General features: G+C 45.2%; 3 protein-coding genes across 3 annotated transcripts; 2 read left to right on the top strand and 1 right to left on the bottom strand.

The window, feature by feature from the left end:
• The first annotated feature begins 9,515 nt into the window (after positions 1 to 9,515).
• Positions 9,516 to 25,256, top strand: PTPN7 (protein tyrosine phosphatase non-receptor type 7). The gene is made up of 9 exons (XM_066624971.1): positions 9,516 to 9,736; positions 13,902 to 14,085; positions 14,507 to 14,591; positions 15,843 to 15,919; positions 16,012 to 16,149; positions 17,266 to 17,376; positions 17,744 to 17,901; positions 20,288 to 20,401; positions 24,916 to 25,256. Exons 1-9 carry the CDS (start codon positions 9,606 to 9,608, stop codon positions 25,007 to 25,009), a joined length of 1,092 nt encoding a protein of 363 aa, XP_066481068.1. The 5' UTR covers positions 9,516 to 9,605; the 3' UTR covers positions 25,010 to 25,256.
• A 6,443-nt stretch (positions 25,257 to 31,699) lies between these two features.
• Positions 31,700 to 68,030, top strand: ARL8A (ADP ribosylation factor like GTPase 8A). The gene is made up of 7 exons (XM_066624077.1): positions 31,700 to 31,998; positions 52,775 to 52,855; positions 54,480 to 54,553; positions 60,722 to 60,815; positions 61,358 to 61,425; positions 65,135 to 65,205; positions 66,046 to 68,030. The coding sequence occupies exons 1-7, from the start codon at positions 31,876 to 31,878 to the stop codon at positions 66,093 to 66,095; spliced, it is 561 nt and encodes a 186-aa protein (XP_066480174.1). The 5' UTR covers positions 31,700 to 31,875; the 3' UTR covers positions 66,096 to 68,030.
• A 10,920-nt stretch (positions 68,031 to 78,950) lies between these two features.
• Positions 78,951 to 90,084, bottom strand: GPR37L1 (G protein-coupled receptor 37 like 1). The gene is made up of 2 exons (XM_066626148.1): positions 89,302 to 90,084; positions 78,951 to 79,760 (listed from the first exon to the last, which is right to left on the bottom strand). The coding sequence occupies exons 1-2, from the start codon at positions 90,082 to 90,084 to the stop codon at positions 78,951 to 78,953; spliced, it is 1,593 nt and encodes a 530-aa protein (XP_066482245.1).
• Between the last annotated feature and the right edge of the window lie 13,461 nt (positions 90,085 to 103,545).

The following is a 103,545-nucleotide window of genomic DNA, read 5'->3' as shown; positions in this document are numbered from 1 at the left end:
TGCTGGTGCTAGGCCCGCTTAGGATTGGGCCCTTCATTCCTAGTAAAGAGGCATACATTTGGTTGACAGAAGGCAGGTGGCAAGGTGGAAGTGGAGAGTATTTTTAAATTCCCTTAATTTATGGTGTTATCGTTTCCTCTTTGATCAAAGCCTGTGTAGGAAGCTTATGTTCGTGCTGATTAAGCTTGAAATGATTCCAAGACAGATAAGGGTCCCAGCACTGGTTTCATCTTGCACATAATCTGCAGAGCTTGGGTGCACAAGGCCTGTATCTGAGATAGAGCTGAGCCCTGCTCTAACCACTTCCTCATCCTCCTCCGCATTTTGTCTCTTTCTCTCTTTCTCACAACCATCCTGTCAATTTCACTTCCTGTTATTGATAATTAAACTGGAAACACAAAGGAAGGTCAAGAACTAAAAAAATGAATGTAGGGTATCAGTGCCTATAAGTGTAAACAAATGTGAGAACAAAAATAATTTTTCTTTATTTTTATGGCTATCAGTAAGATGCAAATGCAACAGATTTCTATGCTCATTGTTTGCATTTGCAAAACAGTGCTGTTTTGACACTGAACATGCATTCAATCTAAATGTGGCTCTTTTGTTTGATATTACATATATACTCAAGGATAAAAACTAAAGAGTGAAGGCTTTAACAAATTTATTCATGCCCCCAAAAGCTAGGAAACTGGAAGTTAAGGTTAGCTCTCAGCCCAAGCTGAACTGGCACCTGATGCAGCACCCACATTTGTCAACCCTTTTCTTAATGGCATGTTCAATCATAAGAGCAGTCTACTATCTAGACATAGGTTTTGATGTGCTGATTTGGAGCCCAATCCTGGGCTCGACATGCCAGCTTATCACTGGCATGCAGTGTCACAAACATGCCATAAAGCACATTTGCAAGGCCTAATGCCTGGCGAGTGTTGGACTAGCACTGGGTGGGCACCTGGCCTCCACTGCTCGGCAGTCACATGGACTACCAAGCTGTGGAGAAGAAAGCGGGGCAGGGGGGAGGCGGGGAGGAGGTATTCTGGGAAGGGGGGAGGCAGGTGGAGGACAGGGAGAGGGTGGGGAGGAGATGTGACGGGGAGGCGGGAGGCGGGGAGAGGGTGGGTGGGAGGCGTGCCGGGGGGAGGAAGCGGGGAGGGAGGGAGGTGGGACCGGTGGAACTCCACTCTAGCGGATTCTGCATGTTCGTGTGGGGCTCAGCGCCTGACACAAATGCTCTTACTTCACTCCCGACCTTTTGGTCGGTGGTGAATTGAGTAACCCCATTGCGGGGCTACTTCCCTTCACCCAAGGTGCTGCCCGTGGCTGCCATTGGCGCACAGGATGCAGCAGTAGCTGTTTTCTGTGCCACCACAGCTGCGCACCATAGTCTTTCGAGACTGAAGGTTGCCAATACAAATACAGCTGCGCACCATGGGAGCTCAGGACTGGGCTGTTAATCTGTCTCCAGTGGATAACTTGGAATTCATGTTCTAAACCCTCCCCATTAATCTACATGGTCTTACTCAAATCACTACACCAGTGGTTCTCAAACCTTTTAGCACCAGGAACCACTTTTTAGAATGACAGTCTGTCAGAACCCACTGGAAGTGATGCCATTAACTTGGAAGTGATGTCATGGCCAGAAGTTACATCATCAAGCAGGAAAACTTTTAACATCTCCCCATGACAAAATCAGATCAAATTCAGTAAGTAAGTAAATGAAAATTACATTTATAATAAGTTTAAAAATGTATTTAAAATAAAGACGATCCCTCCTAACTCTCCCAAGCAGTTAAAAAATGTTTAAACAGCAGATGATCTGTTTAAAAAAAAAATTCCCCAAACATTCCAAAGGCTGCAATCCTATCCACACTTACCCAGGAGTAAGCCCCACTGACTATCTTTGTTAAAAGTGTACAGCATTTGTTTTCAATTAAAGCCAAATAACTGTGTGCTTTAAGTTACCAAGTACACTCATCTTTGCCCATTTAAAAAGAGAATGCATGTAAAGATATTCTTTCTCTCTAAGCATCCCAGGCAGCATCTAAATTAGCCCAGTTAGCCCAGGCAGCATTCCCCAAATTAAAAAAAAGGGGCTAATTTGATACTGGTTTCAACTTCTTAACACACATCTTCAGTGTAGGTCTTCTAATATTCACTCCTGTGTCCCATGTCCAAAGAGATTCTGAAATGCTGTGATTCAGTGCTAAGAGAAAAATCAGAACCAAACAAAGAAAACCTGATATATTTATTTCATCATAGAATAACCTGATTTATCATACTCTGATCAGTTAGGGCCCAATCCAATCCAATTTTCCATTGCCAATGCAGCCATGCCAACAGGGCATATAGTGGCATCACTAGGGGTGTGGGGGGTACAGGCCGCACCGGGTGATGCGCACAGTGGAGGTGACATGCAAAATCACTAAAATCAGAGTGTGTAGGAATAATACCTTTATATTATATACCATTTGATGTGTAATTTTCAGAACAAAGTAATGAAAAAAACTGGAGTGTAGTATCTCAATTCTATCAAACATGACCAAAAAACCAGAAAACAAAAATGCAACTCTCTTATGTAAAAAAAAAGTACATTTCCTTAATTCAAAATGGACCAATGAGACAGTTTGAAGAGTCAATGAGATGTTATTATGACACAGCATGGAACCCAAAATGTGTTAATAAGGTGACACGGGGTGGGGGGGATGACACCACTAGTGACCAAAATTGCTAAAATTGTGATTTTAAAATTGGAATACCATCATGTTATATACCATTTGATGTGTAACTTGCAGCAGAATGCAGTGAAAAACCCACGTTGAAATATCTGTGTTTTATCAAAAGATATAGCCAAAAAAACCAGCAGGGTGGAGCAATGGTACATCACCATGACTACCACCGGGTCATTTCCCCGCCGACTGCATGGGAGGAGGTCTATCATGGGGGTGACGTGCTGAGTAATGCAAATCCTAGTGACGCTGCTGAGGGCATGCACTGCATCTTGTGGATGTGGTGGACAGTCATGGAGGCCTCCTCAAGATAAAGGAACATTTGTTGCCTTACCTTGGGGCTACACTGCGACTGTATTAGTGCTGGAAAGTTGGATAGAATTGGGCCCTTACAGGGCTGGGCAGGGCTGGCCCAACACCAACTGGTATCTGAGGTGACCTGCCAAATGCTGGCTCCTCTTACCTGGTAATGTGCTAGCCTCTGTCCCTACCACCCCCTGGATTGGAAAAAGAAGACAGAGCAGAAGAGGAAGTGTGAAGGAAAGGAAAGTATTTCTGATGTTCTCCACCACTCTATACTTCCTCTTCTGCTCCATTCCCTTCTTTTCTAATTCAGGGAATAGCAGATGAAGGAACAATGGAGGTGAGTGGGTAGACAGTGGTGAACACCTCTTGCCAATATGCAGCTTGAGGCAACCACCTCAGGGACCAATCCTATCCAATTTTCTCGTGCTGGTGCTGCTGTGCCAGTGGGGTATGCACTGCTTCCTGTGGTGGGGAGGCAATCACAGAGGCCTCCTCAAGGTCTGGGGACATTTGTTCCCTTACCCTGGGGCTGCATTGCAGCTGCACCAGTGCTGGAAAGTTGGATAGGATTGGGCCCTCAGTCAGCCTGATGGATAGTCCAACGCTGGATAGTAATCAGGAAGAGGAGAAAGCGAGAATGTCCATCTCTGAGTGAGAATGAACTTCCTGCCATTTACTGTTGTCCAGTGGATGAATCAACCTTATAAAGGTTTACCCCTAATAATATAATTCAATGGCTTCCTTATGAAATTCTCATTGACACGCATGGTGACTGAAATACGATGCTGGAATCTTACTTGGGGCGCAATCCTAATTGTGCCCCGGACCGGCGCAAGTCCCTTGCATGTTTCCACCTCCATGCACCTCTGTGCGAATAAGCTTGCTGCTTACAACTTGCTGCTGCCATAATGGTGGCTGGATCCGGTCTCTGTGCGAGTAAGCACAACCTCTGCTGCAGCAGCAGCAAGTGAGTATGCATTGGCCGAGCTTGGCCAACGCAGGGATCTGGTGGAGTGTGGGGAGGAGGGGGGAGGGAGGCGTTTTTTGGGGGAGGGTGGACAGTGGGCGTTTTAGTGAAATTTTCCTTCATACATATCCAGTAGCCAATCTCTCTGCCATTCATTATGGCCCTCTTTGTCTTTGCCTTGTCATTACAACTTTTCCACCTAGGGCATTTCACCTATCAGAACTATTATAGTTCTAAACCTTGGACTTTTCCTATTTTTGCTGTACCTTCTGAGTCAAAACAACCAAAATTTGGACTGAATTAGAGGAAGGCATTCACTACGACTCCATCCAATTGAACTTATACTTTATACTGTACACGGACAGCTATTCTTAGTACAGTAGAAATATGAGTAACTCTGGTTTCTTTTTCACCACACTTGTCAACTGAGCATATTTTGTCCACATCCTCTTCCAGGTTTACTGTGGCTTGTTCAGAACCCAGCACCTTACTATGTAGTTAGAAGGGCAAGTGTACTTCTATTTATCATTATCTGCACTAGATCAAAACTGCAGTATATTTCAACTGACATTGTGTTGCTTAATCACCGTTGCTGTGCAATAGTGTGTGGACTTCCGTTGCCCATTTTACAACTGCTTCAAGATGTGTGATCCTTCAAGGAAACAACCTACCACAATGGGGAGTGGACATGTGCTGGGGGAACAGTTACATTTCACAACATAAGGTTTATAAAAACTATGAATCACATACAGTATTGAAAAATATGGCTTCATACCGCAGTCCCATGCACATTTACTCAGGAGTAAGCCCAACTGAACTTCTCCATAAACATGGATAGGATAGGTCAATTATGGATATCTCTGATAGGGCATTATGGATATCTAGATGGCCAGCTATCTAGTTAACACACTTAGGGTGAAATCCCAACCAACTTTCCAGCACCGAGGTAAGGGCAATGCAGCTCTGAGGAAAGGGAACAAATGTTCCCTTACCTTGAGGAGGCCTCCAAGACTTCCACCCAACTGCAAGATGCAGCACATGCCCCATTGGCACAACTGTGTCAATTGGTCAGAATTTGGGCCTTCACTGTACTGGGAGAGGGGAAAGCTTGGGTTGCAGAGCAATTTTCCTAGGTTGACCCTAGGTTTCAGTTTCTTCCTTAGTGTGGCTCTACCTGAATAACTACACTTTGTTAACCTTCTGTTTTCATTATTAAGGATGTCTTCCAGCCTTTCCTTGACATATATCTCACTGGAATGAGGTATACCAATGGCATTTTCACATGCAATGTCTATGTCAAGTTTTGCTTAAGTCAATCAATTTGTAATGCAAATACAAAACCTTCATTGGCCAGAAGGCTGCATTTTATTTTAAAAAGTCTCTCTTTGGCATTCTATCCCTCATCAACAACATTTGTGCCTGAAAAAAATAGTGTGGAAGGCTCAAAAGTATTTCCACCTTGTTTACCAGTATCCTGTTGCAACTGGCCAAATTTCTATTAGAAACAACATCATCATTGTACCGGGATCAGAGAAAAGTGGAGGAATTTGCACAAGCACTTGAGGAATCTCTTCCAGGCCCGGCCGATGCAAACGCATCCAACAGATGGGAACATTTCAAGAATACCGTTTACAACACCGCCTTGTCCATATTCGGCAAGAGGACCAACAAGACAGCAGACTGGTTTGAAGCCCACTATGAGGAGTGGACACCAGTCATTGAGGAAAAGAGGAGAGCTCAAGCAGCATACAAGGCCTGTCCCAGTGAGCGCAACCTGCAGGTCCTCCGAGCTGCTCGCAGCAAAGTCCAGCAGGCTGCCAGGAGATGTGCTAACAACTACTGGCTCCAGCTCTGTTCCCAGATACAGATAGCAGCTGACACCGGCAACATCAAGGGGATGTATGATGGTATCAAGCAGGCCCTAGGTCCAACACAGAAAAAAATTGCCCCTCTGAAGTCTGCAGCAGGCGAGGTCATCCAGGATCGGGCGCAGCAGATGGAATGCTGGGTGCAGCAATACTCTGAGCTATATTCCAGAGAAAATGTAGTCACCGAAGAAGCGCTGAACAACATTGAGTGTCTGCCTGTGTTGGAGGAGCTTGACAGTGAACCAACCCTAGAACTTCATGTGGCCCTGGACTCCCTTGCCTTTGGCAAGGCACCTGGAAAAGACAGCATCCCTGCTGAAGTCCTAAAGTGCTGCAAAGAGATCATCGTCACTGAGCTGCATGAAATCCTCTGTCTCTGCTGGAGAGAAGGTGGAGTACCTCAAGACATGAGGGATGCAAACATCATCACGCTGTACAAGAACAAAGGTGACAGGGGTGACTGCAACAACTACCGTGGCATCTCTCTCCTTAGCATTGTAGGAAAGTTGTTTGCCCGAGTTGCATTAAAGAGGCTCCAGGTACTTGCAGAGAGCGTCTATCCAGAATCGCAGTACGGATTCTGAGCCAACAGGTCCACTACTGATATGGTATTCTCCCTTAGACAACTGCAGGAGAAACGCAGGGAACAACGACAGCCACTCTTTATAGCCTTCATAGATCTCATGAAGGCTTTCAACCTGGTCAGCAGGGACGGCTTCTTCAAGATTCTCCCCAAGATTGGATGTCCACCCAGGCTCCTCAGCATCATCAGATCCTTCCACAAGGACATGAAGGGCACTGTTGTCTTCAATGGCTCCACATCAGACCCCTTTGACATCCAAAGTGGCGTGAAGCAGGTCTGTGTTCTTGCACCAACCTTGTTTGGGATTTTCTTCGCTGTCCTGCTGAAGCAGGCCTTTGGAACTGCAACAGAAGGCATCTATCTCCGGACCAGATCTGACGGAAAGCTCTTCAACCTCTCCAGACTGAGAGCAAAGTCCAAAGTCCAGCTGAAATGTCTGCGTGACTTCCTCTTTGCCGACAATGCAGCTGTCACTGCCCACTCTGCCAAAGATCTCCAGCAGCTCATGGATCATTTTAGCAAGGCCTGCCAAGATTTTGGACTGACAATCAGCTTAAAGAAAACACAGGTCATGGTTCAGGATGCGGACTCACCTCCCTGCATTACAATCTCTGCGCATGAACTGGAGGTTGTCCATGACTTTGTGTACCTTGGCTCAACGATCTCCGACACTCTTTCTCTCGATACCGAGCTAAACAAACGCGTCGGTAAAGCAGCTACCACGTTTTCCAGACTCACAAAGAGAGTCTGGTCCAACAAGAAGCTGACGGAACATACCAAGATCCAGGTCTACAGGGCTTGCATCCTGAGTACACTTCTGTACTGCAGCGAGTCATGGACTCTCCGCTCTCAACAGGAGAGGAAACTGAATGCTTTCTACATGCGCTGCCTCCGACGCATTCTCGGCATCACCTGGCAGGACAAAGTTCCTAACAACACCGTCCTGGAACGTGCCGGAATCCCTAGCATGTATGCACTGCTGAAACAGAGACGCCTGCGTTGGCTCGGTCATGTCGTGAGAATGGATGATGGCCGGATCCCAAAGGATCTCCTCTATGGAGAACTCGTGCAAGGAAAGTGCCCTACAGGTAGACCACAGCTGCGATACAAGGACATCTGCAAGAGGGATCTGAAGGCCTTAGGAATGGACCTCAACAAGTGGGAAACCCTGGCCTCTGAGCGGCCTGCTTGGAGGCAGGCTGTGCAGCATGGCCTTTCCCAGTTTGAAGAGACACTTGGCCAACAGTCTGAGGCAAAGAGGCAAAGAAGGAAGGCCCATAGCCAGGGAGACAGACCAGGGACAGACTGCACTTGCTCCCGGTGTGGAAGGGATTGTCACTCCCGGATTGGCCTTTTCAGCCACACTAGACGCTGTGCCAGAACCACCTTTCAGAGCGCAATACCATAGTCTTTCGAGACTGAAGGTTGCCAATATATACATCATTGTACCACAAATACAAAAAATCAGTGTGGTTCAGGAACTACATTACTGACTACACTAGGAAAAATAAAACACAAGGAATGTTGTTAGCGTGACTCTCTTGGCTTTATCCTGGCAACAAGTTGAGAGATCCTTAAGTTTTTCCACCAACAGTATCCTCAGAAGCATCATGTATTAGTTGGTAAGATGAAAGCACAGTACATGTTCTAGAATTGCTTTTGTCTTGGGTTATTAGAAAAATAAGGAAAGGAAAGATTCTGTAGCTGTGGCATCTACACCATATTCTGCTGGGTCATTAAAGACATTTAGGTGCAAGATGCACAGGTTCTCCATTCTGATTCTCTAGGCAGTCTTGCATGAGCTCACGAGGGGTTTGAGCATGCTTGCGGATGGAGCTATGTAGTTTGTGGGCAGTACGTGTGTGGGTGGCTGCAAGGGTGGAGCAAGAGGGGGAAGTGTCAGAGCAACCACTACCTCAGTGATAAGAAGTTTCCTGCATTCATTTTTTTTCACTCGGCGCGCACATCTCTTGAAGTGCTGGGCTAAAAAAAGCTGGGAAGATGGGGTTGCTGAAAGCATGAGGTGAGTAATGGCTGCCTGAGAGAACTGAGAGCAGGGGGCTTAGAGGACATCTCCATTTCTGCTAACAATCTCTTTGTAACACAGAGACAGAGGAAGAAGGAAGCCAAAGATGGGTATTGCTAGGTCAGGCAGGATTGTAGTGTCTTTTCTGTACTGTCCAACGGTTCTTGAGTTGCCGTAAACAAGAACGCCCATAATATTAAATGGACCTATGACTTTCACGAAATGGCCCTCTCCCTTGACATTCCTAGGCTAAACTGCCACAGGGAAAACATTTATTGATTGATTTCATATGGTCCACCCTTCTTCCACCATGGAACTCAAAGTGGCAGACAGCATACATGGGGTTTGCAGGCAGTCCCCCATCCGGGCACTGATCATACATAGACCTTCTTCAATAAGAATAATTGTACCTTGTGTTCTTCCTGAGACCCAACATTCATTCTCCACCTCAGCAGGTTTCACAATCCATGGTCCTAATTTTGTGAATGTGTATGTGTGAGGATTTAGTAGGATTAGTCCAGACAATTGAAGATTTCTAGAAACTAGGACCCATGTTTTCTACTCCAGAGAACCCTTTTCTCCCACAGGGAACAAGGAGTGACTCTCTCCTTATAGGCACTGTTTTATCCATCTTATGTGCTCTAAGACAGGAGTCTCCAAACTCTGGCCTGGGGGCCAGATGTGGCCTGCAGCAAGCCTCTTTCCAGCCCGCGGCCAACCTCTTATCCCCTGAAAGCCTCTGGTGCACTCAACTGAACGTGACCAGAACTGTGCTCTGATTGTGTCTGGAGGGTGTGCTGAGGGCCAGAGAGGTTGAATGAATGAGCCCATTCATACATTTATTCACTCATCTAAGTTCCATCTCTAATTTATTTATTTAAATTTTATATATATATATTTTTTTCCGGCCCTCCACAACACACCAGATATTTGATGCGGCCCCTCTGGCCAAAAAGTTTGGAGACCCCTGCTCTAAGACATTGTGTGCTAGGAAGATGATGCAGCTCTTTGTGATGATGTTTTTCTTTATTGTTTTGAGATGCTTCTCCAACTCCAGGAGCTCACCGACCAGTTCTCAGGGCTCATCTCTCCTTTCATAACTCACTACAAAAGAATCTATTGTTGGCACAGCATGGTCCTGGCATGTTCAGCATGTGCCAAAGTTCATAGTTCTGGCCTGCTGCATAAAGGAATAAGAGCAGAAATGGAAAAGACTACCTGTCCTGGGCAGGAGGTTAAGAAGCATGTACGTCTGCAGGATAGGTAAGTTTGTAGTGCTCCTGTGTCCCAGACTCTTTGTGTGGAGATCAGCAGTTGAGTAGGAGCATGCACAGAGCCCATGGTTCCTGTGAGTGAAAGCAATACTGTCCAACACTCAACAGACGGAAATTGGTGCATTTAGGCCACAACTGCATACATTTCTACCTAACTCCCCCTGTGCTGACGCAGCCGCACCAATGTGCCACGTGCTGCATCCTGTGGAGGAGTTTCAGAGCCCAGAGGCCTCCTTGAGGTGAGGGAACATTTATTCCCTTGCTTGGGAACAAGCCTCCACTGCCCTCATGAATCTATTTGGACCTGTGCCAGCTACTTTACTGGCACAAGTCTGTGTGGACCCCAGTAGGTGGATCGAGGCCTGGAAAGGGGACAGGACATTGCCTCCAATACTGCCCTCTTCCTGGAATTGATCCACCCCCTCCCTGTCACAGTCCCCTCCCCATTCCACCCATGGTCCACACTGATTTATCAGCACCAGAATCCATTGGCATGCAGCTTGAGGACAGCCCCATTCACCTGCCATTTGTAGCAGCAACCAAGACGTGCTGTATGGCATGCTGCGTTTTGCAGCAACTATAATGCATGCTGAGCTGTCAGAACATGAGTTCGAGTTCCAGCAGTGCAGCAGGCCATTATGATTGGGCCCTAAGTCCCATTAAACTCAGTGTGGCTTACTTCTCAGTGTACATGCTTGGAATTGCACATTCAATGAAGAAGGCACTCATACTGTCTTGATGGCACCATGCTGCTTCCAAAGGGGTTCAAGAGCATGCAGCTGTATATCAGCACCAGTCTGAAATACAGTTGGCCCATCATTGGAACCCTTTGGTTGATTTGGGTCATTCGAGACTGGTTGCTCTGTTGCTTATTCAACATAAGAACATAAGAACACCCCCACTGGATCAGGCCATAGGCCCATCTAGTCCAGCTTCCTGTATCTCACAGCGGCCCACCAAATGCCCCAGGGAACACACCAGATAACAAGAGACCTCATCCTGGTGCCCTCCCTTGCATCTGGCATTCTGACATAACCCATTTCTAAAATCAGGAGGTTGCGCATACACATCATGGCTTGTACCCCATAATGGACTTTTCCTCCATAAACTTGTCCAATCCCCTTTTAAAGGTGTCCAGGCTAGACGCCATCACCACATCCTGTGGCAAGGAGTTCCACAGACCAACCACACGCTGAGTAAAGAAATATTTTCTTTTGTCTGTTCTAACTCTCCCAACACTCAATTTTAGTGGATGTCCCCTGGTTCTGGTGTTATGTGAGAGTGTAAAGAGCATCTCCCTATCCACTCTGTCCATCCCCTGCATAATTTTGTATGTCTCAATCATGTCCCCCCCTCAGGCGTCTCTTTTCTAGGCTGAAGAGGCCCAAACGCCATAGCCTTTCCTCATAAGGAAGGTGCCCCAGCCCTGTAATCATCTTAGTCGCTCTCTTTTGCACCTTTTCCATTTCCACTCTGTCTTTTTTGAGATGCGGTGACCAGAACTGGACACAATACTCCAGGTGTGGCCTTACCATAGATTTGTACAACGGCATTATAATATTAGCCGTTTTGTTCTCAGTACCCTTCCTAATGATCCCAAGCATAGAATTGGCCTTCTTTACTGCCACCGCACATTGGGTCGACACTTTCATCGACCTGTCCACCACCACCCCCAGATCTCTCTCCCGATCTGTCACAGACAGCTCAGAACCCATCAGCCTATATGTGAAGTTTTGATTTTTTGCCCCAATGTGCATGACTTTACACTTACTGACATTGAAGCGCATCTGCCATTTTGCTGCCCATTCTGCCAGTCTGGAGAGATCCTTCTGGAGCTCCTCACAATCACTTCTGGTCTTCACCACTCAGAAAAGTTTGGTGTTGTCTGAAAACTTAGCCACTTCACTGCTCACCCCTGTCTCCAGGTCATTTATGAAGAGGTTGAAAAGCACCGGTCCCAGGACAGATCCTTGGGGCACACCGCTTTTCACCTCTCTCCATTGTGAAAATTGCCCATTGACACCCATTCTCTGCTTCCTGGCCTCCAACCAGTTCTCAATCCATGAGAGGACCTGTCCTCTAATTCCCTGACTGTGGAGTTTTTTCAGTAGCCTTTGGTGAGGGACCATGTCAAACGCCTTCTGAAAGTCCAGATATATAATGTCCACGGGTTCTCCCGCATCCACATGCCTGTTGACCTTTTCAAAGAATTCTATAAGGTTCGTGAGGCAAGACTTACCCTTACAGAAGCCATGCCGATTCTCCCTCAGCAAGGCCTGTTCCCTGAAATACAACTTCAAAGGATCTGTTCTGTTCAGATTGATTCTGCTTTCATTCAGTGTGTAAGCTTCTGTTTCTCTTCAGCAGTTGATAACATTTAGAACCTATACAGGATAGCTGAGTCCTTTGTTTCAGATACCCAATTTGTCTAAGAGCAAAGGAGATGCAGTGGCTAGAGTTTGGGGCAGCAATTTTCAACTGGTGTGCCGTGAATGGTCCTCAAGTGTGCTGCAGGAGTTTGGGGGAGGGTTATTTATTAGTAGAGCCAATGGGGAATGTGAGCCCCACACTAGGAGGATGATGTGCCTTGTCAGTTCTAGCACTGTGTCAGTGTGCCATGAGATGAAAAAGGTTGAAAATTGTGGTTTGGGATATGAATGTAAAAAAACTGTTCTGAATTTCTGCTCATCTTTGAATGGTCTCCTTTGAACAACTCTCGTCTCTCAGCTTAACCAATCATATAGAGTAGTTGAAAGGTTAACATTTCACTCTGAGCACTTTGGAAGAAGGACAGGGTGCATACCTAACCAGGAAATACATTCCAGCCAAGCAAAAATGCACTTGCTGTCATCACCAATATAGTGAAGGCTAATATACCGACTGAGCGTCAGTGTATTAACTTGTGAGCTTCACAGTTGAGTGGGGATTTGAACCTGGTACCTTTTGGTTCTTGTTTGACATTCTAACTCCATGGCACTACTACTTGTCCTCTGATCCCCTTCTCCTTCCACCCCACCCACTTACAGAATTCAAACTCTTAGCACATTGGAATTTATTATTTATTTATTTTCCAGTCCTCAACACTATGTCAGATATATGATGCAGCCGTCATGCTTTAAAGCAGGGGTGTCCAAAGTTTTTGGCAGGAGGGCCACATCGTCTCTCTGACACTGTGTTGGGGGCCGGGGGGGGGGGAAGAATTAATTTGCATTTCAAATTTGAATAAATTTACATACATATACATAAATTGATATATTTAAGATGAACTTATATAAATGAATGAAGGTCTTGCAATAGCTCAAGGCCTATAAAAGGCCTTACACAAAGGAAGGCTGGCCTTTCCTTTTCTGCCACTACTGCATCACAGATGTGAAACAGCAGGCAGTGGAGGGAGCCCTCATCCCACAGCTCATGCGAGAGGTCAAACAGTTGCCCTCAAGCTGAGAGCAGTTGCATCCGGCCAGTGTGGGCTCCAACAAATCACCGGAGGGCCAGAGGCTCATTGGAGACTGGGAGCTCCCTGAGGGCCGCATTGAGAGGCCTCGAGGGCTGCAAGTGGCCCCAGGGCCAGGGTTTGGGCACCCCTGCTTTAAAGCTTAGAGACCCCTGATTCAGAACATTGTCAGGAATCTTGAAACTACAGCCCGGGGGCAGCCTCTGTCCCAACGCAAGATTTTATCCAGGCAGTGGCAACTGGATTTTTTTGTCAGAGCATTTGCTATTGTTTGACTTATGTACTTACTATATATCATTTCTCAGTTTAAGCACGGCATTGTTTCTTTATAATTGTCACATTTCTCATTTGTTCTGAATCATAACATGCTGATTACTAAAAAGAGCCAAATAAAACCTATTCATTCATTTATTTTTCATTCATTCATTTATAAAACTGATATTTTTGGCCCACTAAAATGTGTAAAATAAACATTGTGGCCCTTGTGCTAAAAAGTTTGGAGACCCCTGATTTCTAAGACAATACATTGACCAGTGGCAGTTCACCAAGGTCTCTTTCAGTAAAGGATCTTTCCCAACCCTGTCCCTGAAAATAATAGGAGCTGCACTTGGCTGGGACCTTTGTTGTACAAAGCATGTGATCTGCCACCAGACTGCAGTCCCTCTTCTGGTTTTCCCATTTAGGCCTCTTTCTCTTTCAGGAGAGGCTCCAGTGTATCGCTGGTGCTGGACATGAGTTCCCTGAGCAACACAGAACCCATTCGATCTGTCTCTACCCCTAGAGATGTCACAGTGCAACATCTGAACAATGCCAGCCATGTTCTTACTCAGGATATACTCCAGAAGCGGAACTGGAGTTTGGAGGAGCTTCAAAAGGAGTTTGCGGTGAGATGCTCAGAATGCATTCTGATTTCTAGCTTAGCTTCCATTGCCCCCATTGTTGCTTACTCAAGGGCACATCCAAAATACCTGTGGCAAGAGCCTTCTCCTATCATTATGGAAGAACTCTGAAGGCTGAGCCAGTTCAGGACCCCATCAAAAATCTGCTACCTCATTGAGCATTTTTGTCATCTTAACAGAGCAGTAAGTCTGGAATATAAAGTCTCCTCTGTATCTTTTATGCAGAGCAGGTCAGGGCCTTAAGAGGAAGGTGGGTATGGGAGACAGCCCTCATCACTATTCCATGGGTACTCTTTAGAACAGGTGCTTGAGAAGGGAAAAATCATTCATAATCTCCTGTTCCTGTGCTTGGGGTACTCTGTTTCAGGGATTTACTTTTTTACAGAAGTAAATTTACTTCTTACAGAAAATTCCTTCGAACTTTGCCAGCCCCGAAGAGCTGGACATTCCTGGACGAGCAGCAAAAGACAGATACAAATCTATCCTGCCAAGTATGTTCATCTTGGATTCTCCTGTGAACAGGAGCATGGGAATGAGGAAGGCAGGCACCTTGGTGGATCCATAAAAGCCCACCTGGATTCTGTCCAGTGTCTTGCTCAAGATTTGTATTTTTGCAACATGGAGGTTGTACACTTTGGAATAATAGCAGGATCCCATTTCCAGGCGCACCCCTAGCCGAAACCCCTGAAGGCTATGTGTAGCACCACCCTTCACCACTCCCACCCCAGTACCCCCCCCCCACACACACACACAGGGGGATGGTATGACCTTTGGTTGCTGCCACTGACAGCAGTGAATACAAAGGAAGGTTTCTTTTAAATCTCAGGCTATAAAGACTCCAGAAATTAGCTTCAGAAGATAACAATTCAGTCCCTGGTGTACTGATAACAGGGCAGATGCTACACACAAATACAGGTTCATTGGGATACAGAACTGTGGGATATGGAAGTGCCAGTGCAGCATAATATATATATTATTAGCTTGCATAAATCTAGTTCAAAACTTTGTTGAGTCTTAGGCTGACCACAGATGAGTTCCTTTCTTTCTGCTTAAGGACTGTTATGTGTGTGGGAGGGGTTAATATAACCTCATGTGCAACAATTTGAGCTCTTCAGAAGAAGATTGGGATTTTTTAAAAGCCCACCTTTCTCACACTGTGGTGATGAGAATTATTTGTGTTGTTGACATGCTGTAAGGACTCTTATCTTTGGCTTCAAGAGGACAGTAATTTAGTCCTTTCTTGGTGGCCTGTAAGCAATGAAGATACCTCATATTCTCTTGAGGATACCTTGCTGTGATCTAAAAATCTATGTTGTGCGACACAGGAAAATATTCTAAAGGCTAGAGGTCCGGGAACATCTTTCTAGATGCCATTGTACTCGCCTAAGCTGTGTGTGTGGGGGGTAAATAACAAATGGCTAGAGAAGATGAGTAAACTTCCTAGTGGGCTTAGGACCTGCCACTTCATTATGTGATGAGGATCCCTCCCCCAAGATAAATAAGATGGTTGCTCTATGTTCTTGCTTCTGTGGTGACATATGCCAGTTCTGTTTGAAATGCTAATTTTATGAAATGTTTGAAATGCTAATTTTGTGAATAGGATGGGAGCCTGGTCATGAACGCATGAAAAATGAGTTGGCAGAGCTTGAGGCCTAGTTGTCAGAGCAGTTGTCTTAGCTGACAGGAGATGCTACAGCCTCTGTGATCTCGAGTGGGTTCATCTAACTAAACTGTCCTTCTAGATCCCCAGAGTCGAGTCTGCCTCAGGAGAAGTGACAGCAAGGAAGATGAGAGCTACATAAATGCAAACTATATCCAGGTGAGCCAGAGAGTCATCTGGACATGAGAATTCTGGAGGGACCTGGAGAGGAGACATGTCTTGCTCATTGATATTTCTGTTTCTTCCTCTAGGGTTATGGTGGGAAGGAAAAAGCCTACATTGCTACACAGGGGCCTATGCTAAATACAATCAATGATTTCTGGACAATGGTGTGGCAGGAAGAGGTTCCCCTTATAATTATGCTCACCAAACTCAAGGAAGAGAAAGAGGTATCTTTTGGTGTGGGCTTCTCTCCACTAGCTTTGAGTCAGCATGAATGGCCTAGGGGTGGGGACCAGACATAATAAAGGATGGTCACCCACCAGCTGTGACTGTATTTTGATCATAAACTTACAGAGAATGTTGGCAGAAAGGCTTGCTGACATCAGATCAACTTCTTTGCTACAGGAGGAGATTAATCAGGCCTTTCACTCTTCTAAAATGCCTCACCACTTGGCTGAATATAGATAGCAGCATGGCACAGCAGGAGCTGGGTCACCTCATTCCTTATAAAGGATCACTGCTGCTTTGACATTTCTGAAGGCTCAGGTGGCCAATGTGAATCCCTGCAGTTCTGATGCAGTGTGGTGTGAATGCAAATGGTTCAGCCTTGGGGCTTGTCTTCCTTCAAGATTTCCCTAAGCTGCCTTCTTCCCTGGAGGCAGCAGCAGGAATTGCCTATAAACAATATCAGGCCCTTCTGAGTACTGCTGCCTTATCCTACTTGCAGTCTACTCCATAGAAAGCAACTTTGCCCGTGGCGTATGCTATAATATTGTGCAGGAGGGTCTGTTAGAACTTGAGCTGGTGTGTACTGTATATGGGTCTGCTCTTCTGTGTTATTCTAGGATTCTGAGGGTCCAACCCTAAAGGCAGCACCGCCACCAGGTGCAGTGATATCTAAGGCGACAAAAGTCCCCTTCCCCTGGGGAAAGCCCAAGCCCTGCAATGGGACTTCTCAAGTCTGTGCTGGTTATTTTGCCAGCGCAGTTGAGAGACTCCTTGTTGGACCGGAAAGCCCAACACGGACTGCTGGATCTGGCAGAGCACAATGCTGGTCCCGTCCCCTCCTGCCCCACTTCCTCCCACTGCCCTGCCCCCCACCCCTGAATACCTCCCCTGTGCCCTGACGAACCTTACCACTGCCCAGAGCGTTTCCCTTGGTCTGGGTGGTGTGCGACTGGTGCGACAGCTGACTCAGCAGAAGGTGTTGTGGGCGTACCTTACGGCATGCTTGCAACACCAGCGGTACGCTCATACCGCTGGCACTGATGAGCTCAGGATTAGGCTCTGGGTCAGCTGCTTTGTCACTTCTTCTCACTGGGATCCTTATCCTTTGCTTTCAGAAATGTGTCTGTTACTGGCCCGAAACAGATGCAACCTATGGACCATTTACCATCTGCGTTGAAAGCATTTGCAAGTATGAAGAATATACCATACGGGATTTTGCCCTGCAGGTAGGACAGTGACTCAGATGAGCTGGGTTGGGATAAGAACAGTTATCCTATTGATTATGTATACAGGCAAATAGAGCTTAAGGAAGCTTTTTTCTTCAGAAGCCTGGACACATCTGTTTTCTGCGCAATTTGCTTCTTAACATGGTCTGCCAAAGCCTGACCCATTTAAGAAGCTGGTAGAGGAGTGTTATTTGTTTTGTTTTTTGTTTAAGAAAGCATTTATAATTCAGGTTTCCATTACCAGTTGTTGCTTTTGATTTGGTTATTTTTATTGCCTTGCTATTTTTATTTTTTTTTTGCTTTAAACAAAAAGATAGGATTTTAAAATGTAGAAATAAAATCCTTTCAATGTCACGATGATCCTCAGCTCAAAGACAAGTGTCGCACAGTGAAGCACATTGTCTTCTCTTCCTGGCCGGACCAGAAGGCTCCAGAATCAGCCAAGACACTCTTACACTTGATTATGGAGGTGGAGAAAATTTTGCAGGCTGCAAGAAGCACAGGACCTATTGTGGTGCATTGTAGGTAGGTATCTTTTCCCATAACCTTGGTCTGGAGGTAAGGGGTGCAGGTCAGTAATCAGGTGTGGAACAGGAAGTTGTCTTAATAAGACATAGATGAGATAAGGAACTGTCATCATGTGGGAAACTTCCCTTTCAACCAAACTTCAGCTGCAAGGTTTAATCTGAGTGATCGTTCAACAGTCCTCCGCCTTGTGGAACCTTTTTGCTGTATCAGAACCAAATTGCTGAACAATTAAAAATGAGGATTCTGTTCCAGCTCAGCTTCATCAGTGTAATTAAAAACTCTGATTCAGTTCCAGTTCAGATGTTAACTTCAAAAAGTTACTTGTTTTTGTGCTGCTTTAAATACATTTCATGTAGAATAGTATCAAGCCCATAACTGATGGAAATCTGAAAGCTGTAGAAAGCCATATTTATGCCTTTTTCTGCTATGCTTAGGGCCAGGGTCAGCATGCAGCACTCTTGGGCAACTGCTGGGGCTGCAGGTCATCCCTCCTTTTCCTATGCAAACTGCTCTGTGAACACTTTGTTGAAAAGTGGCATAAAAATATTAATTACTGTCATACACAATGATTCTATTGGAATGAAAGCCTCAGCTCCTGGTCAGAGGGGAAAACTTTAGGCCCAGGCACTCAGGGAGGCCTCAGGCAAAGTCACAAAATGATTCTTTTAGGAATCAGGTTAAAACTGCTAAGCACACATATACACTTTCGCATAGACCTTCTTTTCCTCCCCTCCTCAGTTTTCCTTGTGATCATTTTCCCAATTCTTCAGGACTCTAGCTTATAATTCAAAAAGCTCCATGAACTTAGCGAGAAGCTTGCAGCAGCCTTAGTTCAGCAGCTTCAGCTCCTTCCCCCCAATGGGGCTTTGTGGCTGGACAGCAGCCTGCAGGTGGGCAAGAAGCTACTTCAGCACCAGGAGCACTCTGATGCTTGCTTACCAGTTTCTCTTGGTTCTTCTCATATTTTTTTTTCCCAGATGGCTCACAGGGAAATTTAGTTTTTTGAAATACAGTTGGAGTGTAAATGAGCCTCGTACTCCTCAAACAAATCTCCTGACGGCGTAATTATTTATTTATTAACTGGCTTTGAAACAATTACTAGCTTTCATGTTTAGGGCTCTGTTCCAGAGAATGCTCAAGGCAACCATGTTAGGTTCAGAACCCAAATGCCAGTTCAACTCCCTGGACTTGATCAGGACTTGGATCCAGAACATGCGGCCTGCACTTTTATCACATTTGCATGAGTTTCTCCAGCTAAAGCTGAACAGTAATAGTAGCACTTTTCCCCAATGCCGTTGTGAATTTCAAAACCTGGCATGGGTCAAACTACCATAGATGCGATGTGGGGATTCAATAATTGGAACTCTCAATGTTTTTTTTTTCTTTTTCAAAAAGGTATTGGGGGAAGTTGACTGGGACCATGGTGTATAGCCAGATTTTAATCCTAGGTTCTCATGCTGATCCCCCAACTTAAATCCCCCTGGAAGCTATAGCCACACAGGTTAAAACTCATGGGTACAATTTTTGTAATCTGTAGTTCTAGCTGGGATCTTAATATGGACTGAGCTGGTTGTTGTTGAGGATTTTCTCAGACAGTTTGCTCCACAGCAAGTTCATTAAGGCAGGCACTAAGCCAGAAACAATAATAGGAAAGTCATTGCAAGAAGGAGGCTCCAACTACTTTGTGCAATAGTTGCTCTTTGGGACAGTATGCCATTCTCAAGGAGCCCACAAAGTTCTGAGCCGCTTTGGGACAAGGACTTTTTTATTTCATTTGTTGTCTTAATTGCTCTGTGAACTTTTTTTTGAGTACTGGTATATAAATATGCTAGGCAATAATTACAGTCATTGGTCTGTTGGTTGAGAGAGCAGAACTCAGCCTGGAAATGGCAAAGGTTCCTGCATGATGGCTTGCAGGTGTTGTACATGGTGAATCACTTCGCCTAATGCCTGAAAGTCACACAGATTGTCCATTTCGTTACTCTGTTTCACTTTTGAAGTTTATTTCACTTCTGCTAGATGTGAGTTTACCAAGAGAGCCTCCTGACAAGGACTCGCCTTTGGATGCAGATCTACACACACAAAACAAATATGAGCAACCCGGGTGGGGCAGTAGACTTCATCAGACTGAAAGACTTCATCTATTCAGAACTGCTGATTTGCTAAACTTCGCTCCCCACCCCACACTAAATGATTTGGTTACTGGTAATACCAGCAACACTTGTGATCTGGAATATTTAGATTTCTGTATCTACAGAGCAGATGTACCCCTGAGGAATGAATGGGTCTGTCTCCTCTCCTCATAACCTTTCTCAGCCCCACCCCCCTCCCCCATCATTAAGTGATTATCAGTGATCTGATATGGTCTTTGTCTTCCATTCAGTGCAGGAATTGGTCGGACGGGTTGCTTTATTGCTACACAGATTGGATGCCAGCAACTGAAGGACAAAGGAGAAGTGGACATTTTGGGGATAGTCTGTCACCTTCGCATTGATAGGTCTGTACAAAATGTCCAACCATCTTCAGAGTACCTTAATCAAATGTAAAACTTCTATACGGGAGCAAAGAGTTCCTGGTGGCTCCAAAGCATATCTGAGGAATAGATTTTTTTTGAGATGAATTAATGTAGAATCTTATCCTTCCATCAACAGACATAACAAGCAGAGAAATAACTATCTGGGAAACAATAAGGTTTCCACTGTATAAAACCTGCTGCTGAACCAAGCGGGTCATAGTGTACATTCTGGGATAAAAGGAAGTTTCTGTTTCTCTGTTCTGTTGAACTCCTTTAGATTGGCTCAGTGATTTTCAACTGTTCTGGAAATCCTGCAGTTCCTTGAAAGCTGATCAAAGTTATTCAATCAGAGAACATCAGTATTTTATTGGTTCTCTAAGAGTGTTTATCCTACCCGAATCAGTCTACCATCAGGCTTTTGTGGCAATTAATAATAATAACATTTAATTACGATAACAATTTACAATATTTAGCAACTAGATATCAGGCCTCTCATCCAATTAGCAGCCATCCTGTGATGCAAATGCATTTCTAAAAAGAAAGCCTTCATTACTTGCTTGAAAGTACCAAGCAAGTTGGCCTGCAAGTAATGACAGGCAAGCTTCTCTGAAAGATGTCTACAACTAGTGAATGAACTTTGTGCAAGGTGACAGTGGAGCATAATAAACCCCGCCAGTGGTCCCTGTGAACTGACTATGCAAGATGCAGGCATTTGGGGCAGACATACGGAGCTTCCTTGGCAGGCAAATCAATGTGGAAAGAATTCCCTGAAAGCAGAGTTTGAAAACTGCTAGATTAGCTGATGGGGAATGGGCGGACATTACTGATTTGGTAACAAAGCTGTTCATTCTGAAATGTAATTGATCATTGCTTCAAGAACCAGGATGGGATACACACACATGGAGGTACTTTAGATTGTCTGCCACTGTCAATTTTCCAACAAGTGCCTAGAATTACATATAATTGCTAGGTAAAGGGAATTAGGGCCTAATTCAGAGCCCTGCATACTGACTCACCGCTGGCGCGCACTGTTGCATGCCCTTACTGTGGGTCCACTGCTGGAGCTAGCCCAGCGCAAGCCCGCACTGGGCCAGTTCCAGTGCTGGGCTCACGTTCCGCCACCTGGTGGTTGCCCGGACTGCCTGGTGGCAGAGAGGTGAACGAGGGTGTGGGGGGAGGCAGGGAGGAGGCGTTCCGGGGTGGGGGGGAAGTGAGGAGAGGATGAGGTGTGGCAAGGGAGGGAGCAGGGAGAAAGGGGGCAGGATCAGTGGACCTCTGCTCCACCAGATCCTGAGCCCTGTGTTGGACTGTGCAGTGGTTGAGCGGGTGGTGGCGTCCCAGCTTCAGAGGGTCTTGGATGAAGCTGATTATCTGGATCCTTTTCAGTTTAGCTTCAGGCTAGGGTTTGAGACAGAAACTGCCTAGGTTGCCTTGGAGGATGACCTGCGCCGGGGAATGGACAGGGGGTGTGCATTCCTGTTAGTTCTGCTGGACCTCTCAGCGGCCTTCAACACCATCAACCATGGTGTCCTTCTGGGTCGGTTGGCTGAGTTGGGGCTTGGAGGCACTGTCCTGCAGTGGTTTTGCTCCTTCCTGGCTAAGGTGGTGCTGGGGGATGCTTGTTTGGCATCCTGGCCTCTTAGGTGTGGGGTGCCGCAAGGCTCCATTCTGTTACCCATGCTGTTTAACATCTACATGAAGCCACTGGGAGAGGTCATCTGGAGGTTTGGGGTAGGGTGCCATCAATATGCTGATGACACTCAGCTTTTTCTCTCCTTTCCTCCTGATTCCAAGGAGGCAAATTCTGGACCACTTTCTGGAGACTGTTGGGAGCTGAATGTGGGCGAACAAGCTGAAATTGAATCCTGATAGGACAGAGGTTCTCCTGGTCCAGAAGTCCAAGACTCAGGTATTGGACTACCGTCCTGCTCTGAATGGGGTTGCACTCCCTCTGAAGGAGCAGGTCCGCAGCTTGGGGATGATCCTGAATCTGCAGCTGCTCCTGGATTCCCAGGTGGCAACTATAGCCAGGGGAGCCTTAGCTCAGCTTCAGCTGATTTGCCAGCTGCAACCATACCTGAGTCGTTCAGACCTGGCCATGGTGACCCATGCCCTAGTGACATCCAGATTAGACTACTGCAATGCACTCTATGTGGGGCTGCCTTTGAAGACAGTCTGGAAACTACAATTAGTGCAGAACATGGCCGCCTGTGTGGTTGCTGGGGCTCGCCGGTTCGACACAGTCAGGCCGCTGCTTCAGTGGCTACACTGGCTGCCAGTTCCTTTCCGAGCTGAATTCAAAGTGCTAGTTTTAACTTTTAAAGCCCTATACGGCTCGGGTCCAGGGTATCTGAGGGACCGCCTCCTTCCATACAATCCAACCTGTCCTCTCAGGTCATCAGAGGGGGCCCATCTGACTGTGCCGCCACCAGTGGAGGTGAGGGGGATGGCGGCAAGAGGGCCTTCTCGGTGGTGGCTCCCTGTCTGTGGAACTCCCTCCCCCTGGAACTGAAAACAGCTCCCTCTTTAGAGTCCTTTCGGCGGGGGCTTAAGCCTTTTTAATGTAAAGAAACCTTTTAATGCTGACACAAGGAGGCATGGCTTTTTTAAAAATTTATTTTAATTTTGGGTTCAAGTTTTATTGTGTTTTATTGTTTTTAAATGTTTTATTTTTATACATACTTATATATTTTATGTTTTTATATGATTTCTTTTGTGAGCCGCCTTTAGTGCCTTTTACTGGGACAGAAAGGCGGGATGTAAATTCTATAAATAAATAAATAAAGACTATCCCTCAAAATCTACACAGAAGATCTACACAATCTGCACAAGAAAAAATTTCACTTGCACATTTTTGACCCTGAATTTTATGTTTACAAATAGCACCAGTGCGGAGCCATGCAAAACATCTGTGGTGAGGACTGGAAAACTTGAACACTTAGCCCTGCTCTAGTTCGTAGCCTGATAGCAGGCCACCTGAGCACTATGTATAGTTTTTAGAAGTTCATGCCCCTTTGTGGGGCGGGGACCTAGAAACTGCAATGGGGATTAAGGGCTCAAGCCCTCCAACCTCCATTTCTCCCATGGTTTCAGGCCGTTCTGCTATTTATAGCACGTATACAAATGTGGTTGTGCGTAACATATGCAATTAGTAAACGCTAAAAACTCAGGTTTGGAGTCACACACTTGTGTACATGTGTGATTTTACCCTCATAAAAGGAGCAATCTAGCAAGTGCCACTGCTGTGCATTATTTGTACATTTTAGGGCCCCACTCAAATGAACAGTAGTTGCTCGACAAGCAGCACTTGTTATAAAGAGTACTTAAAGTCTAGTTCAAATGTTTTCTATAAAACCAGGCAACAATAATATGCTTGTATCCAACACTGCTGGGCCTTAGTAGAGAGTGTCTCAGTGCAAAACCTTAACCTTCTTGTTTTAGGGAAGTTGCGGTCTGCCACATATGCACACGTATGTGTGAATTCCTTTTAAGAACATAAGAACATACAATTCCCACTACTGCTGGATATAGCACTTCAAGAACCATAATCTTCTGTGGGCTTCTCAAGGGCTGTAATGTAACAAGTGCACTCCAGCATGTTAGGAAGGTACCAAAATCTGCATATGATCAAGACCCAGAAGACACTTTCTCTACAAAAGCACACTTCAGTTCTGTCATTTCTCCTTTATTCCAACAATTTTCCTGGCAGCCCAATCCTAACCTGTGCTGGAACAGACAGGCTGACTGGACTGTGCTGTATTCAGCGCAGGTTAGGAGGTGGCTGGAGGTCAACTCAGGATAAGGGGATGTTTTCCCCTTACCTTGTGTCAAGCCCCAGCCACCCCATGGGGCTACTCGGATCCGCACCAGCGATTTCACTGACGCAAATCCAAGCAGCCCAAATAAGGCTGCTCAGGCCCAGGACAGAGGTAAGGATTTGGCACAGGCTGCCATGATCAGTCCCCCTCCCCTCCCAGGTCTGATCCGCCTCCCTTCCCATCCTTTCCCAAAACACCCCCTCCCTGCCTCGGTCATACCCTCCCATCACCCTCTCCCACTGTGTCGGCTGGTGCAAACTCATTCCCTTCTGCTAGTACAGGGTCTGGCTCTGACCACCAGGGGCTGGCCCAGGTTTCTGTACTGGTTCAGCCAACTCCTGAGTCAGCGCAAACGTGCTTTATGGCTTGTTCACAACACTTGGGAGGTGGTGCAGGGGGGTCTATGCCAGCTTATTGACAAGTTTGGATTGTGCTGTAAGACACCTATAATGGTTGTTTCATTTTTGCCAACACTGATCCATGACCCCATTGTAACTGCTTCTTAGCAGCCCCTCCAGGCCTCACAACCTCTCTGTATGCAACAACTTCTCTGTTCCTCTCTGTATGCAACAAGAACACCCTGCCCCATACTAAGAAAATGGCCTGGGATTCTCCTGAATAGAATGGAATGTAGCTTATCATTGTAGAACTAAAATAATGTTTCTTTGTGTATTGCAGAGGCGGAATGATACAAACCAGTGAACAGTACCAGTTCCTCCATCACACCCTGGCTATGTATGCCTCACAACTTCCTACGATTACGGACTGCTAATGCCATCTTCCTGTGGAGAACCGGTTGTTACTTGAATCAAACAATAGCCACAGAGAGATATATCAATTACATGTAGTGTAAGTTATTCACACGAAGACCAATCTGGTTCCTGGCTGCCTGTGATTGGAATATGTTATATCTAGAAGTAGATTTTGGATTCAAACATGTGGTTGTATTTTGTATTTGCTGAATGATGTCTGTAAACCTGCATCTGTTGTTGTGTTTATTGAAAACTGTTTATTTGCCCTGTTTGCTATCCAGGTTATATAACTGGTAACTGAATTCATTAACAAAAATTAAAATTTTTTAAAATTAAAATTTAGAGACAGACCTTGAGTGCATATTTATACACCTGAACACATGGCTACATAAGAAAAATCCTCCTTCATCAGACCAGAGGCCCACCCAGTTCAACATCCTGTTTCACATAGTGCCTCTGAGAAGCCCACAAGCAAGAAAGGAAGAGATTCTTCTCTTCTACCATTTCTCCCCTGCAACTGCCTTTTGGAGACATACTACTGTGGAACCAAGAGGTTCACAATATCATGCTGAGTAGCCATAGATAGACCTGCCCTCCATGAATTTGTCCAATGCCCTTATAAAGTCATCAGATCTTGTGGCAATGAATGTCACAGTCTAAGCATGCACTGGGTAAAAAGTTCTTCCTTGGGGGCATCCGAAACACCCTGCCAACCCTGACCCCTGACCCTGGTTCTATTGTGAAGAGAAAAATTTCTCTCCACATCATGCATCATTTTATACTGTAAGTCTTAATGTGAAGGTGGCACATCATTAGATAAGGGGAAGCAGCATTTGGAATTCTTCCTCAGCACTGGGACATCTTGGAGATGTAGATCATTTATGGACAAGTTAAAAAGCACTACTCCCAAAACAGCTCCTTGGGGAACTCCACTTCTTACTTCCCTCCAATGTGAAAATTTGCCATTTGTTCCTACTCTCTGCTTCCTGTTCTTTAACCAGTGACCAATCCATAAAAGATTTTGCCTTCTTATTCCACCACTCTAAGTTTACTCAAGAGCCTTTGTTGAGGAACAAAGGCTGCAATCCTATTCATATTTACCTGGGAGTAAGCCCCATTGAACATAATGGAACTTACTTCTGAGTAGATATGCATAGGGTTGGGCTCTTAATTAGGGTCATGCCACATTCTTCATTCAGCCTCTGCCTTTAAAATTCAATTTGTAATTTTTTTGTGGAATTCAGTTAGTTTCTGTCTTATTTTACTAGTTTTAAGAAGCAGAGTCAGTGGTGCTTCAGGGACACCTCAGAGAGCATTTGAGAAGTAAAAATAGCCAGTAATGCAGAAATTATTATGTATCACTGAATCCTGTCATTCCTTATTAACTGTTCTCCCATGTGTTAGCCAATGTTTCTGCTGGTGCAGTTGCTGCAGAGAACAGAATGCAGTTTCAAGTTCTGGTTTTCCACCATCGTTTTTCTGCCTAAAGCAAAGATGATTAAGAAAGTTAATTTCTGTTTGAAATTTGTGTTCCTAATTTGGGTTTAAAAGGGGAACACTACAGAAAGATCTCAATTGCTCCCACAGAGGCCAGAATCTGCCAGGGCATGTTAATCTAGCAGATTAACACTGAAAGATTTCACTTCTGACTATCAGCTACATACTGTAGGTGGATGCATAGGGAATTTTGCAAATCACCTGGGGAAACGATCTCACACAACCCAGACAGGAGTGCATGGGACACCTTTTGAAACAGCCTCAGAACACAGGTATAGAAGGTCCCCAAAGGCTATAGAACCCAAATGCTGCTCTGCGGGTCAAAATATCCCTCTCTTCAAGTCACAAAGGACCCCTAATTTGGATTTTTCTAAATCAGCTTATCCCATTGGATTATTTCATTCTCGAAAGACCAACAATATTTAAGAATGTTGTTCTGCTTAAACAATGCATGCAGAACACGCATTGTTTCTCTTTTTAACTCCCAGAAATCAACCATCCAATAAAACCATTTGAAGTGCTATTAGGCTTAGGTGTGCCTTACTATGACTTGATGCGATTCTACTACTTCTGGTAGCCAGAAGAGATTGTGCACTGTTGGCAACATCTGGAGGGGAGAAATTTCAGTGATGGTGCGCATATCTTGCCAACAGAAAATCCCCTATTGCAGTGTTTCTCAAACTGTGGGTCAGGAACCAACTAGGTGGGGCGCGAGCCAATTTCAGGTGGGTCCCCATTCATTTCAATATTTTATTTTTAATATATTAGACTTGATGCTGCCATGGTATGTGACTGCACTTGGGGAAATGTTACAGACCTGTACTTTTAACAAGCAATTATATATGTTCTTTTAACAATATTAGTAAAGGGGACTTACTCCTGGGTAAGTGTGGGTAGGATTGCAGTCTAGGATTGTTAAAAAATTTCCCTGCTTGATGATGTCACTTCCAGTGGGTTCTGACAGATTCTCATTCTAAAAAGTGAGCCCCAGTGCTAAATATGTGAGAACCACTGCCCTATTCACTCTGCAGCTTCTCTACTTAAGGATTACAGCTAACAGTAGAATGGGGAGAGATCTCTGCATGGGTCTTTTGGAGACTTGCTTCCAGTCAAAGTAGACAGCATCAGTCGACCCAGACCCTCTTTCCACCCCCATTCAATAAGTTTATCATTAACTCTGGCCTGTGATCTCCCTCCACCTTCCAAGCTGTAACCAGCTAGTACCTGCTGCCTCCTATCCCATGACCACTCTAGTCTTCTCCTACAGTCCTTCTGCTTACTCAATTGCCAATCACTTCTAGCAGACAAGTAGGGGAAGGGAGCAGAAATGGGCCTGCCACTGGGCAGCAGACTGGCTGCCCCTCCAGTCCCCCAGGTGCCAGCCACTGCCCCCTTGTTGTCATTGTCTCCCTTCTTGGAAAACTCGGGCTCCTTCCTGGCTGCTGCTAGTACCTGTCCATCAGTTCCCGTCTCCCCCCCCCCCCTTTGCTGGTCCTGCGATCAGGGATCTCAGGTTTTCTCCACGGAGGGCAGAAGAAGGGCTCAGCAGCATGGTCAGAACTTCCAAGTGAGTGTTATGATAATTTTTTTCTATCTCTCTCTGTGATTCTTTTCCTGTTGTTTTCCCCTTTCATGCTTTCTTGCAGTCTGATCCTGTACATGTTTATTTCCAATTGCACTCTTAGTGCCTGCAACTGGGGGGGGGGGCTGCCTCCCCCCTGCACTTGGTACTTGAGAAACTACCTAACAGTAGTTAGTGTTCTCTTCCCTAGCCATGGCTCTCTCTTTTTCATATTAAGAACGTAAGAAGAGAACTGCTGGGCCAGACATGGTATTTATCTAGTTCAGCTTTCTGTTTGCCGTAGTACTTGGCCTGATGCTACAGTAGAAAACAAGGCATGAAGGCACCATTTCTCCTATGTTATTTGTCCCCAGCATCTGGTATTATAGAGATACTGTATACGCTCTCTGGCTTGGAGGCTCCATTTAGGTATTATTAAGAATAACATACTTTTCATCAATTAGTTTTTAGAGCGCAATACAAACAGGGTGCTTGGCCGGTGCAAGTCCCTTGCGCTGGCCTGGGAGGGTTGGAACTTGCCATAAAGCACGTTTGCGCCTACTCCCGAGTCAGCTGGGCCCAAGGATGTGTGTCAGCTTGCGGAGGCTGCATCCAGCCTCTGCTGCACTGACATAGGTGTGTAAGTTCAGGGGGGCACGGGGAGGGTGGAGAGGAGGTGTTTTGGGGCTTGGGAGGGCAGGTGGCAGGTGGGCCCGTGAGCAGGCAGTGGGAGATCGGGGGATGGGGCCAGGATCTGGCACTTGTGCTGGATCCTGACCCCATTCCCAGGCAGCGCGGTGCATCTCCAGGTTGCTCTGATCTGAGCCACCTCTTGAGGCTGCAGCAGCTCTTTCCAGGGTAAAGGGAAGCGGTTCCCCTTGCTCTGGGCCAAGCCACTTGCAGCCCGAAACTCACATTGGATGTAGTTGCAGGCCTGTCGGCTTCCCTGTTCCAGCGCAAGTTAGGATTGCACTGTAAGGCCAAACTACATGCTACATGTTTGGCCTTGCATGCTTGAGTTTTCACACTTGAACAATATCAGAGCTGAAGTGGGGGGGGCAGGGCTCTAATCCATTGCAGCCACTATGGTCCCAATCCTTATCGGGGGCTCTCATGGCTATTTGTTCTGGAAGAGAAACTCTCATTGGCACCAATGGGAACTTTCCTCTTGGGGGAAACAGCAGTTGCTGTTAGGAAAAGCAGTAATGTGGGGCTAAAGCACATGTGTAATGTAATGTGTAGTTTGGTTCCAAGCTTGGATTCTACAGGCCCCTAGGAAAGAGGCATTTTTCTAGTTTCCTGAATCCAATCTTACCCACAGCCCAGACAACCAGCACCTCACTGTCCCACAGCATGGAAATAATGCCTCCATTTTAGAATCTCATGCTGAAGCCTTTTGCTCATAGCACTGAAGTCATGTCTTGGCAGTAATGAAAGCAGAACAAGTATATTGCAGGAGCCGTTGCATTCAGTTTACTTCGGGGGGGGGGGAGAAGTGATGTTCAGGATAGCCACACAACTGAAAATTTATGGGAAAATAGGTGGAGGAAGCTACTCTTTCAAAAATGTGGAACTAACTCCTTACCACATTTTTGCAAGACAGGGCAGTGTGTAATGTCAGCATCTGTCAGGAGATCAAGACGAAGCATGTGTTCTCCATAACAGCCAGTGTTTGGACAATTGTCATCATTTTGAGGTAGCAAAAGCAGGTTACCTGTACAAATTAAACTGTGACGGGTTTTGTGGTGACTTCTATGACCATGGGTGCAATCCTAACCAACTTTCCAGCACTGGCATAGCTATGTTAGTGGGGCATGTGCTGCATTCTGCAGTTGGGGGGCAGTCATGGAGGCCTCCTCAAGGTAAGGCAATGTTTGTTCCCTTATCTCGGAGTTGCATTGCCCTTATGTCTGTGCTGGAAAGTTGGTTAGAATTGCTTGCGGCCCATGTAAGTGAAAAAGCAGAGTTGTTTAAGGCAGCTTCATCAAAAATATGTATACAGGTACTCAAATTCAAGTAAAAATGTTATGAAATGTGTGAAGTTGTGTAACCTGGGATGTGTTTCTTACTGAACGAAAAAAAAAACTAGTGGATATGAGAAATGGGAAACAAGAGCCACCACATAAACCCCACATAGAGGCAGGCATTAAACTTATTGGTGTAATCAGGAAGCCATAAGTCTTTGAGGGGGAAAGAAGTAGGCTGGAGATGAAAATGATATGCAGTGCAGGAAAGTTAACTTCTGTTCCACCACAGTGACTTTTCTCTCAACTACTGACCTCCACCTGTCTGATCTTAAGCAGGGAGGAGTTTCTTGTACCTGTCCTCTCCACATAATTATTTATTTCTTCCAGTCTCCCTCCCTACAGATGCGCATGTGTGTGTAATTTCAACCATGCCTCCCGTCCACCCTGAATCGCTTACTGGTGTTTGTCACACTGTGTCTGGCCTCCTAATCTCGAAGTAACTGGCAGTTACTTCCAGTGGTACTTCCAATAGGTGGACCAAGCAAAGTGATACAGTGGACAAAAGTTGAGAAATGCTGTTCTAGGACACTCAGCAAGTTCATGCTTCATGATGGTTATGCTTGGTGGGTTTCATAGTTGTTCCTGGTGAACTGAGCATTCACCCCCCTCCCATGCCCCTGAGGTTGTGCACCACAAGAACAACAGTATTTTAAAAATATACTTCATTTTGTAAACTGCTTAGATTTCTCAGAAAAGCACTAGTGTTCCTAAAAGGGGGGAAGCAGTAAATTTCTTCAGGCACTGGGACTCCCATGTAAAGCACCTGCTCCCCCTTGGCTTCCGAGCCAGTCAGGGCTGTGAAAACAAAGTGGAGTCATCTTAGCTTTCCTCTTGCCTTCCTGAATGGCTTGGAAACTGAGGGGGAGAGGGCACTTACATGGAACACCAGTGCAGAAAAGCAGCCTGAAAATGGGGTAAAACAATAAAAGCAGTGGTTAGCTCCATCATTGGATAGCCCCAATGGCTATCAAGCCACTGGCTTGAACCAGTGGGGGCTCTTCTCATGTTCTTGATTTGTCTGTGGAACTCCCTGCCACAGGATATGGTGAGGGCATCTGGCCTGGATGCCTTTAAAAGGGGGCTGGAAAATTTCTGGAGGAAAAGTCCATCACAGGTTACAAGCCGTGATGGGTGGTATGTGCCACCTCCTGGTCTTAGAAGTGGGCTCCCTCAGCATGCCAGCTGCAACGGAGGGCACCAGGGTGCAGGTCTCTAGTGGTCTTGGTATTCCCTGAGGCACCTGGTGGGCCACTGTGGGATGCAGGAGGCTGGACTGGATGGGCCTCTGGCCTGATCCAGCGGGGGCTCTTCTTAATTAGTCTGTGGGACTCCCTGCCACAGGATATGGGGAGGGCATATGGTGAGAGGTAGGCCTCAGAGCACCAGGTGCGAGGGAGGGCACCAGGATGCAGGTCTCTTGTGGGCTTGGTGTTCCCTGCGGCACCTGGTGGGCCACTGTGGGATGCAGGAGGCTGGACAGTGAGCATGTGGAACGCCCTGCCACAGGAGGTGGCGGGGGCAGGGCTCGGGACGGCGCCGAGTCCTCCCGTCCTGCAGAGGCCGCTGCGGGGCCAGAGCAGAGCAGAGGCTCCACCCGGGCCGGGAGGGAGGGGAGCCGCCGCCTGACCCCACCCAGCGGCAGCTGAGCTGAGCGTGTGTGAGCCCGAGCGAGCCCGGAGCAGGCGGAGCGGACGGCGGCAGTGCAAGGCCGGCTGGCTCGCTCGCTCTCTCGCTGGCGGAGGACAATAGAGGCGCGGGGCCCGGCTGGAGCGGGGGCGAGGGCGAGGCGAGGCAGGGCAGGATGCTGGCGCTCTTCACCAAGCTGCTGGACTGGTTCCGGGCGCTCTTCTGGAAGGAGGAGATGGAGCTCACCCTGGTGGGGCTGCAGTACTCCGGCAAGACCACCTTCGTCAACGTGATCGCGGTACGGGCGGCGAGGGCCGCACGCCTGGGAGGGAAGCCGCCGTCTTCCTCCCAGGTCATGTGTGTGGAGGGAGCAGGCCGGGCTGGGGCCCGAGGCCTCCCTCTGCCCCAGCAGCCCTGCTCGTCCCCCCGCGAAAGGGGGCAGGCAGAGGCCTTGCGGCTGGTGAGCCCGTCGGAGCCGTCTCAGGTTACCACCGCCTCTTCATGCGGCTTGTCCTCTTGGGGATGCCCCTGGAGAGGCAGGATTAAGAGCCCCATCCTACCAGTGTCTACTCAGAAGTAAGCCCCATTGTAGTCAGTGGGGCTTACTCCCAGGAAAGGGTGGATAGGATTGTAGCCTTAGAATCCAAGCCTGAGAATGTCTACTCAGAAGTAAGGCCCATTGTAGTCAATGGGCCTTACTCCTAGGTAACTGTGAATAGAATTGTAGCTTCAGAGCCCAACCCTATGGGTGTCTGCTCAGAAGTAAGGCCCATTGTAGCCAATGGGGTTTACTCCTAGGTAACTGGGTAGGATTATGCCCTTAGATCCCAATCCTATGCATGTGTACTCAGAAGTAAATCCCATTGTAGTCAATGGGGCTTACTCCCAGGAAAGGGTGGATAGGAAAGTAGCCCAAAACGTCTGCCTTGGCTCCTAGAACTGCACTTGTGTGGGTTGAGATCAGAGTGTCTTGAAGGCCTTCTCATCCTGGCTCTTCTTTGGAATACCTTGGGGGACGGTTGGGGTGGGGGAGTACCTTGGGGTGTTTAGTGTGGGTTATATAAGCATGAGGTGGGTGGAAATTGAGGCTCAGAGTTGCTGAATTGAGGCTGCCTCCCTAGTGGGGGGTGGAAAGGGAGGGATGCCATACCCTTCTCTGGTCATGGATGGTCATTTCATCTCCATCTTTTGCTCTGATCAGTAGGGCAACTAGTAAAAGGGGGAGGTTATGTATGTGCGCATGTGTGATTTACTCAAGCAGATGCATTTAAATTAGAATGTCCTGTTTAAATATTTCCAGTACATAGTCTCAAGAAACCCATCTTGTTTGGGAAAGCAGCAAGATGGGTTTCCCATTACGGAGCATTTCCCCAGATGGAAAGCCATGCCTTCCTCAGGCTTGCTTGTCTCTTTCCCCCCTCCCTCCCCTTTCTGCAGTAATGGCTTCAAAGTCTGCATTTGAAGAAAGAAGGGGGGAAGGCATTAGACAGAATGTGGAATGCGGAAGGAATATAGTCCATGGAATACTGACAGTTTTACACCTTCTGTCCCAGGCCTTGAATGGTTCTGATTGAACCATGAGAGGACATGGTTCCAGGTGAGTTTGCAGAACTGGAGCTCTTCCATCTTTGTCTCTTCCTGGAAAGACAATTGCAGCATGGCTCTACTCAGAATCACACAGCACCTTCTCTGAATATAAAGCATGTTTGTCAGGAGAATGAAGTGGGTGGCGGTCATGAAGGTTATGATAGCCTCTTGCTTCTCCCCATTAGCCTTTCATAAACCTGGAACCATCTTGTCATTGGGATCGTGCTGCCCTCCATCTCAACTATATGATTATAATAGAAAGGATAGATTTGGCTTTATTTGCTCCAGTGCTCTCATTTTGTAAGATTTTTTTTTTTCTGTAGATGGGTGTTTTCAAGAATATTTTCACTTTACAATGGGTGATTTCTTGTAGGTAATGTTGGAAAGAGATACTCAAGGCACATCATGATCTGTGTTTTAAATTGCACTTGGTAGTTTCAGTTTTGTATATGATTTGTACTCTGCTGTACAGTTTTAAATGAGGGTATTCTCTTGCATACTTGGTCTTTTGTAACTTCAGGATAATGGTGGTCTTGTCAATGTTGATTTGTAGCCCATCACTCATTTTCTGTTACGTTTTGATTTCTGAGTGCTGAATATATGATAGTGCAAACTGATAACATGCAAATAGTGAGTTCTACCTGGAGTATTTATTCCAGAAAAAGTGCTTTATCATTGACCACTGATTCAGCAGTGTGTTGCTTATAGCCATTGATCTGGCACGTGGTTTCTAAAGGTTTCAGCCAACTCATATTTTCAACTTTTTGTTTTTGTCTTCTGTCCCAAGAACTTGACTAGATGAAAATATCCTTTACCTTGTTTTATACTAGCAACCCTGTGAAGTAAGCTAGTTAGAGAGTGAGAGTGACTTGTGCTGTGCAATTTCAATAGAAAATAGTTTTTGTCAAGTTGTATTGCAGGGTGTGTTCACATAGGCCCCAGAGACCCCTCCCTTCCCCATGAACACCCCTGCGCTCCCCAGTTGACTCATCAACAACAGGGAAGGTTTTTAGTGAGGTCTCTATTAGGTCCTAGATCCTGATATGACAACATATCCTGGCAGTATTCCTGGCATCCCTAGATGCTGCAAGAGGGACCTTGGGAGCTATTGTTCCATGCTTTGTAGCAGCTCTGCATGCCATGAGCTCACAGACCCTAGACTTTGCTGCTGATAGAGAGGCCCTGCTGCAAACTCTTTTTGCTGCTGGGTAAGTTTTGATAAGGGAAAATGGAGTGGCAGTGATTGCAAGTTGGGCTGAAAACAAGCCCATTTGAACAATCTGGACATAATTTATAGTGAATTTGGAGATGGGCCCAAAATACAAAAATGTTGTGCAGGTTATTCTGTCTCCTCTTCCCCCAATACTTCCTGCATCGCTCATTTGAAACAGGCTCTCCCATATCCAGCATACAGATGCAGCTTTCTTGGTACTGGGGTGACCGAGTAGCATTAAGGACACGGCCGTTCAGCTGACCAGCCAGCTGCTTGTGCATGCTATTGATCTTTGGAAAATGTCTCTCATTACAGCATCTTGGATGATAGAAAAAACTGGACATAGGCCGAGGACGCCTCCAGTCCATCCCTAATGAAAGCTAGAACTTCCCAGCTCTGAGATGGGTGGGAGGGTAGTCAGATGACCAGATCAGGGAGTGGCCTATACCATCCCTTCAGACCTTATCTTTGTGTCTTAAAAGGCCTTGCTCCTTCTTTGCTGTCCTGGCTTATCAGCTTTCAGCTGCCTTTGTCTGTTTTCCCCACTTCAGTCTTGCCTTCTGACTTGCTGTTTGTGCTTGGAACAACCGTCACATCTTCCTTTGTTGAGCTTTTTCTCCCTTTCTGTGTACTTCCTTAGGACCAGATTAGAAAAGAAGTTTCTGCACTGTTTTTGATTCTCCCCAAAGTAATTCCCACAATCTGGCAATTCTGGCTCTTTTCTTTTAATCTGGCTAATGCAGACTATAGCACTTAGACATGCAAAACATAAGGCACTAAATAAATGGTTAACTACTGAGATCCAAACACTATCTCAAGCAGTCTTTACATATCTGATGGTAAAGTGTACTGTCATAGAGCATGAATTGTTTGATCACTGCATTGTGTCAGATATTGTGCCCTTGTAAACCTCTATTCTAGAACCTAAGTGTGAGTTGGAAGTCTCTAATAATTTAAATAATTCAGCCATTACTATGCTAATTGACTTGAGGCAAATCACTGCTTCTCAGCCTCAGTATCATGTGCTCCTCTTGTCCTCCCCCAATATATGAATTATACTAACCTACTTTACAGGTTTGTTGTAGAGGATGAGAATGTACATATTGCTTTGAACACTAATGTTTTTTGGAGGTATCTTAGTTCCAGTGCTTATTCAGGTGGGGATCTGATACCCCAAGGCTCTTTCTGTAAGGAACATCAGTCGTTTAGGAATTTCATAGCAAGTCTAAAAACGATGGTGTTTTGCACTGTATTTTATAAACATGATGTCATTCATTATTAGTTGTTCAGTAGTCTGAATTGCTGTTAACTAGTACCAGCTGCGGTTAACTTAGAACTTACAGCGATGTTCCTATTTTGTAAACAGCCATCTCCAATAAATCTACCACCTTGAGAATGAGGCTGTGTCCTTGGACATGTGTACCCTCCCTAAAGTCTTAATCAGTGTTATTGGGGTTATGTAGCTTTGAGACCTTTCAAGTAATGCTGTACAGAACACTCTTCTTAATATGTATGACTTCTTTATAAGAGCTTTTGGAAGGGAATAAAGCTGCATCATGTAATTTGCGCAGGAGTATCTGGAAAGAGGGGAGATGACATGAGAGAATTTTTAACATTATATAGTAACATAATTGAAAGAGCATCTTTGATTAGGATAATGTTTTTGTGGTCTGCTTACTCTGAGAGTTATTGAATGCAAATCTTGATATTAAGAATATTTGTACTTGCTTATACGCTACTGTAGGTATTACTAGATGGTATTTTAGACAGATATGATCAGGTTACCATGTCTCTTTAAAAAGAAATAAACAAATCAGTTTTGAGCCAGACAACAGATGAAAGCTTCCCCTCTTTGCAAGTCAGGTTTTGCTTTTTTAGTGTCTGATGTCATTTTATTCTATTTGTTCTCTGCTTGTCCTGAGTCTTCCAGGAAAACAGGCTGGGCAAGACCTGAATGTCTAACAAGTAGAGGATCTTCTCCTGGAAGGGGGGAAAAACACATTTCAGTGTAATCTTAGACGCATATACTTACTTGGTCACGCATGTGGCAAAAATGTTTCTTTCTGTGAACTAGTGCAGGTCTCCTGACCTGGGTGGGAACTCAGCAAACACAGGGGTGAAGCTGCAAGCACACTAACTTTGACCGTACTTTGCTCCCAGAGTCAAATAATAGTTTCATACAAGCAAAGTTTGGAATGGGTGGGATTACAGTGTTTCATGGCTTGCTCTCTGTCAGTAGCCCTCTTTTTAGCATTGCATGATAAGCCATGCTGAGTGGAGTCACACCCAGGGCTGCTGTGATGTGACTTTAGCTGTGACTCAAACTTTGTGGCGCAAGCTCCCAGAAACAGTAGTGTTTTCATGGCTGTCAAAACTCTTTATGAAGTTTTTATCCCTAAGTATCTGAGAATGAGTGCATTGCAGCACAGTGGTGTTCAACCTTCCAGGTCTGGAATCCTTGTGTAAGTCTAGCTCGCGGCTAGAAAACATGCTTATTTTTCTTTAACCTAGTCTTTAGTCTCTCTTCCTCTGATGGGGTTTTTTGAGGACCCCAGGTAAAAACTTCATTTAGCCGTATCACATTTGAATTTAGAATTTTTATGCCAGCAATCAGGATATGAGGTAAATCTTGAGAGGTGAGGGAAGAATGGTTTGATGTGTGAAGAAAGAGTGGTGCCCAGTCCAGCATGGGCATCAGTTTAATATAAATCACTTCTCATATGTGCTGATCTGGGCTTCTCTTTTTTATTCTGGGGGGTTGCCCTGTGTGAAACAGAAGAGACACAAATTTGGATTGAGAAGGATGAAATTTGCTGATAATGAGGATTGGATCCAAGGAAAAATAAAGGAGGTTGAAAAAAGACTGAAGCACGGGAAAGCATTGGGTTTGGAGAAATGGAAATGATGGTGAGGAGAAAAGGCATGGAAGATGTTTGGAATAGTAGGGAAAGGTTAAGGATGAATAAACAAGAGAATGAATGTGGTCTAGGTGATGATGAATGTGGGATAAAGTGGTTAGACAAGGTAGGCACCTGTATAGTCCTGTATCCAGAAGTAACAGCCTGAGTGTGGATCTGCAAGGAATCACATGTTTACCACTGCCTACATTTCTCTACTCTTTGTTGTCTCCCTTGTTTCAGTTACAGTATGAGCCTGTTAAGGTCCTTTCCCAACTTTTTATACAGTATTCTATATTGTTAATATTTGTTATAATAATATAAAATAAATCACCCCCCTCATAAGATGGGGATGAGTGGAGAGCATGCCAGAAGAGATGGAGAGAATTATGAATGGGGCAAGAGGAGGGAGGTTAGAAGCAGTAGGAAAAATGGGATGTTCTAGAACAGCAGTGTCCAAACTGGAGACCGCTGAACTGTATGCCAAAAAACCCTCACCTGGTTTAAATGGAACTTACTGTTCTGCTGGGTAGCCTCCTCTCTACGTCTCTGATCACCAGAAATCCGAGCACTAAGCCTGCTGGGACAACGGAACATGGAAGTGGCTGGTTGACTTGAAGTTTGGGAGCAAAAGGAGACACAGAGAGGAGGCTTCTTGGCATAACGGTAAGCTCCATTCACCCAGGGGAAGGATTATAAAGGGTGCTGAATCTGGCCCGCAGGCTGGGTTTGTCGCCTGCTCTTCTAGAAAATGGAGACAAAAGAAGATGAGTTAAGGATTAGAGAGGAATGAAATAAAGAGAGATGTGGATGGAAAGTGAATGCGAGAAGAAAAACAAAAAGATGGAATGTGGAGAGAGAAATATAGGAACATGGAGAGAGTGAGGAATAGAAGAGGAAAAGGAATGATAACCAAGAATATTTATATATCACTTTTTAACAGCAGCAGCACCATTTACAAAGCTGTTTACATGGCTCAATGAATGGCCCCCCATTCCAAAAGGATTCACAGTCTGGAGAAGATGCAGAAGAAACATCAGCAACAGCCACTGGAAGAGCTTGTGTGCTGGAGTGAAGAGGATCAGTTGGTGCCCCTTTGCTCAGTTAGCAGGAATGAACATAGAAAGAGAAAGTAAGTAGAGGAGAGACAGTGTGTGGCAAGTACAAAAAAAGAACAAAGGGATGCAAGGGAAGGAAAAGGAGCAGTGAAGAAGGACCAAGGCATGAGGAAAGGTGGAGGAGCTGGAAAAGGACAGTGGTTAATTTGGGGCAAAGAGGAAGAGAATGTGTTAGCTCTGACTGTCCTTGATATTTGAGGAATTGGTATGCTGAGTGAAACCTTCCTTGACTGGGTAGCTTTGTTTTGAGTCTTGTGACTTCTAGTCAGGCAGTGTCAGGTCAGCTTCCTCTTTGCTCCAGCACTTGGTTTAATCAGTCTGCCTCCTTTCCTGGAACCAGGACAAAGTAAAGAGGAAGAGGGAGTTGAGATTGCCTCAGTGAGAAGTTGTTTTGCTTTAACAATTAAAAACAAAGTAAAACACACCAGGATATTGTCACTGCTGCAACTCACCTTAGGCCACAACCCACTTGTGCATTGTGACCCACCAGAGCTGCTTTGACTAGAGTGTGGGACTTAAAGTGGGAGAAACAAGAGTTCAGATCTCCACTCAGCCAAGAAGACCCTAGCAGTGGTCAAACTGTTTTCCGTTCAATCAATCTCACAAGGTTGTTGTGAGAATGACATGGAGTGATTGAAATGACTGACTGAGGCCACCTCCCTTATGAGGATATGCTACAGCATTTGGGGCTCTCTAGTCTAACAGGAGGGCATGAGGAGGAGCATGGGTGAGACATTTAAAATTATGCATGGGATGAACAGAGTGGATAGTGGAAAATTATTTTCCCTCTCACACCATGTCAGAGTCAGGGGACGTCTACTAAAATTGACTAGCAGGAAGGTTAGAACAGACAAGAGGAAATAGTTATTTTCCCTGAGCATAATTAATCTGGAAGTCCTTTTCACAGTGCATTGTGATGACACCTTGCCTGGATGCCTGTAAAAGGGGATTGGACAGATTTATGGAGGAAAAGTTCATCAGATGTTACAGGCCATGTTGACTATATGCAACCTCTAAGTTTTAGAGGTAGCCTGTCTCTGAATGTCAGATGGAAGGGAGTGGCAACAGGATACAGGCACCTTGTGTGCTCCCAGAGGGATCTGATGGGCTACAGTGAGATACGGGAAGCCAGACTAGATGAGCCCTTGGTCTGATCCAGCAGGGTGGTTCTTATCTAATTTTCCCCCTCTTCCTATATGTGCCTTGAGCTCAGTGTGTGAAGGTTGGTATTCAAATGATAACTCAGATATTCCTGCGGAATTAGGGGGAGCAATTCTTGCAGTAGAAGTTGTGACCTTCCATTCTCCCTTCGCTAATGGGAATGGATTAGATCCTAAGCAGCCTGTCAATGGTGGCTCTTTAAACCATGCCTATAGGAGGTTCTCTCTCCTATAGGTGTTGGGCTATTCAGGTGCCTGCTCTGGTGTCCAGTGGTTATATGAAGCTGCCTTATCCTGATCAAACTGTTGGGCCAACCAGCTCAGAATTATCCGCACTTATTAGCAATGGTTCTCCAGCATTTCAGACATGGGTCTTATTTCCCAGCTCTTACCTAGAAATGCCAGGGATTGAAAGTGGTACCTTCTGCATGCAAAGCATATGTAATACCACTGGGCTGTGGCTCCTTATAAATTCATGGGCTGGGAGCAACAGTCGGCATAGAACCAAGCATGCCATAGCAGTGCACTGAGCTGGACATATCACAGTCCTATAATAGCAGTTTCCTTGTCTAGGGAGGACAGAGGGGCAGTTGGCTACTTGAGAGTAAATATACTTCATGTGAATACCATGTGTCATGGCTAGTCATATTTTGGAGCTCATATCATAACTGTAATTTGTGTCTAGGGATGGTGGGGAGATAGTCTCTTTTCACTGGCTTCTGTCATTACCCACAGGAGATGCTCTTCCCCTCCTGGTGGATTATATTTTAGAGTGTGAAGGAGGAGCCACACTTTGGATTGTATGGCTGCTGTACCGAATGCGTCTTCATTGAGGATTTAGTGTTTCATTTAAAAAAACATTAATCAAATATGTGTTTATAAAGGTGTTTGATTTTTCATACTGGAGACAAATTGGCATATAAAAGGCAGTAGGAATCTGGAATGAAGGGAATGACTAGAAGTCTTAAAGTAGGTGGGGGGAATAGTTCTGTATGTGGGTCATAAAGCCTTTGCCAGCATATCTGCCTGCAAGTTGTGAAATATTGAGGATTAGGAACTTGCCTTTCTATCTATCTTTCTATCAAATTAAGCTGGCTTCTCATATAGTCCCTCCCATACATGAAATTTTGCATATGCAGCCTGGACAATAGTAGGAGCCTGAAGGAGGAGCAGTACGATCCAGATAGTTTTGGTATGGGGAATGGATAGGAAAATGCTTTCTGTCTGTGTCACTTTGATGTAGTCATGCTTGTGAGGTAAATCTTAAAAAAGAGTGTGTTTGTAAATCTCTTGGATTCTTGCATTTTCATCAAAGGTAAATTGTGCTTAAATTATTTTTAGATGTATGGCAATATTTCAGCAGTGATTGTTATTCAGAATGTGACTGTGACCAGTTTGCTACTAGCTCATACCTGGTTTTTCCAGTATGCAATTTTTTGTCCTAAAATTGAATTATCATGTCTTTGGAACGGAAGCAAATATTTTTGACCACTTAGTTTGATAGGAATTGTTGGTATTTAAATGTAAATCCTTGACATGCAATTTGATTGTTTTTCTGCTTACTGGGGATTCTCTTAATTTTGAAAAACCTCCTTAACTTACTGAGATGCAGGTTGCTTGGTCATCTAGGAGAGGTACAATGGGTCTCAAGCAGATTGCAACCCAACTTCCCCTCCCTCTACCACTTTTATTATCCTGTTTCCTGGTGTGTGTTGGAGTGTATACAGTTGCATTTCTGACTCTTTGAAACCAAAGAATGAAGCCTTCTTGATCCTGTAGTCCTCTTTCATGTATAAAGTCAGCCACATGGCACTCTGAATCAGAGAAGGAGCCATTCTTGGTCTTATAAGGAAAAAAGAACCATGTGTGTGTTTTAAGAAAGCATATTGCAGCAAATAGAAAGGTGGAGAGGAGCAATAGCAGAGGTCAGCAGAGTGGCTCTCCTTAATTACTTGCAAACCTCTGTTCTTATACTAGACAGTGAAGAATGGCTAAGTTTACCAGCAGAGAGTTTAAAGCCTGCCATACTTTTGACTCCCATATTTTCTGGATAGCAGAGTTGGAGCTTTGCAAGGTGGATCAACTTCACGTAGCACTGGACAACAGCTCTGGTACCACTGGTGATAAATGTGCCCCCAGTTGAGAAACCCTGCTCTGGAATAATAGCATCATGCAAGGCTCCTTTGGGGAGTAATCCCAAATCCAAATCCGTTCCTGCTGCTATAATCCCTGTTCTCTTGCTCTTTACACTTTTTCAGCACTCCTGTGTGATAATCATAAACTAGCATCGCAGTGAAGTATGAAGAAATTGTCCGCTCATGGGCAGCTGTGTCTGTGACTTGAACAGGGACGTTTGGATGACTGTTTGCAAGTCATTTTACACAAAAAAGTCTCCTGCTTTAAGTCAGGCTAAAAATATCTGTGCATGGGGTATTCACCTGTTCTTTATTTCCATAGGTTTCATCAGCCTCAAAGTTGTTTCTGCAGGTTTTCTTGCAGTTCAGTTGATGTAGAAACAGCTCATCTCTTTGCCATCTTTTCTGCTGTCCCCGCCTCTGTCTGCAGTAGCCTGCAGTGAGTTACACAGCAGCTCTTCCTGCACAGGGCCTTCTCTCCCAAGCTTGTCCTCCAGCCCACAGTTATCTGCAGTTAAGAGAGATCAAAGCGGCAGCATCTCCATTGTGCTGCTAATTAGACATTCGTGGTCTGCTCCACTGCATTTCAGTGATATTTTTGTCTTATCTGTGAAAGTAAATCCCACGTTCTCTGTAGGATTATGCTAATAGTTACCAAAAGTATGCCTGCTTAGGGTGTCAAATGCATACGTCACCTTTCAGTTTGTTACCTTTCAGTTATACTGAAGCTGCCCCTTTGGAAGTTAGTCAGAATTGAGAACCAGGTATCCTGATTTTCCAAACACCTTTGAGGGCATATGTTTTTAAAACGCCAGCAAAATGTATCTGTAAATTGAATAGAGACTCCTGTTGACAGCAGACTTTCATAAGTCAGATAAGGCTGTATAATATGTTCACATTTGCAAATGAAAACTCATTGCAGATGCCTTTATCAAGAGGTGGAGAAGTCCAGGGCAATAAGAAACTTGAAATCCTCATTCAGAGTTGGGGTGGGGGGAATAATGCACTGTCTCTATTTAAAACATTTTTCCAGCAATAATTTTTCTAATTATGATTGAAACTCCTAGGTATTGAGCCCAGAAAGCTCACCAGAAATTTTACTGCAGTGCCTCACTTCTATTTGAAGGTTCCTTTGAGAGAAAGCTGTCAAAGTTGAATCAGTTGAAAGCCAATTTGAGTTTAATAGTGTAGATCAGGGTGTCAAACATAAGACCTGGGGTCTAGATGCGGCCCCCAGAAGCTTTTTATCCGGCCCTCAGGCTCTCAGTTGCTGAGCAGTGCTGAGGTGTTACTGCTGAAACAGCAGCCCGCATGAAAATTGGGCACTCCCATGTCTTGAAATATGACCACGATTTGCATATTTTCTCTTCTGCCATTTGCAGCTAATAAGTTTCTTTGTGAGAACAAAGTGCTGATTTCTGGCCATCAGCTGCTTAATGATGTCACTTCTGGCCCTCAGCAGGTGCCCTGAATGCTAACTTTGGCCCTCTGTATGAAACAAGTTTGACACCTCTGGTGTAGATGGATAATATAAAGGGGAGGGGCATGAGAGGGGTTTGTGTGTATCAGGAAGTTGTATAGGGAGCAGTTGTATAGGGAGTTGTATATAGTTGTATAGGGAGCAGTGGTGAGACAAACGGGATGCAATATAAAGCATAGTTGCTTTCAAAAAAGAATTTGAAGCAAGCATGGCCTTGACCTGTTGTAAATGCAGGTAACAGTTGGGATTCCTGTTACTTGTTCAACTCATGCAAGCTGTCATTGTAAATGCTTTAGTATTGGTGTGGCAGGATGCAATTTTTATCTCTTCAGAAAGCAAAACTATTTTCCTTTGTAGAGGCAAAGTCCAGAAATGCATGGAATGGATTTTATGGGGAACAATTCTTGACCCATGGGTGTAACCTGTCCCTCAGTAGGCAATAGATACAACAGTATGGTGACAGTCACGTTTTCATGCTGCACTGCTTCAGTTTTCAGCAATAAACCTGCACTCTGCAGTCTAGACTGCACTTTCCCCTGGAGACTCCAAACCTGGCTGGCTGGCCAGCCAAAAGTGAGCTGAATAACATGTCAGTAGAGCTGCTTCTTGTGGATGAGGAAGTTAGTAGTTTTCTCACCTGTCTTCCTCCCCCCCCCCCCCAATAATTGCAATTGTAGCATCTTGGTTCTAAGGGAAGAGGTAATTTGTTCCTGCATCTTTTTTTAATGATGGGTATCTATCTTGATTCTATCTAACTGGGTTGAATTGGAGCACAGCTCAATTCAGTGACCTTTCATTGGCACAACATGTGGCTCAGATGTGTGTGCCCTGAATTCTGTTGGTTTACTATAAGGTTCAGACAGAAACCACTTAATGTGTTGTGATGGTCTGGATCATCTGCATTTGGATTTTGATCTTTCATTTTGTCCAAGACTGAATCCAATCTTATGAGTAGGAAGGAAATTGAATCATTCTCTATACTCTCCCACACCCCTACCTGATATGAGCTACCACTCTGGCATTCCTCACTTATTCATGGGCTCTTATTGCCTTTGCCCTTCTCTCTAGTAGTTATCATAAGTATATCATAGTATAGTAGTATATCATTGTTGTTGGCATCCTTCAGTCTCAGAAGACTATGGTATCGCGCTCTGAATGGTGGTTCTGGACCAGAATGTCCTCTCCAGTGCGCGAAGCCTGGGTAAAGTAGATATGGAGGATAGACTGTTTCCCATGCAGCAAATCTCCCCTCTCCACGTCGCTGAAATGGTCCAATGGAAAGGCAGAGACCAGTATGGTTGTTTCCAGCGGCGTCGCAGGAGTTGCCAGAACGTGACTGTGTTCAGCCATGAATTGCCTCAGGGACTCCGGCTCCGGATTTTGCCTCAAGGTTGACTCCTGAAGCCTTTTCCATAACTGGATGTAGCCACAAGGCAGTGGAGGTTTGGGATCAGAGTTTTCCTTCTTTCAGGTGAGCTGCTTTCCCAGGCTAATGAGTCTCACTTACCCAGTGGCTGTTTAGTCGCCTCTTAGGACAAGTACAGCCAAACTGAGGGCCTATTCTTATCCCCAGCCCCCAGAGGAATAGTATAGTAGTAGCATAAACCACCTAGGATTGTGCTGTCATTTTGCTGCTGTTTCCACCTGTGTTGAAAGTAAGATGGGTATCAAAGTGGTGTTGGTATTTTCTTGTCTTATTTCCTTGCGTTATTTCCTGGGAACCTTGCAAAACTGGATTGTGAGAGAGCTTGAATTATTGAAGTTCTAGGGAGGAGAACAGGAAGTATTCCTTTGTTGCTCTCTGTCTTATTCAGAGCCAGTTCTTTTAGACCTGTGCTGCATGCTTGTTCATGTTCTGTCAGGCCTGGTCAGTTGATCAACAAGTGCCACTGCCTCTTCTGTGTATGCACACCCTGATTCTGCATCTGGTAGCAAGGTTGTGACATTTGTGTGGACATTTGAGTGTTGGTGCATGTCTGCATGTGGGAGACGGGTCTGAGGGTGTGATCATTGGCCATGACTAGGGAGCGGTTGGGGGCTTTTGCATGCCAGATCCAGCCTCTGGCCTTACTTTGCCCTCTTCTGCTCTACGGTCTAATGTAGGGTAAAATGCTCTTATGTGATATACTCTAATGCAGTGATTTTCAAACTTTTAGTACCAGGACCCACTTTTTAGAATGAGAATCTGTTGGAAACCACAGGAAGTGATGTCATACATATCAAGAAGGAAAATTTTTTGCAATCCTACCCACACTTACCCAGGAGCAAGTCCCATTTACTATCATTGTTAAAAGCATCTTCATAGTAGCCTGTTCAAAGTATAGATCTGTAACATTTCCCCAAATGCAGTCACATACCATGGTAGCATCAAGTCTAATATATTAAAAATAAAATATTGAAACGAATGGGGGCCCACCTGATATTGACTTGTCACCCACCTAGTGGGTCCCACCCCACTGTTTGAGAAACACTGCTCTAATGGATATGTTCAGTCATGTTACCTTGACAGTGGGAAGGCTCCCTCAATAGAGACATGTTCTTGGAGTCAGAGCATAGCTGGAGTTTCTTGTTGGCAGGTTCATTAGAATCAAATGCAGTTGAAACCAGCACACAGCTTTGCATTCTTATTTTACTTGGAATCGGTGTTGTGGCTTCTTTGCAGTAATTAGTGTTCTTGGAATGAGGGGTCCTAAATCTCTGTAACCCAACACTTTGAGGTTGACATCATAGCTGATGTCTTTGAATAAACAAGATACAGTTACCTCTGTGTAATCTCAAGGGGTGTGTTTGCACAACAGTTACTGCAGACAGGAGATTAGCTCTGTCTGTTGAACTTGTATGAATGCAACATGCCTAAAGGAGAGGGGGATTGCTTAGGTTAAATCATTTTGCTTCCTAGTAAAATTTTGCAAACTTCATGGCACAAATAAGTGTAAAATTTATTTCATGTAGGAAAATAGTCTTGTGATAATGGGTAGTTTTTTGTGAAAACCTGATTACTGTACAAAAAGGACAGACTTAATGGTGGCAGTTGTGAGGCTCCCTGGGGTGCTTTGGTTTATGTGAGGAGAGTCTGAGACTTCAGGGCTACCCTGCTGAAGCAGCAGGATGATGATGAGGGAAGGACTATAGCTCAGTGATAAGATTGCGTGCTTTGCATGTACAAGGCCCAGTGCATAATTTCTAGAAAGAGGTTCAGGGAGCCATGCCAACGGCCCTGGAAGGACTGCTTCACAAGAGTGTTAGGGTTTGTTGTGGTTGCTTACTTTAGAGCAGTAGTTCCCTAACTGTTGCAACCCACGATGCTCCTGTGCACTGAATTTCCAGTGCGAGGTTCTATGAACAAACTGGCTATGACATCATCACCAGTTACTTCTACGTTCAGAGGTCCAAAACACTTCCACAAAAAGTGGTAAGAGGGCCAGGGCAAACAGGAGGACTTTTCCCAGTGTGCGCTTTTTGTGCACTGGAGCTCTTCCCGCTGCACTGAGCTTCCAACCAGTATTTGGTATGATGCAATCTCTGCTGGGGCAGTGGGCAGCCTGCAACTCCCCAGCGAGTGCCTTGTGACAACCCAGGGCATCGCGATGCATAGTTTCGGTACTGCTGCTGTAGAAGGTGCTCTGCCAAGTACTTGCATGCTCTCGGTTTATGGTATTGACAATCGTTCTGGCACAAATTGGATCCCAGGGCAGTTTAGTCTTAGTGAAGAGATCTTGGGGCCAACACAAACTGTTGTCTCATGTGTTTGGAAATACATTTTGCATGCATGATGGAATTTATGCATGCAGCAGTTATTAATGCCATGTGTAAATTACTCTTTGTTCTCATAATTAATAGACTGATCATTCATAAAGATGCTGTGTATCTGGATATTTCCTTTGGGTTTTGTAGTACACAGAGCATACAGTTAAATGTCTAGGCAGGTTCATGAGTAGCAAAACTTTGAGAATTTGGAAAGCTGGCAGTCTAGTGCAGTCAAACCTGTTACTGGAAAAGGACTTGTTGGGCTGACTTGGTTATAGTGAATTCTTTTATACCTAACAAGATGATAAGCTCTAAACAGATACTTTTCTCATAAGTAACATGTTGACTTCTGTATGCGCATTATAGTTCTTGCAAATGTGATCAGCTGCAGTAGTCTCTTCTTTTTTATTCCTTTTGCTCTCAGTACTGGAAGATTATCCAGTGTTGTACACTTAGGGCATGTCCACATGCTCATTGAGGTGGATCTTTCCACTGGCAGCGCAGACATCTCTTGCTGCCACTAATCTGTTGTTGCTAACCTGCTTTCTCCCTGCTGTCTCTATGCAAAAGATGACAACACACAGGGTAGAGGGACTGAAACTCTCTGATACTGGTCTCAATGCAGTCCGCTGCCAGTGTTAGTCGTTCTCTGTCTGAATTCCTAGGGCCAAGAGCCCTTTGGCCCACATCAAAGTCTTGCACTTTGTGCTGAACCAGAGGCTTAGTTACTGTGGAAGAGAAGCAGGGACAAATTTTACTCTGCCAGCAGCCTCCAACAGCCCCAGCTGTTTCCACCAATAATCTGCATTCATTTTAAAAAGGGGTGGTGTGGAAAAGTTGGGCACCACTTCCACATACCAGTCCATCTGTGACCAGGTGTGACTGTTTTGTCCTGTATCAATCTGGCTGTCCCTAGTTCTTGGCAGTGGATGCTTTTGAAGTTCATGGCATGAAAACAGATGTTTTATGTGGCTCTTGCCGCTTGGAGAAAAGTTAAATTTTGTGCTCAGTTGGAGAAAATTGGAACTAAGAACATTTTAAAAGGAGATTGAATACACTAATGAGACTAATGCACAAGTTATCATTGGAGGTGGATCTAAGAGGTTTGTCTGGACGAGTCTCTCACACATTGGCTTCACACATGTGTGAAGAGGGTTAGAGTGTGTTTAATTTAGCTCCAAAGCTGTTCCCAGTTGGGAAATATTGACATACTATTATTTTGGAAGAGCTGTAAGTCAGAAAAGCAGAATATTTCAGGTCAATACTGGAGTACATTCTTATCTCTGAGAAGAGAATCAAAGCGTAGAGTAGCATGGTATGTTAAATTTCAGGTACAGATTGTGCTAGTGGACCTAGAGAAGTATGGTACCTCTGAGCAGTTTGTTCACTCTTTGATAACTAACACAGTATGCTTTTTAACATGGAAAGCTGGGGAGAGAAACCAAATCTTTCTGGAGAGTCTGAGAACCCTAGAAGTTTGCTGATGTGTCATATCTCGGAAGAGCCAATGGCTAAAAGCACTCAGTTCTTCTAATCAGTGTTGCATAAATTCATTGCTGACAGTTAGATTTAAACTGAGTAGATGGAGACTTGCAGGCTCATAAAACTTTACAGTCCAGATTAAAAAGCAAGAGGAGTTTTAGAATGTTAGTGATTTTAAGATTGTAAATCACTGAAAGAAAACAGCAGTGGGATGAACACTGCTGACAGACATATTAATTTCTAAGATCTTCTGACATCAAGAAACTAAATATTGCAGTATATACTATGCAGGACCTATCCAACCGTATTGACTTTGCACAGCGCAGATTTTACTTTTCATTTTTCTGCTTGTTCTGCATCCAGAATGACCAACACCCACTGTCTGAAGTTATGTCTGTGCCAGAGACCCATGATTGCAGTTCCTGTGTTTTATTTGGCCATCCTTCCCTGTCCCACTGATTGCAAGCTTACTGTCCATACCTTTGGCCAGCAGTGCTCAAACTTGCTCCCACTGTGTGCCTGGAATGTGGTCCCAGTCTGCACCACATCCAAGCATTCTGCTTGGGCACCACGTAACGTCCTCCTCTTTTGGAAAACAGGGACTCTCTGGGCAGTCGCATCATCTGCCCGACGTCCCGAGGCCGCACAACAGGACATCTGGACAGATATGTCTTCTGAGAGATCTCCTGCCTTTATTCTGGATGGGTACAGGGATGCCCAGGTGGGTTGCCTCTACTCCCTGGGACTCTACCAGTCCAGGACCTTCCCTGGTACTATAGTGTAACACAGGTGTGGGTAAACTTTCAAATTTAGGGAACCTGGACCTTTAACAATTGTAGAGAAGAGGAAATTTCAGCAGGTGCAGCCTGTCATGTCATAGATGACAAACTATCTGCTGAAATTTTCTCTCCTACAAAATTGTTAAAGGTCCAGGTTCCCTAAATTTGAAAGTTTACCCACCCTGGTGTAAAAAAGGAGGTTTGAGAAGCAACTGATTCCTCCTCTGTAGGACTGCCTCTTTGAGCCACAGGCTTCTCTCAGGTCTCTCCAGAGCCCTCAGCTTTTGCATCCTGCTCTCTCTGTCTGTCACTGGCAATAGCTGGGGTTTTAAGCCCTCCTGGGCTTTGTGAGCATGCGTGGCTCCATCCCCTCCATGCTCAGTCTTTGGTCCTTCTACTTCTGTTGCCCTGGCAACCCAGGGAACTACATTAGAAGCCTCTAGAGAGGCAGGGTTATTCAGAGCCTCAAACTGGCCTCTTAAAGGCATCTCTCATGGCAATGGGCCTGGAGATGGCAAACCCAGGAGTTGCACCTAGAGTGCAGAGGGGTCTCAGAAGGCCAGTGCTGGACACTCCTGTAATGCAAGTACTGCCTTTCCGGGGTTACTTTTTGTCTACACAACTCTTTTTTTTTCCAGAGAGCCTTTTTCTGGTGAACAAGATTAAGAAAATACAGGCTCAGGCACTCAGTGAACAGGAACTTGAAACTGAAATCGTTTCTCTTGTTTTGCTCGATAGCAGTGCTTCTCACACTTTTCACACCAGGACCCACTTTTTTGAATGAGAATCTGTCAGGACCCACCAGAAGTGATGACATCAAGCAGGGAAATTTTTAACAATCCTAGGCTGTAATCCTACCCACACTTACCCAGGAGTAAGTCCCATTGACTATCATTGTTAAAAGCATATACATAGTCACTTGTTCAAAGTACAGATCTGTAACGTTCCCCAAATGCAGTCACATACCATGGCAGCATCATGTCTACTATATTAAAAATAAAATATTGAAATGAATGGGGACCCACCTGAAATTGGCTCACAAACCCACCTAGTGGGTCCCGACCCACAGTTTGAGAAACACTGCTCTGTAGATTAAGAAATTGGACAGGGAGACAAAATATACCTTTCTTTACCCCCATGAAGCTGCTCATATGGAGTAAGATAATATGGTCCATGCAGTCCAAGCAGTATTATCTGCTTGGAGTAGCAGCAGCTCTCAGGATTTAGACAGAGAGCTTTCTGCCTGCAAAGCATGTGCTCTGCCACCAAACAATGGCTTCTTTTTGACTTATCAAGTCACAGAGAATTGTTCAGTAGTCACATGAGAGCTGGAAGGTGTATTTACAACTCCCTCAGTGTGTGTAGGCCCTTTGTGCCTGGAGAAAAGTGCAGAGAACTATGCACATGCACAGTAAAGGGAACTGGGTGGAGAAAGAGGTGAAAACATGCTGGCTCCAAAAAAAGGAGATGGGCTTCATCCTGCAGGAGTATGGCAACCTCTAAACTGGCCTGTCAGCTCCATACCTTGCCATTGGCTAAATTAAAAATACCTCTGGTGGACTTCAGTTGCAGCCTTATCTCATCTTCTGCACAGTGTATGCAATAAATGCCTCAAAGATATTTTAAGAAAGGGGTTTGAGGCTTCTGCTCATTAGAGTCTCCATAGTTCTCTGGGACAAGAAGATCATCATCCTTCCTGGCAAATTTTTCAATGGATGTGGTTAGGTTTGGGAGATCCCAGTGCCTTGGCCAGGGGCATAGGCAATGAGAGTCCCATGGGCCTTCCTTAGTTGGATAGATTGCACATAGGTTTTAGATTTCCTGGCTTACAACCTGTTCTGGTTGCTGTTCAAAAGGGCTCTAGATGCTCAGTCCTGTCTGTGGAAACAGGGGGAGCCCTTCTTCTTGGAATTGTTGAGATCATGTGACGCTGCCTGCTTCCAAGAAGAGCTTCCCACATGCACAGACTGGTAGCCACCCTGGAACCACAGAGAAGGGCATTTGTTGATAAGACCAAATTTCCTCGTGTAACTCATGGTGCAAGTTGAGTGGTGGATCTGTCTGGCTGCTTGTCCTGGACAAGTGGTTTTTTAATATGGCTTTTTATATAAATTTTTAATATGCTATTTTTATACAAGATTTTTTATAACCTCTTATATATTTATCCCACCATCCATCTGCAGTGAGCCAGAAGAAAAGTGTGACACACAAGATAAAAATGTTGGGTTTCAGCACTCCTTGGCTCTTAAGTTTGAACAAATGGGCTGCTTCAGGTTGCCCAGCCTTGCATCCAACAGGGACCAAAGTGACTTTGCATTCTACACACCTTGTTTCTTGCTCTCAGTGTGGGAATCTCCTAAGGGAAAAAGTTATCTGTCCCATTTATCTTCTGAGCATTCATGGGCAAGAAACCTGTTTAGCTAGGAATGCATCAAAAACACCCTCTGGTAGTGGCAGTAGCATCCTCTTTATTTGCTTAATACATTTCTACCCTGCCTTATGACTATGGTAACCATGGCGACATGCAGTACCACTAAACACCTGTAAAAACATCATGATCCACTAGAGAAAACCCCATTGCCATAATCCAGATTAATTAAATGTGTCTGGCCAAAAAGTGTTGTTACCTAAGCAATCTATGTGTCAGGTGAGTAAGTATTACGAATTACTGCCAGTGAACTGTAGTGCAGTATGTAAACCCACTGCCATAGTTGCTCCGCTGCTAACCTAGAAGGCAGTATTTCAGGAACTTGGCCTAATTTACTTTCTCCCACTCCCAGGCTCACTTTTTCTTTCGTGGTATAGATGCAGCCTGATCTGTTTTACAAGGTTCTATAATACTTGCTGTGCAAAGACTCTAATCCTTGTCTCCTTGATCAAGCTAGAAATTAAGACTTGCCAGTGCTCTTATATCAATACAGCTTTCCTGTTTCCAGAAGGGTTTGACTGTTGTTGTAGTACATAATACCACATATTACCCTGCTTGGGACCAGGGTATTTGAGGGACTGCCTCCTTCCATATATTTCTACCCATTCTCTCAGGTCATCAGAGGGGGTCCTTTTAACTGTGCTGCCATTGGCAGAGGTGAAGAGAATGGCAACAAGAAATAGGGCTTTCTCAGTGGTGGTGCCTCATTTGTGGAACTTCCTCCCCCTTGGAATTAAGAATAGCTCCCTCTTTGGAGATCTTTCAGCGGGGCCTCAAGACCTTTCTATTTAGAAAGGCATTCAACTGCTGACATCATGGATTGATGCTTTTAATGATATGCAATTTTATGTGATCCATTGGAATCTGTTCTGTTTTCTTGTTTTAATTGTTTTTATGTTTTAAAATTATTATTTGTACTGGTGTTTTTATCTTGTAAGCTACCTTGAGTGTGGGCGTAAGTGGGGTATAAATTCTTTAAACAAACAAATAAAAGACAAGTTGTCATGCCTTTTGTTTGATTGACTGATTGGGTGTTTGTTTGTTCTAGTCGGGGCAGTTCAATGAAGATATGATCCCAACGGTGGGCTTCAATATGAGGAAGATCACCAAGGGAAATGTTACTATAAAGGTAAGATGAAAAGTGTCTCTGGTAAGTGAGTGTTAGATGTGGGAGGTGTCACAGGAGCCAAGCTTTAGCGATTAAAGGAAATTCAATCAGTCTGATGTGGTTCTATTCACGATAGCAGAGTAAAAAAAAAAATCTATTTGTTCCAGGTGCCATACCATCCTGGCTTTTAGGAGCCACGCTAATGTGGCCTCTTCCAAGGGTCTTTTGGGGTTGATTTAATAGGATTTGTGTGTGAGAGAATTGATTCAGTGCTGAAGTAACAGTGGGCCTCACCTCCTACTAGCTTCTGCTTTTAGAAGGCTGCTGAGGAAACATATTTTGACTAGTCATGGGGGGGCAGCTTGTGGATTTCATGATAGGTTCCTTTACTTTTTCTCCATAATTAGAGCACCATAATTGATTGCTGCTGGCTGGAATTATAGGCATGATCTCTTATTTTGGTTGGTTTTGTGTTATGGTTTGTATCTTAACCTTCAGTGACACACAGCTCTGTGGAAGCTTCTTTTGTTTGTAGAAGAAGCATTGCACTCACATTGCATTCACATACAGAAACCTTGGGAGAGTACAGCACCCCTTTGGAGGAGCTTCTGACAACAGAGCTGTGTAGGTTGCAGTAGGATGCAATCCAATGTGTTTATGTTTGTATTCTGTGTAGTGCTGTAAACAGCTTTGGGGATTTTACATTGAAAAGTGGATTGTGTAAACTGCTTTGTGAACTTTTTGGTTGAAAAGCGATATATAAATATGGTGATGGTTGTTAGGACAGAAATAAAGGCTATTTGGGAGCATAATCTCAAAGTTTTCTAGTTAGGTTGTTTTGGGGAATTTCTGAATGATTTTTCTCTACCATAAGTAGGTACCCTAGCACATTTGCATATTACCTGGAGATTTAACATTTGTTTTCTGCTAGGGCAATGTTTTTCAAACTGTGGGTTGGGACCCACTAAGTGGGTTGTGAGCTATTTTCAGGTGGGTCCCCATTCATTTCAGTATTTTATTTTTAATATATTAGACTTGATGCTACCATAGGACTTACTCCTGGGTAAGTGTGTGTAGGATTGCAGGCTAGGATTGCTAGGCTGACAGATTCTCATTCTAAAAAGTGGGTCCCAGTGCTAAACATGTGAGAACCACTGTGCTAGGGAATAGATTACTGTGTTCGTGGGAATCTTTTTCAAAGTGCATTTACTGAATGTGTCTGGTTAATCCAGGATCTCTATGCCAATAGGTCATTTATCCCCCCCCCCCATTCATGTGCATTGACTGGGAAAACTAAAACTTTTGTCATTAGTTGTATTACTTTTGATTTTTGATTTTAAGTAGATTTTAATTAAGAATAATTTAAATATACCAGCATGTTACAGGTTTATAATTGTGGGAAAGTTTTCCTCAAGTGGGAGTTGTGCTACTCTGCTACTGCAGAGATCTGTTAGTTCTCTAGGATCTTTTGGTAGTTCTTCAGGTGGCTTCCTTAGCTGCAGAATGGTGTGGGTTGTGGGAAGACTACGAAAAGAGCACACAGGAAATGAAGACATGGCAAAGTGTAAAGCAGGCACTGGGATGAGAGTGCACAAATTGAGGGAGAACATGAATTTTCTTAGTTCTCATTCTCATCTCTCCACAGCTCTGGGACATCGGAGGCCAGCCTCGTTTTCGTAGCATGTGGGAGCGGTACTGCCGCGGAGTCAGTGCCATAGTGTAAGTAATTCCTATCTCGTGTCTCAACCTGTTAGCAAATGCCATATTGGTAGTCTTCAACTATAGAAAATGTGGGCTGTTGATGCTTCGTCCAAAATGGATCATGTTGCTTGCAACCAAGAGAGCTTGCTGCGTAGACTGAGCTCCATCTCTGATATTCAACAATTTTCTCTAATGAAAACATAATGAAAGGAGATTCAGATCTATAACAATAAGATTTTATAATTGCTTCCCTGTTTTGACTCTTCTGTTCAGTTTGTAGGCTTCTCACTGTCTGGCTTACAGAACCTTCTCTCTTGAGCATATACAAAATGGATGCTGTCTGAGATGCTGTGAGACCACAATTTGTGTGTTTTTTGTAATTGATTCTATCGTTTTGACACAGATTATCAAATGATAGCTGCATTTTATTATGTGATTAGTACAATGTGTGGATGCAAGTTTTTAGAGCAAAGATTCATCTGAGTGAACCCCAGCCCATTATGCCCCTTTTATACGAAGTATTTCCGTTTGTATCAATACAATTAACAGAATAAAAGTGATTTTTAAGAAATTGATTTGGAGAATAAAAACCTGTAGTATGTCGATCAGATCAGGCCTTACTTATCAACACAGTATATGAGATCCGAGGAGATTTTAATGATACTGAATTTATAGTAGCTCCTAAAATTGATTTAGAGAATAAAAAACTTTGAAAACTTGCGACCAGATCAGAAAGAAACATCTGAATGTTGTGGTTTCTTGAAAGATAGAACCTTCTTTCAAATTGTAAAAATCCCTATGGGCATTTAAACTGCCTGCCTATGTAAACCGCCTTGAATAAAGTCTAAGGAGAAATCTGAGGACCAAGAAAGGCGGTATAGAAATACCTGTATTATTATTATTATTATTATTATTATTATTATTATTATTATTATTATATTGCAAAAACTTACAGAGCATTCTTATATCTAGAATAACATAGTAGGACTGAGTAATGCAAATAACCACTCGGAACCAGACAAAACACATTCAGCCACCCTCTACTGCATTTGACAGCTCATCTTCTAGCCTTCATTGTCTACTTGATCTGACCTCACCTCTTCAAGGTTTTACTTTTCTTTCCCAAGCTTCTTTCTCAGTTGTGCTATTTGAAAAGTTTTAACTGGAAATGTTTGGGATTTATTCTTGGGTTTTTGTATATATACAGCATATGAGCCCTCCCCATTTCAACACCCGCTATCTTGCAGTTAGAAGACTTCTGTGTCTCAGTTCATTCCACCACTCATTCTTGAATACGAAAGTGGCTGTTGAGGATATAGCTAATGTTGAAAGTGTCACTCTGCCTGTGGTTTGCTCTCATGCTTTCTTTCATTATCCAATTAATTTTGCCTATGAATCTGTCTCTGAAAAATCTCCCCAGTCTTTTGTCAATACATTGCTTTCTTGCATCACAGACCAGGAACAAATGTTTGCTGAATCATTTATTGTCCATTCTGAGTTAGCTACCCATATTATTATTATGAATAGCTACAACATCAACAACAGAGTTTATATACCGCTTTTCAGCAAAAGGTTTACAAAGCAGTTTATAGAAAAAAAATCAAATATCTAATGGCTCCATCTGAAAAGGGCTCACAATCTAAAAAGATGCAAAAGAACACCAGCAGACAGCCACTAGAAAAGACACTGCTGGGGTGAGGTGGGCCAGTAACTCTCCCCTTGCTAAAAAGAGGAGCATCCACTTGAAAAAGTACCTCTTACCCAGTTAACAAAATATATCCCTTAGTGCCTGGATCAAATTACAACAAGGGATGCCATATCTGTATTGTAGGTATGGCTTTATTCCTCAGCTAGTCAGATTCCTTACAGTGATGCAGCAAATCCCCACTGGTTGCTAAAGCACTCACGAAGTCCCCTGCCTTTGAGCTGCTTGTGAGTGCCCATAACATGTGGGTTGCAGCATGTTCAGTGGGCAGCCACTCTTATCTGTACTGTTCTCCTAGATCACAAGTAAAGCACTGTGCCTGCAGCAAGGCACTTTCACATAAAGAGTTGCTTGTATAGTCAGCATTGTCTATTCCCACTAGCAGTGGTTCCTTGGAGCCTTTTGACAGGGTCCTTCCCAGCCCACCTGGAAATGCCAGGAATTGAATCCAGGACCTTCTGCATGCAAGAGATTTGTTGTAACTGGCAGAGTGGTGTGTACAATTCTTGGTCTTCTTATCAAGGTTTCATTGTGGGGGAGGGGCATAGCTACTGTCACACTCAGACAGGCTTATATAGTTTTGTGTACTTATGTATGGATAGAACGATTGAGATGGGTGCCTTCACTGCTATGCACATCTCTGCTGCCTGTCCTGCATCCTGTAACATTCCAACTTGGTAGTTGATGCTATTTTTACTGGTAGAAGTCTTTCTTACCTATCTTCCCACTGGAACATCTTTCTCCGTTGCAAGGAAGATTGTAAATACTTTCTGAGAATCATGGAAGGAGATGAGGAAAATTTAGGTCTGTATTAGATTATATTTGTAACTGGCTAAGTGCACAGTCCTAACCCCTTATGTCAGTGCTTTCCAGCACTGACATAAGGGCAATGAAGCTCCGAGGTAAGGGAACAAACATTCTCTTACTTTGAGGAAGCCTCTGTGAGTGACACCCAACTGCAGGATGCAGCACTTGTCCCATTGGTACCACTATGCCACTGGAAAGCATTGGTACCACTATGCCACTGGAAAGCACTGACATAAGGTGTTAGGATTGTGCCCTAAATCAGTTTGCATATGAGTCTTGTTACACATATGGTGATGTGGATTCTTCTGTCTCACACATTAAAATAACAATGTTTGGAACTGGGCATAGAATTAAACATTCTGAGACCCAACTTTGACCTTTTTTCCCCTGTTCTTAAAGTTTCTAGCTCTGGTGCGTTCCAGGATTGCTCAGAGGAGGTTTAGTAGAATTACCAGTGGTTAGAGGGCAACTCCTCTCTCTCTCAAAAAATTCTGTGCTGTTTCCCCAACAGATAAATGCAAAGACTGCAATTCTCATTCTCTCTCTCTCTCTCTCTCTCTCTCTCTCTCTCTCTCTCTCTCTCTCATATAAGCCATTGGTTTGTTTTGTTGGCAGAGAATTTGGGGGGTCTAATGGAGAACATCTTCTCTTAATTATAGAAGTGATAGTACGTATAGCTCTAGTAATAAATTGGTTCTCTGTGTTCTGGAAAGAGGGAATCTTGGTTAGGAAGTGTAGATAATGAGAATAGTCAGGGGGGAAAATATGCTTTAGTTGTCTTGGGAATCAGGTAGATATTATAATCTTCACAAGCATCTTTTCAATCTAGACTATCTAGATTTTACAAATACATAGCTGGGGAGCCTTATTACCAGACAGTTGAAGAAAAGAAAAAAAACCTTGCTGGATCAGACCAAAGGTCCATAGAAATACAGTATCCTCTTTCCCCCAGCAACTAGTAGGATGCCTCTGGGAAGCCTAGAGCCAGGCATGAAGACAACAGCTATTTGCTGCTACTGGTGGGCCGCTGTGAGGTACAGGAAGCTGGACTAGATGGGCCTATGGCCTGATCCATTGGGGCTGTTCTTATGTACTGCACCTCTGCAAGTAGTTCAGTGGCTTTCGTGTCTGAATTGAGTTCACTGCATCTGAATCTCAAGGTTCCAAGTAACTGATAGCTGTTGATGGACCTCTTCTCCACAAATTGTCTGATCCTCCCTTTAAAAAAATATCTAAGCTAGTAGCCAGCACTGCATTGTATGGCAGTGAATTCAAAGAAGTATTTTCCATTGTCTACCCTGAATCTGTTGCTAGTCAGTTTCATTGGATGACCTCAGGTGCCAGTATTATAAGTGAGGGGGGTGGGGGTGGGAAACAGCCTTCTCTCTAGCCACTTTCTAGGTTACAGGGTATGTCCTTATAAAAAAATAAATGAGATCTCATTTATAAATGAGATCTAATTAAAAAACAATGCACTTGCCATTGTCTCCTGCTAAGAGGAAGAATCAGTGAATCCCCAGGTTGGCATCCAGACATTTGTTATGCTCACTCTTCTGCTTTAGGCTACTGGGAGGAACCAGGTGATGATAAAGAAATGCACTAATTTGGCTCCTTTATAACAGAAAGATATGGTGTCCTTCTCTTTCTGTTATCTGGCAGAGAGTGGAACCGAGAGAGACATCTCCCACGAGCTTTAATCCAGCCAGAGTAGCATACACACCATTTGATATCTGGATGACCATGTTTCAGCAGCAGCAGGAAAATACCTGCCAGGTGTGTAGAATGTACAGGAAGAGGAGCCTTTCACTTCCTGAGACATCTGGGCTTCTTTTACACTGCACCAGATACTTGTTGTTCTTGATTGTACTGACCTTGGTGACCACTCAAAATCTTATTTGAAGGCAGTACAGATTGGACTCAGTTTCAAATCCTAGTGCTGCTTATCTTTTTCCAGTTGAGAAGTGTGTGCTTGTAGCTGTCCTCATTATTGAACGCTCCTCAGATACTCTAGTCCCAAGTCAATACCTACTATAGCTTGAAATAATTTTATGTGGGGAATCTAAACTCAGTGTCATTTAGTCGATGCCTACTGGCTTTCTAGGTCAATTAGCTCAGCACATTGTGTCTAAAAGTTTAACATAGATGCATCTTGCTTGAGATTAAGCAGTTAGGTTGGTTGAACTATCCAAGAACATCTTAGAAGCAGTGGTTTTTGGGAGGGGGAGCAGGAGAGAAAATGTCTGAATGGGGACATGGGTAAGAATTTTCCACTTGAAGTCAAAACACATGTTCTCAGTGCTGCAAGATTAATGTGTAACAGTGGCTGCCCTGGCCCCAGTGCTGCCCAAGGCCACAACCACAGGCTGCTGCCCCCCCCCACTGGTCCCATCCCCTGTCTCCTTTCTGGAGGCCTTGTAAAGCCTTTGGAGGGCCAAAAAACATCACTTCTGGTTTCATAGAGGAAACAGGAAGTGACTTTTTATGCCCTTAGAAGGCATTCTACAGCCTCCCTGGCCCTCAGAACACCTCTGGGAGAAAGACCCTCAGATTGGTGCACCGACTGACTCAGTGCCAAGGAGGAGGGTGGATGGTGGCATGCCACCCCTCCCCCAAGCCTGGCACCTGGGGCATTTGTCCCCTTTCCCGCCCTCAGATATGCCACAGATGTGTAAGAAGATATCCAGAGGATAAGAATGCAGGTAGTGGACAAGAAATCTGGTCACTTGATTAGCGACTTGAAAAATGCAAGATTGCAATTATGCAAACTATGTCTCTGACACAGAATCTTAGCCCTGCTGGTTGCCTTTTTCAGACTTTGACAAAAAGTGTCTTAGTAATGTTTACAAGTCTGTTCAAAAGCAGCAAAAAAAATAACCACCCCTCACCAATATGTAAATGGAACAGATTTCTACAAATGTGACGAATGTGTAGCATTCCAGTAGCCAGATTAAGGGGTTTGTGATCTCAGAATTGTAGCTCCTCTGAAGATTGCACAAATTACACTGTTCAACAAATTTTTTTACAAAAACGAAGTTAACCATTCTTTATAGATTTTTGGTCTTTGAACACAAAAATCACAGTTAAAATACTCTCCTAGTTCAAATTTCCAAGTAAATCAACCATTTCTGATTCACATATATTTCAGTGGGATGTTATAATAGTGAGACTCGTAAGTCAGGGTGGCAAATGTTAAATTCTGGTCTGGGTGAGTTGGATCATGTGTCTTTGTCTTGTGAACCATGTGATCATAGGGAAGAAGCGGTTGGAACCAGATCCATCCAGTTTGATCATCCCATTGAAATATATGTGACATCTATACAAAAATATAAATGGTCAACTTAATTTGGAACCGTAGCTAATAGAGGATTTTTACTGTTAATTTCGTGTTCAGCGCCTAAAAATCTATAAAGAAAAACTACTTCCATTCTTGTAAAAATTTCATTGTTGAACAGTGTTGTTAGAAGGGGCAAGAAAGAACGGAGAAGATTGGTAGTGGGAAAGTCCCTGTGTGTTTTCTCAGTGGATTAGAATCAGATGAAGGCTTAGGGCAGACTGTCTTGTTTGCTGGCTACTTGTGCAGGTTTAAATCTATCTCCTAGCATTTTCTTGGCTATTTCATGCAGCTGTACCTGTCTTGTCTTGAGTACAATGCTAACACACTTGTTTCATTCCAGGTACATGGTAGATGCTGCAGACCAGGAGAAGATTGAGGCCTCCAAGAATGAACTTCACAACCTTCTTGATAAGCCCCAACTCCAGGGCATCCCTGTAAGTTTTGGAAAGACCAAGAGATACGGCAGGGGCTGAGTGAACAGGCAGATCACTCTGAAGTGTTTGCTGGATCATACAAGCTGTAGTTGCTGAGTAGCAAAGATTCCAAACTGGGTCTTAGATTAAATTTATCCCAACTCTACTCTTTCCCCCCCCCCCCCTTATGCTGTACTTGGCCAAATTGTCCCTTTGAGATGTCCCTTTCCAACTGTTTTGGCTAGAAGGGACTGCATTTGGAATGTAATGTGGATAAACACAGTGTTTGATTTGAAATGGCCATGCAAAAGGCAGTGCCACACATGCAGCTCGTCCATAGCTAGGTGGAAATTTTGAAGTGAAATAGTATTTGGATTTGTGAACTTCTGCAGCTTTGGAACTTGGGAAGCTCAAGGAGTTATATGTATACAGCCATGGATTGTGGGTTTGTAGAGTGTCTGTTCTGTTGCAAAAATAGAAGTTCAGAGTTGATGGGGTCCCCAGTTGGTTGATATCTGCTTCCATACATTGGACTGAGACTGCTGTCCCGTTCTCTCTTTCAGGTCCTAGTTCTTGGGAACAAACGAGATCTGCCTGGTGCCTTGGATGAGAAGGAACTCATCGAAAAGATGTAAGTATTTGTTGTTCCAGCAGAATTGTAAGTGTGCACCTTTTGTGAATTTCTGCATCTCAGCAGGTTTTAGATTGTGAGTCTTTGGGACATGAACCTATCTTACTCTGTACATCAAATTTCATGTACATAAATGATGCTATATAAATAAAAATAATGAGCACAGATAATTTTTTGTTATAGTCAAGGCACATTGCTGTGATGAATTGGACTTGGCATATACAAGGAACGGATCTTGAAAAGATCTGGATTTCCCTTTAATGTTAAAAGATCATAGGGCTAGATAGCAGCAACATTTATGAGCAGCCTGAGATGGGACAGCTCAAAAGTGGCTACAGTCCTGCATGCTTTTTTGTCCAGTGCTAGGATCTTTTGCTGTTTCCCTCTCCGTCATTAGTATCATTTTGGTCCCCATTGGGCTGGTCACTGGTGTAACTGGCCCCTTTGGCACCTTGAGCTGCGACTTAAGATGTCACCACCCCACCACCCTGAAGTGCCTGGCCTGGAAGTTATTGCTGTGACTTGATGACATCACCACCAATTGCTTCCAGGTATACTCAGAACAATTGCGCACAACCCCTCAGAGTGGCTGCAAGGGGGGGTGCAGAGTGGCTGCAAGGGGGGGTGCAGTGTCAAGGAGGCCTCCTCATCACCACAGTACCTTCTCCTGCACCCCTGTTCGCAAAGCCGCACCTGCAGACCTGCAGCCAGGTGAAGTGTCCCTGACACTTCCTCAGGCATAGTACCCAGGGCCCTGTGCCCTTCCGCACTCCCCAGCTATGCCAGTAGAACTGGTCTGTGTTCACTTGAGCTAGTAATCCTAAAAAGCTGCAAGAGGACTTTTGCTAAGGCCTTTTACTTGGCATTATTGAGAGTAGTACCTTTTGAGCTTTGCTAATGTTGACATCTATATCTCTGTTGGCAACCTTCAGTCTCGAAAGACTATGGTATCGCGCTCTGAATGGTGGTTCTGGAACAGCGTCTACTGTGGCTGAAAAGGCCAATTCGGGAGTGACAATTCCTTCCACACTGGGAGCAAGTGCAGTCAAGAAACTCACATTCCCAATTAAGCTGAATTGGAATAAAATCAAAGTTGCTGTTAAACTCTAGTTCAGCAATTCTGCATTAAGAGTACGCCTCTCCTTTGAAGTCTTTTTATTAAAGTATGCTGACTTTTCAGGTCAGTAGCAGAGTATCCTGAGGGGTTAGCATAGTATCACATTAGTTTCCTGTATATGAACATTTTTTATGTCAGATCTGTGAATGTGTTCTTGTGTGGAGACCTGTTTGTCCTCTGTAGGCAGCACAAGGATGTTGTTGACAGTTGATGGCCTATATAGTATTTGGAGGAAGAGTTGGCGGATGGTATGGCTGCTGCCATAGGGCCGTATCATTGCGTTGCCTATACGTATATTGGAAAAGAGTTGGCATTTTAAAAATTTGGATTTACTACAGGACCTAGTTCTTGGGTTTTTGTCTCTGTGAGCTGGTCTGCAGTTGCTTGTGAGTAACTTTAGAGTAAGCGATTGCTTTTAAAGACAGGGCTGTCATCTAAGGTCTCTGAGAGGGAAGAATAAGGGAAGGGCTGTAGCTTAGTAGTAGCACATGTTGCTTTTGAATGCCAGCCTGACTTCGTTGATCTATTGCTTCACTTCATTGAGCGAGTGTTGTGGGTTTAAAAATGCCTGATATAAATCCTTTGGGTGTGATTCTTGTCTGAGGAACTGGAAAAATGCTTCTGTGTTGTAGAACTTAGCTATAGACAATGGATTGTGTGGGGTGCTTTGGGCTGTAGGAGTTTGTAGATATGTGTAACTGTCAGTATGATTCTTGTACAATGTAGTATTTCTATATCCATCCCCAGGCTTCCACAATTTTGGTCACCACTCTTCCGGTGGCAAGTGGGCTGCCATCCTCTGGCAAGGGTGTTGAGTAAACTTTGGCTACAGCTGTCAGAAGTGCCCTGGATGCTTCTGTTGAACGCAGCCAAGTCCCATGCTTTTCATCTCCTGCTCCAGAGCAGGAAAGGGGAACATGGAGAAGGAAGTTATTGGCCATGCTGAGCCCTGCACTTTCATCTCCTGCTTACATCTTCGCTGGCATTTGCTAGAATAGGAAGCATATTTGTGACCCCCAACTCCTAACCTTCTGAACTCCCAATGGTTTCATGTAGATATTGAGTAACATGGGGGGGGGGGCAGAATAGAGCCCTGTGGTACAGCAAAGGCCAGAGCAAAGAGCAGGAGTCCCTCAATACCACCTTCAGGAGTCTGCCTGCCAGGAAGGACCAGAGCCACAGCCACTGTAAAACCATGGTCAGTGGTGTTGAAAGCTGCTGGCAGGGCTAGCAGAACCAACAAGGACGCATCCGCCATCTGTTCTTGGCCTAAGTTTAGAGGTCTAGGTATACCAAATAGAAAGGGACTATTAACTTTCAGAAATCTTAACTCTCATGACACCACAGCATGTCTGACCATCAGCATTGTCACTTGTGAGTTTTGCATAGAAATGTCACAGATGTGCTGTACGTCTTGCACTTCATGATCTTTTAGTCCCACTCTTACATTGTTTTCTCTCTGCACTTGTGTGTGTCTGCTGCGGGTGCATCAGGTTTGTAGACATACGCACGTGTGTGTGTCTGCTGATACACTTTGTGTATCTGAAGTTTGACTTTAATCCACAAACATTGTTTTCTCTCTGCACTTGTGTGTGTCTGCTGCGGGTGCATCAGATTTGTAGACATACGCACTTGTGTGTGTCTGCTGATACACTTTGTGTATCTGAAGTTTGACTTTAATCTACAAACACTTGCATCACAAATAAACAGTCTTTAACATGCCCCAAGTCTCTGCCATTTATCCTGTGTTGTTGTTTAATCTTGCATGTGGCTTAAAGGTATACTCATGCAAACTTTATTCTAGAAATGCAAAGAAAACCTGGTCTTGGTGAGATGTTTTTGTATTGCCTTGAGTATTACACAGGCTGGACCACAAGATGGCGCCAGAGGCAGGCCTTTATTTTTTACCTCTCCTGTTTATGCTGTTGAGTGGGTGAACAAAGGTTAAGGAGTCCAAGTATCTCTTTTGTGCATCACTTCCTAAAATGAGAATGCAACTATGGAAAGCAAAGTTTTATTCAAAGGAGGCAGCTTGGAAAGAACAGGGAGAAAGAAACTCCATCTGTTGGAAGAGAGCAGAGGCTGTGATAGTTGTCTCTTTGTAGAATTTCTTCCATAAAACATAGGATTAATGTTCTAGGAATTTGCATCTCATTGTTTGGCACCATTGTGCAATAGTAGGTCAGTTCCCCTCCCCATAGGATTAATGTTTTAGGAATTTGCATCTCATTATTAGGCAATAATAGGTCAGTTCTGTTGTCCCCCTCGCTTTACCACTTAGGAGATAGTCTACATCCTGAAGTGAATTATACAAGCAGACAGGGCTATCATTCCCACAATTCCAGAAGATCCAAAAGTGAAATGGACTTAGTGAAGTGAAGTGTGATAGAGGTGTGATCTTAGTTCTCCATCACACATAGGGAGAAGACCATTCAGACTAGGTCTCTGTTGAGTTTGGATAATTGCTGGAGGGAAGAGGCCAGTTTAGTCCATTTCCTTGGCTTACAAAATGTCTATTTGCATGTTGCTGCCTTGGTGTGTAGCCCTTTGCCCCTGGAAATCTGATCTTTTTTGCCATCATTTCTCCCGCAGGAACCTGTCTGCCATCCAGGACCGAGAGATCTGTTGCTATTCAATCTCTTGCAAAGAAAAGGACAACATTGGTAAGTAGTGAAGGGATAAGGACATTTCAGGGCCAAAGTGCTACAGTGTGCAGGTTAAAGTCGGGATTGAATGTACAGTAGCTTCTAGACCAGTGTTTCTCAAACATTTTAGCACTGGGACCCACTTTTTAAAAACAACAATCTTATCGTGACCCACTAAACAAAAAAGAGAGATTGAAAAATATATTTTCAGTTAGTAATATTAATAAATTAATAATAATTGGGGTCCTGTGTTCTCGAGACCTTACGTAGTGTATGTGGATGTGTGGATATTTGGTAGACATTTCCCTAGAAGTGTAGTTGAAGGACTGTTCTCCCAAACCTTTGCAGTCATTCCAGGGTACCCAGATTGCTGGAGAGCAAGATGTGCAGTTAGGACTTCCAGGCCAGACAAAGGGCTGAAACTGGTTCACTTTCACAACCCACCAAAAATTGGCTCACAACCCCACGGTGGGTCCTGACCCACAGTTTGGGAAACACTGTTTTAGACATCTACTTTATGCCCCCTTGCGTATTCTGCCATGATGTGAGCAAAACCATTTGGGCTGTGGGACTGATTTTTATAAAGAGTTTGGATGACCTTGAGAACTTGCCCTTCCCCAAATCAAATAGTGGGAGGCAAAAAGGGAGGGAAGTAGTTACTCTCTTCAGGGCAGTATGTAAAGGAAAAGGCAACAGTGTTGCAGAAATGGAGGGTGAACTTAGGTCACCTCTTGGGGAAGGCTCAGCCCTGGCAGGGAGTCACCTGCATGCTTCTCAGACCTCAATCTAAGCAGCAAGCAATTCTGCAAACCTTACTTTCCTCTTTGGTGGTCATTAATTGTGTGTTGTGTTTGACAGACATCACCCTACAGTGGCTTATTCAGCACTCAAAGTCCCGGCGAAGCTGAGAACCCTTTGGCCAGGTCTTGGATCGGGAAGATGCCATTGTAAAAGCCCAAGCGCTCCTCTTCCCCCATCTCCTGCTCTTTCCATCCCTCTCGCCCACCTCCCTCTCCCTAGATGGGTATTTTTAGGGGACCCCAGACTCCTCTTCTGCTGAAATTGAACTCCTGTTTTTATTGTAAAGAAACTGTCCCCTCCTTTCCCTACTCTGGTTTTGGCACTGTTCTGTTGTCGTCGATGTGTGTACAGTATATATATATATGTATATATATTTTAATTTTTTAATTTAAGCAATTATGCTGTTACTTAACTGGGCCTGTGAGCTGTCGAGGGGGCAGCGGTGAATGAATGGGTTGGAAAGTACCAAACGCAGTATTGGGAATGTCATGAGCAGCTGCAGGGCATTTGGGACCTTGCTGGGGTGAGGAGTTCTGGATAGCACCTTCCCCACAAGTGTCTTCCTTTCCTTCCACCTCAAGCACCCCCCCTTCCTATGTGTTGGAATAGAATGTGTTCTGCTTATGTCTGTGCCTCCTGAAGCTGTTCAGGAGCATGGGTGGGGGATGAGCTCTTGGGAAAAGCTCATAGAGCAGTATTGTTCACATTGAGTTCTCTGGTTTGAGACTGTAGGGGAGAGTCTGTGCTCTCTCCTTCTCCTGTCCACTGAGTCCTGGAGAGCAAAAACCAGTCTTGTTTTCTGGACGGCAGAAAGTGAAGCTTTCTTTCCAGATGAACAAATCCTGCTCAGCTTGCTCCTTAAGTCCCTGAATAGTCTCTCCCTCAACTGCCCTGCACTAACCCACATGTGGTGTATGCTGAGTGTGATCGCTCTTTGTAGCCTGCATGCTCTCCTTCCTTCTAGGACTGGGGTCTTTCCCTAGGGATAGATCAGCACCTGAACAGAAAGAAGCAGTGCATGATAAGCGCTTCTCAGTCGCGCAAAGGCAAAATCTGGACCTAGAGCTCTGGAGGGCTGCCAGCAAGAACTGGAGTGCTGGGAATCATTGAGACCCTGATCCTAGGTCTTCACCCGGTAGATCCTAGGTGTTCACCTGGTGCAGTGTCCAGGAGTGTAGTATATGCACAGAGTCCCTTCAAAGCCCTTTGGCCAAAAGCTGGCTGAGAGTACTTGCCTCATCCACGGTCAAATGGTAGGTCTCATTGATGTGGATTCCAAAGTGGAGGGGAGAGAAGTCCTGAACAGAAGTCTTACTGCAGACCACAGCCTAGCCTTTAGGAGCTACGGCTATTTCTTGGGAGTCTTCTGGGATTGAACCCAAGACTGAGTGTGTACACACTCCTGTTCCCAAATATGGGTATTAGGTTTTGGTCTTGGGATAGAGGAATGCTCTCTATGTGTCTGTCTCTCTCATGAGCAGGCAGAATTGTGCTTCACACCCTGCTGGGCAATAGGGTGCTCAAGCTTCTAGCCAAAGGCTGTGCTAGAAGGTGGGAAGCATTTCTGGCCAGGGAGGTTAATCCAATCCAGTAGAACTGGCTTCTGCCCTGTACCTATGTCTATTCACCCTGGGATTGACTGTAGCTACAACAGGGTTTGGGAAATGCGCTTATGGGAAGGACCATAAAGCTTCATGTGTTAGCCCCTCTTGCCTCCCTTTCCAGGGCAGCTGACTGCAGGACACATGTGGCCATGTCTTCCCCTGTCCCTCTAAGCTACAGACAGGTGTGAGGCTACAGGGGCCTTCCTGTTCTTGCCTGGTCTGGCCCTACCCTGCACGGAGCTGCTCCCCTCAGGGGGGACTTTCTAACTACATCTTTTTTTTTCTCTTTTCATTTTCACATAATTGCACAAGGAGATATTTCCTTTTTTAATTTAATGAATTGTAAAGTGTCATTTATTCCTTTTTTAAATATATTTTTTGGCTCATATTTTGACCTTCTCTGTTGGGAAATGATTCTTGTAACAGTATGTTTTTTGCCTCCTAATAACAATAAATTAACAATTTTGTGTTGGTGGTTTTTGCACTGTGGTCTTATTTCCTCTCCCCAGGAACTGTTTGTTGTAAATGTTCCAAGTGCTTGCATGCATGCACAAGCGCACACGCAGGCACACATGGTATGTGTTTGTTGGTCCTGTTCACTCAAAGAGAGGGCACGTAGGCCCCTGGGTGGGTGGCATTGGGTACATTTGTGTCAAGTGTGTCTGGCTAGTGAGCGCTCTCATGAATTCATTGGATGCAGTGGGGTTGACAACACTACAAATATTACAGGTTGGACCTTGTCATCCACAGATTTGACTCAATGCAGATTCCCCTGATTGAGGTACAGTCTGTACCTCCAAATGGAGCTATGCTCTGGTCATGTCTGGAGTGTGTTCTGAGGCCCGGGGGAGGGGCGTGCATGCCCCCCCCCAGGCTTCAGAAGGCCTTCTAAGGCCTTTGGACACTTCCCATTCCCCCCCCCCCCAAAAAAAAAACAACAACAACCAGAAGTGCCTTTGTGAGACCTTGGAACACCCTCTGGATATAGCCAGAGCACAGCTCTGGTCCCATTGGAAGGTCTGGTGTGCTCTGATCCACAGGTTTCTGCGTCTGTGTGTGTTCCAGGAATGGAACCCCTGTAGATGCTGTGGCACAATTGTATTTCATACAACATGAAAGTTTGTGGAATTCAACTTGTGAATGGCCACTAATTTAGACAACATTTTAAAAGGATTAGACACATTCATTGACGATAAGGTCTATCACTGACTACTGGCTATGGCAGTTATATGGAGCCACCCAGTTCAGAGGCAGTATACTTCTGCATACGAGACACTGGGGATGTGTGTTGGGGGAGAGATGTCACCCTCACTCCATGCTTGTGTGCTTTCTAGGATTATCAGGCTTGCCATGATAGAAATGAGTTGCTGGATTAGGTGGACCTTCTGTCCACCTAATCCAACCTAAAACCTATCCTTGCAGGTTTTCCATTCTTATACCTGTAGTACTGGTTTTCTTTAAATGTTGTTGCAGGTTTTTTTCTTGCCAACTTAAATTTACGGCTCTTGCACACAAGCAAAAAGGATGGAGTGTTCTGTATCCACGGAGAAAAGATGGGCCAAGTTGAAGGACTGTAAGAATTTTAGTTGGTTACGCTGTTTGCACTTTGGGTGCTGTTGTCTCTTGGGATCAGCATCTCCAAAAACTATTTTCAGATTGATCCAAGCTACAGTAATTTCTTGGAAAAGGAGCGACTTGATAGAACAGGATGAAAAGTGGCAATAGGCCACTTTTAAGTGCAGTGTAGCTAGTACAGTCTGTGAGGAAAGAAAGAAGTGCACCTTCTCATCACAGAACTGTGAGCTCTGTATTAGTTCATCAGCAATTTCTATCTGACTTTTCTTGTTTGTCGTCCCCCCACAAGCATATCATTTTGACACAGCCCTTCATGCACTAGCAGGTAAGAAGCAGGTGATACTATTTGCTAGACAGAATGGAGGAATGCCCTGTCACAGTGTATGTCTGCAAATACCCTTTATGATGATCACTGATGCACCATTCTCTGTAAAGCTTACATCTTCTTTCTCCTGGTGAGGGCTTTAGAGCAGGGGTGTCCAAAGTTTTTGGTTGGAGGGCCACATCATCTCTCTGACGCTGTGTTGGGGGCCGGGGAAAAAAAGAATTTACACTTAAAATTTGAATAAATTTGCATAAGTTTACATAAATGAATATATTAAAGATGAACTTATATGAATGAATGAATGGAGGTCTTGCAATAGCTCAAGGCCTATAAAAGACCTTGCACAAAGCAAGGCTGGCCTTTCCTTTGCTGCCTCTGCTGCATCACAGACATGAAACAGCAAGCAGTGGAGGGAACCCTCATCCCACAGCTCACGCGAGAGGTCAAACAGTCGCCCTCATGCTGAGAGCAGTTGCGTTGGGCCATTGTGGGCTCCAACAAATCTCCAGAGGGCCAGAGGCTCATTGGAGACTGGGGGCTCCCTGAGGGCTGCATTGAGAAGCCTCGAGGGCCGCATGTGGTCCCAGGGCCAGAGTTTGGGCACCCCTGCTTTAGAGGATCTTTAGAGCATTTTGGTGAAGTGATCAAAACAAAAAATAAGCTTTTCTCAAGTATGAGGTAAGAAGAGTGTAGATTGGGCCAGTGGTATCTTGCTGGGATTGAGACAGTGCAACTGGCTTAGTCTCTAAGGTGCACTGACCTTTGCCCAAAAAATGTTCATGTTGCTGCAGAGTAATAATGCTCCTCTTCTGGAATTTTGCTTAACTCAGTTTGCCCTTTCTTATGTAGCAAGTGGACTTGCAAGTTTAGTGAGACTGAGGACTTTGACTGTGATCCAAGTTTGCCCTCGATTTTAATTCAATATGTGACTCATGGTAACTTAATAATTGGATATAAAAATTGTTGTATTCAATCAGGCCAAAGGTCAGTCAAAGAAACAGGAGCTGGAAGGGTAGTGTCCTGGGAATTGCACAAGCTGAGCAGAATAGAAAGCATCCTTCTTTCTTGGTTGTCCTTACCATCTGCCAGTTGTCTAATCTGGTGGATCTCAGGCTTTCTACCTTCATGGCACCATTTTCACATCAACTTTGTTGCAGAGCCTTTCAGTATCTGGAATCTGCATTTGTTGCCCGGGGTTGTGGGACACATTCTAAGCCTATACTTGGTCTCCTGATCAGGCCTCACTGCCTCTGCCCATCAACAGAGTCTACAGGTATAACCTAATTATCCATTTTTTAATCTGCAGTTTTATCTCAACAGGATGACAAGGGCCTTTTAAAGCAAAAAAATTGTTTAACAATAGCTTCTTCAATGCTGTTGGCCAGCAGACCATCCATCAATCAGTCTCTCTCAAGCAACCCCTCCCTTCCCTCCCTCCCACCTGACAGAATGCAAGTGGTTATCACCTCCTCTTTGCATTCACTCTGAGTGAAGGAAGGGGTTGCTACCTAGGAATGAAGCCTTTCTGAGCATGGGGGTGGGTAGACAGAATGATTGGTTAATTACCTACTTGATGCCTCTGTCCTGCATTACAAAGGTCAGCAAGGCTGTTTTTAAATCACTGAGCAAAGGAACTTTGTTTTTTTTAAATGGATGTCCTTTAACATGAGTTTTGGTGTCCATGTGGGTTCTGGAATGTAGGATACTGAGATTCAATTTTGTATGTCCTAAAGACATATCCAACTCTTCATTGCAGCTGTAAATTGAAGAGAGAAGGTGGCAGTAGGTATATACTCTGTCTTGCTAGGGAGTTACTGATCATCTCATTGAAGGGCCTTAGTGTTCCCTGGAACACAGTTTGAAAACCACCAGTCTAAATATTTTTAAACTCTTCTGTATCAATTCAGCATTAACTGCCAAGCATCTGCAGCATATAAAATGCCTAACACCATTCAGCTGCTCTCGGTTTGCCCCTCTCGTGCATGCTTAGTGTGTGGGGGTGTGTGGCAGGGGGGAGGAATGGCACTAGCCAAAAGATTCCCCAGTCCCGTGATTGGATTTGGAATACTCGTGCCTGCTGTTCCTGACCGTCTGCTCTGAATCTGGTGCCAGTCGCTCTACCCTGCTTTCTGGGATTGCCACAGCTCCTGTGGGAAAGAGCCCTGCGCTTTGCTTGTTTCTGCATTTTTCTCTTGGTTGCAGGAGGCTACCCTTTCTGGCCCCAGCTTCTTTGAAATGTTAGCAGCACTGTCTCCACCCCCCTGCTTCCACAGTATTCCAGCCAGGCTTGATCTGGCTCCCCCCCCCCTTCATTCCCCACCCCCAGCTCCCTGACTAACCAAGAGCCATTGCAACAAACCCAGCATTGTTCTTGCTTGGCCCTTGCTCAGGGTAAGGCAGCAGAGAAAGCACTGCATGAATAGCAGCTCTCCTCCAGTCCCTCCTGGCTTGTTAGACATTCAGGTCACATCAGTGCATAGGCTATGCACAGACCCCTCACCCATGCTGGTAGGACTAGGATCAGGACAGTACTGGAGGGGGAAAGTTGGGTACAATGCCTCATTTTGCTTGGGGTCTGTACCTCCATTGCTCAGGCTTGCTTCGCTCTGAGTGTTTATGTACCCATTATTAAGATGGGACTGCAGTGGCAAAATAAACGATATATCTTAAGTATAGACAGCCACCTACACAAGGAAGAATGTATTTCTCAAGATTCCTTTCCAACTACTGTCACTTGGGGCAATGGCAACCATGGTGGGAGTTGAGGTCTGGGGAAGTAGAACTGAAAGAGCTGCATTACAGTTTTCAAGAGAACAGTTTGCTTTCCCCAGTGAACCCTCAAAGCGGTGAAGTCCTCAGCAGGTCATCATGATTTCATATGCATGTTGGTCTGTGCAATGTTTCTGGTGTTGCCACACCACAACAGATTTGACTTCTGTCTCAAGTCCTCCCTCCTGCTGAGTAAGAGCAAAGAGAGGACTGTACAGTACGTTGGTAAGACGTCCTGAGGCATTTCTTGGAATATAAGGAGCAGGCTGACCTTTAGGAGTGGGGCAAGTTCACAGTAGAGCCTTGAGGACTTTGGGAAAGGAGAGTGAGGTTAGAGAACTAGATGAAAAGAGCATGAGTGGCAGCATTTTGAAATTTGCAGCTAATTTATATTCTCACTGTGTAACTAAAAGTTTCCTGCAACCCATGCTGTTTTGAATTGGGATTTACAGGCATATTCCCCAAATAATGTTGGCCTGCTTCCAGTGCAAGAGAATTTGGTAGCTGAAACACAGTTCTGTTTGGACTGACATTTAAGCAGTGGTTTTTAAGCTGTATTCTGGATTGTCCTGAAGCTTCTCGGAAGATCCATAATAGCAAGCAAGCTTCCCTGAAAGTGTCCACTATGACATTACACTTGCACACTGCCAAGTGAGGAAACAGTGAGAGCAACAGGTAGGGGCACAAAGTGTGGACAATCAAAGGAAGCTTTACAACTGCTCACAGTAGAATCTTTAGGAACCCATGGACCACTGGAGCAAAAAATTGGAACTGTTGTGGACCACATCTGGCTGTGGGGGTCTGGTCTCTGACCACTCTGTTGGTCTGTCCCCCAAGCACTCCCCCACGGACTATCAGAGAGGACAGAGAATAGGCCACCCACAGCCACGGCTGTCACTTCAGTAGTTATGGTTGTGAGCAGTCTGTTCTCCACCCTCATTGGTGGTCTGTGGGAGATGACTTGGTGAGTGATCAAAATGATTTTTTCTTCCTGAGACCTTGTGGACCACTTCTCAGAATCTCATGGACCATAGGTTGGGAACTAGTGTGCTAGCAATTGCTAGCAGAAATTAGCAGCTTGATCAAAGATGATTTATCAAGAAATGAAAGCAGGGCAAAATGAAACTGGAAAGAGGAGGAGGAAGCTTTGGTGTACCTGTGCTTTTTCAGCAAGAGGAAAGAAAGCAAGCTCCAAACCAGACAGCAGGATGCCTGGCAAACCGCAGCTGGTGGAAGCCGAAGCCTATTGTTGGAGTAAGCAACTTTCAGAGAGGAAAGGCTACAAACCCTGGACACCTTTGCAGTAGTTTGAGGCCTGAGTACCCAAGGCAAGGATAGCCACCATTTGGTCAGAAAAGTGCCAACTTACAAATGTAGAAGCACTAACCAGAGGGTGGAGAAATGGCTGTGCCGTTTTTTTAAGGCATATTTTGATTTGTCCTTAGGCATAGACAGTAAAGACATACCCATAAGCCTGAGATAGTCTAGAGCAGTGATTTTCAACCTTTTTCATCTTGTGGCATACTGACGAGGCACTAAAATTGTCAACACACACCATCAGGTTTTTGACAATTGACAAGGCACATAATGCTGCCAGTGGGGGCTCACATCCCCATTGGACCTAGTAATAAATGATCTTTCCCAAATTCCTGTGGCACACTTGTGGACCACTCGTGGCACACTAGTGTGCCACAGCACAGTGGTTGAAAATTGCTGGTCTAGAGCATGGGTCTCCAAACCCCGGCCTGGGGGCCAGATGCGGCCTGCGGCCAGCCCCAATTCAGCCCATAGCCAGCCTCTTCTCCCCTGAAAGCCTCTGGCCTGCTTGGCTGCATATGACTGGAACTGTGCTCTGGTTGCATCTGAAGGGTGTTCTAAGGGCCAGAGAATTTGAATGAGCCCATTCATTCATTTATTCACTCATCTAAGTTCCATCTCTAATTTATTTATATAAATCTTATATTTAAATTTTTTCCCCAGGCCTCAACACCGTGCCAGGTATTTGATGCAGCCCTCTGGCCAAAATGTTTGGAGACCCCTGGTCTAGAGTTTTGTATGTTTGGGTGGACTCGCATTCCACACCCACCAATTTTTTTTCTGCACAAGACAAATAGAGGACATCTCTGATGTACAATTTCAGTTCCAAGGCAGCACTGCTAAGTTCCTGCAGGCCTGGTTCTATGAACTGAATGTGACCCCACAGCACTTTCTAGAATTCTCTGTATTATGCTCAAGGTTCATCTCCACTATGGAGAACTTGTGCAGGGAAGGCGCCCTACGGGTAGACCACAGCTGCGCTACAACTGCAACAGATGGGAAACCCTGGCCTCTGAGCGTTCTGCTTGGAGGCAGGCTGTGCAGCATAGCCTTTCCCAGTTTGAAGAGACACTTGGCCAACAGTCTGAGGAAAAGAGGCAAAGAAGGAAGGCCCATAGCCAGGGAGACAGACCAGGGACAGACTGCACTTGCTCCCAGCGTGGAAAGGATTGTCACTCCCGAATTGGCCTTTTCAGCCACACTAGATGCTGTGCCAGAACCACCATTCAGAGCATGATACCATAGTTTTTCGAGACTGAAGGTTGCCAACATTCATAGCAGATGCACGGGGTTCTTTGGTAGACACCTCTGTAGAAAAGTGCCCTGAAAATAAAAAGCCAGTGCTGCCTCTGGCAAGGGACTCATTGCATTCACTTACCTCACCGGTCCTTAATTGTCCTATTTTCTTCCTTTGTGCCCTTGCTGTTCTCTTTGGCCCCTTACTTTAGAGTGGCGGCTGAGCTTAATGAGAACTTCAGTGTGTTGTTGAAGGAGCTGAGCTTCATCCTCCCTGGCCCCCCCTCCCTCATCCCAAATGATTAATCTCCCCAGAGCAAAGGGGCTGCTCCTATGGCTGTGAACAGAGAGGGAGGCATGACCCAGTCTGGGACTGACTCTGTGGGTGAGATATCAAGTGTGCCTACCCCAGGGCTGCTCCTGTTTCCTCACAGGAGGGGTAGCAATTCAAACATCACTTGCTTTGTACAAAGACAGAGGCTTTGTCTCCATGGCAGCAGGCCCAAGAAGGAACTGTGGGTGTCATTCCCTACACAAAGCCTTCACTGACCCCCAGCAGCCCTGCATGACTGGCGACCCATCTCTTAGCAACTGCCTCCCTCTCTCCATGGCGTTTATGGTTCCTGAAGGTGTAATCCAAGGAGTGCTAATATTTTTATGCAAATAGAGCTAGAGTTCTCTTTGCTATCAGAGAAATTGAGAGCGGGCGCGCACTGTAAACCAAGTCAGCAGTTCCCAAAGTGTGTGTGTGTGTGTGTGTTTTAAACTTCATACCTCTTCCTGGTTTCAGGGGTTGTTTTAAAATTCATACCTCTTCATTTTGGGGGGAGATTCTTCAGCATGTGGGACTTGGGACTATCTAAAATCAAGGCCTCTTTCCATCTGTTCACTCTCCTTATGTGGTACGTGCCTAGATCAATTTTAATGGAATGGACCATTCTTTACTAGGGTGCGTGTGCAGATGCCTTCTATTGAGCCAGACCATTGTCTGCTCACTGGCAGTGACTCTCTAGGGGTCTCAAACTGGGATCTACCAGCCCTCCTACCTGAGGACACACCTTGGGCACGCAAAACATGTGCTTCACTACTGAGCTATGCCAATCAACACAAGCTAAACAATGTGTGTGAGATTTTCTGCTTGCTTTATTATGGTCAAACAATGGCAAGAAGTGTTGGATCTTGTTCCTCAAGGCCAGATTAAAGATTATGCTAAATGAACTAGTGCCCTGCATATCTGTGAGTTTCTTACGCTGGGGAGTGAGCTTCTTGCCTTAATGCCTTTAGTACTCCCTACAATTTTAAACACAATAGTTTTTTCTTTGTCATGCTACACAAGGTCCAGAGACATATGGAAAACTTGGCCAACATAAGGAGCAGAATAATAACTGTGCTGCAAGAAGTTTACACCACTGACTCACAAAGAGACGTGTGTACTTCTGAGACTGTATTTGTGTGACTCTAAATTCTTGTGAAGGGAAGACATGATTTAGGGAGCAGAGACATATGTCCAGTGCTCTGAGTGTACTTCAGCATTGGACCCCCATGTCACTTAAATCTGACTTGCTGCTGCTTACTTCATCCTTGGTCCCTGTTTTGCCTGTGCTCCAGTTTCTTGTCCAGCTTCTGCTATCTCGCTTGGTGTGGGACCTCCATTTTATCAGAAGGGCATGGCCAACTGAGCCTATGACACCTTCCATAGTAGGAGTAGCCAACCAACCTTGGATCTTTCATACTTTGGATGCTATCTATGACCTGTTTCTTTCCCTCGTTGCACAGCCTCTTTGACAACCTAGGGCTTTCTCTGTACTCATCATGAGGGAGGCAGAGAATCTTAGGCCTGGAAGCTTTCTCACTTTCTACCTCAAGGAGTGACTCTGTTGACAGCAGCTTGTAAATTAGGGGCCTTTGCATCACCAAAACCCCAAAGCCTTTCAAGAAAGCCTACATGAGAAACTGTTGATTATTTCTGTTGTGAGTTTGGAGAATTGAGAGCACACAGGGGTCGTGCTCCCAAGCTATTCTCTGCAAGAGTGAAGGAGCACAATGGCATTCCCATAGTCCAAATATTACCAGCTTCCCAAGCTTTTCTGTTGTGCTATGGGTGGCAAGAGAAAGGAAGAGATTTTGGGAGAGTGTGAGTGTGGAAAGGAATCATTGTGACAGACAATGTGTATTAACTTCTCCTATTACAGGAGTTCCAAGAATAAAGTACAATTCTGCTGGGAGGTATGGTAACACTTTTGTTTCGCATGATGTGGGAAATAAAGAATTCTGTTTGTATTGAACAGAGGCGATGCGCAGCATGCGTAAAAAGCCTCTGTCAAACGTGGCTCCCAGCAGCACACTTAGCGTATTTGCTGTGGCTGGTAGATGCACTTGTTTCACAGGCAACCTAGAGGGAGTCATCACCCCTTAGCTGTCTCTAACATCTGGCACCTAGAGGTGTACCGAACCTGAAAAAGAAGCTTCCACTTTGAGCTCTTGCCTAGAATGGATATACTATTTCTTCATCAATTTGCCTAATATATATAACAAGAACATGGGCTTAAAAAAGAAAACACAGTTTAGAGATGGTGGGAGCAACATATGTTGCTGTATCACCACCATTGTCAGGGAGAATAAAGGTGGCATATGCTGCTCTGGAAACTTCCAAATAGTTAAGTGTCTATTTGGTATTCTGGCTAAAAGGGTGACCTGTGGATAAAGAGTCTTGTAGGGGTGCAGGTTTTGCTCAGCCTGGCCAAGTAACTGGCTTCTCATTGGTTCTATAAAGAGGGAGCCTTGCCCATTCAGTGGCAGTCAGACTTGGAGACCCTAAATCCCTGGATACAGAAATGAGATTTCTTGGCCTGAGGTCTGAACAGATGCCTGTCTGACTTCTCTCTCTTTGTGGCCAAGTTCTGTGCCGGTTTTGTGAAGCACCCCATTTGGGCTTTATGGGCAAGTCAAGCTTCCCCTCTCCAAAATGTGTAGCCACAGGTGCTGCTTTAAGCCAGCAGAGAGAGCTCTTTGTGACTCTGATGGATACTGCTGCCAGGGATGGCTTCTCCAGCATAGACACAAGAATCTCGGCCTGTGTATGTTGTGTCAATGGGATGCATTTCCTGGCTTTCTGAGTCCACTGCAGAGACATTGTTTGGGTACTGGGTGTTTGCAGAGATAAACCCGCATTATACAGATTTCTAGGAAGGCAGGCATAGAGGGAGGGAGAAGTAACTTAACATCCATACCCTTCAGTTGCAAGTCTCAGTCAGGATTACACTTCAGGTGTTCAGAGTGGGGCTGGCCACCTCTTACTTTCAGTACCTCCCCCAGGGTAAGACTGGCTCAATTAGCAGAGGAGCTGCCACCGTTTGGCTCAGGAACAGGGAATACAGCTTCGTTCACCACATTAAAAGTTCAGTAAGTGGTACTTGTTGGCCCAAACCTTTCCAGCACATCTCTTGGCACAATTTATAAAAATGTAGAATCACTCCCAGGACAATTATACAGTTCCTTGGTGAACTTTATGGGCTTTGTTTGGCTTGAATGGAGAGGAGAACTGGTAGATAATGCACAAAGTGGGGTAGAGCCACTTTGGGCCACTAGTAGATATTTAGAGCACAACTACTGTAGTTGCATTCTAATGCATTAAGAAATTTGTCACAGGAAACTTTTTTTTCTAACTAGTGTATTGGTTTATTGAGGCTACGGTAGTGTTTATCTTGTATAAGAGGCTGTCTCTGGAACTGGCACAGTGAAGGGGACTGTCAGATCCTGCATGAACACAGGATGGATTAATTTGTACTAAACCCTCCCTAAGAAATTGTGACCTCCCCTTGAGGGGCTGCAAGTGGAACTTCTCTCAACAATGTCCTAGCTTAGGACAGCAGCCTCTCTGGGCCTGCCTGAAACCTGGGGAGTTCTGAAGATGTTCATCCCCTTAGTAACTGCTCAGCCGAGAAGAGATCACTGTCTGTCCAAGACCTTGTCTCTCAGTAACTCTTATTGAAGCGGGTGTTGGAACAAGCATGTGGGCAATACACCTGCTCCATCCTCACTTTCCAGTCACTTCACCAATTGCTACTAAAGAGAGAAAAAACTTTTGGTCTTGGGAGAAGTTGGTAGAAGAATGCTCCCTGTTGGGCTGATTGAGCTTAGCAGGGAGTGCCAATGGCCCCCGCGGGGGTAGTCGGCTCCTGAGGCTTGTCAAAGAAGATAGAGGAGGACATCTCCGTTTTCAGCTTGCCCTCGGAGCTGGTGTCACCAGATGCAGCTTCTTGACCGCACGCATCGCAACAGCAACAGCAACAGTCCATGAAGGCCTGGCCAAGTGGTTTGCAGAGGCACAGTAGCAGAACTGGAGTCACTGAGCACTTGAAGAATAAGAAGAACTGGTTGACAAGGCTTAGCAGGTCCAGGGTCTGCTTAGCCATGTCCGGGGACAGGTAGGCTACCACAATGTTGCTGACATTCTCTGGAATGGTGCAGAGACTGTAGATTACTGTGAGGCCAATCACTGTGCAGTTGAGTTGGTTCTCACACTGCCCATGCTTAGCGCCGCGGCAGTTGGTCTTCTCTGGGCTACTGATTCTTCTGGTGACCAGCTGGCAGCTGACAGTGAAGAGGATGGGCAGGCAGAAGTAGCATCCAAAATACCACCACATCCTGGCATTCTGGTAAGTGAGGACTAGAGAGTAAATAGATTCAGGCAAGTCCTGTGAAGGTTTCATGGTGCAGTAGTCCGTCACAATGCCAGAGACTGGTGATGTTTCTTGCGCCAGCTGCCAGAGGAGAATCTCTGGTATAGAAAGGGTCATGGAGCCCACCCAAATGACAGCCAGCTTGGCAATGATGGAATGGCAGTGCTCAATGGGTCGCAGCTTGACCTGAGGACTGGTGGCTGCATGGAATCTATCAATTCCCAAGGCACAGAGGCTGAAGGTGGTTACTCCCAGGGAAGACACCTGGGGACACAAAAGACAGAGTTGGATCTTAGAAAGGGATCTCTTTTGGAACAGCAGCTGACAAAGTGGAACAGTTTGCTTTAAAGAGAGATGAATATGTTACTATGAAGAAGCAAACTGCAAATATGTGACACAAATTCAATTCAAATCCAATTTCACATTTCCAAGTAAATGTGAATTCTTGTGTATGAGTTGCAGAAATTATGTAAAGAGAACCAAAAATCCACACCTGCTGTTCTCTTAGCCATCCCTCTAGAAACTGAATAAAGATCCACAGACCTGGCAGAATGAGATGATAGAAGAATTTCACCACATCAGACTACGGGTGGTACTCTTGAATCAGCAGTGGACCTCCCCAGCCCCATGCCTGGGGCAAAGGTCCACGATGGTACCCCCCCAGGCTATTGCCACCCCCAATAAAAATTTGCCCCCCTACTCACCTGAGACTCACACAGCCTCGCGCGACCCAGGAACGCGTCAGGGAAACCTCTCTGAGGTTCCCCAACGCTATAAACTGTGCTTCTGGAAAATCTGAAGCACAGTTTCCACCCCCTTTGGGAGTCTCAGAGAGGCTTCCGCAGGGCCCTAGCACCTCGCGCCTGGGGCTTTTGCCTCATTGGACCTTATAGTAGGTCTGCAACTGTCTTGAATGCTTCCCTGCTTAAAAACTCCTTGTGAGGTGCACAGAAAGCAAAGGGTTAAAATAGAACATTCCACTCTGATTTTCTGCTACTCCATTTACAGGGAATCTATTACATGAGGAAGCATTCAAAGTGTTATGCCCCCATCTATAGTACCATTCATTTGACTGCTTCAGAACTTTTCCACCTCATATTGCTGCATTAGTAGACTGGACTTCACCAATTCATATTTTCAAGGAGGAGCTGATAAAAGGGAGGCAGCAAACCTCATGGTGCTGTAAAGATTTTTAGGCCACCAGGAAGTCCTTTCCATAACTGACATTGGTCCTACGGAGGCCCTTTGCTTCTCGCTATGGAAATGCGCCGGCTCTCTGAGCACCAAAATGAGTTCAGGTCAGTTTGTTGACATCCCAAACCAGGCCCTGTTAATTTCCGCTGCATTCAGAACCCCAGGAAAACATTCCTGGTTGCCAAAAGGGAAGAGGGCAAAGTGTGGAGGAGAAAATGCCAAGCGCTGGGTGGGTTTGAAAGACAAAGAGGAGCATGAATAAATATCAGCTGTGGCTGCCCTCCTCCCCGCACAGCACTCTCTCCATCACAAACACTGTGCTTTCCTTCAACTCAGGAAGCACAACGCCCCATTTGGACAGTCCTTCATAGATTGTCCAGGAGCTCTGGGCCCTAATTGGAGGCACTCGCTCACTTCTGAGGGGAACAAGAGACATTCACTAAGTGCAGGAAGCATCGGAAATTGGGAAGAGAGGCATGGTTTCTTCCAAAACTCTCCTTTCAACTGAAGCCAAACCTGAATTTTTCCAGGCTACAGCCTGTGCCTCTGAGGGCAGCTTCTCACGTGTTTTTAAAAGGAGCTGGGTACATATGATCTCAAGATACGTACACATTTCACAAGAGGCTGTTAATGCCACTGTTCAGAGCGCGATACCATAGTCTTTCGAGACTGAAGGTTGCCAACTAACTGTTAATGCCTTTGACTCCAAGGAGCTTGAAACACTGGGAATTTTCAGGGGGCTATTTGCAGGCCTTGCTCAGGGCATTAATGTTGGTTTCATCAGTGGCTGCCCTGCTCAGGTGCTCTTCAAGACTGCCTGGAAATTCACCGTGGAAGAATATCTTTATTTTATCTAAGGACTTAAAACAGCCTTCCCTCCTATGGGTCCCTCTGGGTAATTGCTGGCTTTGCACTGCAGACCCAGACACATGCAGACTCAGACACACTGTAGATCCAGGGACATGCACTCCAGAGAACCCTGCAGTTTAAAGTCCTCCCTCCCCATATACTGAATCTGGCATATCTTAATAAATAGCATTCTGCTTGTCAAAGATAATTGAGGATCTGAGACATTTGCATCTGATGCAACTTTGAAAAGTAAGGCAAAGAAAGTTTAGGGAAGAAGACAAAACGAGCATGTGGTTCTTAGCAATTTGTACTATGGCCCTGGTCATTAACTGGATCAGAGAAGTAAAATACAGAACTGGTCCTTGGCTGGCAGGACAGGAGCAATAATTTAGGGGCCAAAGTATATGTTCCACATAACACTGCTGCCATCTGTAACATTAGCCCGGTAGCTACTTCTCCAGTCTGAAACCTCTGTAGGAGGAGGTGACTGTCATTAAAGAAGTGGCAGAGGGGGCTGATGCTTAATCCTTAATATAAAAACACAAGAGAAGTCCTGCTGGAACTGGTAATTCAGAGGCTTAGGGCGCAATCCTAATCCCTTATGCCAGTGCTTTCCAGCACTGACATAAGGGCAATGCAGCTCTGAGGTAAGGGAACAAACATTCCCTTACTCTAAGAACGCCTCTGTGAGTGACACCCAACTGCAGGATGCAGCACACATCCCATTGGCACTGCTATGCCAGTGCTGGAAAGCACTGACATAAGGGGTTAGGATTGCGCCCACACTTATTTAAATTTATTTTTTAAAATACTTTTTTCCTGCGTTCCTATACTTCTGCTTCCTTCTCCCACTTGCAACTTTCTTTTTAAAATGGCCACTCCCCAAAAGCACTTGTTCAACTGCTGGGCTTCCAGAACCATGTTTACCTTGCAAAGACAGGTCTAGGACCTTGTGTGGGGAAAGTAAGCGGGAGGGGGGAGGTTCAGGGGGAATGTGGCAGGCAGGGGAAGGACCGGGGTGGTATCAGAGGTTGTACAGTTTGAATACTAGCTAGAGCCCATTCCCATTGGAGGCCTGCTCAGCCAGGCCAATCCATGAATATTCCTTGTAGCAGTGATGGTACCATTAGGGGATGGACTCAGGGGCTTCAGGGGGGCAGCTTAGGGCTTTGCTCCAAGGCCTCCACCAACCTGGCATTGGTGCTGGAAAGGATTAAGTACTTCCTCTTTCCCCCAGACTTACCTCTGCTACAAATTATTCCCTCCCAATAATGTTTTGGAATACAGACTAATGTTACATAGTGTAATGTGTACTTTGGGCCAGAAGGATCCTAAAAAACACAAATTAACTTTTGCAAGAGCACATCACACTAATTTTTTTTCCTAAAATGCCCAGCTCCCTAGCAAATTATTTGTAATAAGCTTTGCTAAAAGCAAACTGTAGGTCTCCTGAGATGAGAATTTACAGATGGAGAAGACTTCTGTTCAGCCTTCTTAATCAGCAATATCAAGCATCTTACTGTTCAAGCATTTAACAGAACCATTTTCTGAATGAATGCAAATATTAAAATGCCTGACCTAGTTTCAGTTGCTTCAATATGGCGTGGGCCATACAGCTTCTAGTAGGGAGAGCCAATCTAAATCTGCATGTTTGCAGTTTCAGATGTTGGAAGATCTTGTTGTGAAGCATGCAGTTGTGGCTTCTGACAGTCACAGGGTATGTGCACTGCATGCATAAGTACTTGACCAATGATTGCATTTCCCTATTTTCCCTACCCTACCCAACTGTCCATGATCTTGCTAAACAATACCAAGGCCTCATTGTCTTCCCTGCCTCCTCCATGCACTGAGCTCTTCCCATGGCCAAGCAGTGAATCATTCACAGATGTTCCACCACCTGCATTGCTCTCATCTTGCCTTGAATTAGGAACTGAGTAGAGAAGCTTCAAGCAAGCAGGACTTTGGCAGCCTCTATAGTTGGGGAAGAAGTTAACTGCATGCAAAGGGGCTGGTTTTCAGATTTTTACACACACACACACGCACGCACGCACGCACGCATGCACACACACACACACACACCCTTAATTCCATGCTCAGCCTCTTCTGCAACCAAAATAAAGTGTAAGAATACACAGTTGCATCCCATTCCCTGCCACTAAAGGGATCCCATTAAAGGGTAGATTGTGAAGTCCTTGGGGCAGGGACTTTATAACTTTATAAGTCTTTATAACTTCTGTAAAGCACCATGGACACTGAAGGCATAACAGAAACAAGCATAAACATTTTAAGACATGGTGTGTGCTTCAGAAGCATGACACTGTTGACATGCTCAGGGATACTATGAATAGTCCTGGCTCAGAGTAAGGGCCTAAGCTCAATGGCATTCATGCCCTTCAAGCTCTAGAATTAATATGGGGACACTGCAAAACACCAATTTGCTTGCCCCTTCAGTGGTTTCCTCACACATGCCTGCCTGCCTGCCTGCCTGCCTTCCTTCCTTTTCTAGGGAAGCCCAGGGAGATGACCCTTTATGGTGCAAGCTAAGTAATCCTTCCCAAGCAGTTGAAGACCTGGACCTTCCCCTTAATTGGACAATGTGTCCCAGAATGCCTCTACTGCATAAAGAGAAGCAGAATCTCAACAGCCTGACTAGAGATTTGAGGGTGAACTAGATGTGAATGTAATGGCAGCAGACCTACCTTTTAAAATGTGAGCTTGCCCCAATCATAGTGGGAGAGGGAAGAGTCAACTAAAAAGCAAAAGGAACATGCAGGTGAAAGATGCTGTATCTTCCTTTTGCCTACCACTCCCCAACTCCAAGCACTTTTCTCTCACTTAGACTCACTTCCAGTATTGGAGCCCAGCCCAGGGAAAAGTGATGTCAGGGAACAAACTTCAGTGAGGAGGGCTAACTGCTCCTTCACCTTCGTATCCCTTTTGCTGCTATATGAGTTGGGCAGACCCACATTTAGAGAGCTGGATCTGTGACCATCACATTTGGTTTGGTCCTGAATTCTAGTGTAATTCCACCAGTGCAGAGGCAGGATGTGGAGAGACAGTAAAGGGCTGCCACATGGTTCTTATCTTAGAGGCAGTCTCTGTTTTCCAAATATTTTTCCTTATTCCACAGTAAGACAGTTTTGCTGTGCAGTAATGATGTCGCTTTTTTCAGAATGCGGAACTTCTAGAATATTCTTTTTTAATTTCATGCAGTAATCTTCCAGTGCTCTGAGGAGAAAAAGTAGATGCCCTTTATTCTGTATTAATTGACAAGGTCTCCATGGTATTTTGTTTCATCTGGTCAAACATGATTTTCCATGGAAACCTAACTTCAAGACATGGTATCTCCTCTCCTCATTGTAACAGCAGCCTTCAAAGAAAAAATCCCAAGGGAGGAGATGCAGTCCATCAAGAGCTACAAAGCTTTGCTTCCCACTTCTGTCACATTTTAAGCAGATTTACTGTTTGCTCTATGATTCAGTGCTGATAATTACTTTTTAAGCCCAATCCTATGCAAATCAATTCAGAAGTGAGCTCCATTCTAGTCAATGGGGCTCCTGGGTAAGTGTGGATAGAAATCCAGGCTTTATCTCTTCAACCATAATCTGTGAGATAAGCCATTTACAATGCTATCTTGTGATGGAACAGGCAGGCCAGGAGGCCTATGCTGTATCCAGCGCAAGATAGGGGCCCAAAGTGGCTCAGCCGGCGGTAAGGGGAAACTCTTTCCCTTACCCCCGGGTAAGCTTCTGCTGCCCCAATGGGTCTCCTCGAACTTGCACCACCTCAAGAGGTGGCTAGAATCTGGCATATCTGCTAGATTCCTGCCGTGTCTCTGGCTCCCTGCCCACCCACCCCTGGGACCGCCCTCTGCCCGCCCTTCCCCCCACTTTGGAACACCTCCCTTCCATCTCTTCCCGGCCTCCTCTTCGCCCTCTCCAGACCCTTGCATCAGCCGAGCTTGGCTGACACAAACCTCTCCGGTCAAGTCGTCAAGTCAGCGCGGAGGCCGACCCAAGGTGCAGTTTGGATTGCGCCCTTAATTACCAGATGGGGAGCTAAGGCTATGAGACAGTGATTTAGCCAAAGTTACCTCTCAGGGATTCTACAGTTAAGCTGGAACTGAATCTTTGGCAGGGGTGTTTTTGGAGTGGGGAGATCTCAACCAACTTTTTAAAATTTGAATTTTCTTGCAAACAGTTTTATTTTTATTCTTCCAATTTATACTTTTCAACATTTGTAGTTATGCTGCTTAATTAGGAGTGAAAGAAAGAAAGAAAGAAAGAAAGAAAGAAAGAAAGAAAGAAAGAAAGGTATTTGATAAGCACTTATCTGAATCCCTAGCATGTATGCACTGCTGAAACAGAGACGCCTGTGTTGGCTCGGTCATGTCGTGAGAATGGATGATGGCCGGATCCCAAAGAATCTCCTCTATGGTGAACTCGTGCGAGGAAAGCGCCCTACAGGTAGACCACAGCTGCAATACAAGGACATCTGCAAGAGGGATCTGAAGGCCTTAGGAGTGGACCTCAACAAGTGGGAAACCCTGGCCTCTGAGCGGCCCGCTTCGAGGCAGGCTGTGCAGCATGGCCTTTCCCAGTTTGAAGAGACACTTGGCCAACAGACTGAGGCAAAGAGGCAAAGAAGGAAGGCCCATAGCCAGGGAGACAGACCAGGGACAGACTGCACTTGCTCCCAGTGTGGAAGGGATTGTCACTCCCGAATTGGCCTTTTCAGCCACACTAGACGCTGTTCCAGAACCACCTTTCAGAGTGCAATCCTAACCCCTTATGTCAGTGCTTTCCAGCACTGGCATAGCGGTGCCAATGGGACATGTGCTGCATCCTGCTGTTGGGTGTCACTCATGGAGGTCTCTTCAAAGTAAGGGAATGTTTGTTTCCTTACCTCGGAGCTGCATTGCCCTTATGTCAGTGCTGGAAAGCACTGACATAAAGGGTTAGGATTGCGCCCTGAGGGTCATAAGAGATCGTTGTTACCAGATCTTCTCTGGGCTGGTTTCCCATATGGGCAACTTTGGGACCACAGTCAATGTGCTATGAGAGTTCCAGTCATGAAACTCCTAATTTTTTTTCTTTTTCAAGCAGCAGATGCAGGAGGGCCTGATTCGAATCAGGGCCACAGCAAGTAGAAAGGGCAGGTTAACCTTTTCCCACTGCACCATTGTTCTGATTCAGACATTAAGCTGCCATCCACGGAGTCAGCCAACTGATCTATTTAGCTAGATATCATGTACCCTGATTGGCAGCAGTTCATCAGGATTTCAGGCAGAGGTCTTTCCTAGCCCACCCTAGAGATGTCAGGAATTAAACCTGGAATCTTCTGCATGCAAAACATGGCATCTACTGCTTGGGCGAACTGCCCAAGTGCTCAATTATTGGCCACAGAAGCGGAGGTGATTTAAGTCAATGTATCAGTGCAAAGATTAAACCTCTCTCCCCATGCAGAATGTCTAGTTTGGTCCCCAGATACTTCTATGAAGCTGGCACACCTAATAATACTAGCATTTAGTCCTCACAACAACCTTGTAAGGTCAGTATTATCATCATCCCCCATATTGCAGCTGAGGCTTACTGGGGGTGACTTGCCCAAGGCCACCTAATGTGTTCCTGGCAGAAACAAGATGTGAACAGCGCTCGTGTTCACTGGCAGCAGATAATTGTTCAGACTCATTTCTTTTAGTCACACTGTAGGAGGGATATGACTACATGTCTTAAAGCAACTTAAAGCAAATGTGGTATGGACAGTGCAGCACTAGGCATGTTTACTCAGAACTAAGCCCCCTCCTGTATTTAGTGGGGGTTACTCCCATGTATGTGTGCACAGGATACTTCAGGTGGAAAAGCTCATGCAGTTGGTTTGGTTTACATTCACTGAAAAACTGCGTTTTTGGAACTGTTGGAATCCTATATCCTAAACAGACACAGAGCACTCTCATGACTGGTGCATTTATCCCTACACTCAGCTGCATGACAGTTATGGTGACAAAACTCTCCTCAAAGACAAGTTCTTCAAGTGAATCTCTTTAGGTTCAATTCCTGCCTCAACCACAAGTCTCAGACCCACCAGTCTTTTAGCAATTCACACACACACACCTGGTGTAAACTCTGCAGATACAATATTATCGACATACCAACCAATCTGACTCTCTTTGTCTCTGTCTGTCTGTCTGTCTGTCTGTGTATGTCACACACACACACACTTAGTACAAGGGAACATGTGTATGCCATACAGAGCTATGACAGACTGCATACAATTTTTCAAATACCTCTGTGACGCCTACATGAAATCAGTTCTTGAGTTATTGAATGAAAAATAATGGATATGAGCAGGGATTGCCACCTTCATTTTCCAGTGCCTTTAAAAGTTGCTTGCTAGGCAGTAATTCCACAGGTGAAGCATTTCCCAGCATTGTAACTCTGGTGATGAAACATTTACCAGGCGAATTTGTACCTATACTTTTGAAGGTATCAATGACCCTGCAGAAAAAGATGATAACAACCTGAACAGGAATAGAATTGCCAGCTTTTGAACTGCCCCCTTTAGTTGATATTTTAAAAGCAGTATGATCAGCAAGTAGCAGGCTTACTCCTTGTCATGGGGTATGTCACCTGCTGATTTCTGTATATCAAGACTCTGTGAAAAGCACAGGTGCAGGTCCTGGCCAGGTTTTTTCTTGCCAAATTGGCAACCCTAAGCAGGAATGTATGGTCACCTGTGAATGAGAATTCCTCCTAGCTGCTTAATCTCTTTCAGTCCTTGTCTTAAAAGAAACTTGAATGGCTCCTTTAAAATTTGTGTCTGAGAATAGCAAAATATACAACAAACAATGGTAGGAACACAGCTCTCCAATTGTCAGATCATTGCAACCACCTTAACCCTTAATGGATCCAGTTAGATACTGTACAATCATTGGATGCACTAACTCTTGTTAATTGGGACATTCTCTTCCTGAGAAGACAAAAGCATTTGCATGTATCACCTTGCTCTATAGATGTCGGATAATTGGTATATAGTATATGCATCCATTAATGGACAGCCTATTGTTTCAAGAAGTTTGCATATGGTTTTCTGGTAGACATATAACACACGTCACTTAGTCTGAGGTGAGTCTGAGCCTCTTGGTGTGAAACATAGCAGTGATTCCTACATCAAATACATAGCATACAAATAAACATAGGCTATGCTCAGGTAAGGTTTGGTAATCAAGCTACAAAATGCTACCTGTTATGTATGTTCTTCATTCAACAAGACTCCAGGTTTCAACAGGTGTGGAATAGTTTTCCACACTTTCCCATATCTTTGGTGTTCCAGAAGACCCATGAATCATCTTAGGAAGGGATGCTGCCTTCAGCTCTAAAGGGACCAGTCAGTCTTACCTCAGCTTGGTAAGAAGCTAGGGAACTCTGCTTAGTGGGCACCAGAATGACTGAGGGCAGTTCTGGATAGTGGGTATCAGAATGACTGAGGGTCCAATCTTATCCAATTTTCCAGTGCCAGTGCAGCTGTGCCAGTGGGACATGCACTGCATCCTGCAGTGGGGAGGCAGTCATAGAGGCCTCCTTAATGTATGGGAACATTTGTTCCCTTACCTTGGAGCTGCACTACAGCAGGAAAATTGGATAGGATTGGGCCCTGAGTGGCATTGCAAAAGGGTTGGCCTATGATGTTATAGCTGTGCCCGTGCAGCAACATTTTCCTCCCAAAATAGCATGTGATACAGGGGAGGGCAGCAATCTCTTACCTCCATGAAGGGCACAATGCGGCAGGAGATGTTCCCCAGTAGCCTCTTCTTGGTAATCTCATTGAAGATGACCACTGGCAGACAGAAAAAGAGGATGAGGAAGTCCCAGAAGGCGAGGCTGGCCAAGATGGAGTTCCAGGCACTCTTCATGTAATAGTTGTGCCAGACAATGCACATCACCGAGAGGTTCCCAATGATGCCCACAGCAAAGACAATCAGGGACAAGAACATAACAGCATAGGCACTGTAGGAGCTCTCTGTCACTGGATACAGAGGGTTCTGGATCTGAGGCCGTTTCCCTGATGCCATAGTCATATTGACCTGGGCTTCTGTGCCTCCATGGACCACTGGACTCCTTTGCCGGTGTTCAGATGGATCTGTACTGGATGGCACCAGGACTTTGGTTGGCCTTAAGCTGGCTGGATTGACAGGCCGAGGAAACTCCACTTTTACTCCTGGAACATACTGCTGGACTGGTTTGGAATCCTCATCTTCTGTTCCCCTCCGCGCCCGTCTCCACCTCAATTCCTCTTCTAAGAAACGGAGCTCTCTGCGATTGCCAATGGACTCAGACCGCCTCACCCTGCCTGGCTTGCCCAGGGTCTCCAGCAGAGGATCTTTTGAGATGAAGTGCCTTGTTAAATGACCTTTTCCAGCCCTTTGCTCCCTTCTGGGGGACGTGTACGGCTCTTGAAGAAATCGGGAGGCCCCTTCCTTCATCACAGTCTCCAGGGGCTGGAGGCAAGTAGCCAGCAAAAGCACAACTGCCCAAGGCACAGACATCCTTCCTGCCGCACTGAGAGGGAGAAAGATGCACCAAGAAGAATCCTCACAAAGTGCACAGGGATGGCGCCGCAAACTGTGAGAAGAAAATTCCCACACTTTGTCTTGGAATATTAAAAGGGCAGGGGGTAGGGTGTGAGTGGGGGGCGGCGGCACTGAAGTTTTAGCTGTGGATGGAGCCAAAATGCTTCAGTCTGCCTCTGCCAGCTTCACTGCTGTTCTGGATTCCCTTAGATCTTCGGCCAGAATAATAACCGTTTTCCCCACTAATTCCCTCCGACTATCCTTTGTTGGGCCATAGGCCCCCTGGCGGCCAAATAACAACAGCAAAGAAGCTGCTGAGAAAAGATTAAAGCCCAACATTGCCAGAGCCAGGAAGAGATGAAGAATAGCCCAAAGAAACTACCTGCCTCAGCAGGGGATGTTGGTGGCCTTTCATGGTGCAGCTTTGGGGGAAATAAAGGAGATTTACCTCAGAATTAAAAAGCAGTCTCTTGCTGGGAGTATCCTTTTGAGCCAAACTACAGGCAAATTCATTACAAGCTACAGTACAATTCAGACTCCAGTGTGCTCGTTAGTATACCGCTGATTTCTGAAAAGCCTCTATAAATGCATTTGGAGTAATGAACACACTGAAACAGAAGCACAGATGTGTACAGCCAAGAAACAGTACAATTCGTTCCGCACTATAGGTTGGCTGTGACCTGGGCACCAATTCACACAACCCAAAAAATGTGCAGAATGTCAGCTGAGTGCATATTTTTGAAACTTATGAAAATCTTATGAAAAAGAAATCATGTGATTTCTCTTCTGCTTGCACATCCAGCTCTCAGCAAACCCACATTTACTATGCCAAAGCAAAGTTGCTGAATGAGTGGCACAAATGTGCATTGAGTGGAGTATGGGAAAGAAACAACACTCTTGGTTGTGAAAATTGACCCTGAGAGCACGTGAGGGATCGGAATTGGAATTTGGCCCATGTGTGAAAATGCCCATCGGTTCTTGAAATTAAAGATTGATTATAGTATTAAGATTCCAGAACATTGCAATACTGGAGAAATATATTAAGAGAAGAGAGTTTGATATTTCAAATGAACATATTTCAGAGAAGATTTATTTATTCCAGTGTTTCTCAACGTTTGTCCACCACTGTACCACTTCACATGGTCCACCTATTTGAAGTACCACTGGAAGTGACTGGTGATGACATCATTGCCAGTTATGTCTGGGTTGGGAGGTCAGATGCAACACAACAGCCACGAGTAAGAGGCTCAAGGTAGTCAGGAGGGTTTTCTCAACTCAGAAAAGCACACTTTGGGCTCTGCCTGCCGAGCTTAGCCTCCTACTGCTGTTTGTTGCATCGCATTGGTGGTCTCGCTGCCGGGAGGCAGATGTCCAGGGGTCCTGTGAGTACCACCGGACACCACCATTGGTGGTACCCATACCACTGGTTGAAAAACACTGTTTTATTCACTTTGGGAAGTTGCAGGGGCAAGCTGTACACAGACAAATTAAGATATTATTGTTGAAATGATATTATTGTCAGAATGCCAGATGCAAAGGAGGGCACCAGGATGCAGGTCTCTTGCTATCAGGTGTGCTCCCTGGGGCATTTGGTGGGCCGCTGTGTGATACAGGAAGCTGGACTAGATGGGCCTTGGGCCTGATCCAGTGGGGCTCTTCTTATGTTCTTATGTTCAGTAGCGGATGTTCAAAAAAGTCTTTCAGATGTACATTTCTTTAAGTTTCAAGTATAAGGATGTATGGTTTATTCTTTTGAATTAAAAAAAAAAACCTGAGTTGATATTTAGAACCATCACACAGCAACAACTACCAAACATACACCAAGCTGGAATAAGTCCTGGCTCCCTCACAGGTTTACCTGTTTTGAACCATATGTTCATGCACACTTTACATTTTTAGGTGGTTTAAACACCAACACAGATACACACATCTCTAAAAAAATGCCACACCTAAAAAACCATTATGAAGTAGTTCTCAAGACCAGAAATGATCTATGCCTCTTGTATAATAGCTTCTATAGAAATAACAAACCTGCTACAGTGATGCAGCAGTTGGAGCTTCCAACAAAAGAGAGAGAGAGAGAGAGAGAGAGAGAGAGAGAGAGAGAGAGAGACTATCATGGCATACAAAGGAAGTTCAAAGACACCAGGGATGGTCTAATGCTCCACATAACAATGGGAGATGATGCAAGTCCAATTCTCCACTCCACTATGCCTGATGATGATTGTCTCAGTAGTGTAGCTAGAGGGGGTGCAAAACACTAAGGGTGCAATCCAAAAGCACCGCTGGGCAGACACAAGTCCTTTACACTGGCCCAACATTGTGGTGAAAGTACCATAAAGCACTTTTGCACCAACATAAGGGTAGATAGGCCAGTGCACAGATGTGCGCTGGCCTCCCCGCACCAACGTGGGACCTGAGGATGGGTGCGTTTTGTTGGCTGAGCTCAACCGGAGTAGGGGTCTGGGGGGGAGGTGAGAAGGGCAGGGAGGGAGCCTGTTTGCTCCAGGCCCGCCAGCCTGCTTGCTCCAGTGCAAGTTGGATTGCACCCTTAATTAATTACATTTGATTTTGTCATGGAGGGGGGCTACAAAATTTTCTTTGACCCCAGGTTGTAGATAGATACCTTAATTACATGGGAGGTGGCAGAGCAAGTGGGTGGTGAGCTGCTGGGAGGAAGAGGCAGGTTTTCCCCTGATTTTCACTTTTTTTTAATGTGAAAATGTCACTTCCGGTTGTGACCACTTCTGGGGCATCATTCTGAGCTTGGCACCAGGCTACATGATCATTAGCTATGCCACTGGGTGCAGGGAGCCCTGCAGAGCCCTCCCCACAGCTTATAGAAAGTGAAAATAGTGTTCACGACTCACTTCCGGGTTGCAATCACAAAACTGGAAGTGGGTTGCAATCACTATTTTTACTTTCTACAAGCTGCAGGGAACCTTGCAGAGGGCTCTGTGGGGCTCCCTGCACTTCCCCAGACCCCGGCAGCAGATAAGGTTGGTTAACGGAAAGCCCCTTGCCCCCATAGTGGCATGTTCCTGGGGATCGCATCGCTGCCTTATTCCCCACCCCTGCACAAACTTACCTTGGGAGTTTTACTCCTGAGAAATTTAAGAACCCCTACACTGGAGTGTCAGAAACAGTTTCTGCTGTTTTACAGCTCCATGGTAATAGCTAAGGCAGTACAGAACTATAGAGGTGCAAATGTTTTGTGCCTGTCTGAATCAAGGAATCAGAAGTAGGTTGGAAGTGAAGACTTACTGTCTGTCTCATCAAAACCATTCATTAACTTTCCAATCTGAGAAAGTGAGCATGTAAATAGTTCCCATAACAATGTTATCTCATTTGTTTCTATAGGTTTATTACCATACACCTATTTCCTGCTAAGCATAGCTAAGGAATGTTAATGAACTTCTGTTCATAACACCAGTGATAGAAGTTTTAAGTTACCATGTGTTTTTCCCTTGACCTCCTCCTTGTGAAAAGTCCAGGAACATGTGGAGGTGAAAGAGTCCAGGCCACACACACAGAGATCCAGCATTTGTCTGCACAGGACAGCATCAAATGTAGGGAGGGTTCCTTCATTGGAACTCTGCCATGGACCACTCTTCATGTTCAGAATTGTCCTGTGCAAAATACACCAAATACGTGGACACCTGGGCACATCAGAACCAAGCACATAGCCAGTGGACACATCAGAACTACAATTTAGTGCTCAGATGCATAGATGGGCAGATGCATAGATGGGCAGGCACAAGTCTGGGCTGGCCCAAGCATGTCACAAACATAAGGCACGTTTGCACCTCCTTGTGAGTAGACTAGGGCAGTTGTGTGCCTGCCATAGAGTGAGATGGGATAAAAGCCTCAGACGCCAGCCACGAGGACCCTGCCGAAGCCTCTCTGAGGCTCCTGACAGGGGTGGAAAATGCACCTCTGGTTTGCTGGAAGCACAGTTTATAGCACTGGGGAAACTCATAGAGGTTTCCCTGGCGTGGGCGGAGGTTGCGCAAGGTTCCGTGAGCCTCTGGTGAGTAGGGGGGGTGGATTTCTGCACGGGGGTGGCGATAGCCTGCGGGGAGCGCCATCGCTGAGCTTTGCCCTGGGCACGGGGCTGCGGAGGTCCGTGACTGGGCTAGGCCGGTGCAGAGGTGTGCGCTGGCCTCCCTGCACTGGACCCCAGCCTGGCAAGGGTAAGTTTGCACCTAACCCCCTGCTTGGCCAGTCCGCCTTACACCAGGCTGCTAAGATCTGCACCAGCTTTTTCGCTGGATTTGGCTGCCCATATCCTTACTGTAACAGGGTGATTAGTAAACAAAAGGAAATCCTTTTAAACAGGTCCCATTAAAAATGCATTTCTTTGTATCTAACTGAAATCTCAGGCATGTTTTCAGCAATGAGCCACTTAGTACATTAGTGATTTGCCCATAGGCTTTCATTGTAATGCAGCAATAAAACATGCTAGCATGATTCTTTTGCAATATTATTTTAATCTCTGTACATGACATTTCTGTTCCATTCCTGTGTTCACATCATCATAAACAAAAATAATAAGGGCTTCATCTGATGATACATAGAAAAAATGATAGTCCCTGTGTTTTCCTCCATTTTGTTGAACAAAAATATGCAATAATAGACAAATGCAGGTAGCATTCGCAGCAACCTTGAGGCTCACACACGTTTTTCTTGCTCCCATCCCAGTGGGGGATGAATGAATGAAGAATGTTTCCATTTGGTACAAGTGGATCACCCACTTTTCTCACTCCTGTATACCTGCAGTGGTGACGGTGAAAACATGTGTGAGAGGCCCATGTCCAGTCTTATCTGTGGAAGAATCTCAGGAGTAAAATAAGTTCTCAGCAGGCCCCCTGAGAACAGTCCTTGTTTGTCAAGGTTCAATGTTTGTCTATAATATCCTGTATAAAAGTTAGTAGATAAGGAACTGGACTTGAGTCTGTATGGTCTTGACTGAACTCAAGGCCTTGGGTGTGATCTTTGGACAAGTTACTGTCTCTTGCTCCCTGATTTCCATCTGTAAGACAGAAATAATGGAGGCTTAACAGGGCAAGAGAGTGCCACTGTGTTATAATGTAGTGGTTAGAGCAGGGGTGTCAAGTTCGTTTCATACAGAGGGCTGAAGTTAGCATTCAGGGCTCTAGCTGAGGGCTGAAGTGATATCATTAAGCAGAAAGTGACATCAGACCCTGATGTCTGAAGTCAGAAATCAGACCCTGTTCTCATATAGAAACTCATTAACTGCATCACCTGGCAGGACAAAGTTCCAAACAACACAGTCCTGGAACATGCTGGAATCCCTAGCATGTATGCACTGCTAAAACAGAGACGCCTGCGTTGGCTCAGCCATGTCGTGAGAATGGATGATGGCCAGATCCCAAAGGATCTTCTCTATGGAGAACTTGTGCAAGGAAAGCACCCTACAGGTAGACCACAGCTGCAATACAAGGACATCTGCAAGAGGGATCTGAAGGCCTTAGGAATGGACCTCAACAGGTGGGAAACCTTGGCCTCTGAGCGGCCCGCTTGGAGGCAGGCTGTGCAGCATGGCCTTTCCCAGTTTGAAGAGACACTTGGCCAACAGACTGAGGCTAAGAGGCAAAGAAGGAAGGCCCATAGCCAGGGAGACAGACCAGGGACAGACTGCACTTGCTCCCAGTGTGGAAGGGATTGTCACTCCTGAATTGGCCTTTTCAGCCACACTAGACGCTGTTCCAGAACCACCATTCAGAGCGCAATACCATAGTCTTTCAAGACTGAAGGTTGCCAACACAACTGCAAATGACAGAAGAGAAAGTATGCAAATCTTGATCATACTTCAAGATTTGGGAAAGCCCAATTTTCATGTGGGCTGCCATTTCAGCTATAACACCTCAGCAGCTAAGAGCCTGAGGGCTGGATAAAAAGCTTCCGACCTTATGTTTTACACCCCTGGGTTAGAGTATCAGGGGCACTAAGATTCAAATCCCCATTCAGTTATAAAGCTCTCTGGGTGACTTTGGGCCTGTCACTCTTCCTCAGCCTAATTTCCTCCACGGAGGGGTTGTAAGGAAGAGGGGATGGAGGAGGGAGAATAATGTGTGTTGCCCTGAGCTCTGTGGAAGAAGATGAGATAAAAATACAATTCACTAAATCAGTGATTTCCAGCCTTTTCCATCTCACGGCACACTGGGAAGACACTAAATGGTCAAGACACACCATCAGTTTCTTGACAATTGAAAAGGCACACTATGCTGTCAGTGGGGGGCTCACATCCCCCAATGGCCCTACTAATAAATAACCTTCTCCCAAATTCCCGCAGCACACCTGGAGACCACTCGTGGCACACCAGTACGCCATGGCACAAGGGTTAAAAATGGCTGCACTAAGGTGTAATGTGCTTTACAAATTGAAAGTGTTAGGTAGATTCCTGGTTAGTGGATTGAAAAGCTAACTTGGTTTTTCGATCACCAAAGACCAACTTCCCCCAGTAGCTTTCTGTTTCCCGCTATACAAGACGCTGTTGAGGATGAATCTAATTTCAGTTTATCATTGTAGATCCTCCACACATTCTTCTCTCTCTCCTTCGTACAAGGCCGCGCCCTGCAAGAGACCTCTAGATGACACTTCATTTCTCCACTAAGCAAAGGTAATTGCAACACAAAGTCACTGAATCAAGGTTTACTGAATCTTCAGATTCAATCTGAAAAGCTCATTCCTGGAACTCATTCCAGGAGGCCTGGGGACGAGTTGGGGCAGTTATTGCCATTTTACAGATCCTCCTGGCTAACCAGGTTCCCATTAGCCGAAAAAGAGCAACCATGATGACTCACCTGTTTCCTCTGAGGGTAAAGGCTTATGAATACTTCCATAACAATGATGGATGTGAACTATTATACATATGATAACCAGTATAGAGTTGTTGATGGGTACTTGCAAATGAAGCTCTCCAAGGATTGCTGTTTTGAACTGCTGAACATTCCAGAATAAAGTCAAACACAATCCAAGCTTTGTCAGGGGGTGTTGACATGTTTTGTTTAAAATAAGGAACAGGTTTCAATAACGTTTTTAGGCAATATCTTTTATTAGACTGACTTTTCTGTGGAATTAAAAACAATGCACACTTCCAAGTTTTGTACACTGCAAGCTGCTAACTGCTGACCAGTAGGGAGCTCTGGTGTGCTTGAAGCCCCTTAATATGCAGGAGCAGTGACATTGCTAGGATGGTGCTGGTTGCACTGGATGACAATGCAGAGGGGAAGGGGGTGACACCACTACAGGCCAAAATTTTTAAAATCTTGGTGTTTTCGAATAATACCATCATGCTATATATCAGAGGTGTCCAAAGTTTTTGGCAGGAGGGCCACATCGTCTCTCTGACACTGTGTCAGGAGCCAGGGGGAAAAAGAATTAATTTACATTTTGAATAAATTTACATAAATTTACATAAATGAATATATTAAAGATGAACTTATATGAATGAATGAATGAATGAATGAAGGTCTTGCAATAGCTCAAGGTCTATAAAAGGCCTTGCACAAAGCAAGGCTGGCCTTTCCTTTGCTGCTGCTACTGCTTCACAGATGTGAAACAGCAAGCAGTGGAGGGAGCCCTCATCCCACAGCTCACGCGAGAGGTCAAACACTCACCCTCACACTGAGAGCAGTTGTGTCGGGCCAGTGTGGGCTCCAACAAATCTCCGGAGGGCCAGAGGCTCATTAGAGACTGGAGGCTCCCTGAGGGCTGCATTGAGAGGCCTCGAGGGCCGCAAGTGGCCCCAGGACCGGGGTTTGAGCATCCCTGCTATATATCGTTTGATGCATATTTTCCTGCAGAATGCAGTGGGACCAGCCACATTCTATCAAACGTTATAGCCAAAAAAACCAGCAGGTAGTGGGGCAATGGAGCATCATCATGCCCACCACCCTGGGCACTGTCCTGCCCACTGCATGGGAGGAGGTCCATCATGGAGGTAATGTGCTGGGCCCCCCACCAGGTTATGCTAACCTTAGTGATGCTGCTGCAGTGGCATTGCTACGGGGTGTGGGGGGTACGGGCCGCACCTGGTGATGCGCAAGGGGGGTGACGCACTGGGGGATGACACGCTAAAATCATGGATCATCATGCCATATACCCATCATTCCATATAACGTTGGATGTGGAATTTCCAGTAGAATGCAATGCATAAACCCAGAGTGAAATAGCTCCTTTCCTTCAAATGTTATGGCCAAAAAAACAGAAAGAAAAAATGCATGGAGCCCTATGGAAAGTGAAACCGAGCCATATCATGTGTTTACTCACGATGAGGCATACTTGCCTTAGTCCATTGGAAAGGGCAGGCTGAGAGGAATCCAACGACACCAGAATGGTCCTGATCCAATGAATGCAGCCTCCCAAAAACACCCAAGAAGGAGGTCCCTCCCAGCTACGAGTGTTTTGAGCCCTATGGAAAGTGAAACAAAGTCACGTTTACTCGTGAGTAGGCAGACGTGCCTTAGCTTGTCTAGCTTAAATCTGACCTGCTCGCCTCTCTTTTTTGGTTTGTCTCCTTCTCTGGGCCGTCCTGCAAACTATTTTACCCAACTTACCAACCCTAGTAAAAGACGGGCCTTTATGCTGGCGAGACTGAATATCCTTCCATTGGCATTACATCAAGGGAGATTCTCTAAAACTCCTCATCCAAATAGATTATGTCTATTTTGTTCAGTTAAACCAGATACTCTGGATCATATCCTTCTTCGGTGCACTGCTTATCACAACCTCAGGTCCCACTTACTTGATTCTTTTCATTCTTCTCTTCCTGTTTCCCTTGTTGGTCCTTTCCCAATTCTTCTCAGTGATTATTCCCCTCCTATTACCAATCTGGTGGCGGAATTTTTAGTGGTAGTCTCTAAGGCCAAAGTTTGAAGTTAACATTCCCAAAGCTCTTCTATTTTATTATGCTATTTATTATGCTATTTATTCTCTGTAAACTTTTAATATGCCAATAAAGGTACTGAAGTGTGTGTGTGTGTGTGCGTGTGTGCATGTGCGCGCGCGCGCTTGTGATCAGGTCAGGCAAAGGGGACTGTGAGGACACCAGAAAGGGCCCGATCTGATGGAACTGGAGCTCAAGAAATGCTCCAAAGGGCAGCCTCCCCCCCCCCCTTAAAAAGGACAAGAAAAAGAGGCTTGAACTGGTAAGGGGAATGTTTTCTATTTTGCACTTGTAAAGCCAGGTGGTTCTTTATCTTGACATGCTTGAAATAGAAGAACATTAAACTCAGCACTGGGGAGGGCTACAAATCTCACTGATTCTTTTTTTTGTGGGGGTGTTATTGCACCCAGAGAAAATTCACAGAGAAAATTCACTTGGTGGAAAAGGGCTGGCTTCCCACTATTTAATTATTTCTTTTATTTTAATTTAATTATTTATAATTATTTATTTTTATTTGCTTGATGATGTCACTTCTGGCCATGACATCACTTCCAATGGGTCCTGGACAGATTGTCATTCTAAAAAGTGGGCCCTGGTGCTAAAAGTTTGAGAACTGCTGCAATAAGGTGTTAGTAAGTTGACAGGGTGTGTGTGTGTGTGAGAGAGAGAGAGACTCTACAAGTTTTCAAAATCACTAAAATCGCTAATACAAATGGTATTATTTGGAGGGATAATACCATCATGTTATATATCAATCAATGCGTAATTTCATGCAGAATGCAATGAAACAAACCACATTGAAATATCTGTGTTCTATTAAAAGGTACAGCCAAAAATCCAGTGGGGGCGGAGCGATGGTACATCACCACGCCCACCACCTGGGGTGTTGCCCCGCCCACTGCATGGGGTGATGCACAGGCCTCCCGCACTGGGTGACGCGAATCCTACTGACGCCACTGCACTGCTGTGCAGGAGTTTGAGGTCTGATCAGTCTCCTCCTGCACTGTCCTGTTGAGAGCTACCTGCATTCTCTGAGTGTGGAGTGGTGCTGGAACAAGCAGGGCTGGAAGAGGTTTAGCACTTAGCCTCGCTGTGGATCTGACCTTCCTTTAGGGAAGTGGCAGCATGAGAAGAAGAAATATTCACAAGGCATAGAAGGGGCAAAATGCATTTCTGAGGTGGTTAAAGTGTGTCCCACAGATTTTTTCTGAAAGAAAAATCGCATCCATGTTCCCATCCTAAAGAGAAATGGAAGAGAAGCCATGGAGAGCTGCTGTTTGTATATTTTGAAACCTTTGCTGAAACTTCTTGATCCCATCACAGTTCAAGGTGCTGATCTCATATCAGTAATGGGAGAAAGCCAGTTTTCACTGCAGAAGGTTTTGCTTTTCAATCTTTATGCAACTTGTTACAGTAGCATAGCAAGCTGGGGGGGTGGGTTAGCAGACTGCCCCAGGTGACAGATCCTGGGGGAGGTCACAGGCATGCCACCCGAGCTCCTGCCGAGCTGTGTCCTGTGCCACGTTTGGTGGTGGATAGGCCTTCCCTCCTTCCCAAGGCTCAGAAAAGCTGGAAATGGCTGCCACGGAAGTGATTCAGGTAATCACTGGGGTTTAGGAACCGGGGGGGGGGGGTGTGTGTGGCAAGGAAGCAAGATGCCTAGGGAGGAATGTTCTCCCATCCGCTTCCCATCTTTCTCTGGCACAACCTTTGCTTTAGGGTTGGAATTGGTTTCGCCTGGACATGCCTATTCTTTGAGGAAAATTCCTCAGAACAGCTCATGCTGGCTGATAACAACTGAGGTTAGGAGTTGAGCTTTCTATTTTCTGGCTTTTTACTTGTGCTTAGAGCTTTCCAAATGTTGCCCATATTTAGGCAGGCCTTGGAATAAACAAACTAACTGTGCATAGACATTTTTCGCAATGGAGCAATGGAAGTGACTTTTTTCTGTAGTGCTCCACAGCACCAGTTGTGGAAGGACACTGCCCCACCTGTTCAAGTTGGAACTGGGGTTGGCAAACTAAGCTATTCCTCCCCCCCCCCCAAAAAAAAGAGAAGTTGGAAATTATGGAATCCAAATCCCTCCCCGACTGCCGCAAACCCCCAAGCTCCCTTATCTCAATGTTGTGCTGCATCTTGTGCCTGTGTTGGTGGCTGCAGTGATGGTGGCAGGGAGGGAGGGACATCTCTCCCACCTCCTTCCTGACACTTGCTGTGACAGATTCTAAGCACTGGGAAGGCAGAAACAGACACACAGACTTCCCTCCCTACTGCCGGCATCTCCACAGGCACATCAGGATGTTGGAAAGGAGGAAGTGAATTTCTCTGCCAATGTGTGCTGCAGAAGAACTATTTGGGGATGATCCGATTTTGATATGTTGCACAATCCACATCAAATTCATGTACTCATAGAACAATCCTATCCCATGCCATTCCAAAGCATAAGGCCTGTGGGGTTTATGGTGGCAGAGCAAATGCCTCCACACCCCCCACCCTCATACAGGACATGCCTCTCCTCCTCCTCTTCTCCCTTTCCTGCCCTTTCTTCTGGGGGGGGGGTTGCTCCACCCAGCCACCTGCTGGCGCACTGCTACTCCTACAGTGACTCATCTCTCCTCCTGGAAGAAGGTGTGAAGTGGTGTGAAGATGTTTTAGGATCATTTCCACACCATTCTCTTCACTTTCTCTTTTGGGAGCATGGAGAGGCAATTCTCTATTTCAGCGGATCTAAAACTGTGGGTCATCACCCAATTTTTGGTGGGTCGTGAGGCCAGCATGACCCATTTCATTGCCCATGTTGTTCCCCAGATTGCCCTGCAGTTTTGTATTCTGGAGCACTACCTGGAAGCTGCAAGGCATTCTGGGGCATGACACAACCACCATGACCGATGAAGTGCATTGCAGCAGTGAAAAGTTTGAGAACCACTGCTAATTAGAACATGCCACCACACTTCTCTCCTCCTCTTCCTTTTCCAGAGGAGGGTAGGGGAGATGAAGGACCAGCCACAGCAGAGGTCAAAGGAAGCATGGCCTCCCCTTCAAAAACGCTGAGGGGAGAAGGAGGATGTGATGAGATGTGAAAGCAAGGCAAGGCATACAATGGAGAGCGAGAGAGAAAGAATTGATTCAGAGTGCCAAGCATGTGCTGCCATGACGCAGCTGTCCCAAGACCTTGGGCATCTTTAGCCTGTTCAGACCTGAAATGCTGACCCATAACATTGTTGTGCTGTTTGTGCCACTAGAGTCCCAGACCCTCTACCAACCCCAGGGTGGTAGAACTTAGTGGGTGTGTCCAGTGCTTTTTAAAAAAAAAAAAAAAAAAAGGTGCAGGAACTCACGACTTGTTAATCTTTTATTTATTTATTTATTTTTAAATTTATTTAAAATAAAATATTTTATATATAATATTACTCTCTAGTAGAAAAAAAAAAAATCCTAAAGCTGAAGTCCTAAAATGCTGCAAAGAGATCATCGTCACTGAGCTGCATGAAATCCTCTGTCTCTGCTGGAGAGAAGGTGGAGTACTTCAAGACATGAGGGATGCAAACATCATCACGCTGTACAAGAACAAAGGTGACAGGGGTGACTGCAACAACTACTGCGGCATCTCTCTCCTTAGCGTTGTAGGAAAGCTGTTTGCCAGAGTTGTACTAAAGAGGCTCCAGGTACTTGCAGAGAGCGTCTATCCAGAATCGCAGTGTGGATTCCGAGCCAACAGGTCCACCACTGATATGGTATTCTCCCTTAGACAACTGCAGGAGAAATGCAGGGAACAACGACAGCCACTCTTTATAGCCTTCATAGATCTCACAAAGGCTTTCGACCTGGTCAGCAGAGACGGCCTCTTCAAGATTCTCCCCAAGATTGGATGTCCACCCAGGCTCCTCAGCATCATCAGATCTTTCCACAAGGACATGAAGGGCACTGTTGTCTTCGATGGCTCCACATCAGACACTTTTGACATCCGAAGCGGAATGAAGCAGGGCTGTGTTCTTGCACCAACCTTGTTTGGGATTTTCTTCGCTGTCCTGCTGAAGCAGGCCTTTGGAACTGGAACAGAAGGCATCTATCTCCGGACCAGATCAGACGGAAAGCTCTTCAACCTCTCCAGACTGAGAGCAAAATCCAAAGTCCAGCTGAAATGTCTGCGTGACTTCCTCTTTGCCGACGATGCAGCTGTCACTACCCACTCTGCCAAAGATCTCCAGCAGCTCATGAATCGTTTTAGCAAGGCCTTCCAAGATTTTGGACTGACAATCAGCCTGAAGAAAACACAGGTCATGGTTCAGGATGTGGACTCACCTCCCTGCATTACAATCTCTGAGCATGAACTGGAGGTTGTCCATGACTTTGTGTACCTTGGCTCAACGATCTCCGACACTCTTTCTCTCGATACCGAGCTAAACAAGCGCATCGGTAAAGCAGCTACCACGTTTTCCAGACTCACAAAGAGAGTCTGGTCCAACAAGAAGCTGACGGAACATACCAAGATCCAGGTCTACAGAGCTTGCGTCCTGAGTACACTT

The sequence above is a fragment of the Tiliqua scincoides genome, chromosome 4 (assembly GCF_035046505.1).
Source record: "Tiliqua scincoides isolate rTilSci1 chromosome 4, rTilSci1.hap2, whole genome shotgun sequence".
Classification (NCBI taxonomy): domain Eukaryota; kingdom Metazoa; phylum Chordata; class Lepidosauria; order Squamata; family Scincidae; genus Tiliqua; species Tiliqua scincoides.
The sequence above is the reverse complement of the archived record's forward strand: the minus strand, read 5'-3'. Positions and strand labels throughout refer to the sequence as shown.

What these genes read in the sequence shown, in the direction of transcription:
- PTPN7 (XM_066624971.1), top strand. Translation starts at nt 9,606, where the DNA reads ATGGTCCTGGCATGTTCAGCATGTGCCAAAGTTCATAGTTCTGGCCTG. An exon ending in CATGTACGTCTGCAGGATAG is followed by an intron (nt 9,737 to 13,901) that starts GTAAGTTTGTAG and finishes TTTCTCTTTCAG; the next exon opens with GAGAGGCTCCAGTGTATCGC. An exon ending in AGCTTCAAAAGGAGTTTGCG is followed by an intron (nt 14,086 to 14,506) that starts GTGAGATGCTCA and finishes TACTTCTTACAG; the next exon opens with AAAATTCCTTCGAACTTTGC.
- ARL8A (XM_066624077.1), top strand. Translation starts at nt 31,876, where the DNA reads ATGCTGGCGCTCTTCACCAAGCTGCTGGACTGGTTCCGGGCGCTCTTC. An exon ending in CCTTCGTCAACGTGATCGCG is followed by an intron (nt 31,999 to 52,774) that starts GTACGGGCGGCG and finishes TGTTTGTTCTAG; the next exon opens with TCGGGGCAGTTCAATGAAGA. An exon ending in CAAAGAAAAGGACAACATTG is followed by an intron (nt 65,206 to 66,045) that starts GTAAGTAGTGAA and finishes TGTGTTTGACAG; the next exon opens with ACATCACCCTACAGTGGCTT.
- GPR37L1 (XM_066626148.1), bottom strand. Translation starts at nt 90,084, where the DNA reads ATGTCTGTGCCTTGGGCAGTTGTGCTTTTGCTGGCTACTTGCCTCCAG. An exon ending in GCATTGTGCCCTTCATGGAG is followed by an intron (nt 79,761 to 89,301) that starts GTAAGAGATTGC and finishes TTGTGTCCCCAG; the next exon opens with GTGTCTTCCCTGGGAGTAAC.